Source organism: Lemur catta, chromosome 18, assembly GCF_020740605.2.
Source record: "Lemur catta isolate mLemCat1 chromosome 18, mLemCat1.pri, whole genome shotgun sequence".
NCBI lineage: Eukaryota > Metazoa > Chordata > Mammalia > Primates > Lemuridae > Lemur > Lemur catta.
The window spans coordinates 12,867,814-13,011,992 of NC_059145.1; the positions used below are offsets into that span (position 1 = coordinate 12,867,814).

Here is a 144,179-nt window from a genome sequence, read left to right on the forward strand (position 1 = left end):
AAAACCCTATGAGACAGCTATAATTGGCCTCATTTTTTAGGTGAGAAAACTGAGACACAGAGACATCTACTAATTCACCCAGCCAAGGAGGAACACAGTCAACATTCAAACCTACGATGTTGACTGCAAACTCTGCCTTCTGTCTGCCAAGTCAAATAATGGGAACGGCAGGCAGGGCCGGAGCTAGCAGGAGGCTGCAGGAGGTAAAGCTCCACGCGGCCCCGAAGATTCTAACATCCAGGGTAGACCCTAGTGGCAAAACGCTGCCGCAGGAAAGAGAGGCCCCAAGAGACAGTGCGCACCCTCCCCAGCTTTATCTTCAACTCTGCAGCTTCCCAATTTCATATCAAACTGAAAGCAACTTTGTGGGATGAAAATTAAACCACCCACCCAAACATTGAGGACGCTTCTCTTTCCAAAGCAGAGGCCTACATTTCTCCGGTTTCTTACTTAGCTCTGGCGCTGAAATATCACCACCCAATTATGCAGCTTGTGTCATTTCCCTGAAGCTCGGTTTTACTTTCTGGAAAACAACAATACCAGGACACCGCACAATAGCGAGTCTTAACTGAATAATATATATGAAAGAACTATGATCTTGGGACCCGGTAGAGACACAATGTCATCGTCCTCATCATCACTATTACTCATGTTTCAATTAGCAGCATGCTCCAAGAGTTAGATTCAAGATTCCAAGACCCATGAAATTACATTTGTGCACACTGTGTTTAAAACATGCAGCACTTATTTGTTTTTCTCTGTGCCACTGGGTTGTTCAAACTGTATTTTTTAAAGGCACCATTAGAAAAAGTGAAGCAACAGTGGTCTCTTGTGGAAGTGAACAGTATTTGCAACAGTTCTTATAACCTAAATTGTACAAGATTTTTTTTTAATTTTGTTTTTTCATTGGCAAATAATTGCACATATGTATGGGGTACATAGTGATGTTTTGATACACATACTGTACAGTGATCTGATCAGGGTAATTAGCATATCCATCATCTCAAATATTGATCATTTCTTTGTGTTGGGAACGTTCACTATCCTCCTTCTAGCTACCTGAAACTATATATTATTGTTAACTATAGCCATCACACAGAATATTTTTTATTTTTCTGCCCTAGTGGCAGAAAATAGCCCATTTTCAGAGTGGATGCCTTTTCAAAGTGCATGGCTAAAATCTAAGCCCATTTTTACAAACTTTTCTCAGGGACCATGAAAAATTTTATTCTTCCCGTTGGCCACCAGCCTTCCTACTATGTGTTCCTCAAACCACCCAGGTGAGCCTGAAGCAGGTGTTCAGGAGAGACTCTTCGAGACACAACAAGTCTCTCCAAGTCTCGCTGGCATTGTGTGTGCACATCACTGTGTTTTCATCGAATGCTACTTTCAAAATGGGACCATAATATTCAAAGATATCCCACTCTGACTCCCATTCAAAAATGGGCTGCTAACCTAGTGGCAACCCTTTGTCTAAGCTTGTGTCCCTGTAAGGCAAAGAATAAGGGTAGCTACAGAAACAAACAGAATTTTGTTTCTCACAGTTCTGGAGGCTGGACGTTCAAGATCAGGGTGGCAGCGTGGTCGGGTTCTGGCAAGGGCCTTCTTTTGGGCAGACTGGTAACTTCTGCTTTATCCTCACAGGACAGAAAAGCAGTGAGCTAGCTCTCTGGCCTCTTCTTATAGGGACACTAATCCCCTTAATAAGGCTCCACCCTTATGACCTAGTCAGCTCCTAAAGGCCTCACCGCCTCCTAATACCATCACACTGGGGGTTAAATTTTAACATGTGAAGTTTGAGGAGACACATTCAGTCTATAACACATGCTGAGAAGCATCTAAAATATGTGTATCATATAAAAAAATAAAAATAAAGTGAGCACCTGTGCAACTACCACCCAGGCTGAGAGAAAACATGGCTGGTGCCTTCCTTAAAAGACCCCGTGTACATCTCCACACTCACATCCGTGCCAGCCAGTTTGGGTTGCTTGTGAGCTGTGTATAAATGGACTTACTGGGACTCACTTCTCTTATCTATAATATTCCATTATATGAATTAATGGCTCTCGATGAATATTTTGGTAGTTTTCCAATTTTTTCCTTTGCTTTCACAAGCAACGCTGCCTTATATGTGTCGTCTGGTTTACACACGCAAGGGGTCCTCAAAGATCGGTGAATTTTTTCTGTCAAGGGCCAGACAGTAACTATCTGGGGCTTTATGGGCCATACAGTCTTTCTTGCAACTGTTCAACTCTGCCACTGCATTGCAAAAGCAACCATAGACTAAATGTAAACAAAAGAGCGCAGGACTGTGCTCCAATAAAACTTTATTTAACAAAACAAAATAAAAACAAGTGGCAAGCTAGATTTGGACCACAGTCCACAGTTTGCTGACTCCTGCTAAAGATGACTTGCTTAGAAGTGGAATTGCCAGAACCACGCCACTGCAGCACCCCATGGCATCCTGAGGAGGGCAGTGCGCATACTGTCTGCCGGGTCACAGGGCATGTGACATTAAACTTTGCTAGGTAATGCCAAGCTCGTCCCTGAAACAGTTTTGCCGGTTTGCAGTCCCACCAGCAGTGTAGCAGTGTCTCCATCTCTTGCATCCTTACTAGTACTTAGTATCATTAATTTTTGCCCAACTCATGGGTGTGCAATAGTTTTTTTTTTTAAGTTACACATTCAGTTTATTACCTATGACAATTTATGGCTTTCAAGCAAAGCTGTCAAAAATAAAGTATATAAGTAGAACTATATATAATGGCAAACCAAAAATCAAGCTTTTGTGAGAGGTAATATTTACAAAACTTCTTACACGTTTAGCCTGTTAGTACTCTAAGGTCAAGGTTTTGTCATTATCAGTTGTGCAGACTGGTAAGGTAACCGGGTAGAAAAACAAAAGAGAAAATCAGATTTACCCACATAGAACAAAGGAAGACAAACCTCTTATAGAGAAGTGAGAGTGACATTAAAAAGGAAATAATTAATCATCTTTTGTATATAATGCCAATTTGCAAATTTGATGAGGGCACAGAGTTTTTATCTATTTGAAGTAAATTTATTTTTTTATCTCCACCCAAGTGAATGGCATTTATGATTTTATGGCCAGTTAACAGTGGGACTCAAAGAACTACTTGGCAAACCCAACGGCCAAGTTGCAAGTCTGTCACAATCTTGTGTAATCTTGAGGGAGTCTTAATGTTTTCTCTAGGTTTGTTTCCTTATTTTATAACCTAGTATCCTGATTCCAAACATTATGTGCTATAACTACAGTGCTTAAAAATTACTTACAAAAAACTGACCTCCCTGAAAAACAGGGTGCCTGAAGAGAGAATAGACAGGAAAATCATAATTTGAATAATGATATAACAATTATAGAGAATTTACCATAGGTCAGGCACTGTGAACGTGTACTTGCTCATTTCACCTTCCAAAGGTAGATTCTATTAGTATTCCCATTCCTATTCTAGCGGTAGATTCTATTAGCATTCCCATTTTTAAATAATGAAACTGTAGCTCAATGAATGAGATTAAGTGTCTTGTCCTAGGTAATCAGCAAGTGGCGTCACCCCGGCAATCTGACTCCAGGTGCCAAGCTCTTAATCGTTAGACAAGTCAATCTCCCCAGCTTTGCCACTAACTAGCTATGTGAGCTTGGGCAGGTCATGCTTATCCCCTTGGGCCTCAGTTTCTCCAACTGAAATTGAAAGAAATGTCCTGGAGATTTAAGGTCACTTCTGGGTCCTAAGCGCTAGACCACAAGTTACATGGGGGGAGGGGAGGAGTTGAGGTTTGGGCCCAGGATGCCTTGTCAGGTCCGCTCCTGCCCGGGCCACCAAGGCTTCCTCCCCAGTGCACTTCTCAGTACCGCGTTCCGAGCGAGGCGCTCCGTGGTACAGGGACGCTGCGCATCCAACAGGCACTCAATAAAGGTGCGCCCATCCTGCCCCCGTGCGGCAAGTCCGACCCAAGCACCCCAGGAGTTACCGATCCATTACATCCAGGCGCAGATAATCCGCCCCGGAGTCTAGCATCCGGAGGCACTCGGCCCCTAAATTGGCCCAGTCGCTGTTGAGCATGGACCGGCCAATCTCACAGCCCGACGCCATAGTGCCTGTTCCTACCCCACCAGTCCCCCGGCAAGACGAAGGCGTTGCCCCGATTGGGCGCACAGTTTTTTCGGGTGTGCAATAGTTTTGCTTTGCATATGTAGTTGAGTCTTGAGTTCATGTATTTTTTACAGCTATATTTCCTTTCTGTAAATTGAAGATAAGTCATTTTCCTTTGGGAGCTTGAGGAGCAACCGACTCATGTTTCCATGTGCCCCTTTTCCCCCAAAACCATGCTTACACATCACTGAAGAAATTATTTTGGTAATTTAAATCATGTCTTTTTTTTTTTTTTTTTTTTTTGAAACAGTCTCTCTCTGTTGCCCCGGCTAGAGTGCAGTGTCACAGCAACCTCAAACTCCTGGGCTCAAGTGATCCTCCTGCCTCAGCCTCCCGAGTAGCTGAGACTACAGGAGCATGCCACCTAACCCAGCTAATTTTTCTATTTTGAGTAAAGACAAGGTCTCATTCTTGCTCAGGCTGGTCTCAAACTCCTGAGCTCAAGCAATCCTCCCACCTCAGCCTCCCAGAGTGCTAGGATGACAGGTTAAACTTCTTTTTTTTAATTTTTTTCCAGCTACTTGTATAAAGTTGACTATGCCTTAAATGGGAGATAAATGCAAGCCAAAATGTTTTAAAAAAGGGGGCCACAGGGAGTCCATTGGCCAAATATACAATCCATCTGATAGTTGCTTTAGCACCACGTTGTATCCACCTATCCTTTTTGGATTGTGCGGCATTGGTCTGATGATTAATACAATAATATCAGACAAGGATAAGGACAGGGTAGTAAATTGGTGGGAAAAGGATAGGAAGGGCCATTTTTGGCCTCATATTTAGCAGCCCTGTCTGCTCTATCATTTCCTAGGGATACAGTATCTGTTTCCGTAGTGTGGGCTGGGTAATGAACAATACCAATCTTAGAAGGAGGGTGAATAGCTTGTAATAGGGCAACGATTATAGGCCCATTGGCAATAGGAGTGCCAGCAGAAGTTAAGAAACCATGAGACTTCCAAGTTGTGCCAACTATGGCAGACTCCAAAGGCATATTTGGAGTCTGTGTAAACAGTGGCAGCTTTTCCTTTTGCCCAAGTGCAAGCTCTAGTGAGGGCTATAAGTTCAGCAGCTTGTGCCGACTTTATGGTAGACAGAGAATATGCCTCAAGTGTTGCATGTGGGGACACTATAGCAGGGCCAGTCACTATACCTCCCTTGAAATGTCATTCACAAGAGCCATAACAAAAGAGGAGTAAGTCTGGGTTGTCTAACAATGTCGGAGAGATCCTCCTGTGGCTTTGAAACCATATTGGCAGCTGTAATCATGTGAGATGGAGGGGGTCTCGTCATCAGGGAGAGGTAGGAGGGTAGCTGGATTAAAAGTGTTGCAACGATGTAAATAGTGGAGGAATTGGTCAATAAGGTTTACTCATAGGTGCTGCTGCTCGTGCTGCCGCTGGATCCGATTGGCATGAAAAATATGCTATAGGACAGATCTGAGAGACAAAGACCTGTCCTAATGTAACAGAGGGAATGGCTTAATGAAAACAGCAAAAATGTTTTCTGTCTCTTTAAAACATCCTCCGCTCCTTTTAGAGAACTAAAACCTGCATCCCTGCCTCAGGCCAGTGGTTGGGAGAGGCACAGTAAGTCTTCTGTTATTTGTGCTACAGGAGATAGCCCAGCCCAGACCTGGTAAAGGGAGGTCCTGGGTGGGTTGGGGGGCTCACAGGATTGCCTTCGTTGGAGATGGGATGATCAGAAGCATCACTTAGTTGAACAGCAATTGCCTGAAGCTGAGAAACCACCCTTTAAAAGCTCTGTATTTCTGCTTATTATTAGGACCATGGCATTTCAGACGGGAGTCTCCACCCTCCTCCTTTGCCTGCAAAGTAATAAACTTCTCCTTCCTCCTCCTCAAACCACTTATTCTCATTCTTCTGACACAGCTTCGAGGACAAGTGCCAAGCTTTCAGTAACACTAAAATACCAGCAGCAATCGCATTATTTTCGTGGCAATATAAGTGGAAAGGTTTATCAAAAGTAGCTAAGCCCAGAGCAGGAGATGTGAATAATGCTAATTTTAGGGCTTTAAATGAGTCTAATGCCTGTAAGGGCCAGAGAATAGGCTCCTGAACACTGTCTGGGAGGAGTGAATATAACGATTTTGTGAGAGCAGCAGAATTAGGAATCCATTGGCAGCAGTAACTAGCTGCTCCTAGAAATTTACATAGTTGTTTCTTAGTTTGGGGAAGAAGGATGGACAGGGTTGACTCCAGGCATTCTGGGGTGAGGTTTTGAGTGCCCTGAGATATTTCATGTCCTAAAAAGTAAGTAACAGTTGTCTGTACCCACTGGAGTTTTGGTTATTTTTATTTTTGTTTTTATTTTTGAGACAGAGTCTTACTCTTTTGCCCAGGCTAGAGTGCAATGGCATCAGCCTAGCTCACAGCAATCTCATACTCCTGGGCTCAAGCAATCCTTCTGCCTCAGCCTCCTGAGTACCTGGGACTACAGGCATGCGCCACCATGCCCGGCTAATTTTTTTTTCTATATATTTTTAGTTGTCCAGCTAATTTCTTTCTATTTTTAGTAGAGACGGGGTCTCGCTCTTTCTGAGGCTGGTCTTGAACTCCTGAGCTCAAACGATCCACCTGCCTCGGCTTCCCAGAGTGTTAGGATTACAGGTGTGAGCCACCGCGCCCAGCCCTCACTGGATTTTAGACTTGGAGGCTTTATGGCCTCTCTCACATAAATCTTTAAAAGAATGTGGGAGTGTAAGAGGGCACCCTGCTTAGTCGGTTACAGAGCAAAAGATCGTCCATGTAATGAAAAGAAGTGTATGCCTGGGTAAAGTTTTCAGAGTCTAAATCAGCTTTGAGGATCTGAGAGAATATTGAAGGAGACTCATAGTACCCCTGAGGTATTCAGGTCCATGTTAATTTTCTCCCTCTGAAGGTAAATGCAAAGAGGAATTATGAGTCAGGGTGCAAGGGAACTGAAAAGAAAGCTGTGCAGAGTTCATTACTGTAAGCCAGGCCACAGCAGCAGGAATTGAGGTAATAGGATAGTAGCAGGAATAGGCATGACAGGGTGTTGAGGGATTACAAAGGAGTTTATGGCTCTCAGACCCTGTACAAATTGATAGATTTGATTGCCATCTCAATCAGATTTTCCTTCTTCTTTTACTGGTAGAATTGGGGTATTACAGGGTGAGGTGGTGAAGACAAGTACCCCTGTTATAAAAGGGAGTCTGTTATAGGTTCAGTTCCCTGCTGTGCATCTCCTGAGAGGGGTACTGAACTACTGAAGGGAAGGGTTTGTTTCTTTTCCAGGAAATGCCTGTGGGTTAAGCACTTAGCTGCAGTCTGACCTCATCTGCATATTCTGCCCAGAGGCTATCTTTATTTTTTTCTCAATAGACACTGTCCTTGAGGAAAAGATTGTATCTTTAGAGAAATTTAAACCAGAATGAGTCTCCATTAAGAAGAGTACGAAGTCTGGAGTTTGGTCTGAGAGCAGAAATACAAAAACACCCTTTTCATTACGTTGTATGGTGGCATTAAATTTACATAACAGGTCTCTACCTAAAAGGTTTGCAGCTGAAGTCAGACATTAGGGATGGTGGGTGTTAAGGGGGCCTAGGTATACTGGGGTGATTTGAGAGACAGGTAATGAAATAGGGTGCCCAGAGACTCCAATAGCTTGAAAAGAATAAGAGATGAGAGGTAGAGATAATTCCTCTGATCAAATGGTAGAGGATGTCACACCAGTACCAATTAGAAAATCCAGTTCCCAAGCCTCTAGATTAGGTTTAATGGTGGGATCTGGGCTGAAACTAAGGATCATCTGACCCTATCAACCAGCAGGGTATTGTCCCACAGGAGGAAAAAAATGAACCCATAACAGAGGGAATGGCCTGAAAATAGGATAAAAATGTTTTCTGTCTCTTTAAAATTTCCCTCACTCTTTTTAAGAAATAAAACCTGCATCCCTGCCTCAGGCCAGTGGTTGGAAAGGTCAGGGGCATGTCCTTTGTTCTTTGTTCCACAGGAGATTGTTCAATGGAATTGTTAGCCCAGAGGTCCAGGAGGTCCAGGAGGAGATCATGAGATTGTCTTTGCCAGAGACGGGACGAATCAAAATCTTTGATTACAGTTCAGCAATAGACCGAAGCTGAAAACCCTCCCTTTAAAAGCTCTGTATTTCTGCTTATGAGAAGGACAATGGTACTTTAAGATGGGAGTCTGCCCTTCTCCTCCTCATTTGCAGGCAAATTAATAAATCTGTCTTTCCGTTTCCTCAACTACTTGTCCTTGTTCTTCTGATGCGACCTGAGGGATAGGTGCTGGTAACAAACCTGCTGGGTTTGGGGGAGGGCTTTTTTTGAGTCTTCCTGTCTTTTACGAGGGGGACAAGCATTTTTCCAACGTCTAGGTTTTCTGTAGTATCTGCAGACATCTGGAGGAATATTCTGTGACTGATCAGAAAACCAACAGGATTTTAATCTATTTTCAGAGTACTGCTTTTGCTTCTGCAGTGATTCAACTTGCAAAGCAAGGTCTGTAAATTTCAAATCCTCCTTTTTTGTTCTCCTGCAAGCTATTTTCAGAAAAAAAACTATGCAACTACTTCCATTAGAATGCTTAGAAACTGACCAGAACAGCCAACTATACTGTTTTGAATTTATATATATATATATATAGAGAGAGAGAGAGAGAGAGTAGATTTCCAACTAGGGCAGAAATTAAAAGACTTCTGTGCTCTGGTGCTTCAGTATTTAATACAGTATGCTTCTGAAAAACTTGTATAAATCTCTCAATAAAAGCTTTGGGTGCTCTTCCTCTTTCTGAGTAGATAATTCAACCTTACACTAATTAACTTTAGGAGGGAAAGCTGCAATATTGCCCCTATCAAGCCCTGAATGTCAGCATTTAGCCGAGCTAATTTCTGGTTATCTGTCAGGAGTCCAGGGACAGGATCTGGCCACCTGTTCCCTCTATGGATAGGGTTTTCCCCTGGAGGTGGCCTGGCCTGTCTAATGACTGCAGTATAACCATGGATGGCAAGTACAACCATGGGCAGCCAATCAAGGCCCCTGTGAGTGAGATTATGAATGGCTACTAGCCTCTCCAATTCTTCTCTAAATTTGGTAGGATCTTCTGAAAGTGGGGGGAAAGGGTTTTGTAATTCAGAATATTTGCTGCAGTCAAGGGGACATGAATTCTCTGTGGCAGGGGTCCTGGCTACATTGTCAGGGGGCATTGCCTAGGGGGGTCTGGAGCTGATGGAGTTAGATCACACAGCCCTGGAAAGTAAGAAGCATCACATGGCACAGAAAACCAAGCTTTGCCTTGACTTCGTGTCAGGCCTGTCTCTTGCTTGTCAGCTTTTATGCAATCGAACTGTATGTCTCAGGACTTGAAGTCAGGCCTGAGCGCCTTCTGTGAATCTTGGAGGGACACAGATGTTAAAGTAAGGAGTTGGTTATTTAAAGAGCTTTCTGAAGAAATTGAGGATGAGATAGTTTTAAGGGTTATTAAGGAAGATTGTTATAGCATTAAGGATGGATTTTGAGGATGATTTTGACCACAGATCCAGAGATCCAAAAGATCTTCTGGGAGGTTGGGGACAGGTAGCTGAAGATAAGGGAGTATAAGTTGGAGGGGGCTTTAAGGAGGGGGCAGATTTTAACTTTTGTTCTAGGTCAGATTTCTGTTCTTTAGTTTTTTTAAGAGAGTTTTAAGGCTAGCCACAACACTGATACTGTCTTTCTTTCAATTTTATCTTCCCATAAATACAGATAAGGCAACTGCTTAAGATGACAGCTCTCTAAAATTTTCCTTAGATTAAGAAGTCTTTCTAGTTCAAAGGATCCAACATCAGACCACTGATAATTAGAATTCTCCATGGTATATTTATTACAAATGCAACTCAATCCAATAAGCCTCTTCCTAGAAAGCCCAGGTGGTCATTTTCCTGGTTTAGAGTATGCTGGAGAGGAGGCAGTTCCATGATTCCCAAAAATTCACTCTCAGAAATAGACTTAAGATAGACAACGAGGATAGGACCTTTGAAAACAAAGACTCCCCTAGAGCTTGGCATGTTCAGTACAAAGAGTTTGCCGCTTAGAATCTTTCATGTCTCCAACTCCCCGTCTTTTCCAGATTGGCTGCCTGGTTTGTTCCCACGAAAACATGGCCCCCCCAATGGCAAAAACTGAGGGAAAAACTCCCACTCAGTCACAAAGCAAGCTCGGGGACATATAGCAGGACGAGAGGAGAATCTCATACTTTTTTTTTTTCCAGGGATCTGCCGCAAAGTTTGCCTTTACTAGATGCTGGTATAGTTGTAACCAGCTCCATAAGCAAGAAAATGTTTTCTCAATAATGTTTTTAGTTCCCTCATATTCCAAATGAGTTTTCAGTGTTCACATTGTGGCTGGGGCTGGCAGCTCTAAACTGACCTTGACAGTGAGTTTTGTCTCAGCCCTGGTAGCTTAGCAGCTACAGTCTCAAAATAGGCAGAAAATAGACAGCTCTCGGTAAGATTTCCTGACCAGAACTTTGTAACTTTTTGTTGCACTGAACATTCTCTTTTGAGTTTCTTTCCCAGAAATGGCGATACCTCCTTGCAGCCACAAGGTAACTACAAAGCATCACACTACCTGCTTGTCCAGGAAAGACAAGTGATACTCCACCATAGTTTGTGCCCAAAGAGCCACTGAGCCTGTGCAGAAAACTGAATGATCAGTATTAACCCCTAGTTCATTATAATATTAAAATCCCCACCCTGGGAGAAACTTATCCACCATTGTTTGATCATGGGACGTACGTACTAGCATGATTTCTCACTGCACTTGCATGCCCTGCACTCTACCCTGAACATGTAATGATGCTCACTCCCCTCGTGCATTATTCATTTCGCCCCCAGATAAACTCCCTGACCCTGTTGGTCGGGGAGGCAAATTTAGCACAGTTCATACCTCCTCTTCCCAGAAGATGTGTCTTCCACAAGAAATCTTTCTTCCTTGACAATCCTCATTGTCTCAGTAATTGGCTTTCTGTGCAGCGAGCAACATTGAACCCCTCTTGTGGATTCATTAACAATTTGGGGGCTTGTCCAGGATCTGTTGCTCGTGGCTTGGTGGCCACAGAACAGAGACTCTAAAGCCTCCCTCAGCTGGCTGGCTGAGTTTCTGCCAGAGGTTCGTTTTGGTTTCTCCCACTGACTTTGCTGTCACCAGTCCCAGACGCATCCCTGATTGTCAGGGAAGAATGGACCTTTGACCTTTGGATTTTGGCATTTGCGTCTGGACAGGTGAGTGCTGTTTGAAGGTACCATGTGGCAGAGAAACTTCTCTCTCCATTTGGGGAGATTCTCTGGAATTCCCATTTGGTTTGGGAGCCTCAGCCTTTTGAGAGAGTAGGACCTAAAGCTCTGCTCTCCTTTTGGGGAATTTCTCTGGAGTTCCCATTTGGACTAGAGGCTTCGACCATTTGGGAGTTTCAAGGCAAATCCCATTTGGGTTGGAAGCTTCAACCATTCATTTGGGAGAGCAGAACCTCCTCTGACTGTTTGCATTTGGCACTCCTTAGGCTTATTTGTTGGAACTGCAGTCCATTTGGGATGTGTGTGGGGGGGGGTGTCTATGGGAAACAAGAATTCAATTCCTGAATGTAGCCCTTTGGGTTGTATTCTTCAAAACTAGTCTGAATACAGTTGTGAGCCTATGAAGAAGAAAAAATGGTATATTTGTGTAATACCACCTGGCCCCAGTACTCTCTCACAGTGACAAAGCAAATCTAATTGTAGAATAGTATTATAGCTCAATGAGCCAGAAAGGGGCCATGCTGGCTCTGGCTCAGGCTGTGGCTGAGGTGCTGGCAACAGCTTTGGCTGCATTGGTGGCTTGGGCCACAGCTCCAGTTTCTTTCAGAGATCCCTCTCCTAACTCTCCCGCCCCCGCCGCCCCCCCTTATGACTCTAGACCCCTTTCTTCACCCCTGCTGGGGTCTCCGGCCACCTATTCTTCACTTTCTTCCTTCTCTGAGAATAGTCACGGGAAGTATGGAGACATAGTCTCTCCTTCCTGCACCTGTCAGGGTACACAGTTTGGTCAGCGTCCTCCCTCCTTCCCAGCAGGGCAATTTCCTTTGAGACAGGTCCCTGTAGGAGGAATAAATGAGAACGGACAACTGGCTGGATTAATTGGGCTTATAACCCACTTACCACTTCTGATTTGTATAATCAGAAACAGAACAACTCTGCCTCCAAAGCATATAACTGATCTGTTTTGATCTGTTTTCACCACGCATCACCCCCCACCCCATGGACAAATGTCCAGAGCCTGCTTAACATACTGTTAACCTCCAAGAAGCATCTCATTGTCCCGGGTAAGGTTCGAGAAGAGGCTGACTGAGTGCGTGTGGAAGACCCAAATAACAGGTAAGAGCTGGAGCTAATTTAGCCATCCCAACACATGACCCCAGCTGGGCCCCAAACAATGGAGATGAAGGTAAGGTTCAACATTTTTAAGACTGCATCCTGGCTGGGCTTAGGAAAGGAGCCCCCAAAACTAAAAGCCTGAACAAAGTTCAGGAAATAAGACAGGAAACAGATGAAAATCCATCAGCCTTCCTAGAAAAGGTTTTGGAAGTATATCAGAAATATACTAATATAGTTCCAGAAAGTTCTGATAATTCAAGGTTAATTAACATGACCGTTGTTGGCCAGAGCATGCCTGAGACCCAGCAGAAGTTATAGAAGTTAGAAGGGATCCTCACTTCACCCATAGCTCATGTGGTTGAAGTGGCTCATAGGGTCTTTATAAACCACGAACAGACTAATGAAAAGCAAAAGGGAAAAAAGAAAAGTGTATGAAATGAAACAATGGGCAAAACTTTTGGCAACAGTTCTGCCAGAAAACTCTAGGGGGTCCCCTCAACGGAGACCACTGCCCCACAGAGAGAAAGTTCCCTTCAAAGAGAACCAGTGTGGCTACTATAAGGCTTCGGGCCACTGGAGGAAGGATTGTCCCCAGTTACAACAAAAGAGTGATGGGGAACCTACTGTACAATTATGGGGCTGAATGCAAAAGACATAGAATGACGGGTCCCTAGAGCTCCCCAGAATTCATGGGAATTACAGCCAGTGATTAATATCTCCCACCAGGAGCCCAGGGTAACCATAAAAGTGGGAGAAAAATTGATTGATATAAGTACAACCTACTCAGTTTTAAACCTTAAATTGACTAAGCTTACTAGAGACTCAATGCTGGTGACTGGGGTGTCTGGAGAACCCTCTCAGAAATATTCCCTGCAGCCACTGGATTGCACTATTGGAAATTCTTTCCTCACATACAGTTTTCTGTGCGTGCCTGAGTGCCCTGCTCCGTTGCTGGATAGAGACCTCCTCTCTAAATTGCCGGCTCAAGTGAACTTTCAGAATGAGCAAGTGCATATTGCAGTTCCTCCAGAACATGCCTGTGCCTTGCAAGCAGCTGTGCTGGCCCCCTTGGCTGTCCCTCAAGAGCTGCTCACTCAATCAAATCAACCCTGAGGGGTGGGATACCAGACAAGCTGGAAGGGCACACATGGACCCTGTTCATATCAAGGTAAAACCGGGAATTTCTCCCCAATTCAAGCAGTATCCATTAAAGCTGCAACCTAGAGAGGGACTTCAACCCCTAGTTATGGTCTTTTTAGAATATGGACTTCTCCGGCCTTGTTGCTCTCCCCTATAACACTCCCATTTTGCCACTTCAAAAATCTGGAACTCAGGACTAAAACCAAAATGTCAATGCTGCTGGACTGTCCTCCCCCAGGGATTTAAAAATTCTCCAACCCTCTTTGGAGAAATTTTAGCTAGAGATTTAAGAAAAATAATTTTAAGAAAGGTTAGGAGACAAGAAGAAAGGGGTGGAAAAGTTAAAAAATTTAAAAAAGGAAAGGGAGTAATATTACAGCATGTAGATGACATTTTAATTGTCAGACTGAAGCTGAATCAAGACAACGTGCTGTAACTGTGGAATTTCTTCACTGACAAAGATATAAAGCATCTCAGAAAAAGACCCAAATCTCACTGTCCATTGACAAATACTTGAGATTTGAATTGTCTTAGGGGACTTGAAACCTCCTCCCAGACTGGCAGGAGGCTGTAAACAGGGTAGCACAATCCCCACCACTCATAAGAGAATTCCTGGGAGTGGCAGGATTTTGTCAAATTTGCATTCCTAGCTTTGGCCCAGTAGCCAAACCTCTCTATGAACCCTTAAAAGAAGAGGAAAACGAGCTCCTTACTTGGACAAGAGTGTGTCAAAAGGCTTTTTTGACTATTAAAGAAAAACTGATGACTGCCCCTGCACGGGGCCTCCCGGATTTGCAGAAGCATTTTGATTTGTTCATCCAAGAAAGACAAGGAATTGGGCTGGGGTATTAACCCAAATTTTGGAAGCTCGTAAGCATCCTGTGGCCTATTTCTCTACACAATTAGGTATAGTAGCAAAAGGATGGCCCACTTGTCTGAGAGCAGTTGTTGTGACTTGTGACATTTTACAAGAAACTGAAAAGTTTATCCTTGGACAGCTGGTAACGGTTCATACTGCACATTATGTGTTACCCTTACTAGAACAGAAGGGGGCTATTGGTTGATGGCTGGCAGATTGGGCAAATGTCACACTACTCTGTTAGATAATCCTAATGTAACTTTAAAGGCAGTGTCCACCTTGAATCGGCCATCTTGCTGCCTATGGACTCTCCCTCCCCAGTTCATAATTGCATTCAAATCATTGGCCAAGTATATTCCAGCTACCTGGATTTGACTGATCAGCCCTTTTCAGACCTGCATGAGGAATTCTTCACAGATGGGAGCAGCTTCGTGGAACATGACCAATGCAAAGCTAGGTATGCCGTGGCTGCCAGCTGGCAGGTAATTGAGGCACAAGCCCTTCCCGCTGGGATGTCCACCCAAAAGATGGGATTGATGACATTGACCAGAGCCCTATATCATGGGAAAAATAAGCGTATAAATACATATTTGCAGATTCTAAATATGCATTTATGATGGTCCATAGCTCATGGAGCTATTTGGAAGGAGCAAGGATATCTTATTCTGAAAATGAAGAAATTAAATATTGGCCTCAGATTCAATTTTACTGCCTAAGGAGGTAGCCATCATGCACTGCCGGGGACATGAGAAAACAGACACTCATGTTACAAAAGGAAATACTATGACAGATTTAATGGCAAAAAGGGTGGCCTAACAAATAAATTGTCAAATGATTCTAATTCCCTCTATTCAATGAAATAAACATGATCCCTGATATTCTGAAAAAGATCTAGAAAGAGCTAAAGAATGGGGATTCTCCAAGTATAATGACCAAAATTGGCTCACAAACATGGAAGGGAAGGTCCTCCTCCCTGAAACTCTTGTCAGACCAGAGCTCGAGCAGATTCATCTCGTCCATTTTGGACAAGGTGCCACCTTACGATGGATACAGCCCCATGTGGCTGGGCCCAACTCACAGAGAACTATTCAGTGTCCAAAGCTGCCCTCCCAGAGCCTCACAGCTGCCCTTAAAGGAAGAAGGAACATGATGGAGAGGGAGTTTCCCAGGAGAGGACTGGAGGATAGACTTTACCATGATGCCACGAGTCCCTGGAAATATTCAATATTTGCTGGTCCTTGTTGACACTTTCTCAGGATAGGTTGAAGCTTACCCCGCCAGGACTGAATGGGCATCAGAAGTCACTAAGGCCCTTTGAAAGGAAATTATTCCTACGTCTGGAATTCCATCAACTCTCCAAAGTGATAATGGAGTAGGCTTTGTTGCTGAAATCCCCCAAGAAATATCAAGAATTTTAGATATAGGTTGGAAACCGCATTCATTATGGAGACCCCAGTCTTAGGGAAAAACTGATAGAATCTTAAAAAAGACTCTCTCCAAAATTTGTCAAAAGACCAATTTAACTTCGGACAAAGTGTTATCCCTTGCCTTGTTGAGAATTCGGGTGGTCTCTAAAAGTAAGCTGGCACTTAGCCCCATTGAAATTTTATATGGGAGACCATTCCTAAGAGCTGCCAGCCAGGGCTCACCCAGTGACTGTCTGCCCCCAGAGAGGGAGGCTCACTCATATGTAAAACAGATCGCTAATATGCTAACTACTATTTCTGAGTTAGCTTCCAACAGGCTCCGGTTTCCAATGGATGTGCCCTCTCATTCCGTAAAGCCAGGAGACAAGGTGTTCCTGAAAACCTGGAGAAACCAGCATCCTGAACATCAACCACAGCCACAACTCACTCAGCAGTTAAATTTGCAGGGGTTAAGCCGTAGATTCACCACACTTGAATAAAAGAGGCAGCCCTACCAGAGACGCCCGTCTCCAGGATTCATCACCTTCTGAAACACTAAAGGAACAGTGGGCTTGTGAGCCCTTAAAGGACCTAAAGTTACTCTTCCACAAAAGAGATAAGTAACATGAAATTATACACCCTATGCATCTTATTTGTTCCTTGGGGATTTGTGCTTGCCTGGCGAGACCATTCTTTAGTTAGGATTTCTTGAACTATCGCCTCCTCCGCTAACCTGTCTAGCTGCAGGGTTTGTCATCCTAAACCTCATTCAGTGCAAGACCATTCTGACCCTATAATTGTCCCTATATACAATTTCAATAATGTACCCTCCTGTACATTGAACTTACAGAAGCCTGTCTCTCAGGCCACCTACAGAGTAGGACTAATATCACCATACTCAGAGGGCCCATGTTTCTTTCTTACCCAGCCCCTTATCAGACATTATGTACAAAGTGACAGAAGGGACCCATGCTCTAATAAGTGTACTTTCTACTGGGCAATAGGTCTCTCTAAATTGACCACCAATTGCAAAAACTCGACTATTACAGCTTTTTCCACACTGCCCTCTTTAGATTATCTTATTAAATGTTTCAATCCTCGGACAAGGACCATAAGACCCCTATCTGTACCATAGTATGTCAATGGAAGCTGTATCTTCAAGGTCTTGGGAAACTAGCAGCCTGACACTCCCAGAGGGACAGGATCAACTCCGTTATACAGAATTTGGTTTAAAAATTTAACCCCAGGCCAAGCACGGTGGCTCACGCCTGTAATCCTAGCACTCTGGGAGGCCGAGGCAGATGGATTGTTTGAACTCAGGAGTTCGAGACCAGCCTGAGCAAGAGCAAGACCCCATCTCTACTAAAAAAATAGAAAGAAATTAGCTGGACAACTAAAAATATAGAAAAAATTAGTCGGGCATTGTGGCTCATGCCTGTAGTCCCAGCTACTTGGGAGGCTGAGGCAGGAGGATCGCTTGAGCCCAGGAGTTTGAGGTTGCTGTGAGCTAGGCTGATGCCACAGCACTCTAGCATGGGCAACAGAGTGAGACTCTGTCTCAAAAAAAAACAAAAATTAACCCTAATGTTACCTAAAAATGGTTCTATAAACCTTCAAACAGTAGCAGGTACTGTCTGTGCATCCCTTGGGTATATTTTTGTCTATGGAGGCAGGAAAGGACCTCCTGGGGCTCACGACTGCTTACACAGCTGGTCAGTGGGGGGCTTACTAGGGCTCCTCACAACTCCCTTTCAGTCCATAACAGATCTGAAGTTGCTCATTAGACCAGCTCCCTAACGTTGGTTTTACAAAAAACTAGGGGAATTTCAGACAGAGATTTCATCTGGGGAGGCCCAAAGCAGTACCCCCCGGGGGGAATACCAGATGGAGATGACTACTTCTTTGGGTAAACCCTACTGCCCTGGTGGGGAGTGGCAGCTCACCAACATGTGCTTTGCAACCTATTCATAACCTTGAAATTGATTGCTAATGCAACTGCATTAGCAATAGCTGCTCAACAAAAAACTGTAAACTCTTTAGCTCAAGTGGCTCTTGTTTTTTGTTTTTGTTTTTCAGAATATTATGGGGGTACAAACGTTTTGTTTACACAAATTGCTTTTGTACATTTGAGTGAAAGTTATAAGTGTGCCATCCCCCAGATAGTGTACATCATACCCGTCAGTTACCCATCCCTCCTCCACTCTCCCCACTTATGTGCACATATGGAAATAATGTTCACTGGAAATCAAGTGGTTCTTGATGATCACATTGCTCCTGACTATATTTTAGCAGAACAAGGGGGTGTTTGTGTTATAGATAATTCTTCATGCTGCACTTATATAAATACCTCCACAGAAGGGGAAACACGTGTTGATAAAATTAGACAAGCTTCGTGGTTACAACGGGTTAACAGAGACGATCTAGGAATGGGAGCTTGGTTCTCAAGACCATTCTCTTGGATTCCTCAGGATACTTGCTCTGTGCTTTCAAGGATCTTGAAATTTAGTCTTTCCCTTTTCCTACTGATTTTCTTGACTTACCTCATTACAAATATATTAATTAAATGTGGACTAAAATGTTGTTTCAAAAGAACAAACAGAAACACTCAAGTAATGGTACCAGAGATGTTCAATCCTTCACCTATGACTCGTGAGTACTTTCAGCAACAGGCTCACAACCTTCATTCCTCCTGCCCCAGCTACACCCCACTTCAGCAGGACACCAGAACAATCAACACTCTGACTCCCAAGATTGAGAAATGAATAAAGAAAAGGGGGAAAATTGTAACTGGCTCCATAAGCAAGGAAATGTTTTCTCAATAATGTTTTTAGTTCCCTCAAATTGCAAATGAGTTTTCAGTGTTCACATTGTGGCTGAGGCTGGCAGCTCTAAGTGACCTTAACAGTGAGTTTTATTTCAGCCCTGGTAGCTTAGCAACTACAGTCTCAAAATAGGCAGAAAATAGACAGCCAGCTCTTGGTAAGATTTGATGACCAGAACTTTGTAACTTTCTGTGGCACTGATGCATTCTCTTTTGAGTTTCTACAAAGCATGGCACCACCTGTTTGTCTGGAGAAGGCAAGCAATACTCCCCCACAGATTGTGCCCAAACAGCCACTAAGCCTGTGCACAAGGCTGAAAGAATGACCGATATTAACCCCTAGCTCATTATAATACTAAAATCCCTGCCCTAGAAGGGACTTATCTGCCATTTCTTGACCATGGGACATATGTACGACATGATTTCCCACTGTGCTCATGTGGCCTGCACTCCACCCCACACACGTAATGATGCTCACTCCCCTCCTGCATTATTCATTTTGCCTCCAGAAAAACCCCCACCCTTCCGGTCAGGGAGGCAGATTGGAGGCAGTTCATACCTCATGCTCCCAGCAGACATGTCTTCTGCAATAAATTCTTTCTTCCTTGACAATCGTCGTTGTCTCAGTAATTGGCTTTCTGTGTGGCAAGCAACATTAAACTTCCCTTGTGGGTTCATCAACATAAGCATGAAACCGCCTTTATAAACTGATAAAGGGGTACAAGGCAAGAACTGTGGCAAGGGCCTAGCTAAAAATAATAATAATTAGCCCCCCTCTTCACTTCTCTGTAATTGCCACTCTGGAGCTACATAGTTCATGGTCATAAAGATTCTTAGCTTTCTCCATGGATAACATCACCTTTTTGTAACCTAGGGGTAGTTTCTGAGATATCTTCCAGGTCCCGAATTCCAGGGCAACGGCTGACCCCCCCCCCCCCCATCAGCAGCCCATACCAACGAACTGACTCAACTGGTCTTGTGACCCCTATCCAAGAACCTGGTCAGCAAAGAAGACAATTTCTACAGCCCTGTGGTTCCATCCCAAACACAGCCAATTAGCAGACTCAATTGCCTATGCCAAGCTGTCTAAAATCTCTGTCTCCCAAATTCTCAGGGAGGTGGATTTGAGAAATGGCTCCCATCTCCCTGCTTGGGGCTTTGCGGAATAAACTCTCTCTGCTGCAAACCCTGCTGTCTCAGCGTATCAGCTTCCTCTTGAGCAGTGGGCAAATGAATCTGGTTGGGTGGCAACAATTTGGGGGCTCATCCAGGATCACCCTTGTGGGCACATGCCCGCGGTTCATCAGCCTCTCTCGGGCACAGTGGACTCAGAGATGTGCCCCAGCAGCCGCTCCGTTCTCTTGCACTGAGGGCTGTATCCGGCTCCGTCCCTACGGGTGGGATGCTGTGGACCCACGGTGCTTGGACCTGTTACAGGAGAGAAAGAGTTTCTGGAACTAGCGGACGTTCTGGGGAGCATTCAAAGCACACACAGCAACCTTCCTTCTCTGGGATGTTTGGCTTCTCTGGAGGCACTTTGGCTCCTTCGTGAGTCTTGGGTGACCTTTCCTATATTATACAAAGAGTCTTGTCCTTAGGGAGACTTTTCCCCAGTTGGACGCAGAATAGGGGGCCTGTCAAGAACAATACTCTTGAATTTTTGGGAGGCCTTTTTGCGTTGATATCCACTTTAAAATGAGTACTTTGTTTAAAATCAATGGCCAAAATGGATCCTTTAAAGACTCCTCAATTAAAATATATACCTTATTCTAAACAATTGTATTTATGAAAAGATCAGAACTAAAAGGAGAACATGGAACAATTTCTTGGCTTGCCTTAAAACTTCTCTTGACAAAATTGAAGAGCAAATATCTGATCTAAAATGAAACTAAAAATCCTTTGAACACTACCTCTGTGGGAAGACTAGCAGGAATTAGTTCATTTTGTAGCCTAGTGGTCAAAGCTCTGTGCTTTCATCTCAACAGCCTAGGTTCGAATCTTGGGCACGGAATGAGTGTGTTCTGGTTTGGTATTTGTTTAAGTTTTGCAGTTTGTTGATGCTAGTGAGACTTTCCACCATTTTTATGACTTTTTGGATCCCATAAAAACTGTTTTCTACCTCTCTGGAGACACCTCTTGCTTCCTTGATTAAGCTATAACCTGGGTTAAGGCTTATTGGTTCCACTTAGAAGGGCACTTCAGTTAAAACGTTTGGAAACACAAATGTTAGCTGTTAGTCCTGGCTAGAGTTGGCTCCATTTACTTACGTTCCTCTCTGCTCCTTCCTCTGCCGATCACTGAGTCTTGGCCAAGCAAAGGTGGCCAAGTGTTCAAGGCAAATGCTGAACTGTACTCTCTTTGGATTTTCTCTAACCACGTGTTAGAGTCTCTCTTGGGCGGTGGGCAAATGAACCTGGGTGGGCAGCAACAGTCAGAACCACACAACTGGCTAGACTACAGGGCTGTTCCAACGGGGGGCTTTATAGGGGTTCTAGGCCCATGTTCTACCCTATGGTAACCCTCTATATGGCAGAACAACACAGAAAGACAGTGACAGAAGAAAGCAACAAAAACAACAACAATATTTCTGAGAGGAAAGGGATCAGACAATATGAATATTCATACCATAAAGCACCAAAAAATATACCAGAGTCACTATACCAGGACTAGTCACTTACAAAAACATTGCCTCTCATTAATCTTAAATTTGGAAATGCAAAAGAGACAATGACTTTTACCATCTGCTCAACCAGAGGCCCCAGAGAGCCAGAGGAAAACCGGGAGTCTGACTGGCAACTAAGACATGTTCCCGTGTTGCCCCCTGGCCAGAGCCCAGACTCTCCTCCCGGTGGCTTGCAGAACAGCAGAGCAGCTGGGAAGATCCTGCCAACTGCACCAAACTGTGGGGCTGAGGGGACACTTCTTTGTTCAGGAAGGTTCGCAGAGACATCAACTCACGATAAGGCACATTAATAAGAGAAAGATTTATTTACCGTTGGCACAGGGAGAATCACAGAGTAATTACCTGATATTCCAATAGGGCCCAGAAGTTTATACACCCTCCTTTTAGAGGGGAGGGGAGATGAGGAATATAGATCATTCTGTTGAGTGCCCACAAGTGGCTACTATGGTGGATGAATAGATACTTGGGAGAATGAATGGATGGGGGAAACAGATTGACTTGTAAATGATTCTCTTTGGAAATTAACCTGAGAGACAGGTATTATTAATATATTTAAAATGATTTGGCTGAGCACGGTGGCTCACGCCTATAATCCTAGCACTCTGGGAGGCCGAGGCAGGAGGATTGCTCGAGATCAGGAGTTCGAGACCAGCCTGAGCAAGAGCAAGACCCCGTCTCTAATAAAAATAGAAAGAAATCATCTGGACAGCTAAAAATATATATACAAAAAAATTAGCCGGGCATGGTGGCACATGCCTGTAGTCTCAGCTACTCGGGAGGCTGAGGCAGAAGAATTGCTTGAGCCCAGGAGTCTGAGGTTGCTGTGAGCTAGGCTGATGCCACGGCACTCTAGCCCAGGCAACAGAGCCAGACTCTCTCTCAAAAAAAAAAAAAATGATTTGGGCCATGTCTGGTTGCATTCTTGATCTTCTTTCCTGCAATATATTCAGATAACAGGAAGGGGAAAGGAAATTGATTGTTCTTTTTGATGGGTCTGGTTTTCTATGAAGAAAGAGGGAAATCTCCTTCCATGGCCTGTCGATCGCTAAGAGCCTTTAACTCAAAATACTCTTTATACCAAGGAGTTATATTTTGGGGTGAAATTTCCTGAGCCATCTGTGCTTTTACAAACACTCCAAGTGAATCTGAGGCACCCTAAAGTCGGGGAACCACTGGATTTAAAGGAATCAGTGTCTGGAGCCTTGACGTGCACATGTACTTCTACCTAAGATTGATCAGCTTGAGCCCTGACATGTGATCAAACCACCCTGCCAGTTCTCATTCCCAATCTCCCCTTCCACTGTAACAAAGAGGGTGCACCGCGCACAAACCCAGAGTCCTACTACTCCGGATGCACAATCCTAGCACGGAAGAACCTCTGGGGCACCAAGCGGGCAGTGGGAAGAATTTTCCATGTGACAGCCTTGCCTACGTCCTTCTCCAGCTGTTGGCAAACACTGTATTGCTCCAGCGGGTGAGTCCCTGCAAGGACAGAAGAGGCCAAGCTGCAGAGCCTCCTTCTGTTCAGGGTGCAAACCATGGTAAAGCTTCTCGTGGCATCTCCCCATGCTGGAGTTCAGAAGTGAGTTGGCTGACATGGGACGTGTAGTAACACGTTTATTAGGAAGAAGAAATGAAGTCAGACTCTCCTCAAGAGCAAAGAGGCTATAAATGGAAAACACTCAAACTCTGTAAAATAATTTAAAGAGGTTTATTCTGAACCAAAATGAATGACCATGGCCCAGGGACTCACAAACCCAAGAAACCTTGAGTAAGTGGTCCCGGGGTGGTCAGGTTACAGTCTGGGGAGACAGGAATTGTAGGTAAAATCATAAATCAATACACAGAGGGTATACATTGGTTTGGCCCAAAAAGGTGAGACATTTTGAAAGGAGGACAGGCCTTAAAGTTATAGGTTGATTCAGAGATTTCTTTGATTTGCAATTGGTTAAAGAAATAAAGCTTTTTCTAAAGGCTTGAAATCAGTAGCAAAAAAAAAGTTTTAAGATTAGGAAGTCCAGTAATCATTGAGCAAGCCACAATATACCCACTCAGAGTGATCTGTTAAGCAAACTGATGGCCTGCAGGTGTGACTTAACCTTTGTCTCATATGGCCTTCAGTCCTGTTTGTAATTTAGTATTATATTGCCTCAAAGAGTCTATTTCGCCAGTCTTGTGATCTCTATTTTAACATTAACGCTGGTCAGTTGTGGTGTCTAAACTCCAGAAGGGTGGCCCAGTGTGGTGTCTCGTGTCTATAATCCTAGCACTTTGGGAGGTCAAGGCAGGAGGATCACATGAGCCCAGGAATTTGAGACCAGCCTGGGCAACATTGCAAGACCCCGCAAGTATAGTCTCTACAAAAAACAATTTTTTAATGGTGGCATGCACCAATAGTCCCGGCTACATGTGAAGCTGAGGCAGGAGGACAGCTTGAAGCCCAGGAGTTTGAGGCTGCAGTGAGCCATGATCACACTACTGTACTCTACCCTGACATAGTGAGACCCTGTCTCTAAAAAATAAATAAATAAATAAACAAACAAACAAACTCCAAAGGGAGGAGCTATAAGGAGGTGTGTCTGACCACTCTTTCTGTCATGGCTGGGAACTCAGTTTTAAGTTTTTGTGGGGTCCTCTAGCCAAGATGGGGTCCATTCAGTTGGCAGAGGTGGGGGAGGCAGGTCTTAGAATTTTATTTTTAGTTTACAAGCCTGATAGGGCGGATTAGCTGAAAGACAAGAACAGCCTTAGCCAATTGAGCCACACAGTGGATATATTCTCCAAATTGAATGACCTAAATCAAGAGGTCCAAGGTTTTGACACACATATAGTTAAAGGTGGTGACAAGATAAAGGTACTTTTTAAAAATGTATTAATATTATCAGAGATGTGTTGGAGTTAATGATATTTTTAAATTTCCCAGTACTCTGAGTATTTCAGGTTATACAATATGCCTTTAAATACCAAAATAACAGATACAATGAATAATCATTTGATATGCTTTGGAAGACCTTTCTGGAATACATTCCGAAAATTTCAAAAAGTAAATGACTCCAATAGCCAAATAACATTTTTTTTGCAACTCAGTTTTTTCCAATTCTTTGCTTACAACAAAATTGAAAAAGAGAGCCCAGCAAAGAATTCTTAAAAATAATTTTGATGATAAATTATTGTGTAGTTTTTGGCATATTACTCAGAAGTTCAAAGAATTAAGATATCTATATCCATTGATATCTATATGTAATATCTATAACAGAATTCCTTCTATACCTATTCACTTATGTGAATGAGGTTACATCCCTTAAAATAAAAAATAGGAATATAATTAATGCTGAAACCCATCTCATTCCAACAGTACGTAGTATTGATCCATAAATATACAACTCAATTAAGGGGAGGGGAGCTGTTATTTAATAAGAAGAAATCTTACCAACAAAATTTTACTTGTTAATAATTATCTGCCAGGCGCGGTGGCTCACGCCTGTAATCCTAGCACTCTGGGAGGCCCAGGCAGGTGGATTGTTTGAGCTCAGGAGTTCGAGACCAGCCTGAGCAAGAGCGAGACCTCTGTCTCTACTAAAAATAGAAAGAAATTATCTGGACAACTAAAAATATATATAGAAAAAATTAGCTGGGCATGGTGGCACATGCCTGTAGTCCCAGCTACTTGGGAGGCTGAGGCAGGAGGATCGCTTGAGCCCAGGTGTTTGAGGTTGCGGTGAGCTAGGCTGATGCCATGGCACTCTAGCCTGGGCAACAGAGTGAGACTCTGTCTCAAAAAATATATATATATCAAAATATATATTTTTGCTGTTATATAATAATTGTAAATTAGCTCAATTCTGGAGACTTCTTTTAATATTTAGGGACTTATCACAGAAAAAATTATTAAACCATACAGTTGTCTAACTTTATACATTTTTGTGGCACAGTGTGATCGGGTAGACAAGACTTTAGGGAATTGAAAGATATTAAATCAGTATAAAATTCCGTGGTGGGAAAGGAATGGAAATACCAATTCAAGTATTAAAAGAAACAATCTAAAATTCTCAACTAGTAAAGAAAACTTTGTTGTCATATATTCTTTAACAGATTATGGTGAGTAACAAATCTCAATGGTTTTACGATTTCAATAGATATATTTAAAAGAGTGACTTGAAGTGTTATTTTAATACTTTTGTTTTTCGTTTGTAGAGATGGCGTCTTGCTATGTTGCTGACGCTGGTCTCGAACTCCTGGGCTCAAGCGATCCTCCCACCTGAGCCTTCCAAGTAGCTGGTGTTACAGGTGTGTGCCACCACGCCTGGCTCGAGTGTTAATTCACAATGTCAGTATTTACCGCACCAAAATCAGTTCAGCACGGTCCAGACAGGTTTTCTACCAATGGAAGCTGGTTCTTTGCTCCCTTTTGGTAACTTCTTACTGAGCAGCTGTTAAGCTTTTCAAATATTCAGGCTGTTTTCTTCAAGAATTTGATCAGCCCAGCACTGAGGGGCACCCAGCCCTTCTCCCTCAGAACAGAGCTTCTTCCAAGTACCCAGCGATGAGAGACTCGACCTTGGAAAGGTGGATGAACCAAGCTCTTCAAAGAGGGGCTTTCTGTCGTGCAGAGGCCCAGAAGTAGCCCCCTCCCCACCCCGCACACAGGCACAGAGGATGTTCTGAATTGTGGAGACAGGGGCCTTCACAGTGTGGCTTCTGGGGTCTTCGTTCCCTGAAGCTGCGGAGGCCTCGGTGCCTGGGGCACAGCCCTGTCCCAGTCTCGTCCCTCCAGCCCTGGGGAAGGGGCCACTGGGGTCTCAGGCCAAGGCTTGGGCTATATTCCTCTGGGCATGTGCACCAGCATCCCTTCTCTCCATACGGAGACTAGAACCACACCACTCACACGGCACTGTGAGTGATTCACAATCAGAGCCGGTGAAACTTCAATAGACTTTGAGCCTTAAGGTAATGTGGTTATGGGACCTGAATCTCATACACAGGCAGCTGTAACCTTTATTTCTCTAATTATAGATTAGCTCCTTTGCTCACCTACATTGTTCTATAAAAGGCTGCAAATGACTACAGGGCACCAGAGGGGACCCCTCCCCTCCTCACTGTTGATCTTCATTAGATGACCTTCCCTCCCACCCTTCTCGGAGTGAGACTTCATGGCTGTCCGCTCTCTAAGATGGAATGTTAGTTACAGACATGCTTTTAGCTTTTAAATTGGAAGGAAAACAAGCTGTAAAAAAAAAAAAAAATCTGTAACTAATAAAATTGCTGTAACTATAAAGCAGCCGTGTATAGAAAATGTTTTAACCCTACTGTCTTTGCCTTCTGCCTATCTCGGCAAGACCTTAACTTTTAACTTCCCTGGATCCGTGTTTCCCAGATGGCCATTCCCAGCTTTGGGCTCCATAAACACTATACTTAACCATATTTTCCAAATGTCATTATTACAAGGTTGATGGCACCAAACAGAGAGCTTGAGGCCACTGGCTCCAACGGGTTCAGCTGTGACCAGAAGCAAGGTTTCCCATTCCAGTGTCCTCAGCTGGAAACATGGCATGACAGAACTTACCGGTCAGGATTTGGGTGACGTTTGAATGTGACAGGCTTTTAAGCCACCTGTGTACACACACAGACACTCACACGCACACGCTCACACACCATGGGTCCAGAGTTCCTGCTGTCAACCCGGACACTCTACTGTGGTGTTCGCACAGGACTGCTTGGCTCCCCTGACCCCACAGATGGCCGAGGGCCCGGTACCCACACCATTGAGGCATCCAGAGAGGGAAGGCAGGGACCAAGGCAGTACCTGTGGCTCTTCACCTGCCCCTGGGCGTACTGGGCCTGCTTGGCTTTGTCAAGAGGATCACCAACCCACAGGACTTCACCAACACACCCCCACGCCTCACGGGGCAGAGCTGGGACACCAGCAAGGTGCTCCCAACCTCAGGACTTTCTCCTTCGCCCTGTCACACTTTATGGTCTTTAAACATGTCCATCAGGATGGCCAGTGGCCCAAAGCAAGGACCCCGAGCTGTCACAGGGCAGGAGCAGCTCTCTCCCTCGAGATCCCACCCCGGCCCTGGTGGCAGTGCAGGGAGGCAGGCAGCCCTCTGAACTCCCCACCCACACGCTCCCCTGGGTCGCTGCTCCCATCTTAACTAAGAGTGAGGAGCTTGCATGAGGTAACACAGAAGACTGGTCCTGGAACCCAGATATACTCAGGGCATTGGCAACAAGAGTTGAGAAGGAGTCAGTGCCCGGGAGAAAGGAGGCTTCTGCAGAGGGGAAGGCCAGGGACAGGACAAAGATCACGGAAAGTGGTTCTGACCCGCATGGGAAAGGCATTTAAATGGACTGGTGAGAGGGACAGAAACGGAGTGGAACCCCACGGGAAGGCATTACCCAGGGCTTAGCCATAAAAAAACAAAATAAAATTTTTATTCATCTAGACTTAGTTTTCTTTAAAGACTTATTCTCTTGTTTGTCCTGCATGTAATGTGTATATATGAGTATATAAAGGAGAAACAAGATGACAACTCAAAAAAAACGAAACTTTTAATAAAAATTACTTATAAAAATCCTAATAAATTTCAAAGAGCAAGATATTTCTTATTACATTTATAAAAGAACATTTGGTCCTTTTACAAAAAGCTCCCTTTTAATTTAAATACATTTCTTATTTACAGATTAAACATAAAATATTATCTATCATTGCAAAGCATATTGCACATTACAGAGAGAAGCATTTGTGTATTTCAGTAAGTTTTCCCAGAGTTTCCAACTCTAGATTTTGTAAAAACAGATTTACCTTTCTTGTGCATAATAAATAAAAATGCAGCTTCTGTTTTGCTATTTAAAACTAAAACAAAATAATCTTTAAAAATATTATTCCTCTGCCTCTCAGAAAGAGATGGGGGTGGGGAATGAGGGAGTTCCACAGGTACTTGACACTTGCCAGATTCACACCCAAGTTCAAGTGGGAGCGTAACCCTGAGCCCTGGGAAACCTGGGGCCCCGGCCCAGCCCCCTTCTCACTCTCACAGGGTCCCTGCCCAGCAGGGAAGAGGCACTACAGTAGGAGCTGGATGTCTGGGGATGGAAAAGGAAAGCTTGGGGTTTTCTTCCAACGTCCTTGCTCAGTCACCCTGTGGCTAAGGCAATCACTCAGCCCTACCTTTTAACCAGCACTAAATCTGAACAAAAGACTTCTGTTTTTGTCAAAACGGAAAGACCTCTGGAGCCCTCTGCAAAGAAGGGAATGTCTGATGTTGAGCCTACAAAATCCTAAGTGAGGAACTACAGTGGGCTCATTTAGTAAACTGAGCTAAGAAACGGTTAAGAGGGGTATTTTCCTTGGGTGGAGGAAGAGGGAGCAGGGGAGGCAGACCGAGGCCCTCAGATCACCCAGCTGCGCTTACCAAACTGGTAACCGTAGACTCTCCGCTCACAGTCACCTGCACAGACACCACACTGGTGCATTTTTCTTTAAATACATAGAAAACTGTTTAAGTGTCACGTGCACAGTCCTCAAGGCAGGACAAGCAAAGCCCAGGTCATCATCAGAACCTGGGGATTCAGTTACAAAAAGAAAGCCCTGGCAGAAGAGCTGGAAAAGAACTGGAGGAAAGGTTTGAAAACAGAAGCTGGTTTTTCGCAACTGGAAAGCTCACAAACCCTTCCTTCATCTCCTACTCTTCCAGAACAGATTCTTCAGGCGCATCACCCAAAGCAAAGCCTGTTGCGTCATGACCTGAAACTTTGCTGCGGGAGAATTCAAATGCATCAGGCCTAACTTTCTACAACGGCTCTGCGAACCATCTTCATGACCAAAGCCGACACTAGACTCTGTCTACACGTGTGCGTATGAAGACGGCCCAGGCTCACAGCTGTTGCCAGAGATGAATTCCATTCAGATTCAAGACATTCCTGAGGCAAAGCACACGGCCTTTCTCTGACGTTCCCGTCCCCAGGCTTCCCGTCCCCAGGCCTCCACAACCCGGCATTTTAGAACACAGAATAGAGGGAAGGGCAAAAGCCCTGCAGGATATTTCACAGTTGCTGCCATTCTGATTTTCAGAAAGAAAACAAGTAAGCTGCTTTGAACTCGGCTCAGAGAACCTTCTTTTTATGACTGGCACTGGACAGCATTCTGGCATCTAGCCCCACAAATCACTGACTACACAGCATCAAACCTTTGACTGGGTAGTCCGGAAGCTCAATAACCAGGATTAATACCCAGTAATTCACTCCCCCTCAGTCTCACCAATTGCAATTAACTCCAGTACCCAGAAGTCAAGAAGGATTGAGATGAGACTTAATGCAGAATATGCCTCGCGGCGGCCTGCAGCCCAAGATGCATCTGCAGCGCTCGGGGCACGTGGTGCTGCCAGGCGCAGATACCTGTTCCAAGGGCACAAGGAGGAAGAGACGCCCAAGCTTGCTCAGAGTGACAGGCAAAGGGCCCAGATGAGAAGAGGGACATTGGAGTGCTCACACCACTGCGGCCACAGACACCAGAGAGGGACAGGAGGAGGCTGTCAAAAGAGAAAACAGAGTGAAGAATTCACTTCCTTCCCTGATAGGTCATTCTCCCAAATGAGTCACAAACAGTCCCACCTCTCTTTGTCCAGAAAAGGGGTACAGGGGTGTGTGTTTAACATTTTGACTGGGTCAACAGAAATATTTAAAAAATATATAGCATTCTCAAAGTTTTCTATTTAGTAGATGAGACACTGTTGATAAAGGGAATAAAGCTTCTGAAATGAGAAAAAAGCAAAATAGAAGCATTCAATTGTTTCTACTTTAAAACAATTTGCACAGTAAATGTCTAAAAGATAGAGATGACACATTTATTACTAAAAATCACCTTTTTAAAAATCTCACAGAACTGAATTATATATCTATTTTAAAAACAGTCACTTAAATTTTCAAGAAGGAATAAAATTTCTGCTTTTTGACTAAAAATGCCATGTAATCTTAGATGGTGCTTATTTCCAGCTTTAAAAAGACCAAAATGAAATCATCTGAAGTGTGCAGTGACTGGTGAGAAATGTGCTATGTGAGGGTGGAGGTTTTTTGGAGATTTCCTGCCCTTTCTACTGGATGCATTTCGACCCCCGACGCTGCGTGACAGTCAGACCAGGAGTCAAGTGCAGCTCTGCTCTGTACACGCGGCAGGTGTGCATCAGTGGAGATTCAAAGAGAGATGCTTCTGTTCTAGCTAAGGAAATGATAACAAAAAAGAAAGGCGGCATTTTAGCACAACTTCCTCCTTCTATATGCTTCCTTAAATTAACAGGTTGAAAGGCAAGAACTGGCTAAGAAATTTCCAGGATTTTCCTAACTAACGCCCACCCCCCCATCCTCCTTTCACCGTGTCCCACCATGTGGCAACACCAAACAAGCCTGCTGAAACCACAGCAACAGCTTCGACATCCAGTGGCCCAAACCAAAACCCATATAAGGCACTAATCTAAAGCCTGTATTACATAGAAAAATGGCTCAAGAATGCTAAAAAGTCATCTGATCATTTCTTTCTCCCTGACTTAGCTAATTGGCACTAGACACAAGAAACAAAAACAAAACAAAACGCTAACACAAATAAGGTCAGAATTCAGAATTCTTGGTTTGGAAATACGAGAAAGATGGAAGCTCAGACAATCTTAGGTATTTTTCTCTCCCTAAAAGGCACCTGGTTCTGGAACTATGGGAGTTCATCAGGTAAGTTCATGTTCAAAATAAATGCAAAACGCCATCCAAAAGATCTGCTAACCTCTTATACCATGACGTCACAACTTAAGGGAATAAGACCGGTAAGACCATTATTCTTAAGCAAATAATCTGTAACACTGTGAAGATTATGTGGGGCATAAATGAATAACTGGATGGGTTTTTCTTCCATGATGGGATCCAAAACCATGGCTGGATATCTGGGGGAGAGCCCGATTATCCAATAAGAGAAAGTATGACATTTTCAATGCAATTAAGTAGGGATACCAAGTGAACCTCAGGCCCCTTTGTATGCACACTTCATCCCCAATCCTCTAACAAAGAAGTAGCTAGCTGGGCATGGTGGCGCATGCCTGTTAGTCCCAGCTCCTCAGGAGGCTGAGGCAGAAGGATCACTTGAGCCCCGGAGTTTGAGACCAGCCTGGGGAATACAGTGAGACCCCATCTCAAAAAAATAAAAATAAATAGTAATAATAAAGAATACAAAAGTAGCAATACTGCAGTATAGCATGTGCCTGAAAAATGAAGAATCTTAGATTCTAAAGTATGAAGCTGTGAACATCAATCCAAAGATGCTCCATCTATTGTGCTTAGCAACATCAGCATGTCATAAGAAGCCAATTTCCATATACCTTCTCATTTTAAATTATATCCTTAGGAAAAACAGGGCATTTTATTGAGTGGAAAAAGAACACTGAAGTGTGCAGGAATTAACCAGATGTGGGTGAAGAGTTGGCCAGAAATTCCTACACCATCATGGACAGCCAGACGTCCATCCCCTTCCACTTCAGACTGGATTTTGGTGTGGTCTGGGTTCAGCTGTTTAGGTCTGCTTTAAGATGAGGCCATACAGCATAGAAGAGATCAAATCAAGCCAACCATCTGATCAATCTGTCGCATGTAGATACTCTTTAAGGGCAGGGAGTATCTCCTCTCATCAGGAACACGATTGCACTAGAAAGACAAAAATGAGGAAAATGTGAATTTTGAATTAACACCCCACGTGTTGATCTCTCAGGAAATGTGGCTGGATGACTTGATCTAGGGTGTCTCAACCTGGGCACTACTGAAATTTGGGGGCAGACACCTGTTGCAGAGCTGTCCTGGTGTTGCAGGGCAGTCAGCAGGATGCTGGGCCTCTCCCACTAGGCGACAGTGGCAACTCCTGCCCTTCAGCTGTAACCAAAATCGTCTCCAGGGACTGCCCAAAGTACCTCAGGGAGCAGAATCACAGCCAGCTGAAAACCACCGAGATAATACGCTCAGCCTAGAGGTAAGGAAACGGAGATGCAGGGAGGCTAAGACGAGACAGCAAGAGCTTGGCCAGGACCAGGACCAGGACCAAAAGCTGCATCCCACGGGTCCTTAATCCACCCAGAATTTCAGAAAACATTTTAGCTATTTGAAAATACTACGTTTTTCTGAGTTATGTTCTTTTCATTCACTGTTAAATTCTAAATGTTGAAGATTACTATTTTCTTTTTTTAATTAAAGATCTCTTTTGCCCCTCAAAGGACATGTGGGTCTTGGGAATCAGCCAAGGGTGTCACCCCTGGAAGCAGCTGTCCGCATGCGTCCTTCACACGCCGCTTCTCCAAGGAAACGTTTGCCCGCGCTCTGTGCTTGAACTCTCTACGCCTTGCTCCTCACCCCCGACAAGATCAAGACTGGCAGGGCCTTCCGCTGGTCCCCACCTCCCCCGTCACCCTCACCGCTGTGCTTCCGCAGCTTCTGTTCCTTCTGCCTGCACACCCCTTCCTGGGAAGCTCCTCCTCCTTCACGGACCTGCTAACGAGTGACCTCTCGGTGAGCCCCTCCCGGAGTCCGTCTGGCAGAGTGCTCCCTCTGTGTTCCAGGCACTCCTGACAAAGGCCCAGGGGGGAACCGGGAGCCCCTCTGATGGGCCTCATCCAGTGCCTGCCGGGACCAGACCTGTTAGTGGGTGCGGCAGGCCGGAGGTGTCTCCTTCCAAAAAAAGAAGACCCGGCCTGGGTCCAAATCCTGGCTCCCCCACGCGGCTCCACCATGTGACCTGAACCTCTCCACACCTCCCTTTCTTCGTCTGTAAAATGGGGACATTAAAAGTGCCCAGCCCCCGCAGGGCCACTGTAACAAGGAAATAAGCTGACCTACGTAAGCTTCTGGAACAGTGCTGGTCCCTCACCCTCCTCCCCTCCTTCTCCATTAGGCTCTGTCCACCTAATCAACACCCTGTACCTGACAGGAGTGTAGGGGCCTGTCAGTGTGGCCCAGAGCCTGATGGTGCCGGCCCTCCCCGGGCCACCAAGGGAAGGTGAAGCACAGCCTGTGACGAAAGGGCACCCCAGCCACGGCCAGCAGTCTGTGCGGGGGGAGGTGGCCAAACTCTGGCAGCTGAGGCACCGCAGGACAGCTAGACTGGAGGTTGACTGGGTCCGCATTTCCCTATCCTCACTTCCAAACCATCCTACAGGATTCAAATCAGTACAACTACCCGGGACTTCCACTGCGGACACAAGGACTTCCATTTCCAAGTCTTTCCCACTGCTCGCCAGGATAATCTAGGGGTGCGATTGAAGCTCCACCTTAAATGAAAGCGAGTGCCCGCTGCACATGGGAGGATCTTCATTAAAAGACACAATGACTCTAGTTGCTTTCCTTCCCACTCCGGCTGGAAGGGCTGGAAGGCGGTTTGCCCCTCCAGGCCCCCTGGTGGGTTACATCAGCAGCCCCCTGGCCCTCTGGCTTCTGGTGGGGGCTGCCAAGGACAAGCTCCCGCAGATAAGGACGGGGGCAGGGGCGAGTGCAGACCCCGCTGCCGCCCTTCCGGCAAGGTCACCGGAGCCAGATCCGAGCAGTGGCTCCTGCCACTCCCTCCCCCAGGGTTCCCTCCGTCCAGGTTCCTCTGACCACCCTCTCTGCTGGCCTCTGCAGCCAGGAGTGACAGTGCCAGGAGCGACAGTGCCAGGAGTGACAGTGCTGCCACTGCCTCTGCGGCTTCCCTGCACCCTGACAACTCCTACCAAGTGGTCTCTTTATGGAACTCTTCAAGTCACCCCAGCTGCGTGTGCCATCAATTTGCGGTCAGGAATTCTGAATGACAAAGAAATTAGGGGCATTTTCTCTTCCTCCACACACAAGCCACCCCTGCAACTCACATTGGAGCTAGAGTTGATGACTTTCAACTCGTGAGATTTAGGCCTGTGCACAGACTTTCCCTCTTGGTCCTGCACTCCCTCTTCCGAGAAGAATTCCTTCCAGGGTGACTCTCGAAGATGTCTGTCCACAGACACGATGTGTCCCTCCGTTGTAAACATGTATTTGGTTCCAGATTTGTGCACCGGATTCTCCTCATCAAACAGCTAGAGGGAAAGAAAGAAAGGAAAGAAAGAGAGAAGGAAAGAAAGAAAAGAAAGAAAGGGGAAAGAGAAAGAAGAAAGAAAGAAAAGGGAAAGAGAAAGAACGAAAGAAAAGAAAGAAGGAAGGGGGGAGGCGAGTGGAGAGGTGGGGAGGGGAGGGAAGGGAAGGAAAAAGGAAGGAAAGGAAAGGAAAGGAAAAAGGAAGGAAGAAAAGAAGAGGAAGGGAAGGAAGAAAAATACAATCAGTAACTGTAACAGTTTGGAACTAACTCACAGGAGTGTGTCCCAGCTACTCATGGAGCAGAACTTGCTTGGATCTCACGCTTTTCGCTGACAACCAGATGAAAAGCCATCAATTAGCAACAGCAGTTCCCAGCCTGGGCTGCAAGACAGAATCACCTCGATGCCTGGGCCTGCCCCACCCAGACCTAAAGATTCAGAAACTCCATGGCTAAGAACCAAGCGCAGGGAGTCTATAAAAGCTCACTGGATGATGCCCATAAGCAACCCTGTGAGTTCTCAGGCTGGAATTCTAGAACTACCGCCACCCCCTCCTCTCCCCCCACCCACACACACACCTAGAACCTGTAAATGCTGAAGAGGAAGCACATGTCTTATTTGTCACCCTCTCCCCAGGGCCCAGCACAGAGCCTGACACATGTGCCAACACTGAGTTCATTTCTCGAGTCAGAACATGGGTTGGGCTCAACGTGAACTGAGCTCCGAGGACGTAGTGGCCACGAGGCAGTCCTTTCCCTCAACCATGGACACGGTACGGGATAAAAGAGGGTGTGGCAGGTGCCCCCACAAAGAACCCCTAACCCAGTGTCAGACGAGGCAGGGCAGGACAAGGCAGGAGTAGGGTGAATGCTGAGTGAGTAAATACCTACAAATCCTCAGAGATGGAAGAAACCTTGTTTGCTCACCTGAACTACTTCACAGACAAGGGAAACCGAGACTGTGCAGCTCGTCCGTATTCACACAGTGACAGGAAGAGAATGGGGGAGACCCCAGGTTTTCTCCTCCTGACTCTGCATTCTTTCCCCTCACACACCTATGGGGTCTCCTTCCTTTACTCCAGAACCGGCCCTGTCGCTGTCCTTCTGACACCGGTGGCTGCTGGGCAGAGATACTCGGCAGGCTCAGCTGACCCGAGCCGCCTGCACTGAGTGAGAACCACCACCACCGAGGGGTCTGGCAGCAGGACCCCATGGGCTGCCGGGGGACACACCTCCTCTGTGGCCTTCTGTGAAGTGACTCCAGACACAAAAGAGTCGTCTTAAAGGATTAGACCTGTAGCTCCAACACCCGGCTTGTACAGAATGACTGGAGGTACTTGTCAAAATCATAGATTCGTGAGCCCACTTATTCCAAAGATTCTAACTCAAGGGCCCCGGGTGATTCTACCCACCGGGCCCCAGGCCTGGGAACCACGGAACTGAGTAACACAACTTATCACAGCTGCTATCCCTGAACCTCGGCCCCGCTGCCCAGTCACCACGCTGTTTCCTAACCAGGAAATCCCGGCCCTCTGGGCCTTTGGAAGCCTTTGTACATAGCCATACTGAGAGACGTCTGCCACGGATAAAAAAGCAAGCAGCGGGCAGGACACCAGGCACAAGTGCACAGGCACCTACACACGAGTGGCAGACCCACGAGGTGGAGAGAGCGCTGGACAGAGAGGCCCGTGGGTCACGCCTCGGCTCTGCCACAGTCACCCCAAGACCTCAGGCAAGTCGCCCGACCTTCCCACGTGGGCTGCGGTTCCCATGCGGGGAAGAAGGAACGCTGACTCGGGGATCTCAAAGGCTCCTTCCAGGTCCAGAAGTCCTCCCTCCTCTCCCTCCCCCCAACACCAGTGCACGTCTGAGGCTGTGTGTATGGAAAGAGACGGATCACGAAGGTCATGAGAGGTGAGGAAGAGCTATAAACACCGCACTCTGCCTCAGACAAGCCCTCCCAGACCCGGCACTAACACTGGTCCTCTATCAGCCGCTACCAGCACTTCACACAATTTGTGATCACAGTTCATTTCTTTGTTTACTTGACAAATGACTCCTCCATGAGTTGGAAACCATGAAGGAAGACAGCAATATCCTTTTGTTCTAACAGTGCTTGTATCCCCGGGAATGCAGTGTAGCTGTGCCCAGTAAATATGCCTTAGGTACCAGTGTGCATGAATGCTTGCGCTAAGCAGTGCTAAACATTCCCATGTTACTCTTGCAACGCACTTACCAGATACAAGTATTTACACGTCTCGCTGAGGAAGAAGCTCTCCATGCGGTCCTCTGTGGACTTGTCGATGACATGGTGCAGCGTGGCGTACCCACATCTACAAGACAACACCCGTCAGCCCTGCGTCTCCTCCTCCCCACCTGCTGATTCATTTCAGAGGCAGAAGTATTCTCTTCACAGAATACTCAAGCAAATCCTCTCACACCGTATGAAAAAAACGATGTTTACATTGCAGGGCTCTCCTGAATTATCTATAAAATCGTTTAAAAAGTGCTCTGGCTGCTAAACTATCAGCTTAGCTGCAGTCTGGAGGGCGGGGGATTAGTGGAAGGTGTTGGCCAAAAGCCTAACATGGCACCAAGAAGATGACTGGCAACACATTTAGGACTAATCTGAATTTTTAGTACCAATATTTGTATAACTGACTTGCTATTTGGGTATTCTAAAATAGTATTTTGTAAGAAAATACTTATAATATAGTGGGCAAAAAAAAAGGTCACAAAATTGAAATATGGAGTATGTGTTTTATATATACATATATACACACATCATATATACAAATATACAAAAAAGATTGTAAGTATATATACTTCAATGCTAACTATGGTTATCTCTGCATGTGGAGATTACAGTGAAAATATTCTACCTCTTTATATTTTCTGTACTCCCTAAACAGTTTAGTGTATGTATTGTTTGTATAACTAGGGGAAATAAGTTACTTAAAAGGAACACACATAATCTGCTGGAACCTCACAGAAAACCGGGGGAGGGCAAGAAAGCAATTCCCACCATAATGGAAAGGTTCTACTACACCAAAAGGTAGACAATTTCCCTATGAAATTAGCATTAATGAGCTGTTGTATACATTCAAATGCAAACTAGGATAATATTTCCCCAGAACAATTCAAAGTAAATCAAAGGTGGCCAACAGAAAAAGAAAGGAACTTAGAAAACTGACTTGACTTTTGTGTACTTTTCCAGACTCTGCAGAATATCCATTCCTACATGGAGGTAGAAGGGATTCTTGGTTGCCTAGAGAGAACATGAGAGAACGTGATCCAGCAGGGCGTGGAAGACATGCCATCGACAACCACCACGGTGACTGCGGGGATTCCCCCAGGAGAGGTGTCGCCAGCCAAAGGAAGAAACAGGGCCCGAGTCACTTTATCTTGCAGGGTCACAAAGGTGAAAGGACTAAGGTATCTGCAGGTTCACATCAAAGCATGCCTGTGATTTGTCTACTTTTAGCCAGGGTAAGACAATACGTTCCAGGGTAAAACAATACTCTCCTTTGGTTCTCCTGAGCCCCATCACAGTTAGAAATAAAACAATGCCCACCCTGACAGTACCATATCTGAGAACAAATCCAGTTTCTGTCTAGCCTCAGAACTCTCTAGAAACTCACAATGCAGGCACAGAAAACAGGACTTGTCCCCATTCCAATTATAGCACTGTGAGGAAAGGCTAATGGGAACAGACTTTCAAAACTATCTAAAAGAGGCCTCCACACTTTCCTCTCTAATCACCCTAAGAAATCAGTCCTGGGGTTGCTTACTCTTCTGGCACATGCTCTTATATGATTTTGTTAGGGAAAAAAATTGCCTGAGAAGATAAGCCTTTTGCCCAACAAGCAGTTTAAAAGTTGGGGATCATCTTTAATCCATGCCTACTGCCAACCTGCAGCAGCAAAAGCAAACAATGACGAGGTTAGCCGTCTCTGGATTAAAAGAGCACCTGGTGTGGCTTCAAGGGACAAAGCTGTAAAGTGCAAGATTTCTCTGGATCCTAAGAAAATAGTCAACGTGAGGAAGAAGCTGAAAATAGCAAAGAGGCAGTGACAGAAAGAAAGAGGTATAAACTGACAGGCAACAGGACTAAGCCTAAAAGGAGCCATCAGACAGCAGCAGGCATGCCGTCCTCAGAGTGTGTACAGCCCTGCTCTACACTGGGCCCAGAGAGGCCAAATATGAAGCTCTCATCTTTTCCCTTTTTTGAGAGATTACCTAAAACTCATGAGGTCTCTCTTTAGGCATAAGGATTATTACTAGTTCATAGGATTTTTCCCCTTTCTTCATCTAAAAGCAAACAGCAAAGATTCAGTATAAAAAATTATTGAATAAATCCAAACCACAGTACTAATCCTACTAGCAGAGCATATAAAAATCAGGTCTCACTTGCCAGGGCTTACCCACCGTGGGAGTCTGTTGTAGGCCTACTGAATCACACTGAAGGCCAACTTCTTAGAAAGCTAACAGCTTATGCTGCTCTATTTGGGAATGGATAAGGACTCTCAGTGTGTATATATGTATGGCATACACAGAAGTATAAATATCTGGCTTCAACTATCAGGGAAAAGATATTACGCAGTTAAAGTGACATTTCTTCCAGCACTTCCAAAGTAATTTCACAAAAGACGAACACTGTATGTTGTTTCTTTTCTTCCCTTCTGGTTTTTTAAATAACATTAAACAAAAATAGGCATTCAGATGAATCCAAGATTATTCCCTTTACCACCAAGAAAAAAAATTTTCTTTTTGTCTGAATTATTACACAGACCAGGGTTCCATAGCATATTAGTACAAAATTGTATCCCAAAAAGTTTGTTTTTTTTTTTTTTTTTTTAGACAGAGTTTCACTCTAGTGCCCTGGCTAGAGTACAGTGGTGTCATCATAGCTCATAGCAACCTCAAACTCCTGAGCTCAAGCAATCCTCTTGCCTCAGCCTCCTGAGAAGCTTAGGACTAGCAACCATGCCTGGCTAATTTTTCTACTTTTAGTAGAGATGGGGTCTCATTCTTGCTCAGGCTGGTCTTGAACTCCTGAGCTCAAGCAATCCTCCCAACTCAGCCTCCCAAAGTGCTAGGATTATAGGCCTGAGCCACCATGCCCAGCCCACTAAAAAAGGGTTTTTTAATCGAATAAATTTAGAACACACCCGAACACAAAATCTTCCTCTTGAATATTTAAAGATGTGAGATGTAAGTCCTACGTCAAAAACACAATTCAGCTTTGCAAAATGTGAGGTTAAAAAACATTTGACCGCAGACACTTTCTCTGTCCTGTGAAGCCATGAATGACACTGAGCACTAACAAGACCACAGACAGGTGGTAACTCCAACAGTCATGAAACAACATAATTCTAAATCAATCAGCAAATGTTTATTAAGAACTAATGGCTATGGGTCTTCCTAGTGTTTACATACAAACTACTATTTGGCAAACTCTAATACCTGGTAGAGGAGATAGGTGGACTCCACTAACTCTGGCCTCAGCGGGTAGAAGAGAACATCAGGGGCCTGCAGCTGCCAGTTGTACCTCTCAGGGAGGGCACCATAGCGCTTCCATATGGCATAGTAAAAGGCATGGAGGCAGATGGCATCTTCCACATCTCCTATCAGCACCTAAGAAGAGGACATAGGTCATCAGGCTGAGACACTTTTCCCAGAGTGGCAAGACATGACACAAAGGCCCTGAGCTCTCCTCCACTCCCTTGTTCTTATGTGACCTACAAACATGGTTGAAGACAAAACCAATCCAAAAGTGACAACCCAGACAAACGGATGCCCTCCCTATCTGGCAACCAATGCCAAATTGATGGGAACTGCACATGAACAAACAATTGAGAGATGGGTTATCCAAACGTTACACAGTTACATTTCAAGCATGGCTTTGCACTTACGAAGTATGTCTCTGTCCGATATTCTGGGGACTAATTTCACAAACAGAATGATCAAGACATGTTGTGCTATTAACATCTCAAATCCAAAGGAGCTATAGAATGCTCTGGTATCAAAAAAAGAAAGGGGAAAGGGGAGGTCCTTTCTAACAATGGCTTATTTTTAGCAAATCTGATTGCAAAATACCTGCAGTCCAGGGAAGAAGGCCTGCAGAGAGTCAATCCAGGTGTTCATCAGCTGCCCACTGAACATGTTCACATTGACATAGAGTGGGGGGTCTCCTTCTCCTTCATTGCAGGCTTCCCGCCTACAAACCCAAGCAGCATATTCAAGGGTGAAAAGCAAGCTCACTGACAGACCACTAGCTCTGTTTCTCCAGCAGCCCCTGGTAGTTTCATTTAAATGGAATCGACATTAACTTTTCCTAACTCATTCCTTAAACCTTTGGAGGTAAGAATGTTTCTATCTATATACTAGACTCTAGCAGAAGATCATATTTACCATAGGATAAAAGTTCTTAATTCAACCATTGTAATATATCAAGATTTCACAGTATTTTAGGCCGGGCGCGGTGGCTCACGCCTGTAATCCTAGCACTCTGGGAGGCCGAGGTGGGAGGATTGCTTGAGCTCGGGAGTTTGAGACTAGCCTGAACAAGAGCAAGATCCCATCTCTACTAAAAATAGAAATTAGCTGAACAACTAAAAATATATAGAAAAAATTAGCCAGGCATGGTGGCACATCCCTGTAGTCCCAGCTACTTGGGAGATTGAGGCAGAAGGATTGCTTGAGCCTAGGAGTTTGAGGTTGCTGTGAGCTAGGCTGATGCCAACGCACTCTAGCCTGGGCAACAGAGTGAGACTCTGTCTCAAAAAAAAAAAAAAAAAAAAAAAAGATTTCATAGTATTTTGCAGAAAGCACCTGGACATTCAAGTTTAAGAACCCTGCCATGTGATAGAATTTAATCTACATTGTGGGCCTAAGTTGGATTTGACCTGAGCAGGGAAGCTTGGTTCTTTCAGTACAAAAAGTCTCTTCTCTACTAAGGTCCCATGGCAAAGGTTTGGAGGAATGCATCAGATCAAGGCACTCAGGGATTACTGCTCAATTTAGTTCGGGACTTTGAAAAGCAAAAACAATTCAACTCCAGCCAAAAGGCCTCTTACTTAACCACAGCACTCACACAGGTGGTTCCTACAACAGCTAAAGTAAAAATGGGTATAAGAAAATCCTACCAAGCTGAAGGCTTTGTAACTATAACTTGCATTGGCCACTTAATATATAAATGCATACAAAGGAAGACCTGGGGAAGAGAAAATGACACCAGTAGAAGCCACTGAGGCTTCTTAGGGCTCTCTCTCTCCCGCACAACTGAGAAATGGCAAACAATGTTGTCTCAAACAAACTCAGAGAGGCCGGGCATGGTGGCTCACGCCTGTAATCCTAGCACTCTGGGAGGCCAAGGTGGGAGGATCGCTCAAGGTCAGGAGTTTGAGACCAGCCTGAGCAAGAGCGAGACCCCCATCTCTACTAAAAATAGAAAGAAATGATCTGGAATGCTAAAATTATATATATAGAAAAACATGCCTGTAGTCTCAGCTACTCGGGAGGCTGAGGCAGAAGGATTACTTAAGCCCAGGAGTTGGAGGTTGCTGTGAGCTTGATGCTACAGCACTATAGTCCGGGCAACAGAGCAAGACTCTGTCTCCAAAAAAAAAAAAAAAAAAAAAAAAAAACAAACTCAGAAAGGACAAAAATGGGGCAATTGTCCTTTCTTTCATCAAGTGTAAAGACTAAGCCTAACAATTCTTCGCCAAGTAAAAGAACCACAATAACTCTGTAATTGTCCTGCATTACAGCTCTATCTGCAATTAAAGCCACAGCTAAACACTGGGAATGTGTCAGCCCCTATAGGAGCTGGTCTCCAAGACAGCCCCGGATAACCTCCACCTCCTGGTAGTCACAACCTTGTGTATTCCCCTCCCACGCTGTATGAGGGATTCTGGGTGACCAACGGACTGGCAGAAATGTGGGCACAGCATTCCCAGACAAGGCCATGAAAGCACTGTGGCTTCCATCTTTCTCTCTCTCAGATCACTCACTCTGGGGGAAGCCAGCTGCCACAGCTACCTACAAAGAGGCCCCTGTGGCAAGGAGCTGAGCCTCCAGCCAACAGCAGTGAGGAGCAGAAGCCCGCCAACCCCCACATGAGTAACCCCATTCGGGCTCATCGTGGCTGCTGCCCTGGCAAACAGCTTGACGACAACCTCCCGAGAGATCCTGGGCCTTGGCTTGGCTGCTCCTGGATTCCTGCCCCTCAGAAACCACATGAGATGTTTGCTGTTTTAAGCCACTGGGTTTTGGGGAATTACACTGTGCAGCAAATAGATAGCTTAACACAGTTCCTCACCCCCAGATGACTGACAAACCAGGAGAGGAAGTAAGGTGAGGGAAGAGGTGAACAGACCCTGTGAGTTTATGTTAAAAAAAAAAAAAAAATTGAACCTTTCAGAATGCACTGTATTTGCTTTATAAGGCAATAGAAGAGATGTTAAGGAGACATACCCTCTTCTTAAGTAGTTCTGAATACTCTGATATGCAGCATTAAACATTTCTAGGTCTTCTTTTTCTCCAAAAAGAATGTAAGATTTCAAGAGGTATTCATAGAAGGAGTCCAGCCCAGCACCCAGGCCACTCTGCTTTCCAACCCAATGGCCCGTCTGAATGTTGACAACATTGCCTGTAAGAACAAACAAGGTCCTTCAGGTCCCAGCTATCCTGGAGGGCAGGTAGGGAGGGGGACAGCCCGCCAACACCAACATCACTGCTCCTCAGCACCTTTACCCTTTATCAGCAGCTTGGACAGCCTAGAGATCTTTCTGAATATGTCGTGTGTAACTGCTGACACAAAACAGGGATGAACATTTAAAGCAAAATAAAAATAGGTTTGTCATTTTGCTTGGAATTCCCAGATAGATGATACATGTTAAAACCAAAAAGTGTTCACAGCCTTTAACCCAATACTACAATTCCTGGGAATTTATCCTGAAAACAAGGTAACAACTTGGAAATACTTGAATGACCTGCTAAATGTAAGGCAGAATAAAAATATTTGTTTATATTATAATTGAAAATACAGAAAAGTTGCACATGTCAGGTGGAAAGGACATATGGAAAGCTAAAAAGTTGACAATTTGCAGTGACACTTGTCAACCATTTGGGGACAGATTTACAATTTGAGTGACTTATTTCTACTGCTGTTGTTAAATACAATAAATTTGCATATGAATTTTACAACTTAAACAGTTATATGAAGTAAAAACCCATTTTAAAATAACATCTTGAGTTAGCAAAATACTGATAATCACTGAAGAAGAATGAGTACATAGGGGTTATTATTCATTATGCTTTCTCTTTAGTATCACATGTTTGAGATTTCCTATAATCTTTTAGCTGGGCATGGTGGCTCATACCTCTAACCCCAGCACTTTGAGAGGCCAAGGCAGGAGGATCGCGTGAGCCCAGGAGTTTGAAGCTGCAGTGAGCTATGATAGTGCCACTGCACTCCAGCCTGGGCAACAGTGAGACTGGGTGTAAAAAAAATAATAACAATGATTTTTTAATAATATCTTGACCAAACATTCTCAAGCAAAAAAAAAAAAAAATCCCACACCTAATACAGGTTTAATATAGGCTTTCAATCTACTACCACATGCCTAGATTTTAAAAAAATTTTTTTTTGTAGAAATGGGTTCTTGCTATGTTGCCCAGGCTGGTCTTGAACTCCTAACCTCAAGCCATCCTCCCACCGCAGCCTCCCAAAATGCTGGGATACAGGAGTGATCCAAGACATCCAGCTCACATGCCTAGATTTTTTAAAAGGAGAAAGCTGCTCCACCAGTAACTCTAAATTCCTATATTTAGAACCTTATATTGAAGGAATAAAATCTGTCTCAGAGGCAGTTCTTTTTATAGCATTTCCATTAACAATAATTTTCAAGTGAAATATGCCAAGGGATCCAAATCAGATCCAAATCAGATCCAAGGGAGCCTTAAAACCACAAAAGCTTTACTCTTTTCCATCAAACTTTACAGCTTCACTCTAAGCGAAAGGTCACATAAAGAAATTGGCTATGGGCTGAGCATAGTGGCTCACGCCTGTAATTCTAGCACTCTGGGAGGCCAAGACCAGAGGATCACTTGAGCTCAGGAGTTCAAGACCAGCCTGAGCAAGAGTGAGACCCGTCTCTACAAAAAATAGAAAAATTAGCCAGGTGTGGTACTATGCACCTGTAGTCCCAGCTACTCAGAAGGCTGAGGCAGGAGGACCATTTGAGCCCAGGAGTTTGAAGTTGCTGTGACTTAGGCCGATGCCAGGATACTCTAGCCCAGACGACAGTGAGACTCTGTCTCAACAAGAAAAAAAAAAAAAAAAAGAAAAGAAAGAAATTGGATATGGGCTGGGTGTGGTGGCTCACACCTGTAATCCTAGCACTCTGGGAGGCCAGGGCAGGGGGATCGCTTGAGCTCAGGAGTTCAAGACCAGCCTGATCAAGAGCAAGACCCCATCACTACTAAAAATAGAAAAATCAGCTGGGTGTTGTGGCACACACCTGCAATCCCAGTTACTCGGAAGGCTGAGGCTTGAGCTCAAGAGTATGAGGTTGTAGTGAGCTACAATGATGCCACTGCCACTCTACCCAGGGCAACAGAGAGACTCTGTCTTAAAAAAAAAAAAAAAATGACATGGCAGACATTGAGGGCCATTCTTTCTGAGTTATCAATTTTAAGAAGGGAGTGGAAAAGAGGGAAAGCCCCAGAGAAGATGAAAGGAAAGGGGGCCAGACGGGACGCAGTCCCAACAGCAAGCAAAGGTGCCGCCACACCTAACAATCCTGTATCATTGCTCCGGAGGTTCCAAAGGGCTTTCACTGCTCGTCTGGCCACCCACTCAAACGTGGAATCCCCCAGCAATCGGCTCAGAATCCCAAATTCCACCAGGAGGGAACCAGCTCCCGCCGTGCACGTCTCATTATTGCTGTCAGGAGGAACTCCTGTCTTTAGATTCACCTGGGGACAGGAAGAGACAAAGGCTTCATGGCAAAACTCAAGGCACCCATGGGGCTGAAAGGCCGGGTCACAGACACTGCACTCGGCTAATGAACCCAGCTTATCATGGCGAGAGTCAGCCCGCTGCCTCCCAAGACACATTTGAGATGAACACGAGAATTAAATTTAAAAGACACAAACAAGAAAATAACAACACCAGACCCTGGTCTTATTAATAAAAGCAAATCTTCAGGGAATAATTTTAACACTATTCACTAAACCACCTCTTTCCAGCAGGTTTTCTTCATGGTTACACAAGCTTAAGTGTTATAAACAAATGCAAACTACAGAATCACTTATAAATTTTAAGTGAGCCATTATGAACTCACTCCTGCTTACCAAACATAAACCAACCTCAGACTGGGAGAGAATGAGGCACGGCCAGAAAATAACAACCAGTTTCATCACGCAGGTTCTGTGGTCTGGCAGTTCTCTGCTGGTTACCTAAAAGGCTGACTCAATTCCCAGAGGAGGTCTAGACTCGGCAAATCAGATGCCACAAAGACATAATCTCATTCCAGATCTGGCATCTAAATCAGCATCTAACTTGCTAGTCTGTGCGCACTTTTATTTGGAAGATACATGTGAAGCACTCAAAAGAACACTCACTGGGCTCCTACAATATACATGTGAGGATCTCTGGGGAAATATACCCAAGTCAGAAATGAAGACAAATTCCCCACACTATTTTGTAGCAGAGAATATAAATCACACATAAATTCCTTAAGTGGAAGGGTTAAGTCAAACATGTCACTGTGTGCCCAGCATAAAGTAGGTGCTTAGTAAATGCTAAATGAATTAAAAAACATATATCTCATATTTTGGGCCAAATTCTCCCAAGAATACTGCTTTCCTCTTTTATCTTAGCCCTGTTCCTTCCCCCAAATAAATTAATAAAGAGAAAATTCAGGAAGATGGTGTGATGTCAAACACAAAAGGCCAAACCAGTCTACCTACCCGAGGATAGGGGATCCCTGTCTTGGTGTTTTCAAAAGCAGGGAGAAGCCGCACAGCCAGGTCATGGGCCATGTGCAACAATTCATTATCATAATCCTTAATAGACATGTCACCAAAGGGCTGCTTGGAGTCAGTTATTATTCTGTGGGCAGAAAGGAGGCTTCCCAGGACCCTAATAACAGGAAGAACAAAAAAATAATAAAATCATGTTGCTTGTAAGTGCACACAATCCAATTTAGAAGGATAGAAGCGGCCTCCATTTCCTTGTGGAATCAGAACTGCCTGGAGTCAGAAAGACTTGACTTAATGGCCTCTCGAAGTCCTTTCCAGCTCTAATAAGAAAGGATTGATTCTTAGTTAACCACATTACTGAACAGGAGAAAGGGAGGCTGAGGCTACCAAGAACAACACTATTTAAAATATCTTTGGTAATCTGAATCTTAAGTCATTAAGAAAAGGGGGTATGCTAACTGGCAGTGTGCTAATTGTTCTCGGAATAAATATTCCCTATTAGTGTTATTAAATTACTCTTGATTTATTTCACTTCAGGGGGAAAAACTTAGTCACATAAGAAAAGGAGAAAGGAAAGACAACAAATACTAAGTAACTTTTGTAGTTTTGGCTGCCAAGCAACTGATGCACTTCAACATCTGGTAAAGAGGCAAGGTGAGCAAGAGGAGGAGAAGAAAATGAGAAAATGACCTACTCAGAGGTAGAAGGCTACCAGCTTACACCGACGTCCCCGTAGACCTATGAATGTTCCATTCCAATGATCTAAAGTGGACTGTGACATTTTTCAGAACAAATGTTTTCATAACTTTAAAATAAATATTACATCTATAAACTGGAATGTCATGCAGTAATGCAATTTTCAAAGAATTTAAATTAAACCCAGGAAAATAGTCACAACAAATCAAACTAAAGAAAGCGACCTACAAAACTGGGTATATATGGGAGCATGATCCCAATACATTAAACAGAGAGAACGAGATTAGAAAAGAAAGAAATACACCAAAATGGTAAACAGTGGTCTTCTGTGGTTGGGAGTTGAGATGGGAAACTCTCGTTTCCCTCACAAACATGTAGTTTTCCTAGGACACAGTGAAAGAAAGAAATGAGACCAGAGATAAAGGGAAATCACGGAACTCTGTATTAGCTGGACACTGATCTTACACCCATTAAAACATAAATGTCTTTCTCTTCAGTCCAAAATGCGATTACTTTGAAACATCAGTTATCCCAGTTTTGATAAATATAAAGTCAACATGAAAACTGCAAACTGCCCCCATAAGCCTATATGGACTCTCTACCTGGATTTGGGGGCTATAAGACCCTTATGGGAATTATTCTCCTCACACATGCAAAAAGAAGACTTTAATCCGTTTTATCTATGATTTTACCTTATCGTGGCCTCAAAGACTTGGACGGTGGAATCTTTGTCAAATGAAACTGTGTCGATCACTAACTTGACTGCTTTCTGGAACTCGGATGAATTGCCCATTATCTTTAAAAAGAGGAACACAAGTCATTACAGCAGCTTGAAATGAAACCGAGGCTACATGATCACGGCAGCGAGGCCACCTCACTGCAGTGTCTATATGTGGTTTTGCCACCATGGGGGTAGACGCACAAAAAGTAGGGAAAGCACAGTTTTTCTCAGAACATATTCCAAGACAGATGGCAAGCCCATTTCCTCCAACTCAAGAGTCTTATCTCAAATGGCAAAACTGTGAAAATAATTCTTCATAAAAATCACTGGTACTTCTCACCTTCCCAATGCACCTCCTAAAAACTTCAGTCTAATCTCATTTAACAGGCAAGCATTATAGTTCCTAAACTTCTGGAATGGGTAAAAATAAATCAGCAAGTTGATGAAACAAAAATATGACTTTCCCTCTGCTCCTCAAATAAATCAACAGCTTGGGTGCTTGGCTCCCAGGAGACCAAAACATCAGGAAAACTGAATGAACTTGTTGCTTGTTATCCAGATGTCTAAACACTTTGAGAAATGATGCCAATATCTTTTGGAGCACAGTATAAAACCAGTGACATTTAAAACAAACAAGACATATAAATAATTAGCTCTATGTTCTTTTTAAAAAGTGATTAGAATTACAATTCCTATTTTAAGTGGGTGGATATGATGTTATACCAAGCTACTTTCTCCTATATGAAGTGCAAATTGGGCACAAAATTTTATATATAAACCTGAATTGGGCCAGGCGCAGTAGCTCACGCCCGTAATCCTAGCACTCTGGGAGGCCGAGGCGGGTGGATTGTTTGAGCTCAGGAGTTTGAGACCAGCCTGAGCAAGAGTGAGACCCCGTGTCTACTAAAAATAGAAACAAATTATATGGACAGCTAAAAATATATATAGAAAAAAATTAGCTGGGCATGGTGGCGCATGCCTGTAGTCCCAGCTACTTGGGAGGCTGAGGCAGGAGGATCACTTGAGCCCAGGAGTTTGAAGTTGTTATGAGCTAGGTGGACGCCATGGCACTCTAGTCCAGGCAACAGAGTGAGACGTCTCGAAGAAAAAAAAAAACCTGAATTGAAATGATTTCATTCTTTTTAAAATGTTGTGATTATCCTGAGATCACAATGACATCATAAGGATGCACATGGAAAAAATAATTTTTTAAACCCAAATAATTTCATTGAAGTATGCCTTATTTCCTAATATTTATTGGTCTGCTCTATCTTTTTTCCCCACTCATTGAGATTCTGCTGTAACATACAGAGCAAGTACAGACTTTTTTTCTGGCTTTCAGTTCTTTCTTTTTAAAAGATTATGTAATAATGCTACAAGTTGAATCCAACGGCCAGGAGATTGCTATCTTCAGAATGTTTCTGTAGCACATCTGTTAAAGCCTGTTTAAATGTTAGCAAAAGAAAAGGAAAACCTCAACATAAGTAACACCTGAAGCACTAACACGTTAAAGGCCAGACATTCAACAATGAAAACCACAGAGATGGGTCTGTTTCCTAACAGATGTTCACCAGCAACAATATCTCATGCAGCTGCAGGTGCCGATAAGATCTCAGATCAAGTGGAGGATAGTGAAAGAAGCCAACAACTCTTAATTACATATTGAATTTACCATTGTGGTCAGAGAGCTACAGAGCCCACAGTAACCAGGCTATAAAGTCATTCACTAGTTTGAGAAAAACTGGATTGGACAGAAGAGTTAAATAAGTGGGGGTTTTTTGGTTTTTTTGTGTTTTGTTTCTTGGCTTTTTTTACTGTAGGACTTCCCAGACCCTTTAAAATGGTGATGTGCATTCTGGCTCTCCAATATCGAAACAGACATGAAGAATTTCTCAAGTTCATATGGGAACAGAACTCTTCTTTCAGGAAGTTTACCCTTGAAATCTGTGTTGGGAAATGCTGAATTAGTAGGAATTCACTTTTTGAACAAATATTTGCACTCCTACTATGTACCAGACACCAGTAAGTGTGGAGGGAGAGTACAGTAAATAATAGAGATAAGGTCTCCATATTCAACAAGCGTGGCAGGAGGGTGAAAAGACACAATGGGCAAAAAAAAAACAAGGCATACTGGGAGAAGGGGTGAGCTTTCATAAGCTATGTATGAATCTTAGGACTTTTCCTTTTAAGCAACACTTGTAGGCTGAGTCAGCCTCTGGTATCTTCAACAAGTTAGCTCTAATTAAGGCTGCACGTACTTGTACTTGTCTGGGCACATTTTGATCCATGACGGTGGATGACTGCAAGGGAGCAGGAATAACTTAAGAAGGAGCTCTTGGGAAACTAAATTGCTCCACAACTGAAACCTCTCAGACTGAAATCTAACACCTCCAATTTCTTATTAGGCCAAGGGCCTAGTCCTATTTCTGCTATTTATTTATGAAATGAGGATGCAGAATGATCTCACAAGCTCTTTCCAAGTTCTAGTAATTCTAGCAAGACACTAGACAGTTGTAATACAAACTTAGCTAGCATTACCCAACGCTAACTCCTAACAGACAGCTTTAAACTTTTCTATGGAATGCTAAAAGAAACAATTATTAAATACAGGATTTGGGCTAGACTGCCATAGGAATTTTCTCATGGTAAAGGCTTGATAGACAATGAAGCAGAGCAAAGAGGTTGTAAAATCACCTTTACTAAGGAGATTTAAAACCAATGATATGCTGGAACACAGACCCTTGGAAACTGCATTCTATGGCAGAAGGTCATGGAGCAGATGAAGTGTAGAGACAGCCTTGGTAGTAAGTACCTGTCCCCAGTGCTTCCCTGCCGTCAGTGTGCTGCTGCATATCTGTTCAAAGGTCTCCAGTTCCCCAGAGTCAGTGAGCAAAACCACAGGATGAGGAGGTAAAGTCAGCATCCACGCTGGCAGCTCAAGCATGGAGTGGAGCATCCACAAAACAGGAAGTAGCAAACAGAGGTGTGTTTATAGAAAGCCCCACATACGAGCTTGCACCAGAGTTCAGACGTGCTCCTGAGGAGCCAGTGGCTAGATAATATTCCAGGGTACCAATCAACCCCAAGAGCTCTGTCTTACTCCTGGAATGTTATCTTTAGTAACTGTCGATATTAATGAGAGTCTCTATGGATTCCTTTAGAGAATAAGATAGTGGAAAACTGAGAGAAAACTAAGTTCTCTAAAAACAAACATACATTTCTTCTCCATTTTCTTTAAGAAGAATCACATTTTCCCTCATTTAACCTTCAATGCTTTTCTTGCACTCCCTACTAAGGTCATTAAAATACATAAGAGCTAACAAAGCTATCAATACATTTCGTTTCCTGGAATTCCCATTGCTGGGGTAAATTAGGGGTAATCAACTCCAAAACATCTTATTTAATTAATTAATAAAAAAGAAAGGCTGAACACTTACTGCAAGTGTATCCAACGCATCAACAAGAGTCAATGAATAGTTCCCTAGTACATCATTGATGTTCAGATTTGAACTGAAAAAGAAATAAAATTAAAATTAAACAAAGGTACTTTATTTTAACAGAGGAAAAAAGACAATAAAGCTAAACACCCATCAGAAACTAAAATTGCCAGAACTCTTACTTATTCAGGAACTAATTATGGGGAAGTAAGTATGGCAAAGCTCTTTTTTCCGTAGGTTTTTTTTGGGGGGGGAGGGGACAGAGTCTTACTCTGTCACCATGGGTAGAGTGCAGTGGCATCATCGTAGCTCACTGCAACCTCAAACTCCTGGGCTCAAGCAATCCTCCTGCCCCAGCCTCCTGAGTAGCTGGGACTATAGGCCCATGCCACAACGCCCAGCTAATTTTTCTATTTTTAGTAGAGACAGGGTCTCACTTTTGCTCAGGCTCGTCTCAAACCCCTGACCTCAAGTAATCCTCCCACCTCAGCCTTCAAGAGTGCTAGGATTATAGGCGTGAGCCACCACACCTGGCCGGCAAAGGTCTTTCTATCTCAAAAGCAACAGTTTCTATGGTGTCTATAAGTAGAATCAAGTCATGGAACTGCAGAGACACTTGTACTATAAAAAGTGGAAAGAACATCATGGGAAGTCAGCAGACTGTGAACCAGAGTCATTTGCCCTTTCTGAGTAACAGTCTTATCACCATAAACAATCTCTTTGATCCTGTCCAATTTCAAAAAGCTGATTTTGCAATCATTAGGAAGTAAAGACCTTGTCATATGACCTACCTTTAATACAGAAATGAGACACTACAGCCTATTACACACAAAAAGAAGTAAACACCTTGAGTTACAGTCTCAATATTACTCATCTGTCCTTCGGGTCAGGGAATAAATTAAGTTCCTTCCACTATTTTTTCATTAACATCTCATCCAAAGAATCTCCATTATTTCCATTGATTCTGAGACGATGTCTTTCAACATGAACCAAAGCAGGAATTGAGGTCCTCTCCCTTCTTGACTGGAGCTGCATAAATGTTTCTGCCACACACCTCTCACTCCATCATCAACACCAAGTGTCCGTTCTGAAACAATCTCGAGAAACCAATTTCTGGATGACAAGGGTAACACTCCTCAGGCACTGTGATATTACTTTATAACACTAAAAATGATAACAACAAAAACTCATATATCTGGGAGGGCAGGGATGGAGCAGTAGTACAAGTAATAAAGTACAACTTGAGAAATTCTGGGGACTTCATTTACTCCTTGGTCCCATTCCCATAAACCCAGAAAATAACTGCAGGTGCTTGGGGGGGAATGAAAGTAAGATAAGAAATAAGACAACTGGTTAAAGATTTTATTAGAGACTTAACAGAAAATGCCCCAATTTTATTTCCAGCTACAGATACACTGATATCTGATGTCTTCCCTCATATCCCCAGAGCACTTTATCTGCTCTTTAGACCAAACGCCCTAATGGGTGTCTGTCTCACTTCCCTGGAGGAGAAGCTCCAGGTGAGCAGCACCTCCCCTGTGGCTGATGGCTGGCTGTGCTCTCTGAAAGGCCTCCTCCGTGCCTCAGCTGGAGTGAAATGGGCCTCATAGGGCACAGCATAAACAACTTCAACGTCTGATCTCATCTGCACCTTCAGTTGCCTTGTTTTATGCTACTATTCCACCTAATCTAGGGCAAAAAATATATAGCATAATTTTCGATGCATTTTTAAAAACAAGCTATACAGAGGGGGCTATCTAGGAAGTAGGGCTATCTCATCTCGCACAAGCCAGGAAGTCAACAAGCTGCATGGCTGAAAACTGGATCTGTTTCTTCTATTTGTTGATTCTTTTTAAATAAATTTATATTTAAAAATCCATAGCTCTCAGGGCAAGAGCTGCGGATTCAAATATGCCTCTCAAGGGCACTGCCAGCCAAAAAGCGTATAAGAAATGCCAAAGGTCAGAGGAGGAGCTAAAAGGAGACAGATCCCCATGTTCAATTATGCCAACTCAAGAACATTCTGCTGGGTATAAATATTTAACTATGTTGCTCTGCTGCTCGGAAACAAAGAATGGGCTCCAACAACCCACCTCATCAGAAAATAGTTTCCTCATCATGAAGCATCCAAGCTAGATAGTGATCGAGAGAACCACATGTAACTACCCTCTCCTGAATGACACCCTAATCTGCGGCATGTGTCATTCTCTCCGCCTGCACAGGCCCATTACAAATTTGGAGCATTGTACTCCTTCCCACGTTTGAATGTGCTTTTCCTCCCAATCTAAAACTAAAATGGACCCAGTTTTAAAACACTTCTTGATACAGTGAATGGCCAGTCACTGAAGACTTGCCACAGTAGAAAGAAATAGGAAAAAAAAAAAGAGTATTTGCAGTAACTGTGCAATTCCTCCTTCCACTCTAGTCAGACAAGTCCACTTGAAGATCTAGGGTGTTCATTTTAATTCTTTTCAACTAAATAATTGCTACGCACTCTTTCAAATTGTGCCAAAAGAAAATAAAAGAAAAAGGGGGAGAAGAATGAAGGGAAAAACAGACTTCATAAAATCCTCAAATACAGCATGAAATTATTATGACTCCTTTTTATGTCAGCCCGCTATGCAGGTAAGACTGTGGATCTGTTCTTTGCAGATATTTTTCTCAATGTCCAGGCTGACCTGATACCTTTAAGTGCCTCAAGGCAAGAACTTAATCTTTCAGTATAAGATGAGGATGGAAAGTGCATGTTTCCACGTGACCAGCTGACTGAACCACAATGAAACTCTCCGCCTAATTCACCATGTGTGAATGTTCATGGCATTCACTCCACTGTGAATTTTCAAAGTTCTTACCACCTCAAAGCAGAAAAGATAAAGAAAACCATGGCCTTTGTTAGAAAATTTTTGATGATGTAGGTAACAAAAATCAATTACATGTGTTTTTAAAAAGTTCTCACATATTCCTAACCCGTAACAGCTGCTCAGAAATCTACCTGGTGCTGTGCAGGCACAGAGATAAGGTAAGAAACAGTCCCTGTGTTCAAGGGATTGACAGTCTGGAGAGACAAGATGAAGGGAAATGAAGGTGAACACACAACAGTACTCAATTTTCAAGTAACATTAAAATGTGCAAAAGCAGCTCAAAGAAAAGGAACCAAAAGGAGAAATGAGTAAACCAAAGAGAATCATCTTCAGTTAGATGGCGTCACAGAAAAAAGACGTTAGCCTGACTCTGAAGGAGGGCAGGATTTCAGAAAGAAAGGGGGAGGAAGGAGCCCATCCTACACCAGGAGTGCCTAGGAACGAGTCTCCTTAAAGGCCAACATTTGTTTGGTTCATTAATTTGAGATTTGCTTTTTTGTTTTTAATTGCAACATGGTTGTGGAGAAAGGGAGAATGGTTCACATGCCCAAGGCTGGAACTATAGTTAACTATTCAGAGGATTGCAAAAATATAATATCCAAATTTACCCAATGAAACTTTGAATTTGGATCCCCCAACACAAATTGAGGATGTGAGAGGTACTGACTGAAGAATACTCTGCAGCTGGACAGAAAGATTCACTGTTTTTAAGTGTTCAGGTTTTATTTACTTCACTCTAACTCCCTACCCAATCCCCAGGCAAACAAGACAGGCAAGATAAGCCTGAAATTCATGTGACTACAAAGAAAAGACACACGTGTTTAGCACCCATATTTTGTACATAATATGCTGATGGTGAATTCACTCTACTTTTTAAGAGAATCATCGGAATACATCTGATTTTTTTAATCTAAAAGATTTTTATTACAGGTTATTTATTTTGGGGACATAAATGTGCTCTCCTGTTTGAAAGCCAGAATGACAAAGCTTTGGTTCTAAAGTTTCTTCGAAAATATCAAAGCCTGAAAGGAATTAAATTAAAGGAAAAGGAGTATAAAAAATTAACTTTCCCACCCTTTGTAAGTGGCCACCAAAATCCCAGAGCTCTTTCACCTCCTCAAAGACAACAAAGGCTTACTAACCTCTGGGCACAACTCTTCCCAAATGCCACCCCCACACACTATTTCTAACACCATCTTTCCAACAACGCATCTGTCTCAAAGCAACTTGACCTTAACTTACTCAGACTGCCAATGTATAACCAAACCGAAACACTCAGCAGCAGCCTTCATCCTGAAATAAAGGCTGATGATACCACCGGGACCAGCAGGTTAAATCAACCACCACCTCCCTTTGCTGGAGAGGGGCTCCCAATTCTTCAGAGTTCTTAACATTCATTACAGAAAACATTAAAATGTCATCAACTCACTCTCAAGACCATAATATTCCCAACTGAAAGTGTTATGAAATCTCCCTTTAAACTGTCTTCTTCAGGGCTACCTGGTAAAACGAAATCATCTGTGGGAAGGGAATAAAGGCGCCGTCTCTTTTCTTTAATACTAAGAACATTACTGAGAAAGCACAATTAAGATCCAAAATATGTACACACACGTTGATGGCAACTATGAAAAACGTGTAGGCATATGGGCAGAAGCTGGAAGCAAAGATAAATTAAAAATAACTGTCTGGTGGGATTTTATGCTTTTTTTTCCCCCAAAATTTAATGACGTTTATTCCCCCTCCAGAAAAAATTGAGATGGAAAGAAAATACATTTTCCCCTCTAGTTAAGTGAGACGAACAACTCATTCATTTCCTACAATCTGGAAAGGCCCAATATTTTTTTTCAAAATTTAACATTTTCTCCTCAAAAAAATTTAGACAGAAAACACACTTATATATATAAATGCTGATACAGTTAAGCAAGAAAAACTCATTAATTTCCTACATTTTGTAAAGGCCTGGTCCTCTGAAGGGCCTTAGTGAAACAAGGGTCTGGGAGGTGCCCTTGCCCCACTAAAAATCGTGCTCCCACACTGCAAAATTTAAGACATGAATTTGTGGATAACCAAACCTTTTAAAAAACTTTTCAAGCCCCTTTGGTGTATACAAGCTTCCTTTTTAGAACCTAAGAATTAGACTCTGCCCCAAATGTCCAAAGGCACTCATGTGTGGTGGGTGACAAGACCTTCAGCAACCTAACTCCTCCACTCCCACCTAAAGGGAGGGAAAGAGGAAGGCAGCCACCTATCTGGACTAACAGGGTTGGCGACAATGCACATTCCTTCCCTCCAGGTAAGAGGTCCTGGGCGTCCTGCCCTCCTGGACTTTGGTGTCAACAGCAGTGATCCTTGGAGCTGAGCCTTTGCAAACAAAGCTGGTGGACAGTGAGGACTAGCTGACCTTCCCTGACAGCCTTGCCACTAAGAGTGGGGGAATTTATGGAACAGACACTACAAGTCAATGACGCTGACAGTCAATTCAGTACCCAAGGAATCTCACCCCAGGTATCCGGACCTCAAATCCAGCCAGACAGCTCCCCTCCCTCCCCACTAAACTATTCCTCAGCCTAAGCAGCAGCCCTTGTGAAGCAGAAAGGTTGTAACCCCGCTCTGCCTCAAACTCACTGGATGGCTTTGGAGAAGTCCTTTCTCAGGATCAACTTCTTAATTTTTATATAGAGAAAAGACCTGGGTGTGTCGATGTGAAGAGGGAATAATGAATGACCTGTTCTGAAGTTGCGTTTATATGACAAGCACAGAGACTTCGTTTAGATTTTATGTTCATCTGGAGGAAAGGCTCGAGATGGGAAGTCTAAAGACCCCCAAGCCAGCTCTTGGCACTGCCACTGTCCCTTCAGGTCTCTGGGCCTCAGTTTCCCCATCTGTAAAACATACTGAGCTGGACAGCTGTTCTGCTGAAGTTCAGAGATTCCTGGAGAACCAAGACAGTGGGCAGCCACCGGCCCACCCACGCACCCCCAAGCCCAGGGGGCCATCAAAGGGGGTCGGCCAAGGTACAGCGCTGCCCCCAGGACCCTAACGGCCCTGCCGGCCCTCGGGGCGCCCGGAGGACAGACGGCAGCGCCCCGGCGCGGAGGGCGGAAGGAAGCGCGGGGGGCGGCGCGGGCTACTCACGGGTCCCCGCGGTCGGGCCCCCGGCCGCGGCAGTGGATGGGGTTGAGCTCGTCCTGGGGAAAGGCGTGCGCCATGTAGTTGTCGTAGCCGAAGACGAACATGCCCCGCGCCAGGTCGCGCATCTGGGCGCGCAGCTGCGGCGGGAAGGCCCGGCTGTAGCGCTTCTCGTACTCGTCCCGGCCGCGGCCCCGGCCGCCCAGCACGTAGCCCCAGTGGGCCGGGCCGCACACGCCCGGGCCGGGCCGCCGCGGAGCCCGGCGCTGCCCGGCCGCCACCCCGCTCCCCGGCGACTGCAGCCACGACGGCCCCGACGGCGCCCCCCTGGGCCCGGGCCGGCCCGAGGGCCCCGAGGCGGGCGACGCGGGGCCGTCGGGGCCCCTCAGACGCTGGAAGCCGAAGCTGAGCGGAAAGCGCTGGTAGAAGCCCATGCTGGGCCCCAGCCCGAAGACGAACCACAACACGCCATGGAGGCCGAGCCGGAGGAGCACCAGCCCCAGGACGAGCGCTCGCCATTGCATGGTCGCGCGGGCGCCGCGGGCATTATTTTAAAGCGCTGGGGGCCTCCCCCGCCGGCCGCCGCACCCCGCGCCCGGCCCGGAGCCCGGCTCGCTTCCCCTTTAAGGAACTCCTCCGTGACGCACCAGGAACTGGCCCATTGTCCCCAACCCCCAGGTCCTCGGGCCTGGCCCGCCGGGCCCGGCGTTCGCCCGCCCGGTCGCCCAGGATTGGCCCGGCCTCGCGGGGCGCGGCCGGGGACTCCCTCCCGCGCCACAGGCCGCCGCCCGGGCGTCCGCAGCGCCGTGAGGCCCCGCCCCGCCGCCCGGGCCACGCCCCCTGGGCGGTCCCGAGTCGGGCCGGGCTGGCGTGGCGAGAAGAGGCCGCTCGGGCTCCGCGCGAGGGAACTTCCAGCCAATGGCAGCGCCCGCCGGTCGCAGGACGGAGACGTGGCCCCCGGCGGCTGCCTTAGGTAGACCGGGTCCCCGGGCAGAGCGTGTGCCTGTCAGAGCAGGGACCGGAAAAAGCCGCTCCAGTTTTAGGTTAGGGATGATGACAGTTAAAAGGCATATTAGGAAAAGAGGAAGGAAAGGAACATTTCTGTATATAAAGTTCCTTTTGCATGTCGAGGGCAGGGTTTTTTATAACTTGAGTGTCTATTCATAGTGGGGGTGCCATGCTACCTTTTAGCTCAAGGACTGCACAAAATGGTATTCTGAATTTTGCTATTTTTTATGGGAACACCCCATCTTGTGTTTGTAAAACACATGTCCCCAGATCCCTTCCTAGACCTAGCGAACAACTCCAGCGGAGGGTCTTGAGAATATGTGTGTAACAAGTACTCTCGGGCTACTTAAGACCCTGCAATTTCAGGAAATACTAAGTTATGTTATATTGCCTTTGTCTCAGAAATAGGATCTTTTCTAAAAAGGGGTTTGGGTATGGGACTCAAGAGGCTGCCCAAATTATTTTTACCAGGTCTATTTAAACTTGTCCTCTCCTGCCTCTCCCACTCCCACGTCTCTCCTGTGCACCTGCCAGCAGTGACCTAACTAACCTTTGAGGTATTGGATCGATTCCTGGTTAAATCCACTTTACCCTTCTGTATCTAATTCCTATAATAAAGAAGTTTGGAAATGTCAGCTCTGAAGGGCTATGGCTTTCATGTAGTAAAGAGTCAACAGTTTGGGGTTTTGCTTTTGTTTGTTTGCTGCATTTGGAAATGCCAGTAAGCTTTGTCCTTCCTACGTTTAGATCTGTTACACCAAAGTTCCTGGAAAGCTTGGGAAGCAGGGCCCGACTGTACCTCCAAATCAGAGATTGGGTGGGTGACCGAAGGAATGATTAAGAAGGTACGTTGTCCTATGGCACTCTCATCACATTTTCAGGGTCAGAACTCGTCGCAATATAGAAGAGGAGTAATGAGGACTAAGAAACACTTGATTACAACACAGGGTAGCTGGCACATAGTAAGGTCCTTTTTGTTGACTGAGCCTTGTTCCTCTTCAAAATTGTAAGACATAGGTTGGGCCAAACAGCAAAAAGAATACAAAGAGAGTCTGAGCCAGAGTCTTTTGACTCCACAGATTCTGCTCCCCCTCTGTAAAGGGTACCTAGGGACCCTGCTGGAAATCCAGTCCTCGATCCTGAACTTTCAGATTCTGCCTTCCTGGAACTTGCAAACTGAATGTGAACATTAAGTTGCATGTTGTATATTTCCTTCCTAAGCCGCTTTATTGCAAATTTTAACTTGAACGTGACCTCACCAACTGTAGACCACATTGATGGCAGCTCCTGTTCTCACATTAGAGAAAAGCGCTAATAAATCTCTTTTAATAACCAAAGAACATCCAACTTCTGAAAGATGCTTTTCACAGTAAAACTGACAAGAGCTGCCAGTTGTAAAGGTCTTATGGTTTAAAAACACTTTCACATATGTGCTCATTTAATTTTCACAGAAAACGTAAGGTTTATTCCACAAGCCATAATGGAAGAAATCAGATTGGAGGCTCCAGGCAGAAAAAGAGCTAGCACACTTTAGTCCAGATCAATTTACATACAAATAGCTGGCCCTCAAGCAAGGAAAAAAGACTGGTCCTCCCACTCTACCCAAACCACCCCAAGGGCAACAATTTTGACGTTATTGCCTGTCAAGGCACAGCTTGGAATTAGGAGCCAGGTTCAGAAAGTGTTTCCTTCTCGAATTAAGTTGAACTGAAAGAAAATGGATTTTTATGTGACTAGCCCTTTCGATTAGACTAGGGCTCCCCTCAAGGTAAATACGGCTGATAAGATTGGGACAACAGGCCAGGTTCATGCCTGTAATCTCAGCACTTTGAGAGGCGTAGCGGGGAGGATCATTTGAGGCCAGGATTTCAAAACCAGCCTGGACAATAGCTAGACCCCATCTCTACAAAAAATAGAAAAATTAGCCGGGCGTGATGGGGCACTCCTGTAGTCCTAGACACTCAGGAGGCTGAGGCAGGAGGATGGCTGGAGCCCAGAAGTTTGAGGTTGCAGTGAGCTACGATCATGCCACTGCACTCTACCCAGGGGGACAGAGTAAGGCCCTGCCTCAGAAAAAAAAAAAAAAGAAACTTTGAAGGAAATAAATAGACTTTAAAAAAAAAGTTGGGCCAAAACCCATATCTAATCAGAACCCCAAGCTTAAAAATCAACTCTTTAAGAAACAGTTTGATTTGTGATAGGTTTTTTTCTGTAATCTGACAAGAGCATCAGGGACTGATAAAAGGAAAGGAGGCACTTTCATTGTAAAAATGGCTTTACTCTGAGGAGTGCCAAAGAAATAACTAAGAACCCAGACTCAGGAGTCCAATTGTCAAGTGTTCAAATCATAGCTCTGCCATACGAGTGACCTTGGGAAGTTACTTTTCTGGACTTGTTTCCTCATCCATAAAATGGGGGAGTGATGAGAACATTACTTACCACAGTTGTGAGAATTATTTAACATATATGTGAATATATACACATATATAAAATGTACGTACAACAGTGCTGCGTACATAGTGAGCTCTATTATTAATATTCAACTCTGAACCTTTTAAAACTAAAATCTATTAATAGTAAAAACACCTGGTACATACACTCCTGAGATCTGTTGGATGAATTAAAAAACTAAGTCCCTCCTTATATTAATTCAAACCACTGTCTTGGGAGAAAAACGTGTCTAAGAAAACCGAGTATAAAGTAGGACAAGGGCTAAAACTTACCACATTCCCAGAACAGCTGAAAAAGCCTTTAATCCTCAAGTCTAATTTGAGTTCTATTTATCTTAACATATAGCAGCTTATACACATAATGGTCCTAAATCAGTGATTTGGGGTTGTACCCAAGAAGGTGATCCAAATTCAATTTCCTTACTTTTATAGTTGGAAGGAGGTAACCTGGCCAACATGTTAATTCAATGCCTTTAAAGATATCCTCCATTATATAATAGATAGGCTGACATTTCATTTTTTGGAATTGGTTTTGTGAGTGTGAGCGCCATGAATCAATGCACTAATTTCCTAAGACTGCGAAGTCAGAAAAGGGCTCTACGACTACCTCAAGGATAGTTCCAGAGCTTCCTATTTTAAATACCAGGCTTAAAATAATTTATCAAAAGAAGGGATTTTCCTACTCTAAGAAGTTATACATGATTTGTTATCTAAAGCAATAATGCAAAAAAAAATCAAGTGTGTAATGATGACTTTTGAAACTGATTATTGCACAATCCCTCCTGTTCTTTCTTCCCAACTCGGTCCTGGCAGAATAGCTCCCGCAAAGAAGAGTGGCAAGAAGGGCTGTTGCGCCATTAACAAGGTGGGGACCCAAAACTATACTGTCAACATTCACAAGCACATCCATGGAGTGGGCCTCAAGAAGCATGATCCTTCTCCACTCAAGAAGATTGGGAAATTTGCCATGAAGGAGATGGGGACTCTAGATGTGTGCATGGACATCAGGCTCAACAAAGCTGTCTGGACCAAAGGAATAAGGAACGTCCCATACTGTATCCACATGTGGTTGTCCAGAAAACGTAATGAGGATGAAGACTGACCCAATAAGCTTTATACTTTAGTTACCTACGTACCTGTTACCACTTTCAAAAATCTACAATGTGGATAAGAACTAACTGCTGATCATAGAATACAGCAAAGTTATAAAACCAAAAAAAAAAAAAAACAACCCTCTGGCTATTGCTTCTTTCTGAAGCAATATATACTTGCTATATAAAGGGGGAATAAACTTAGGCAAAAAAGGAGAAGGGAATTACCTATAATTGATTTGGTGAAGATCCAACTCCAGAATAAAGTTAATAATATTTCCTCAGCTCTGTAAGAAGAGCTAAATTTCGGCTGGGCACAGTGGCTCACGCCTGTAATCCTAACACTCTGGGAGGCCAAGGCGGGCAGATTGTTTGAGCTCAGGAGTTCGAGACCAGCCTGAGCAAGAGCGAGACCCCATATCTACTAAAAATAGAAAGAAATTATATGGACAGCTAAAAATATGTACAGAAAAATTAGCCAGGCATGGTGGCGCATGCCCATAGTCCCAGCTACTCTGGAGGCTGAGGCAGGAGGATCCCTTGAGCCCAGGAGTTTGAGGTTGCTGTGAGCTAGGCTGACGCCACGGCTCTCTAGCCCCCCGCAACAGAGTGAGACTCTGTCTCAAAAAAAAAAAAAAAAAAAAAAAGCTAAATTTCACATTTGGTTTAAAATTGATAGTATATAATTATATTCCCATCTATTTGATGGGCAAATATCCAAAAGTTTGTCAACATGCTGTTAACAAGACGCAGGGAGCTGGGTGTGTGCCTGTAGTACCAGCTACTAGGGAGGCACATTGCTTGAGTCCAGGAGTTGGAGACTGCTGCATTCCAGCCTGGGCAACATAGCAAGACCTTGTCTCTTAAAAAATAAAAATAAAAAAGGCACAGGGGACAGAGATTGGTAAAAATAATTCCTAGTGTATGACAAAACTACAACAAATTTAGTTATAGATCTAACTGCTTTTATTCATGATTCATCAATCAGGGACAGCCTCCATGCTACAAAATAGCATGAAAGCTCCCAGTGGGCAACAGCAGAAGAGTGGGTTTTCTAAAGTGGGAACAAGGACACAGAACAACACAAAAATAATTGATTGGTTAACATCAGGTTTCTTCAGGTTACATGTTTTGTAAGGGTTAAAGCAGAGGCGACTTCTTTATTACACTAACTCATATAGACTGGAATCTTGTTTTCAGGAAAAACTGGTCTGTAAAGTTTCAGTTTGACTTTGTGGCATTTAGCACGATTGACTCCATTTTGGTTTGGTGTGTTGGCGCCTAGTGCAGGAGATCAGTCGAAAACAATGGCCCCCATAATTTTTGTTTAGCACTAATGTAAGTACAAATGCATTTACCCTTTGACCCAGACATGCTTCTGGGAATTGCTACACATATACAAAATGATTCACTGCAGTACTATTTATAAAAGCAAAAGGTTGTAAACAAGCCAGATTTCTAACAGGGACCAGTTAAATAAACTGTGGAATACTGGCACAATGAAAACCACACGATGACATGGGAACCATGGTGCTGCGCACGAACAGGAACTCTCTGTGTACTGATACGGAAAGACACGAGAACATAGTAAGTGGGAAAAGCCATGGTCAAATCAGTATGCTGCTGCCTTTTATGTAAGAAAGTGACTTTTTTTTAAAAAAAAAAAAAAGCAGGTTTGGTTTCTGTATTTTGTATAAAATACTAGAAAAATAAAGTGATACATGTAGTCAGACATGGCTGAGATCAAGCCAATGTCTTTATGTATTTTTAATTATTGAATCATGTGACCTACCTAGTAAAAATTAAATCACATGACTTACTTTATTCAAAAAATAAATGGAACTTAGGAAGAAATGGTAGTGAGATTCTCTTCCACCTGCTGTAACTAAACCACTGAAACAAACGTAGCAACTATCCATGGAGAATATTCACCAGGCTACATGCATACTGTGCTTTAGACTTCAGGTTATTGATGCTTCCAGAAAAAGTGGAATTATATAAATTCTTAACCCTTCTTTGAATAAGGAAGGCTAGCGCTTTCATAAATTAGCTAGTGATATGACAAATATAGCAATTTGAACTTTTCCTTACAGAATAAAACAAATGGAAAAAAAAAGTTATCAAATTCATGTTTTGGGTAACAATAGGTAGAAAAGACAGATGCTCTTAACCCATAGAAACAAGAGGGCATGTCATGTGATACAAATTGTACATACCGAGGGCAGGCCAAAGTTGCACATGACGTAAGAACTGGTTGGGGGAGATACTGTAATTAGCAACTGATTAATGGTTTATTTCCCATATTCAAAATGGAACACAAAATTTTGTTGGTCCCCCTGCCCCCGCCCCAACCCTTTACTTTGAATGGAACTATTTTCTAACCACTCCAGGTTCTGAAAGCTCTACATAAATTCTACCAGAACCAAGCTACACAGCAGTTATAAAGTGTTGAACATTAGCTCTAAACCATTTACCTCCAAACTGGTAGTAGGTATGTATTTTTCCACAGTATATACATCAGAGTAGATACTTGTCTGCAGTCTGGGGAAAATGCTTTAAAATGTGTGAATGTCTTTCAAAATACAAGCCTGTATGTTTAACAGCATTTCCTTCAAACAAAATGTTAAGTTACTGTATAATTTTGTAAAATGTCTACAAGCTCCACCCCTTAAGTATGTTAAAATTTAAAGTTATAAAACGTAAATATTGGTCAGGCAGAGGTGGCTCACGCCTGTAATCCTAGCACTCTGGGAGATGGAAGGATCACTTGAGCTCAGGAGTTTGAGACCAGTCTAAGCAAAAGGGAGACCCCAACTCTACCAAAAATAGAAAGAAAAAAAAAAATTAGCTGGGTGTGGTGGTCCTCGCCTGTAGTCCCAGCCACTCAGGAGGCTGAGGCAGGAGGATCCCTTGAGCCCAGGAGTTTGAGGTTGCAGTGAGCTATGATGCCGCTACTATACTCTAGCCCAGGTGACAAAGTTAGACTGTCTCTAAAAAAAAAAAAAAGTAAATATTTCTGTATTTTGGGATTACTTTCTTTCAAGTCACAGGAACATGCAACATTAACACATTCATTAGGACAAGTGGGCATTTATATATTTGATTGTTTCACCACCAATCAAATCTCTAGGCTGCTAGAATCAGCCTGTTAGTGGGAGAAATTATTTTAGAAATCCTCTCCTCCTCATTTTACAGATGGGAAAACTAAGGAGCCATAGGGGGCTCAGCAACTCACCAGTCACACAATCAGTTAACGGCACCTTCTCCCAAATGTCTCTTCACTTCGTGAAACTAAGTTGCATTAGCATTTTAAGCTGACAATTCTTTTCCTACAACCCTTCCTTTCATGACTGCAAGACCTGCAACCCTCAGTGAAATGAGGCTAAGGTATCTTTTCCCCCTCCTGATTCCTGCTGGGAAATCTGCATTACCTAAGTGCCAACTGCCTTGGGATTTTAAAATAGAATTCTCTTACTGAAGAAGAGAGGGCTTGCTGATGAAATGAAATAATGAATGACTACTGCTGTTTAAATTAAGAAACTTCCCATTGCAGTTGATCTAGCATGTCAACGACCTGCTTCAGTTTCCAGAACAACACTCAACAGGCACCAATGACAAGCGTACTCATTTTTATTAAAAGCTGAATTTGAAACAGAAATTTATGTGGAGGATATTTACCAACCAACAGGAAACACCTGCAGTGAGCCGCTCACTTACAGAGCAGCAAATTTAAGGGAAGTCTGTAAGGCTTTGCTGTCTTCCTTTTCAAGTATCTTTAGTATACACATTGTTAAGGATATGGCCTTAAAAGTCTGTAACAAAATGAAAATACGTGACACATCAAACACAGTGGTTTCCCTATGATGGCACACTTTTAAAGCATCTGGCCAATCAGTTGTTACAGTACGGTGCCTGCAGTGTTACATTTAAGCTTCCACTTAGGTTCTCAACCTGCCAGACCCTTTGGATTTCAGTGTAACTCAATCCTATATGGAGAGAATAGACAAGGCAATTAATTCTTCAGCCAAAAGACAATGTACACTAAAGCAGACATGGTCCAATACACTCAATTTACTTGACAGAATAAAAGGGACTAATTTTAGAAGTCTCAATTTTCGAGTGCACAAACTTAGAATGCTAAACGTATGTCCTCAATGTCCCTGTCTCCCCCCCACAAACACACTCCTCCTCTGGTAGAGTGCTAAGAAGGGGACCAAAATGATGGCTTGACTAAATGGCTCCAGTAATTCAGTAAAAAAGTTTAAACGTGATATCCTAGGGACAGAAATACTAAATCATACATCCAATTAGCCAGTAAAAGTTGGCTGTAGAGAACAGTATGGATACAGAGAAAAAGCCAATTGAACTTTCCTAAATAAAAATTTTATTTTCTAAATAAAAATTTATAAAATCATTTCTCCAGTAGCTTTGACTAGATAAATACTGAATTATTTTACAGTACAGCAGATACTATACTAGCAAAATGGGCCAAATGTTTTCACCTAAAAATGTGCCTTTGTGGGAAAACCAGCCTGTTTAGCAGTTAAAATATTTTCATTCTGAACTGAAGTAAGTAGGGATGTCTTGCAATTTCAGTTTATTAGTGAGATCTTGGTTTGATTTTTTAAACTTGACTATAAAATGCTCTACTAGTTCCTGCCACTTAAAGTCCTAACTTGGTGAATCGTGACAGTTTACAAATAGTAGCACCTCCCTCCCCACCCCACCCCCAAAAAAATCACAATATCAATCCTGTGGGTATTTTAAAAGTTTATTTCTATTTTAACTAGCCCACAGACCCAGTTTTTTGAGGGCTGAGCTGATTTCTCTCTAGCACACGGTCTATGGACCTTCCTCACGGTAACTGTCTAAGCCCTTCCAAAGAAGTCTGCACATTCCATCATGATGCACATTTTAAGTTAAAATTGTCAATACAACCCTCAAAATGCAAGTTTATTGAATAAAGCTGAGAAGAGCAGTAAACAGACGAAAAATGCATCCACCTAAATAAAAAATTCACGTATTTACAAAGTTCAGTAACTGTTAAGTTTTCACATGCAGAGGTTAATGCACAGGAAAATGTTGGTAGTAGCGTTTGGATGTCTTGAAATGCTGAAAGCAATGAACAGACACACAAACACATTAAGGTTTAGCTATAGGTCAATTAACAAACCTATGCAGTCCCCACATAGTCACACATTCTAGTTCCAACTTCTTTCAGGCACAAGCAAGTTGCCACATTCTTTGTAATGGTTCACAGCGACCATTAATGATGTTGAACAACAGTAGCAAGTTCAAATATCCCTTCATTTACAGAACCATCCATCCCATCTGGGAAGTATGCAACATGCTTCAAAGAATAAGAAGAGAACTCTAAAAGCCCAGATTCTACTCATAAAAATATGAATGAAGAAAAACAAGTAGTGTCTGTGCAACACAGTGCAGGTTTTGAATATTTTAAGGCCATGGCTGTCTATAAATTAAACTGGTATTCATTAAAAGAACTTACTGTTGACTACACTCTGAGTGCTCCACACATTTGGAAATGCACTGTCTACATAAGTGCTGCTTAACAAAAAACAAAATCACACACAGTGTGAGGCAACACATAAGCAGGTATACCAGAGAATTCTACTACAGTGGTCTATATGAATAATAATTTACAAGTGAACCAGTATTAATATGTCCCTTTATGTATATGGAGATCACTAAACTACAAAACATGTTCACTCTAAGTTTTTAGACATCTCTGTATCATAGAAGCAAAACAACGGCATCAGTTCCTCAGTTCTCTGTGTGATTGATTATTAAACAACCTGTAGACATTGCGCATGATTACATTAGATAAAGCAGGCAGGTCTAGAGTTGTCACAATAATCAAGATGTCTAATGGCACCAGTCAAAAGAGTGCCAAACCTTACATCAACGAGAGAAAAATAAGAACTTTTATTTGTTTATAAGTATCTTTTGTGCTGAAAGTCAACTTTATGACTGGATATAAAAAGTCAAGAGTTAGAGTGTCATGCAGCAGCACTGTTAATGACTGGAGACAGAAAGAACAAACAGGTGTTTGAACAAAGTCTGACATTCTTAACAGGTTTTATTATATCGGCTGGAATGCTCTAAATTCATGAAAGCTTTTGAGAAAATCTTCAATCCCCAACCCCTTAAAAAAGTTATGTTGAACCAGGAGAAAAAAAATAAAAGATAGAAGTAATGATCTGGACAGATACAAAACAGCATGCTTTAGTTCCTCCCATATCCCCAAAAGCTATCTGGTGATAAAGAATTATCAGAAAGCAGAATGTTTTAAAAATTCATCAGGTAGAATCTCACCAGTGTAAAGAACCCACAACATTGATCTGGTGCCTCTGCTCATTCCTTGCAGACCATTTTTGAATTCCTAAGGTGTAATTATACATTTCACATGCATTTGTGAGATAAGATAAACATATTGTTTATATCCCACATGAGTCAGGCTTAAAGGTTTTCTAAATACTGTGTGTGGCACTAGAAACTTCATGCTGTATCAAGTCAGTATCAGTATTAAGCTACTGAACTCTATAATGAAATATTATAGATAGACATTTACTGAAAACCAATATAAAAATCTGGCCCAGAAAGACCAGAACAGAAATATGCAATTTTCTTGATTTAAGATGGTCGAGTGTGTTTTGTTTTTTATTTTTTTAAAAAAGCTCTACACACTGTTTAAGACAAGTATGTATAAGAAGCCTTTTTGTGTGTGCTGACTTTATCATGACAACTCTAGCTGATTCTTTATGAAGGATTAGGGATACACATCTTCAGCAGTGCACATGAGAAATAAACTCTGAAAAAGGCAATTTCTTGGGTTTAGGAAGGACCGTATTCTGGGAAGTACTTCAGAGGAACGGACAATAATTCTAGGATTATAGCCAAGAAGGACTGGAAGACTTCAGGAGATGCTTCAGCTTCTTCTAGATTTTGAATGTTGAATAAGCCACTGAAGTGTGATATCTAAAGATGGGGGAGTGGGGGAGAAGAAAGTAAAGGTGTTCAGATACCACAGTTAAGAAAATAAACATCAGAGACAATATTTAAATGCAGCTAATTCACAAGGCGCATGCTTCGCCTGTCCCCTTCTGCTTTTCTGTACCTATACTACTATACTCTGTTACCTAAACTTAAAGGTGATAATATGAGAACTTATCAGAGACTAAAGGGTCTTTGATTTAAAAATATAAATGCGTAAAGGACAGCTGGTGCCACCTTTTATGCATGGCCTGTAAGATCAGGTACTGCGTGCAAATTGCCAGGAATGCAAAAATATGGGGCAACCCTCCTCTACCCTCAAGGAGTGTTAAAGTATGATAGAGAAGACACAGTAACCATTTGGGTTAGCGGCTGCAGCACAGAATTCCCAGCAAAAGAAACAGCAAAAGAATCAAAAAAGGCATGAAGCTTCTTTCCTGCACTGGGGTGAAGGCCTTTCCCGTGCTCTGTAAAGTACAGCCTCCTCAAATACGGCCTTTTGACTGAATCCAAATTTTACAGAACAAATCTTTTTATTAAAAGGGGTGCAGCTGAGAAAGATGAAGCTTTTCTTCCCTCCTTTGGTGCTTAAAAACAATCTTGAAATCAGAAGGCCACAGGTTCCCCACCCCAGCAGGCTCCCCCTCCAACTGTGACAACCAAAAATGTCTCCTGACATTGCCAAATACTCCCTGGCTAATTTTTTCTATTTTTAGTTGTCTGGCTAATTTCTTTCTACTTTTAGTAGAGATGGGGTCTCACTCTTGCTCAGGCTGGTCTCAACTCCTGAGCTCAAGCAATCCTCCCGCCTTGGCCTCCCAGAATGCTAGGATTACAGGCATGAGGCACCACGCCCGGCCTGCCATTCTTAAATGTTTAGACGTTTAGATTTTATTTTCAAGACAATAGGAAGTTACTAGAGAATTTTAAGCAAATCGTGTTAGTTTATTTTAATATGCTAGCAATGGCAACAGAGGAAACTTGGAGGGTTGCCAATACGGAGACTGACTATCACAACAAGAATAGGAAAAGGTGTGTGGTGGTTCACGCCTGGGAGGCCAAAGCTGGAGGATCGCTTGAGGCTAGGAATTCAAGACCAGCCTGGGCAACATAGCAAGACCCCATATCTAAAAAAAATAAAAACAAAAAAAATTAGCCAGGCATGATGGCACATGCCTATAATCCCAGCTACTCTGGAGGCTGAGGCAGGAGGATCACTTGAGCCTAGGAGTTCGAGGCTGCAGGGAGCTATTATCCTGCCAATGCACTCCAGCCCTGGCAACAGAGCAAGACCCTGTCTCTAATTTTTTTTTTTTTTTAAAGGTAGAATAGAAATAAGACACTGAGATGAAGAAAAAGTCACCCTCCATGACAAAAAGGTCACAGATATGAGCAATATTTAAAAAGATCATCTTACTAGAAGTAATCTGTTTTATGTGTAGCTTGAGGACACATTACTAATGAAATTAAGGCACTTCATGCACCACATTAGGAAACTGGAAGTGTAATATATAACCATGTGCTCTGAAATACTTTTTGGAGCAATTTAGTAAATTCATAAATATGGCACGAAAACATGTTGTAAAAGCTGAAATCAAGAAGGGTATTCTAACTTCATTACCCAGAAAGTCTACTCAGCTGTTAGTTGTATTTCTATTTCTTGCTCCAAATAAATAGGCATTCTGATTTACAAAGTTTTTGTTTTACTCTTGTTAGGGTGGATGAGTTTCCTTGGGCTTCATAACACTTTAAGCGAACCATGAATTCTACAATTAACCAACCTGGTGACTATAGCTATATAGCAAACTATGAAGATCAGAATTCAATAGCAAAAGAAGTTCTCACCAACTCTACTGCATTTCTTACATAAATGAGCTTGAGAGATTTTTTTCAGGAAAAGTATCCAGCTAGTTTATAACAGTCGTAAAATAAAAGAGTTTTTCCTCCCTTCTAAAGCTTTTTTTTTTCTCTTTTGGTAACTACTAGAGAAAATATAGATTTACAAAGTAGCACAACGTACTAAAAATTAGTTAGTATAAAACACTATTATTGACTTTTTATCCTAGGTAAGTCTTTGCTATGGAGGCTGTAGGATGTTTAGCAACATCTCTGATCTCTACCCACTAGATCCTAGCATTACCCTCCTAGTTATGACAACCAAAAAGGTCTTCAGAAATAGCCAAAAGTTAAGTATGATGAGAACCAATACATACTGAATAAAGATAAAAGAAAAAATATCAGAAAAACTTTGTAAATATACCATTTAGGCACTATTTATAACATTTTATTCCAATACACTTTCATTTATTAAATAATCCCTCATCAAATTAACAGACTAAAGTTGAGTCGCACGTACTTATTTTTTAAGGACACCATATTGGATTGTGCAGCATCCCCCTAAGAATTCATGTCTATCCAGAACCTCAGAATGTGACTTTATTTGGAAATAGGATCTCTGCAAAAGTTGTCGGTTAAGGTGAGGTCATACTGGATTGGGGTAGGCCCTACTCTAATGACTTGTGTCTTTATAAAAAGATAATATATTCATACAGAGACACACAGGGAGAGAAAGCCATGTGAGGTGTGAATGTGAGGCAGAGATTAGAGTGCTGCATCTATTAATACAAACCAAGGACTGCCACCTGGCAACTACCACAGGCTGAAAGGCAAAGACAGACTCTCTCCTAGAGCCTTCAGAGAAAGCATGACCCTACTGACACCTTGATTTTGGACTTCTAGCCTCCTGAACTTGAGAGATTAAGTTTCTGCTGTTTCAAACCACCTAGTTTGTGGTACTTTGTTGAGGTAGTTCTAAGACATTAATACAGACATTAAGTATATAAAGGGTATTTTTGGCTTATACTTCCAATAAAGTGCTAACATATTACAGTTATACACTGGTTCAATAAATGAAAAATTGTTAAAGTGCCTGTAGACCAATTTTAGTAAAGTCTTATTTCAAAAATGTCATTTTGTTATAAAGCACAGTTGGATACTAGCTCTACAAAAAATTAATACAATAAATTTTTATCACCTAATGCTTAACCTCATGGCTTTATTGGATTTACTTCTTTAACTAGCATAGAGAAGATTCAGTATGTTATACAGTAAGTCCTCACTTAATATCATTGATAGGTCCTTAGAAACTGAGACTTATGTGAAATGATGTATAACGAAATGAATTTTTTTCCTCAAACATTATAATGAAACAACATTGAACAAAACAATGTTATTCAAGAACTTGCTGTATGTCATTTCACTTAAAGTTGTGTTAAGTGAGGACTTACTGTTATTTGTTGCCAAAAGGTATAATGTCTATCTATTCTTTTGCCTCAGGCAAAAGCAACAGTACCCTATAAAGGAAGTCATTTAATCAGAAATGGGGATAATAAACAGGAAGAAGCATTAGCCACTCCTTCCAATGACACCCATTTCTTTCAAAATTACCAGTCATTTCTTACCTATATTATCCTTTTCTTTGCAAGAAATTGAATAGCAGCAAATTTCTCTGTCCTGAATAGCAGACAGATTCCTATAAGAAGCAGAATTAAGAGAATAAGTTTGTGCTTAGAACAGTTGTCATGTTTATCACTCATTGCTCAATTTTACTTGTTATTACTATACTGAAGAAATTATTATACTACTACTAAAATTTTAGGGATTAACTTCTCTGGTAGGCCATTTTTATGTACCAAAAACATGGCTAACGATCATTACTGAATAATGTAACAAGTGGACAAAATAGTGTAATTTAGAACCAAATTTTAGAAATTGCATTGTTCATTCTTAAGACATACATTTTTTCAATTAGCTGTTTCTCATCCAAGGCATTAGGAAGATCTCTCTTGTTTCCAAGTACTAGCACCTTCAAAAAGAAAAAATATTCATTTCAGATTTTCAGATCAGGGATACTCAACCTATGTATCATCAACAAAATGCAAATATGATCTTAACAACCAAGGGTGGGGTAACCATTTTTATCTGTCAGCCATTAGTCATGTGAACATGTAAATTAGTTTTAAAAATTCAGGATCCATCCTATAGAATAGCACTTATAAATATCCTAAGACAACCGCTGAGTGTAGGCATCAGGATGACTACAGCAGCCATAAACTCTGACAGTTAGGTATGCTTTGAAAAGAAATCAAAGCTGAGATAGCCTGCTCAATTTACCACTCTATATTTCCTACATACAATACCCTTTCTGCTCTATGGAAAGCCGGGTATATGAGTATGTATAGCTTATTGGATAACATCCATACTCTAAGTCAAAATTTACATCTTTGATCCATCCTAGTGTGTGCAAAGTACACACTACATCTTTGTCATACCAATTTTTTTCACTTAATGCCTTCTTCCCGCCCTGACTCCGGGACATTTTAACCAATACCACTCATAGGCCTAGACTCTTATTTCAATTTTGCACAAATGACAAAGGGGCAATGGCAGAGGCACAGACAACCAACGATGCTGGGAGCTCTCAGGGGAATGCTAGTAAGACTACAATATTAAGAGTCAGAGAGCTAAGAGCCGAATCTTAGTACCTTTGGTCAGCTTGTCTTACTTTCCCCGACTCTCACCCCTCTCCACATTTATTTCTGTCACTCCAGATTCTTAATGGCTAAGTTTCTAATCATACAACTTGGTCAGGCCGAGCACGATGGCTCATGCCTGTAATCCTAGCACTCTGGGAGTCCAAGGCGGGAGGATCGCTTGAGCTCAGGAGTTTGAGACCAGCCTGAGCAAGAGTAAGACCCTGTCTCTACTAAAAACAGAAAAATTAGCCAATCGTCATGATGCACACCTCTAGTCCCAGCTATTCAGGAGGCTGAGGCTTAAAAGATCACTTGAGCCCAGGAGTTTGAGGTTACTGTGAGCTAGGCTGATGCCACGGCACTCGACTCAGTACAAGAGTGAGACTCTGTCTCAAAAAAAAAAACTGGCCAGGCGCGGTGGCTCACGCCTGTAATCCTAGCCCTCTGGGAGGCGGAGGCAGGTGGATCACTCGAGGTCAGGAGTTCGAGACCAGCCTGAGCGAGACCCCGTCTCTACTAAAAATAGAAAGAAATTATCTGGACAACTAAAAATATATATAGAAAAAATTAGCCGGGCATGGTGGCGCATGCCTGTAGTCCCAGCTACTCGGGAGGCTGAGGCAGTAGGATCGCTTAAGCCCAGGAGTTTGAGGTTGCTGTGAGCTAGGCTGACACCATGGCACTCACTCTAGCCCGGGCAACAAAGTGAGACTCTGTCTAAAAAAAAAAAAAAAAAAAACCTTAGTCATCTGTGATCAGCTGTCAGTTTTGTCATTGCCTGGCATCCATCTCCAACTGTATGCACCGTCCTCTCAATAAAGTTACTTGCTTCTAAAGCATAAGATAATTTCTTTCCCAGCTTTTCTTTATGGACACACAATTTAGGATCAACTGATACTTTAATGCAGAACCAATGATGCAAGAAAGCAAGAAGAGAGAATCCATGTGACAGCAGAGGAGCATCATCTAGAACACCTCCAGTCAGAGCAACTGTGCCTACTCATGTTCAGAAACTGCATGTGGTCGCCAGACTTACTCTATGGTGTAAGTTCACACGTGATCCTGGCAGCTGCTTAGCTTCCCTTGTTCCAGCCTATTTTCTGAACCTGGTTATGTGCAGCCTTCCCAGACTCAGTGAGCCACCCAATATCCTTTCAATGAATTCCTTTCTCCTTAAATCAGCTTTCTATTGCTGGCAACCAAGAACCCAAACCATCCTCCTCATAATCTCTCTTGATCACTTCAATCCCTTCTTAAACTGTAATCAGAATCATCTATTCAAATCATAATCTGATCATTTAAAACACTTCATTGGCTTCCCACACAGTTCCACCCAGCATGGCCTCCTCTAGCGTCCCACCCGCTGTGTGGCATAGCACACTCTACCCCGCCCTCCCTGCTCTGCTGTGTGCTCCAGAAGACTGAACTTCTCTCAGTGCCCCACTTCCTCCTACTCAAAGGCCTTTGTCTGGAACTCTCTTCCCCTCCAACCATCACATCCCTCAGATCTCAGCTCAAGCATCACTTCCTCAGAGAATCCTTCCTTCTTCCCAAGCTGCACTAAATCTCCCTTCTAGGCTGGGTGTGGTGGCTCACTCCTGTAATCCCAGCACTCTGGGAGGCCGAGGCGGGCGGATCATTTGAGCTCAGGAGTTCAAGAGCATCCTGAGCAAGAGTGAGACCCCGTCTCTACTAAAAACATAGAAACAAATTAGCTAGACAACCAAAAATATATTAAAAAAATTAGTTGGGCATGGTGGTGCATGCCTGTAGTCCCAGCTACTCGGGAGGCTGAGGCAGAAGGATTGCTTGAGCCCAGGAGTTTGAGGTTGCTATGAACTAGGCTGATGCCATGACACTCTAGCCCAGCCAACAGAGTGAGACTCTCTCTCAAAAAAAATTAAAAGAAAAAGAACAAGAAAGAAAATTTAAAAAAAAAAAAAAACCAAAAAACAAAAAAACTCCCTCTAACTTTATCCTCACAGCCTCTTGCCCCTTTCTTCCTAGCATTTATCAGAGCTGCATGACAGCAAGGAGTATGTTTCTACTGATTTCTGTTCACCACCATATCCCCAGGGCTGAGCACTGCTCCTGCTGCATGGTAGTTTAGTAAATCGCTGATTAAGAAATCCATAAACAGCACAAAGCCCAGTATAGGGCAGATACTCGGTAAGCGCAGATACTCAGTAAACATAGGACTTCCTTACTGATTTCAAACATAATTACTATAATTGTACAATTACAAATGTAAACTAACAAGTACTCCGTACTTACTGGAATTCCTTGTAACTGTGGTTTATCTAGAAGATTATGCAGCTCATTTCGGGAGGCTTCTATCTTTTCACGATCTGCGGCATCTATCATGTAACTTAAAAAAAAAATGAAGTGATCTCAACATGACTTCTCCATATGCCTTGATGATGACAACTAGGATTACAGATTTTTTATTTTCTTAAGATTTACATTATTGAAATTGTTAATGAAAATAAACTAAGTCTTGGATAAAGAAAGGTTCAGCACTCATAAATAAACACTTTTAACTAGACTATTCCTAAAGGCTAATACATGATAGTAAAACACTTATATCCCTTAGCTCTTAGCTGCATAAACAAAAAACATAAATAAAGCTCTCATTCTATGATTAATTTTTTTAACTCCATGTTAATGGAATTACACCAAGATATTAGCTAAGAAAGACTTTTATTGCCTGAGATAAAAACTGAGCCTTTGGAAGTACTAAAAACAACTCTCTTCTTTGAAGCCTAAATTGACTTAAAAAAAAAAAAAACTTACACAATAGCATTGACTCCTCTGCAATACCGTTCCCACATGCTTCGAAATCGGGGTTGTCCTCCTATGTCCCAGATCTTTAAATGAAGACAAAATAATTCTTAATAAAGATATTTCAAATAATTCATTGAAAGAAGAACTAGCGGAAGAAGGGATGAAAGATCAGGAAATATATTCATTTCCACAATGGTAGAGCCAGAGTGCTCTTGAAAAACTTGAGCTCAATCTTTTAATCTGAGAATTCTTGCTGCCACTCCTAAACTTGAAGTTTACATTTAATATGTTTACACTAGATCTAAAATTCTGCTTAAGCAAAGATTTGGTTTATGTGCAATACTCTGTCTGTTAACCTATTAGTTAATATTGAAAATATATGTCTTTAAGATAACACTTTTAAAATCTACAGAACTGTGCATCATCCAGATTTAAATGCCAAGACAGAAAACAACAGTTCAGAATCTATTAAATTTTACTTGTCTGATTTGGTATACATTAATATCTAATATTTAAAATTATCCTATAAATAAATAGTCAACATTCCTACTGTGTTTTTCTTGTATAAAACTATTTTACCCGTTTGAAAGCCACTGTCCAGAATAATTTTATTAATTATGCCTATTCGTGCTAGGCACACACTGAGCACTGGGCTACATAAATGTCTCAAGTCATGGTACTGATCTACATGAGGCTTCTAATTTAACTGCAGACACCGATAACACGCATAGACATACAATGACTAAATTATGGGCTTTAGTAGATGAGCTACACAGAAAGAGTTTAGCGAACAGCTTCTGTGAACCACAATAATTGGCCAAAATGGCCATTAGGTTTCAGGCCATAGAATTAAATTTCCATGAAATAGGTAACCAAAAACAAAACAAAACAAAACAAAAATGCTAAATTATTGTCCCTAATAAACAGTATAACAATCTATGATTTAAATCTGTCAAACTCATTCTAAAAATAAAATTGTGTTAAACAACTAGTTAACTTTTTCCTATCTTATACTTTCAATTTTAGGACTTAGTAGTAACGAAAGGAAAAACTAGGTTACAGAATTTGCTGCCACAAATATAATACTAAACTACCAAAATTTTACATAGTAAATTATTACCTTTCAATATAAAGTATTATTCATGAAATAATGTAATACCACATTCCAAATACTCTAAAGATGGAATTTTTATTTCCTAGGAATACCTAAATCCCAAATATTCTCCCAAACCATGTACTAAGTTTTATTATTTTTGTAAAATCCTTTTCAGTGTAAATATACTAAGCTTTTTATGAGCATAACTCCTATACATTTTGATCTATTAGAGAAACAAAAAACAACTGATTTATGCTCTTTAGAAACATGTGTGTTCATTACTCAAGAACTACATATACTCAGGTAAAAACAAAGAAACAGAAAAATTCCTAGCTGTATATATTAACAATTTAAATCAAGTATGGCAAGAAACTGACGTACCTTTATTGTGACGTTACCTTTAGTTACTTTCCTCATGTTGAAGCCCACTGTAGGTATCATATCTTCACTGAATTGACCTGACTGAACAAAGTAAAACATTGCAAGTTAGACTACTTAATATTTATAAAGATATGTAACACTGCATAACCTTCTAGCTTCAACACCATTTGTATCCATTTTAGTGAATAATTTTTAGTGGTGGTAAAAATCTACTTTAAGAAAAATTCTTTATAGCCATAATTCTTAAACAGGTGCATTATTTTGTTCAGAAAAAACATATTCTCCCATTAAAAAAAGATATTTTTGAAACTAAGGTAATATTTTACATTATAAATGCATATGAAAATTCATAAATTCTCCCACCTAAACAAAGAAAATCAGAAGTAAAACTTCGGTTTTCTATTTTCAACATTTAAATTATTTTGACAATAACTTAAAATTCACTGCTGAATAGTTTTTTCAAGTTCATCTTTAAATAAGGCTTATAATAATCCACCCTTTCCTAACTAATTGGAAATAATATGCCAAACACCATATAAACAGCTCTTTCTCCGAGTCCTCAATTCTTTCCATTAGTTTGCTTATTCCTGACTAAACACTAAATTTATTATTACAGCTTACACTAGGTATTATTCTATATAGCAGGTAAAGAATTTGGAATGTTTTCAAATTGTCTTAATTCATCTCTCACATTCCAAATAAATTATAGAAATTAATAATTTTGTTAAAATACTGACTGGAATATTTTTAAATTAGAATTTCTTTTTTAATTTTTATATTCTACCCAACCCCCTCTACTTACACTGGAATTACATTAAATATATTAATTTGAGAAGAACTGCCCTTTATCAACTCAATATTTAACGACTATCACATTTACCCATCCAGGCACATGGTTTATTCACTCAATCATTCCAATCTTTTATATCCTTCAGTAAAATATCATAATTCTGTCTTAAACATTTCTTGCAATATTCTTTGACTGCTGTACATGGTAATGAGTCACAGTTAATACTGACTTTATTTATATTTTAGCCACTCTACCAAATTTCTCAGTTGATTTCTCAGTTGACTTGACTCTTACTTTTTAGGTAAACAGCCCAGGATTAACAAATACCTCAACAAGGGACTAGTTAAACAAACAGGACTATTTTCAAGGCCTTAACACTGGCCAATTGTTTGCTGTGACCTTATGCTAGCCACACACGCATTCCAAAATTTTCTTAAAGTCCTCAGCACAATGAATTCCAGTTTTACCAATTAATTTCCTCTACAGAAATCCAAAAGTTTTACCTCCTTTATTTTTCCCGTTCAGTAGAGTTTTGGTTGATTTTTTTAAAAAATTAACATAATCATAATCACCACTTTTCACTTATATTAGACATTATAATTCTCCGGAATTTCACATATATGATTTATATGTGAAAATACATTCATGATATCAAAACCAGACATATCAAAACTAGTCATGAGAAAAGATATACAAATGGTCAATAAACATGGAAAGATATTCAACAGGCCAGGCGTTGGTGGCTCAGGTCTGTAATCCTAGCACACTTGAGAGGCCAAGGAGGGAGGATCAGTTGAGGTCAGGAGTTTGAGATTCCATCTCTATCAAAAATAGAAAACATTAGCCAGGCGTGGTGGTGCACACCTTTAGTCCCAGTTACTCAGGAAGCTGAGGCAGGAGGAGGCTGCCTCAAGCTGAGGCTGAGACCAGCTTGAGCTAGAGCGAGACCCTATCTCTACTAAAAATAGAAAGAAATTAGCTGGACAACTAAAAATACATAGAAAAAATTAGCCGGGCATGGTGGTGCGTGGCCTGTAGTCCCAGCTACTAGGGAGGCTGAGGCAGAAGGATTGCTTGAGCTCAGGAGTTTGAAGTTGCAGTGAGCTAGGATCATGCCACTACACTCCAGCCTGGGAGACAAAGTGAGATCCTGTCCCTGACAATAAAATAAAATAAAATTATTTATTTATTTGTTTAGGAATGAATGAATGACAGAGTCTCACTCTGTTGCCTGGGCTAGAGTGCCGTGGCGTCAGCCTAGCTCACAGCAACCTCAAACTCCTGAGCTCAAGCAATCCTTCTGCCTCAGCCTCCCTAGTAGCTGGGACTACAGGCCACGCACCACCATGCCTGGCTAATTTTTTCTATGTATTTTTAGTTGTCCAGCTAATTTCTTTCTATTTTTAGTAGAGATAGGGTCTCGCTCTAGCTCAAGCTGGTCTCGAACTCCTGAGCTCAAACAATCCTCCCACCTCGGCCTCCCAGAGTGGTAGGATTACAGGTGTTGAGCCACTGTGTCCAGCCTTAAAATAAATATTTTTAAAAATCATGTTCCAGAGATTGTGTGTGAAAAGTTAGCCAAGTATGTATCGCATTTTAGAAAGCTTCCTGTGCAATTTAGTTTAAAAGTTTGGTAACTCAAAGATTTACTATTTCTAGCTGCTTCATTATGTAAAACACTTTTTCCTAATGATACAAAATAAATGAGGCATTATCTCACACAGACCTCTCCTCAGAGATTAAAGCCTATCACAATAAATATAATTATGATGAAAATCTTTACAAAAAACATAATCAGTCATTATTGAACCATGTGACCTTGGGAATCTATTTTCTGTCCTATAAAATGGTAATGATAATTTTCACTAGCTAGATAAAAATCTGTGTCACATCTTTTTGTTGTTGTTGAGACAGGATCTTGTTCTGTCACCCAGGCTAGAGTGCAGTGGTACAATCATAGCTCACTGCAGCCTCAAACTCCTAGGCTCAAGTGATCTTCCTCCCTCAGCATCCTAAGTAGCTGGGACTATAGGCATGCACCATCACACCCAGCTTATTTTTCTAATTTTTGTAGAGATGGGGTCGCACTATGTTACTCAGGCTGGTCTTGAACTCCTGGCCTCAAGTGATCCTCCTGCCTCAGGCTCCCAAAGTGTGCTGAGATTGCAGGCGTGAGCCACCACACCTGGTGTTGTATCATTTTTAAATGTGCTAAAGTTGGTAACTTAACTATAGTCATGTAAGAGAATATTCCTAATCTTAGAAAATATACAATTACAAATAAAGGGCCAAGGTTCATATGCCTTACCATCAAATGTTTCAGAAAAATAAATGATGTAAGGTGACATAAAGAGAACACAAATAATAAAGCAAATGAGGTAAAATGTTAACAACGGTTTGATCCTAGTGAAGGGCATATGGGTGTTCTTTGCAATGTTTTTAGTCCTGTAACTTTTCTATAAATTTGAAGTGATTTCCAAATAAAATATTTCATAAATAGGAATGATCAAATACCACTTTATTCTTTATTATAATCAAGTATACCTGGAATTAGAAGTCAAATTAGCCAGGCCACAATTACCTATTACCTAATAATAGTAAAACTCACAATTATATTCAATCATAAGGAATTCTGACAATTAGTTCAGGATCAAGTAGGTGAATCATAACTATAGTTGGCCCTTGAATTACGTGAGTTTGAATTGTGTGAATCCACGTGGAATTTCTTCAACCAAACATAGATCAAAAATATGGTACTCAAGGCTGGGCACAGTGGCTAATGCCTGTAATCTAGCACTCTGGGAGGCCGAGGCAGGAGGATCACTCGAGGTCAGGAGTTCGAGACCAGCCTGAGCAAGAACGCGACCCCCCGTCTCTACTAAAAAATAGAAAGAAATTATCTGGACAACTAAAAATATATAGAAAAAAATTAGCCGGGCATGGTGGTGCATGCCTGTAGTCTCAGCTACTCGGGAGGCTGAGGCAGAAGAATTGCTTGAGCCCAGGAGTTTGAGGTTGCTGTGAGCTGGGCTGACGCCATGGCACCCTAGCCAGGGCAAAAGAGCGAGACTCTGCCTCCGAAAAAAATAACTAAAAAAAAATAAAAAGAAAGTATTCAAGGAATGTGAAACCCACCTATACGGGGGGTTGACTTTTCCTACTTGCAGGGCCAACCTCAGGACCTGAATCTGCACAGATAGTTGGTATAGATGAGGGTCCTGGAAGCAATCCCCCCGAATACGCTAAGGGACAACTGTAATTATACTCTGTCCTTTAATATTCCGAAGGACACTAACATACATATGTCTTCTTACAGGAAAAAAAAAAAACATGTTTTATAGTTTTGGTATAAGGAAAAGGCCTCTGGGCTGTAAAATTACCATTATAATTTGTCTTCCTCTTAAAGTTCGCAATCTACTTCAGTGTTTTAATATTTATTTATAAGCTAGAAAATGAATTAAATGTAGTGCATTCTTCCAAGTATAAGCACCTCTTTTAGCTTCTGGGAAAACTAGAGCACTTTAACATATTTTACTCTTCTTTCGGTAATTACCATTGTAAATGCATATATCATATTCAAAAATGGTATTCCCCTTACAGTAACACTCTCTTTTTAAGGGGCCAGAAAATGTTTATAATTATTCACTACAGTTAACATTTCAAGGATCATATAGTTCATTCACTTCCTCCCAATTTCAGAACACTCTGAACGATCGTTCCTTAAATAATTTCCCAAAAGTCAATGATTTACTCTCCGTTTTATGTGCAAATCTGGATTTACTTCCAACTGCAGACATAATTCTTTCCCAAAGGATGTTAACTAAAAAGCCTTATTACCAAAGAATAACATGTCTCAAAATTCCAGTGTGTTTAATTTTGTTTGTTTGTTTGTTTGGGGGAGGAGATTTGCTTCAGTACTTATCATAGTGAATTAAATAGCATGAAAAAATTTCAGACTGGTATTTCAGATTCCTCAGGGATATAATCAATTAAGGCCTCTTTTCTTTGATGGCCCAAATTCTCCACATGGGCCATCATTCCAGATAGACCAAATTAAAAAATTATTTCTCTCAAGCAAATCAAATGAAACTTTCTGCAAAGTCGTAACATTCCAAGAGTATCCTTTATTCTTTCAAAACTGACATTATTTACAACAATATGGACTCAAAAAAATCTTCTAACTCTTCAGAAAACACTAGTCAGACTGATAAAGGCAACCTTAGATCCTTGCCACTAACAGGCCCTCCTGTGCAGACTGTGGTCTGGATGCTAGGATGTTTCATGTGGCCTGAGAATCCAAATCAACTGGCAGCCACTGGTGACTTCAGTAAGTGACGTGCTCTTTCATCTGTGGTATCTGCACAGATGAAGTGGCTGCAGCTCTCTTACTATGTGTTTATGAACTCTGGTCTAAATGTTCTAGAAAAAGATTGCTTCAGGCTGGGCATGGTGGCTCACGCCTATGATCCCTGCACTTTGGGAGGCCCAAAGCATGAGGATTGATTGAAGAAGCCACGAGTTTGAGACCAGCCTGGACAACATAGCTTGACAAAAAATTTAAAAATTAGCTGGGCATGGTGGGGCACACCTGAAGTCCCAGCTACTCAAGAGGCTGATGCAGGAGGATTGCTTGAGCACAGGAGTTTGACGTTGCCGTGTGCTATGATGACAACACTGCACCCTAACCTAGATCACAGCATTAGGACTCTGTCTCAATTAAAAAAAAAAAGTTGCTTCACAGACGATCCAAAGATCAGCAACCAATTCATACAGCTGCCTCTGCATACCTTGATAACATAAAAAGATACTGAACCTGTGCTGTACTGATTTATAAACACCTTTTCCTCTGTGGTCTTATAAACCCATAAAGCTACTTTGTCTCTGCCTTTAAGCATTAACTTATTCACTCATTAATTCAACATCAGAGATAAGGAAAAGAAAAGAAACTAGAAAACAAACATTAAAATATTACACAATAAATATATGCTATGTAAAACAAGAGGAGGTAATACAAGGTGATTGGGTAGGCAGCAAGGCCTCTCCAAATAGTGACATTTAAGCTCCTACAAGATAATGCAAAGGTATTGTCTCCTCTCTCCTTAAAGCTGTTTCTGAGTGCCTCTACTAGCTCAGTTCCTCCCTGTGCCTCAAGTATTTACTGCTCCCTTCCCTCTGCTTTTCTTCTTCCTCAGTCTCAAAAGCCACCACAGATAGGAATTTTTGCTCCCGAAAAGCTGGCCTTTAGTAAATAGTATATTCCTTTCCTCTATGAGACAAACAGATCCACTCAAACCCTTAAGATATAATATTTAACTCTTAACTGCTATACTGTCCTCGCACACCACTCAAGCACTGCCTCTCTGCTGTCAGAGGGGCTCTTGACATATTTCTGTACTGAGGACCACTCCTGAAACCTAAGGGTTCAGGAAGGCAAGTCTCCAAGTTTTAGTATTAATATTGCCAGGGGTTTTTTTGTCTTGTCCTTTTTGGATTTTGATGTTAAGTTTATGGTAACTGGGCAAGCAATCACACTTGCCTTGGGGAACAGGGGCTTGATAGTTTATTTTTTCAAGTTACCTAGTGATAATTTTTATTTATACTGTTAAGATATGCCACACCCCAAACAGTAGCCATTGTGGATTTTTAAGTAGTGCTTAAAGATGTAATACTGGATGGGAACATCAAAACTGAGTGAAGGCTGGGCACAGTGGCTCATGCCTATAATCTTGGCACTCTGGGAGGCCAAGGCAGGAGGATCACTTGAGGTCAGGAGTTCGAGATCAACCTCAGCAAGGGCAAGATCCCATCTCTACTAAAAATAGAAAAAATTAGCCAGGCGTGGTGGCACACCCCTCTAGTCCCAGCTACTCTGGAGGCTGAGGCAGGAGGATCACTTAAGCCCAGGAGTTTGAGGTTGCAGTGAGCTAGCTTGACACTATGGCACTCTAGCTCAAGCAGTAGAGTGAGACTCTGTCTCAAAAAAAAAGAAAAACAAAAAAAAAAACCCAAAGTGAAAAAATTTTTATATTTTCTTCAGCATTGGGCTATGAAATTGAATATAACAGATAAAAATTCTCTAGATAACTTTCTATAAAGCATAATGGTACAGGAATTCTCCAACTACTAATGAAATGCCTGAATGTTGTTCCAATTCTAACTCATTTGAAACAACTAATTAATTCTTACTGCCTGCTAATACTAATGGAGCTACTTTGCATCAACCTCCTTTACAAAAACAACTCGAGGATTAAAATGTTCTCCAAATCACAATTTCAATTAGGAACCTGAAAATTCTCATCCCTGCTAACCTCTATTCCTGAAGAATAGTCATTTTAAAAGGTCTCCAATGACTATTTCCTATATTCACTATACCTTTCATAACAGCACTGTAATACATAAATGGTTTTACTAAATCTATATCCAAAAAGCTGCTGAAGAAAAACTCAACTTGCTTGTCTGTGAATTAGTTTGCCAGTGAGCATCCCTTGTCAATCACCTAGCAACAAATTCCCAGTGCAGCATTTTTACTAAGGTAAATATTCAGAAATTTTATGAGGCATAGCATATAAAAATGGATGCTAAAAGAAATCTTAGTCCTGGAGAGCTCTAGGAAATACAGTATTTGCTAACTTGTGATGTCACTAAAGTGTCCAGATATATTTCCCATGAACATCAAGGGCCCAGCATAATCTTTAACAAACACCTGTATCTTTATATAAAAAGATGACTACTCTTCACATGTAGGCTGCAGGAGGTTCTAAAGCAGGAAGGATGAGTGTCAGGAGAGCCAGTATACAAGTCACATTTTCAGGCCTCGATACTATTCTACCAGTTGGTGTCTAGACATTTCAACTACATTTTAATTTTTACTTTTCTAATATAAACACTTTTTAAAATAAAGAAAGTGACTTCCATTATTTAGAAGTTTTTTTCCCTCCTTCTGGGGAAAACTGGGTATTTAGGGAACTAAAATGAGAAAGAGACTTATTTGTTACTATATGCCCCCCATGTGTACATATACTGCTTGTCCAAAAATAAAAATAAGATTACAAAAAAAAAAAGATTCCTTCCAAATCCCTTTCTAGGCTTCTACTTTTGAACTTAAAAAGGGGCATCCCTAAAGCTATCCAAACAAAAAGTCTTTTTGGTCTTAAGAAAAACAAAAAACTCCTTTATGGAAAGGCTTCAGCTTACACTATAAATTTTTAACCTATGAACAGTAGAATGAATTTCACAGTAATTAAAACAAAATTTAAAAAGCCTAGTCTATTTATCAAGACCTATTAAAGCAAGCCAGAATCAGATGAATGCTAAAAGAAAACTCTGATTGTCATGTATAAAGCACATCCTAAAAAAGTAAAATTGCTGATAAATAACCATTTGAGCCGGGCGCGGTGGCTCACGCTTGTCATCCTAGCACTCTGGGAGACCGAGGCGGGTGGATCGCTCGAGGTCAGGAGTTCGAGACCAGCCTGAGCAAGAGCAAGACCCCGTCTCTACTAAAAATAGAAATAAAAATTATCTGAACAACTAAAAATATATATAGAAAAAATTAGCCGGGCATGGTGGCGCATGCCTATAGTCCCAGCTACTCAGGTGGCTGAGGCAGTAGGATCGTTTAAGCCCAGGAGTTTGAGGTTGCTGTGAGCTAGGCTGACGCCAGGGCACTCACTCTAGCCCGGGCAACAGAGCGAGACTCTGTCTCAAAAAATAAATAAATAAATAACCATTTGAGTATGAAGAGTCCTAGTGGCTGTGGAATCACTATACGAGATACTGTTCATTTTCTCAAACAACAGATGTTAAAATATAATATAATGATATAGAGGCAGTGGTAGTCTGTGGTTCTAACTGGAACTCTGGAGACAGTTACATTAGGTTACAACTCTGACCTTACCCACTTGCCTAGCTGTGTGTTCTTACACATTCCTTAACTTTGTAAAGCCTCACTTTCCCCAAATGTAAAATGGAGATAACCAGTCTCTACCTCAGAGTTGTTTAAATATTAAATGAATTAAAACACATACAGCATTCTGAACATTGGTACAGGGAAAGCATTCAATATTTGCTACCATCATCACTACACAGGGTCCATGAGATATGATGTTACCTGTTCTTTCCACTAAATGTAACTAAAAACCCTGAACAGAACACATACTGCAGAAGATATCTAAGGACTCTGAAAAACAAATGATCCGTAGCAGGCAGATTAGAGAATGGAACTAATAGAACTTGAAGCACAATTAATCTGGTGCTGTTTCCTAGTTTAGTTGTTTGTTTCCAACTAATCTCCCAATTTGGATTCAAAGGCAGCCCAATTTCGAGAAACGTATATACCAGGCATGAGCAGAAAAATCTCCAAATCTCCAGGAGAAGCTTTCTCTTTCTGGTCGAGGAGAGAGAGAATGAGTGTGAGTGAGAGAGAGAGAGAGAGAGAGAGAATATATGTGTGTGTATACGGAAGTGGGTGGGTTATAGTACAGAGTAGGAAAAATTCCACTTTTTCCTTCCTCTCTCTCTCGCCATTGCCCCCACACAAAACCAAGCCTGGAAGCTGTACACACTTATGGCGTCCTGGACAGGCATGTACTTACAGAGAAGACCATCCTTTCTAACCAGAAAACTGTGGTCTAAAAAATACTTGGCGGGGGCAGTGATGGAAGGAATTCATGTTGATTTTTTTGTCCCTCTATTCTTTCTCCTACCACTTGGCCCACTGAAGGAAAGCACAACAAAGCATGAAGATTGAAGTCCCAACCTTTCTAACCAGAGGACCAGGAAAGATGGGGGGAGTGTGAATCAGACATTACTGGGGACACTCAAAAAGGAAGGAACTGGAGAAATGGACCTCATAAAGTTGTGTATGAACTCCAGGGCTCATCCTCAACCTGTGATACATGGATCTGACCCTAAATATCAATAGTATATCAAAAGCACTGACAATCAAGCTATAAAGTAGACCACCACCCACATTCCTGGTTGACATTTCCTAGGTGATATATAGACAAAAATGATCCAAACAGCATTACAAAGGCTTTGAAAAATGAACTCATATTAGAGCCCAAGCCCGCAGAATAAAGTAGTTTGGATCTTGTGGCTTGAACCCTGAGTTGACTGCCTGCTAAAACAAAACAACAAATCAATATTTTCCATAGGACTTAAATAAAACTCAGAGTCTCATAATATTCAAAGTGTCCAAAACAATTCAAGAATGAAGAAGAATAACTGAAGAATCCAAAAAGTATCCAAAAATCTCAACAACTAGCAAGAAAAAAAGACATTCAGTAGTTGCGAACATTAAGATGATCTAGGTATTAAAATTACCAAACACTATCATAACCATGCTCCAAGGAGTAAGGGTGAAAACTCTTGAAATGAATAGAATAGAAAGTTTAACTACCAGGTGTGGTGGCTCACGCCTGTAATCCTAGCACTCTGGGAGGCAAAGGCGGAAGGATCACTTGAGGTCAGGAGTTTGAGACCAGGCTGAGCAAGAGCAAGACCCTGTCTCTACCAAAACCAGAAAAATTAGCCCTGCAAGGTGGTGCACACATGTGTAGTCCCAGCTACTCAGGAGGCTTAGGCAGAAAGATCACTTGAGCCCAGGAGTCTAAGGTTGCTGTGAGCTAGGCTGATGCCATAGCACTTGAGCCAGGGTGACAGAGCAAGACTCTTGTCTCCAACCTAACATAAAGAAAAGAAAAGAAAGTTTAGCAGATAAACTATAAAATAAAACAAATGAAATCTTATAAGTGACAAACATAATGATGAAAATTTTTTTAAAAACTAACAAAAATCCTCAGGGGATGGGCTCAATAGAAGAATGGAGATGAAAGAGGAAGGACTCAACAAACTTGAAGATATATGATGGCAAAATAGGAAGCACCACAAATGTTGTCTCCCCATGTAGACACTTGCACTAGCAAAATCTGATAGAACGACTTTGGAACTCTGGAGTCTACTGAAGGCTTACAACTCCCAGGGAAAGGTTTGGATGGTAACTTGTGGATGAATTCAGTCAATTACTCTTACGTCAGCGGTAGCTACCCATCCTCAACTCCCCACCCCTAAGGCAGGCTTGTGTACATGTGTTCTGATAACAGCTTACATGTGATTACCACTTGTGGGAGCCAGGGTGAGCAATAAGTACCCATCCTCCAATTATCAGGTATCTATGTTCTGACTGCTGATTTCTGCTTCTGATCACAGAGGTGCAGACAGAGAGGCAGGCAGCCACTGCTGGACAACCTCCCCCAACATTGTTGCAAGCCCTTCCTCCTCCAGCTGAAGTACTTTCAGGGAGATTCAAAGGGCCTTTTTCTCCCACTTAATTTTTATCTTTTCCGCCTTTTGGAAGCCAGACATTAAAGACTAAAATATCCAAAAGAACTGCATATATGAGAGAAATTAGAAAGTCACTGCACATGTCCTGGGAAAAGCACAGGCTCAGAAAGGACCTGAGAACACCTTAAATTTACACTGCAGGCTGATACTCAGCATGGCAACAGCCTACAACAATCAAAAAGACAAAAAGCAGGAAACTCTGGAAACAAGGGAAAATCTGATTTCCAGAGTTACCACATTATTAGATTCAAATTTCCAGTTTTCAGCAAAAAAAAAAAAAAAAAATCACAAAGCTTTATAAATGAAACAGGCATGTATGGCCCATACAAAGGAAAAAAATAATCAAAAGAAACTGACCCTGAGAAAGACCAGTAAACAGATATCTTAAAGGTGCTCAAAGAGTTAAAGGAAAATGGGGGGGGGGGATCAAGAATGATGTAAGAACAAAACAGAAATATCAATAAAGAGGTAGAAAACCTAAAAAGAAGCCAAAAAAATTAGAGTTGAAAAGTATAACTACTGAAATGAAAAATTCACTAGAGGAACTCAAAGCCAGATTTGACAAGGCAAAAACAATCAATAAACTTGAAAATAGGACAACTGAAATTATTAAGTCTGAGGAAAAGAAAGAAAAAAAGATAGAAGAAAAGTGAACAGAACCCAGGGACCTGTCAGAATACCATCAAACACACTGTAGATGTCTCAGAAGAAGAAAGAAAATAAGGGGCAGAGAAATAATTTGAAGAAATAATGGCCAAAAACTTCTCCAAGTTTGGTGAAAGACATGAACGAACATAAACATCCAAGAAGCTCATCAAACTTCAAGTAGGATTAACCCAAAGAAATCTACACCAAGACACATTATAATCAAGCTATCAAAAGAAAAAGAGATAATTTGGAAGCAACAAGAGAAGCAACTTTTCAAATACAAGTAATCCTCAGTAAGATTAGCAGCAGATTTACCAGAAACTTTGGAGGCTAGAAGGCAGTGGGCCTTCTGTATACTGAAAATGATAAATGAAAACAAAACAAAACAAAACACCCCGTCAACAACCAGGAATCCTATCTCTGGCAAAACTGTCCTTCAAAGAAGTGAGAGAGAAATCAAGACCATTCCCCGATAAACAAAAACTGAGGGATTTACCGCCAGACCTGCCCTGCAAGAAATGCTAAATGAGGTCCTGCAAGTTGAAATTAAAGGACAATAACTTGGAGTTGTTATGAAAAAATATTAATAAATATCTCAGGAAAGGAAAATACACCGGCAATTATAAAAGCTAGTGTTATTTAACACTGGTTTGTAACTTCACTTTTTGTTTTCTACATAATTTGAGACTAACACATTAAAAAATATTATTGTTCTAAAAGTTACCATTATTGAAACTTTGGTATTTAAGTCCATATTTTATTTTCTACATAATTTAAGAGACTAATGCATAAAAACACAATTAGTTCATGCTTTTGAACAATGTACAAAGATGTAATTTTGTGGCATCAATAACTAAAAGAAGTAGGGACGGGGTAGAAATGAGCAAAATTTTTTATGTTATTGAAATTAAGCTGATATAAATTCAAATTAGTGTTATAACTTTAGGATGTTAAATGTAACCCCCATGGTAACCACAATAAAAATAGTTACAGAATGTATACAAAAGGAGGCCGGGCATGGTGGCTCACATCTGGGAGGATTGCTTGGGCTCAGGAGTTTGAGACCAGCCTGAGCAAGAGTGAGACCCCTCCCTCCAATCTCTACTAAAAATAGAAAAAGAAGCCAAGTATCATGGCGCAAGCCTGTAGTCCCAGCTACACAGGAGGCTGAGGCAGGAAGATCGCTTCAGACCAGGAGTTTGAGGTTGCAGTGAGCTACAATGACACCACTATTCTCTACCTAGAGTGACAGAGTGAGTGTCTTAAAAAAAAAAAATTAACTAAATGAAAAATATATCAAAATCTGTAGGATGCAGGTAAACAGTGCTCAGAGGGAAATTTATAGACTTAAATGCTTCTATTAGAAAAGAAGAAATGCTCCAAATTAAGAATCTAAGCTTCCAATTTAAGAAATTAGAAAAAGTGCAACACAAATCCAAAACAAGTAGAAGGCAACAGTAAAAGCAGGAATACTAAAATCAGAAAAAAACAATAGAACCAAACCAATGAAACCAAAAGCTGGTTCTCTAAAAAGATAATTAAAATGGATAAACTGACAAAGGAAAACGAGACAAAAATTACCAATCCCAATAAGAATGGACATCACTATAGACTCCACAGATATTAAAGGGATAATAAGAAAATACTATAAACATTATGCCCATAAATTCAACAACTTTGATGAAATGGACCTATTCCTTGAAAGCCACAAACTACCCAAACACATGAGAAAGAAGAACTTCAACAGTCCTCTCTCTATTAAAGAAATGGAATTATTAATAGTAACTTATTAATAAAATCTTCTTAAAAAGAAATCCTCAGGCCTAGATGGTTTCCCTGGTGAATTCTACCAAACATTTAAAGAATAAATAACACCAACTCTACATAATCTCTTCTCCAAAAATAGAAGAGGCACAAAGTTTTCCCGACTCATTTCATGAGCCCTACATTACGCTGACACCAAAAACTAGTCCACAATATTCAAAAAGATTAACACACTGTCCTAAAACAAGTACAATGATAAAAGACAGTAAGAAAAAGCAAGAGGGATACATCCTGGCAACTAGAATATTCATGCTTATCTACAGCAAAGTACTATGTTAAACAATGGATTTGCGTGAGTGAGGTCAATAGATCTTGACTAAGAGACATCTATCATTTGCTGAAAAGTCTAGACTGTCAATTTTGTCCAACCAAATATTGATAGGGATTGGGAAGTGCACCAACCTTCCACCAGGATGTTATTGGTGGCAATCCAATAGCCTAGAATTTTCAGAATGTAACAAATCACAGCCCCACACATACAGTCCCTCAGGGCATCTTTTCCTACTGACTGTATCCCTAAGTTCAGTTATAAGCAGTCTGGAAACCTCCTCTGACATTCACCAAATATTAATAAGAGAATTAAAAATGACATTAATGTGCTGGAATTTAGCCAAGGCGGGGTAGTTCCTGATGAACCAACAGGAAAGTATTATTTTTTTAAAACTGCCACACATGGTCCCCAAAGTGAGGAACAAGCTAATCATATCTTGTATAGGAAGAGACTAGCCTGATCACTGCTACCTCTGAAAGAATATATTAATAATTATAAAGACCACTGGGAGCCCTGTAAGCCTTGCATCACATACTTCCCTAATTTCCTTGAGACAGGACACTCTACAGGAATTGAACTGACTCATTCAGAATTCCCAGGTCCAATATCATCCATTAAATACTTCTGCTTCCCGTTTAGCTCCATTTCATTAAGGGAAGTTATATAGGAGTTTTTCTGGGCTATGAAGAAATACAGTTGGTCATAAGCACTCTGTACAATATCCTGAGCTTGCCTCATTCTACTTCCAAGGAAATAAACTTCACTGCTTACTGAAACTGCAGCATCCATTAGTGGCTATTTAGATCTTCAATTAAACAAATGTCAGAGACATTACTGAGCAGTTATTGAGAAACTGTCTCCTAGATTACAATTTAACCCATGACTCCTACTGATACTGAGAATCTTTATTTTAGAATGAAAAATCCTTTAAAATTGACCAAGGATTATAGTGTATAATGCCAAATGACAACATCTGCATGACCCCTTATCAGCTCTGTTTTCTACCTGGAAAATATTAATAAATGAAGCCACTAAAATCCTGCTCCACAGGTACATCATAAGACAAAATCAGCAATCCTCCCTTTCGTATCTGTAGACTAGTTTAGGCATTCTTGACAACAGCAGTAGAGACAAGAAAATGTTTACAAACACTGTTTTGCCTCTCAGACTCTATAGTAAGCAACTCATGGCACCTGTCATTAGGATACATTAAAACCTGGATTTTAGGCAGCAGATTTACGTAGCGGAAGCATGCTGGGCCCATAAAACCTGAGTTTTAACTTACTAGTTTTTTACTGTCTACTTCTAACATTTTTCTCCCTTATGAATTTACAACTTTATCTCCCCCACTAATAGTATCATATGGATTGCTTTGTGTTTTCCCCCACTGTAAAATATTCAGTAACATTGTTTACTTTTTAAAATATTAAATAGTTTATATTTCCCTAAAAAATTTTAAACTACAGTGCATCATATGTTTTAGTCATCTGTTTACATATCAGTAGATACGTGCTGATACCTGCTTCCACCTTTACCAGTTTCTCTGGCAGTACAGTGGCGTGGCTACAGAAAACACCATGGACTGAATACTTTCTCTTTCAATGACTCTTTTACACTTTAACTCTGGGTGTCCCTGAAGAAACACTAAACACTGTAAAGCCACTCCATTAGCCTAGCCAGCATTATCAGCATTGTTTCACAGTGAAACTCAGTGCTTAAATGATGGACAGTCATGAAGTAGAGTCATTGTACACTGCTCAGGTTCCAAATTGCAGGGCCTTCTAGATACTAACATCATTATTCAGTAGCTGCCTAAAATCCCACGTAACTATCATCAGGGAGGAGAGTTTGGCGGGTACAGTAAGAAGGTGGAGTGACAACAATGTTTTCCAGTTACCTATGATTACTGCATCAAGAACACATCATTATTATGAGCTAAGATACATGTCATTGGCTTATATTGGTAATAAAATAATAATAATAGCAGCTTGATATTATTCACTTTACTGGTGTCATTTTACATAAAAGGAAACTTGAAGTCAAGGTCCCACACACAGGTAAATAGTGGCAAAACTGGGATTTGAACCCACGGCTAAACTTAAAAGCCCTAAAGTTACTTCCAACTTAAGTATAATGCCTCAGGCATTTGAGGGTTATCTGTTGACAAATAAACAAGGGTCATTACTTTTACAGAAGCTTGAAGCCAATCTTAGGTTGCCGAACAACCACCAAATACAAACTCAATGGTAAATTGAGAGGAAGATAACTCTGGGACTCTTCTACTCTGAATAGTAAACGAAACAAACAAATAAAAATCAACTTGGAGCAATCACAGTCTCTTCCACCAAGCCAAAACCAGCAACTACAACCAAATTCATCAAGAGAAAAACAAAACAAATGGACCAGTAAATTTTTTTGGCAAGTTGCCCCTAACATCTCGGCATATCTATGCTGGGTTATAGCAAAAGACTATCTGTTATTTTAGTTTGTCTCCCTCAGAATGACAGAAAAACTTTACCAAGAATCAGAAACTGGTCCCTTCTGCCCAGTACACTTCCCCTCTGAAACTCAAGAACCTTTCATCCCCCTCTAAAATTGAATCCCTACTCAGTGCTCACCTGAGGGATGAAGGGGTTCCACTTCATCTACCATTTTTACTGGACCATAGGCTCCTGCCCTAACCCCCAAATATCACATCAACCACATAATTACCAACTTAGGAGCACTCATTCCATGCCAGACACTGTGCTGATTGTCTTACCTTACCATGAGCCCATGAGGCAACTACTCTCATCCCCATATCACTAATGAGGAAACAGAAGCTTTAAGGGGTTCAAAGAACTCTAGCAGATCCAGAATTCAAATTTAGGCCTGTCTGACCCCACATACTTATACACTACCCTATATTGCTTCACTCTATTAAATCAATAATAACAGAGTACCTGCTAAAGTCAGGCCCAGTGCCACATTTAAAGAGCATAAATAACAGTAAGGGAGTTTGCAGTCTGGAAGTAGAGACAGTTGAATAGATAACTGGCACAAATAAATATAATTTTGAATAAGTTCTGTCAAAACAATGCAAGGAGCAATTAACTTTGCCTAGGAGAAGACTAGGGGGCAAAGTTTCACAGATCTGGGACTTGAACAATGAGTAAGACAATGCCATTTAAGGGAAAAGGAGTACCAACAGATCAGAAAAAAAAATGTATTGTAGGCAAAGAAAATGGCTTGGGATCTTGGGCAACTCATTCACCATCATTACCACAGTCTAATACTTATTTCAAAGGCTTACTTCCTCCATCCTTCTGCTCACACTCATCTTGATAATTTTCACTGGCAAATTTAAGCCCCTCTTCCAAAGCCTGCCAAAACAAATACTAAAATTTACAAGTGTTCCCAGGAGGGATAATACAGGGAAGTACTAAACAGCCAGTACAAAAGACTTAAAACATCTGGCAACAAAGAGCAAAGAAAGCTAAAATTGCATATGGAACACCACAAGAGGTCACATTCAATTTCCAAGCTAGCCTCAGTTACAGGACTTGGAAGAGTTATACTTATGAAGTGGCCAAGCAAGATCCTAAACATGGAACCCAGATTCATCATAGCTTACCTATTTTATGGGGTAAAACTTCAGACTCAGAGTTGGAACTGAATTCCAGACCCATCTGACAACTGTGTCACTTAACCTTTCTTTACCTTATATAAGCCAATAATCATCTACTTAAGGAGGCCAAAAGAATTATGCAATGCATCATGTGAAAGCATTGTATAAAACAGTCAAGAGTGCTTCATTAATTAAATAAATGAAAGATTTTTACTGAATGCTCCTTTTGTGTTGGACATAGGAGAAAAGGATGATTATGGTAATGTTAACATGTTTCAAAATGAACTGGCATTCTTAAGCACTATAAATCCACATTAGACTACTCTAACTCCCTAAGTAGATATCAAACAGCCTAACTGGGATATGAGGACTGAGGATCACACTTTGTCTTTTCAACCAGACAGAAAATAATCAGCAATGTAATCTGAGTAGATGAAAAACGATATTCTGAGTAAAACACTATCTACATGTTTACCTAGCACCTAAGAAAAATCCCAACTTAAATCTCAAGAAATCAAACGTCCTTTAAATTTAAAGTACACGAATTATATATAGAGAATTTTTCTCTTCAGCAGGAAGACACTATACAAACCTAAGCCAGGCACTTTCCAGGGATAGAAATATTCCTCTTCAAATTAGACAGCAAAGGCTTCCAAGCCTGCGAATGAATCTGAGCCACTTTGAGTATGTAGCCTTTATCCCAGCTACTGAAGGGCCTATGAATAGGACCTCTTCTGAGCAGCCTGCATTCTAGTCACAGAAAAATGTACAGAAGTACCACAAATAAATCAAAATAGCTCAACTATAATTCTGAGGAGTAGAGACCATTCTGCTTTAGTCCTTGCCTACAAAACATTGGCAAAACAAGTAATTGGCGGGGTAGAATAGATAGTTGACACCAATCACTAGAAAAGACTCCTTTAAACCAGGATTGGATTTTCAATTACCTTCTATGTCTCTTATACTCCTGAGAACAAAGTTATGCACTGGATGAAATTTTAATTCTCAGTTTTAGTTCCAGTGTGCTTAAATACAGCAATAAAGTTATGCACTGGATGAAATTTTATTCTCAGTTTTAGTTCCAGTGTGCTTAAATACAGCAATAATTGCCTGTCATTACCTTTGTATCATTTATTATGTAACATTAATATATTTTATGCTTAACTCCTCCTTTTCTCTTCTGAACCCATTTTCCCTTATCCGCCCCATAGCTGCTGTTTGTTAATGGTACAACCATAATCCCCACCATTCACTCAAATCCTTAAGAGGGTCTCTGCAAATTCCCCTTTGTCCTGTACATTTGACTTAAGGGCTAAATTGTATTCATTCCACTTCCATAATAATCCAGACCTTTCCTTTCCTTTCCTCCCCAACTATCTCCTCATTGTCTCTCTCTTTAGTTTTTATTTATTAGATTATTAAGCATGAAATGTCTGATTTCCTTAAGTGCTAAGTTTGACAGTTGATATCTCTGACACTTCCCTTTGACATTTCTTGTTTTATTTTTATTGTGAAGGTACATCCTCATTCTTCAAACGCACAGGTTGGCTTGTGATTATCTTTCAAATTATTTTTTAGAGCAATTTTTGTGAAACTATGGATAAGTCAAAAATGTGTGTTGTTTTCGAATATGACTTCTGTTGTGGAACCAGTGCAGCGCAGACAGCTCAAATTATCAGTGGAGTGTCTGGAAAGGATGTGGCTAATGAACACACAGTACAATGATGGTTTGAGAAGTTCCACTCTGGTGATTTTAATCCTGAAAATGAGCCACGTGGGCAACCTCAGACCAAGGTAGATAAAGATGACCCGAAATTTGTACTGGAAGTGAATCCACCTCAACCTATGCAAGAACTAGCAGCAAGGTGTGACGTTATTATTCAAACAATATTGGACCGCTGGAAACAAATTGGCAAGGTAAAGAAGCTGGACAGATGGGTACCACACGAATTAAACAAGCATCAGAAGAGAAATAGTCTCAAAGGTTGCCTTTCTTTGCTACCACAACATAAAGGTGAACCACTTCTACACCATATTGTTACATGTGATTAAAAATGGATTCTTTTTGACAATCACAAGCATTTGGCACAATGGTTGGATAAAGATGAAGTGCCAAAACACAGTCCAAAACCAAATATTCATCAAAAAACACTAACGGTGTCTATCTGGTGGTCCAGCACTAGTATTATCCACTACAGCTTCATGAAACCCTATTAATCGATAACAGCAAATGTCTATTGCAACCAACTGGACAAAATTATGAGGATAGTTGCAATTAAGCAGCTGAGATTGGTCAACAGAGACAGGCCAATCCTCTTGCAAGACAATGCTCAACCACATGTCGCACAAACAAAACTGCTCAAAGTATAGCAGCTAGACTTGGGAACTCTCTGTCATCCACCATATTCACCAGCCCTTGCACCAACTGACTACCACTTCTTTCAGGCTTTGGAACACTTCTTACAAGGAAAAATATTCAATTCTCAACAAGCTGTGGAAAAAGTCTTTCATGATTTCATCGCCACTCACTCTCCAGGCTTTTTTGCTGCTGGTATAAGCAAGCTACCATTAAGATGGCAAAACTGTGTCAATAGTTTAGGTGCATACTTTGATTTAATTGTACTGCTTCTTGTTTGAGATACAATAAACTAAACTTTTGATTCAAAATCGAACATTTCATATTTGATCACCTAATATGACATGATCTTCTTGAGGGCAGTGATTTCTGTCTCTTTTGTTCACTGATGTAATCCATGTGCCTGGAACATATTAGGCACTCAAATATTGAATGGACAAATGTTACTATTTGAAGTATAAAACTGAGCAAAAACGTAACACCTTTATGAACCCATATTCATATTTCAGTATGCAAAGTGTAGCATAACGTTAAGAATGAGGGTTGTAGAGTTACAGATTTGGATTTGAATATTGACTTGGCCAAATATCACTTGTGTAATTGTCTCTGTGCTTTATTTTTCCCTCCTCTGTAAAATGGAGATAATCATGAAGCTACTTCAGAGAGTAGCTGTGAGGGGTTTTTTGGGGGGGGAGGGGGGGTTGCTTTGTTTTTTGTTCTGGGGGGTTTTTTGAGACAAGAGTCACAATCCTCCTGCCTCAGCCTCCCGAGTAGCTGGGACTACAGGTGTGTACCACCATGCCCAGCTAATTTTTTCTATTTTTAGCAGAGATGGGGTCTTGCTCTTGCTCAGGCTGGTCTCAAACTCCTGACCTCAAGTGATCCTCCCACCTCAGCCTCCTAGAGTGCTAGAATTACAGGCGTGTGCCACCTCGCCCCGCCTGTAGTGTTCAAAGTGTATTATAAAAAACTCCTAACAACTCTGTGAGGTAGATACTACTTTATTCCCATTTTATAAATAATGAAACAGACATTAAGAGATTAAATAATTGATCCAAGATAATATAAGTAGAAGAGCCAGGACTTGAACCTAACTAGTCTAGCTCTCCCCTGTTAAATTCTATGATGCCTGAACTAATATAGTTACTTAATTTAAAAATATTTCAAATAAGCTTAACCATATCACATTCATATGCCAACAAATTTAGGCTCAAAATATAATAGTAATACTACTTGAGTAAATACTAATCATTACCAAGTAAATTAGTACAAAAGACATTTTTAGTATTATTTTGTCAATAATCATCCAAGTTTTTTTTCAACAAATGATTACCTTTCTAACCCCAGTGAGGAGAAAAGGCCTCAATTTCTAAGCAGCAATGTCACTACTTAGATACCCGATACCTTAAATTATTAGAAAGGATTACATATTTTAGAAAATGTAGTATTCTTAGAGATGATTTATAAATGAATCCTAAAGTTTTGTAATTTTTTAACTTAAAAAGTTCCTTTCTAGGATATCAAATAAGAATGTCATTCTAGTGTATAAAACTTGGCAAGCTATTAAATTAGATTCAAATACACGATCCAATATCTAATTTAAGAAACAATGTAATCTTTTAAAAAACTACAATAGAATGTAAGGCTTGTGATTCTGACTTTGAAGAAAGAAATTAGCTCAAATTATTCCATTAGAGATTTCAATTTTGGCTTTGTCACATCTTAGAAAAACAAAATGCCTTAAATTATCAATTCATTTTGAACATTTAGGAAACAGGTTAACACTTTTTTCCTTACTTTTTTCCAAATATGAGCTTAAAAGACATGAATCAACTTTTATAGGGCAGGCATGCTGGCTCATACCTATAATCCTAGCACTCTGGGAGACGGAGGCAGGAGGATCGCTTGAGGTCAGGAGTTTGAGACCAGCCTGTGCAAGAGCAAGACCCCGTCTCTACTAAAAATAGAAAAATTTAGCCAGGCTTGCTGGCCCTTGCCTGTAGTCCCAGCTACTCAGGAGGCTGAGGCAAGAGGATGGCTTGAGCCCAGGAGTTTGAGGTTGCTGTGAGCTAGGCTGACGCCATGGCACTCTAGCCCAGGCGACAGAGTAAGACTCTCTCTATGTTAAAGAAAAAAAAAAAAACTTTTATAATTATAACTGATACTCAAATTATGAATTTAAAAAGTTTGCATGCTATAGCCTCAAAAAGTGGTCTATTTGGTAAGCTTTCTTGGACTCCAGTTTAGAAAAAATGATTTCTAAGCAAAAAAGTGAGCAGTATTCCACTATAAGACTGAGGTTAGGTAAGGACTACATGGAAACACATCAGAATTATGGAAAATGCAATCTGCAAATAAGTTCAAAACAAATTAGTGCCACAATAGCTAAAGGGGATGACCTGCATTTATATTTACATGGCTTGCCTGCAAAGTTTAACAAAAAAAGAAAATGGAAAAAAGAATTATGTTCTCCATAGTATCAGTCTTGGTAGTTGCTAAAACATAAATAGGAACTTCTTTAAATGTATTAAACACAGAAACAGAGCAATATCTAAAAGGACAGTTTAAAAATACTGCCGGTTTACTTTACCTCATCAACAAAACTAAACATTCATGCTTTGCCCTAAAAATGCCGAAGGACAAAGAGTTTAACTGAAGTCCAACTTTATATATGTTCAGAAGACCTTCTCAGTGGGAGTGCACACTTTCTGGAAAGCAATTTGGCCACTGGACATAAAATATGTTCATATCCTTTGACCCAGTAATGCCAACTCTGGAACTCATCCTCGGGAAATGCAGATCAAATTAATGTACAACAGCAAAACCCTGGAAACCACTCAAATGTCCAATGAGAACATTTGAACCAAATATAATATATCCACAAGATATACCACAATGGAATAAACTACAAAGACATTAAAAATGATTTTAGAAAAATGCATACACCATAGTAATTACAAGGGAAAAAACCTAAAACAGGAAGTATTATAAATAGTATCATTTCCAAACTTTTTAAAGGGCACTTGGGGCTCACACCTGTAATCTTATCATTTTGGGAGGCCGAGGTGGGAGGATCACTTGAGGCCAAGAGTTTGAGACCAGCATAAATAATATAGTAAGATACTGTCTCTACAAAAAACAGAAAAATTAGGTGTGCGTGGTGGCACACACCTGTAGTCCCAGCTAACTGGGAGGTTGAGGCAGGTGGATGGCTTGAGCCTAGAAGTTTGTGGTTGCAGTGAAGTATGATGACGTCACTGCATGCTAGCCTGGGCAACAGAGTGAGACCCTGTCTCCCCCCAAAAAGGGCATTTTGATATACACATTTTAAAAAGGTACCTCTCTATATAGGTCCACAGGGGGAAAAAAAAGGAAATACTTTAAATGTTGACAATAGTTAAACTTGGATGGTAGAAATACAAGGTTTCTTCTACTTTATACTATTCTCTTCTTTTCAAATTTCCACTAATGAGCCTGTATTGTTTTAATCAGAAAAAAATCTAAAAATAACATTTAAGTAACTTTTTTATAGGTTCAATGCATTTTGTATCCATGTTCAGTGATCATTCACTTACTATATTTTTAAGAATCTTAAGTCCATTATGTTGTGAAATATCCTCTAAGAAAGTCATTTAAAATGCATTATTGCACTCTTAACAGCTTCTTAATGAGAACATTTGGCTTTCAAGATTCTTGGTCTGCATGGAAAAAAAGTAATGGGAGAGGGGATAGAGACTAAAGAACTTTGAAGAAATGCTCCTTGGCATGATTCCTCATGTTCCACAACTCTGAATCTATATTTGAAGACCACCTCACTGGACAGCTAGCTTCTCTAGTAAAGTTTTAGATGTGTAAAACATCTAGAGTTGAACTACAGTCTATTTTCTTTAAAAACTGTTTTTGTTATTCTTACCCCTAAGTATTAAATGATAAGCAATAAGATCAAACATAAAATTATTTCTGCTTTTTAAAGATATTAAAGATAGTTCAGCAACTCAAAAATGTCTGTTAGCTTGTTATTTAAACATCCAAATGTAACATTCCGCTACTCGTACTTTCCATAGATTATCAGTCACTCCCCTAATTCCCCTATATGTGAATGGTGTACATAAATATATATAAAATAGTCCTCAAATGTTAGTCAACTTCATCTGGATCTAAAGAGGTGGGAAAAGTAGAAAGTATAATGGCCCTGGATTCTAATTCTCTTTCTGCTATTAACCAGTTTTGCTGCCTTAGAAATTTCACTTAACCTCTATGTATCTCCTAGCCACATCTATAAAGTGAAGGTAAAATTAGACTACTTAAGGTTTCTACAAACTTTTTTTTTTTTTTTTTGCCCAGGCTGCCGTGCAATGGTGCAATCGCAGCTCAATGAAGCTTCAAACCCCTGGGCTCAAGGGATCCTGCTGCCTCAGCCTCCGAGTAGCTAGGACTACAGGCACATGCTACCACATCCAGCTAACTTTTAAAAAAAAATTTTGTAGAGAAGGGGACCTTTGTTGCCCAGGCTGGTCTCAAACTCCTGGCCTCAAGCAATCCTCCCACCTCGGCCTCCTAAAGGGCTAGGATTACAGCTATGAGCCACTGTACCCAGGCTCCACACTCTTAAAAAAAAGTGATTATAGGTTCATAATTACACAGTCTTCCCAAATATCTTCTCCTAATTCTCAGCAGTAATAAACTTTTTCTTGGATTAACCTTTCAGGAATCAACAATTTGCAAAAGTAGATACAAATTTTTATAGTATTTCCATTTTAAAAATACATGTCTATAAAACTTATCCTATATTATTTTGACAAATCCTATTAAATATTTCTTAGTAACTATACTATAATCTAACAATGAGCCTAAGTTAAAAATAAAGACTACTCAACATACATTACACATACAGGACACATGACTTATTATGCAATAACTGCAAGAATAGTTGGCAATGGGCAATATTTCATTCCCTAACACTGATCAGAAAATTAAAGACTAAAGGTGTTTCTTTTCATAATGTCCAAAAAAACCCCACTACATATATCAAGTGTTTACTACATAAAATATTAGGTTAAATGAGGTATCATTTCAGTTTTAAAACCCTAAGAATAAGCATTTTAAGTCTGAACATCTCCATAACTAAGCTTCCTTGGATCAAACCCTATATAAGTAATTCAGCTTCACAAACCTTTTAAGTTGATTAAGTTAAATGACATATATTAAATCTTAAATCTTTCTTAACACTTAAAGCAGATACAGTGATATTTTAACTTGATGTTAACAAAAAGTTGATTTTTACAAAAAAGAAAATTGGCTTCACTGAAAACTTTTCATACCTGGGAAGTTACTTGTTGAATCTGTTAAATGGCCAACTTTCTAAGGTGACACATAGTGCTCAACACATCTGCATTTCTGATTCTATAAATCAGAACATTTTATACACAATACAAAGAATAGTGCAGTTGGTTTTCTGAAAGATAAGGCTAACTTTACTATTCTGAACACACTGTTTCTATTTAGAAATCTGTAAAAATCATCTTTAATCACAAACCTTTTCCTCTCCTTCATTACACTCTGTAAGAAGCAGATTGGGTTATGGTCTGAGGTTTAAAAACAAAAAAGTATGAAATTTACCGAGATCTTTTCAGTATCTTAAAGCCCACAGCCAATTACAGTCTAGATTCTTCTTTTTTTATTAATATTACTTTTAAGAAATGATAATAGTATACATTTACAGGGTACAATGTGATGTTGTGATATATGTATACAATGTGTGATGATTAGATCAAGCTAAGTAACATACAGATCATCTCACTTATTTTTTGTGGTGACTAATTTTTTTTTTTTTCTTCCCTAAGTGCTCTGGCTAGAACTTCTAATACTACGTTGAATAGGAGTGGTGAAAGTGCCTTGGGACTTGTGCCTGATATTACCAGACTAGCTTTCAGTTTTTCATCATTGAGTGTGAATATTAGCTATGGGTTTATCATCTATTACCTTTAATATGTTAAGGTAATTTCCTTACATTTCTAGTTTGTTGAGAGTTGTTTTTTTTATAACTTTAATTTTCATTTCAGCATATTGTGGGGGTACAAAAGTTTAGGTTACATATATTGCCCTTGCCCCCCTCCAGTCAGAACTTCAGGTGTGTCCATCCCCTAGAAGGTGCGCATCACCCTCATTATGTATGTATACACCCATCCCCTCTCCCCCCTCACATCTGCCCTTCACCCGACTAATGTTATTCCTAAATGTGCTCTTGGGTGATGATCAGTGAAACCAATTTGATGGCGAGTACATGTGGTGCTTATTTTTCCATTCTTGGGATACTACACTTAGTAGAATGGGTTCCAGCTCTATCCAGGAAAATACAAGAGGTGCTGTATCACCATTGTTTCATATAGCTGAGTAGTACTCCATGGTATACATATACCACATTTATTAATCCACTCATGTATTGATGGGCACTTGGGTTGTTTCCACATCTTTGCTATCGTGAATTGTGCTGCTATAAACATTCGGGTAAAGAGGTGACTAATGTTTTTTAACACAACCTACCAACACCATTATAATTCAAAAAGAATAGTCTAATGTTAAGATAATAGTGCAGCCACTGATTCACTTTAAGTTCTACAGCTCTGCAGAAGTTTTGCTGTTGTAGTAATCTAATGCAAAAAAGGGCGGAGGGAGACAGCACATGATGTGATTACTTTCCACAATTCATAAATGCACTACTGCAGCCCCCTTTTGGATACACACAGAGATTCAAAGGAGGAAATGATTCCAGCTGAGTCCCACCTCAATATTTTTCAAAACATTGTTTCTGCATTAAATGGGTACACCCATTACAAATAATAACAGTTAACATTACCCACTGCCTTCTATGGGCAGGCACGGTGCTAGTCTCCTAACATCTTTCCTTTCATTTAATCCTTAGAGTAACTCTTTAAGAAACATATTATTATCTCCATTAAATAGATGAGAAAGCAAGGACTCAAAGAGGATACAAGGGTGCTAAGTGGCAGAGCCAGATTTCAAATCCAAGGTGCAATCCAACTTGACTTCAAAGTCCATGCTCATTCTACTAGGCTACATTTGTCTAAGGAAAACACAAGCATGAAAATCATCAAGAAGTTTCTCAAAGATTTGCTCAACTTTTTTAGATTTCCCATGCGTAACTACTTCTCTGCAACAAATACAAACGATTGTATTAATACACTTATCTACACCATAAATTAATTCAATCTTGTCAAAGAGATAGCATTTACAAGATGACTCCAAAGCTCATCTCAAGAGAATATCAGAAAGTTTAGTTAACTGAGCTCAACTTCACTCAGGCTAAGGCATCATCGTTTTCAAATCACACAAAAGTTCTAATATGGATATGTAGCCCAAAGTTTGTTTTTCCTTATTAATTTTAGTGGTATTACATACTCATTCCACTCGCCTATTCCTGTGAAAAGATAGTCATTCCAAGCCAAAACAATCATAATATTACAAAAGGAGCCAAACAACAAGTAGGTAAATTTTCCTTATATGCAACATTCTTCTAAGGAACCTTGGATTTCTGCTAATCGTGTCCCCAAGTCTTACTCACTCCTGGTGCTCTATTATTGCAAGGACTAAGAGTCACAAGTTACCCATTTTCTCCAAGGGAGCCCTGTTTGAGTCACTCCTGCAACCAAACCAGTCCGTCAGCTAGTCTTCTGTTAAAGGAGGATTCCAACAATCATCTAAAAGGTGGACGAACTGCTATCATCTCTCTGTAGAACACTTCTAAAGGTCCCTGGCAGGCACAAGCCCCTATCAGCTATGACTGAGTCACAGCAACTCTTGGGCTCTAAATAAAGATTTCGGAGAAATCTTTCACTATTTCTTCCCCTACCAACCAAAAAAGCACAACTGAATAATCATCCTTCTACTCAATCAGTGCTGAATAAACACCACATTGTTTATAAGTCATCAGAGCCAAATTTCCATCCCAGATACCCTTTCCCTGAGCCTGACAAACTATGTTCCTGCCCGGCCCCTTCCCTACTCTTCAAGTGAGAAACACCATCTAAAGAGCAACCCCTCTCGCAGGATAGTTAACTTTACACTGACTGCAGGTCTCTCTACCTACACGCTTGAGACGATGAGCTCTGGTAAAGCAGGAACTCTTTACTCCCTGGCTTAATACCATCGTCTGCTACGGAGTAGCTGGAACTCAGCACTCAGCTACATCTCCGCCCCTCGGGGGACGGGCGAAAACGAGTAATTGAATTAAATGGCACAAACTGCCCACAGAATTCAGGAAAGCGCCCACACTGGTCTGCCGCTGTCACAGTGGGGCTCTTCCTCCCCAGTGGCAACTTGAGAGAGGCTCTTGATTCTTACGCTTTCTCGCAGGGCTGACGGCTTCGCCAAACCCCACCCTTCGGGAAAGTGACAAACTGCACTTAACCCTTCGGCTGCCCCCTCTCAACGGACCCACGGGAAACCCCGCTCCCCAAACCCTTGAAACACAAGATAGGCTCAATTTAACCCTTTCCAGGCCCTCGCCGCACTGAGGACCCAGCCCTTCGAAGGTGGCTAAATAGAATTAACCCTTCCGCCGCCATTCTCAGTGCTACAACCTCCGCCGCCAACACGCGGGAAATTCCAAATCCTGGCCCTTGGGGAGGTGACAGACCCAGATCGGCGGCCTCCCCCTTCCTCATCAGTCCCCTCGCGCCGAGGGGAGCAGCAACTCAGGCCTCCGGGGAGGCGCCGGGCCGGACTCGCCGGCTACGAAGCCCCAGGCGGGCGAGCGGCGGGGGCTCACCGCGATGACATTGACGAAGGTGGTCTTGCCCGAGTACTGCAGCCCCACGAGCGTCAGCTCCATCTCCTCCTTCCAGAACAGCGAACGGAACCAGTCCAGCAAGCGGGAGATAAGCGCCAGCATGATGGCGGCCGGGAGGGGGGACCAGCGCGAGGGCGGGCGAGCGGCGGCGTCGACGACTTCCACACAAGCGGGCCTCGGCCCTGACCCCCCAACGGCTCCTCCGGGCCCGGGCACAACACGGGCTGACACGGGCAGGCGGCAGCGGCCGGAGCCAGGAAGCCGAGCGGGTCATATGACTCGCCCTACCCCCACGCCCGTCCCCGCGCCGCCGCCGGCGCCCACGGCAAGAGCGGCGTGGCCCGCCTGACCAGGCGCGCCCGCCGCCTGCAGCGCCACCTGGTGGGGCCGACCCGCAGCACAGCGTGTCCGCGGGCTGCTTTGGGGCTTCCTTTCTGTCACTCCTCCTTTCACTGTGGCTGCAGTCGTCGTTCATTGATTCATCCAATCGTTAACTCGTTCATTCATGCTTTCTTTCTTTTTTCTATTAATATAATTGTTCATTTGCAATCTGCTTTGTGCAGGAAGACTTCAACACTGGGGCATTTCGCATGGAATAAAAGTTCCTGCCCTACATTTTTGGAAATAGCAAAAGATGGGAAGCAGTAGGTAGTTATCAGTAGGGAACTGATTAAATAAACTATGTCCCCAAAGGCGAATACTATGCAGCTGTAAAAAAAAAAAGAACGAAAGAAAGAAAGAAAGAAAGAAAGAAAGAAGTTCTCTCTGAACTGATATAGAATGATATCAAGAAATATCTTCAAGAAACAAAAAAACAAGATTCAGACTGTGTATTTAATGATACATAGTGTAAAATGGGAAAATAAGAATATGTATGTACACATATGCATATATATGGAATTTGCATAAATACTGGGAGGCTCAGTGCAGTGGCTCATGCCTGTAATCCTAGCACCCTGGGAGGCCAAGGCAGGAGGATTGCTTCAGCTCAGGAGTTCAAGACCAGCCTGAGCAAAAGCAAGATCCCGTCTCTACTGAAAATAGAAAATATTAGCCGGGCGTGGTGGCACAGGCCTGTAGTCCCAGCTACTCAGGAGGAGGAAGCAGGAGGATCGCTTGAGAACAGGAGTTTGAGGTTGCTGTGAATTAGGCTGATGCAACTCTACTCAGGGCAAGGGACTGACACTCTGTCTCAAAAAAAAAAAAAAAAAAAGAAAGAAAAGAAAAAAGAAAAAGAAAAGAAGGAAATACTGGGAGACTAATAAAAATGGTTTCCTATGTGGGAGGGGAACCTGGCCAGCCAGGGGCAGGAATGGAAATGAGATTTCTATGGATACCTCCTTATATCACTTTGACTTTTCAACCTTGCAAATGCGTTGCCTGTTCAAAATGTAATTCAATTCAAAAGTGAATAAAAATATCTGCAAGGCTTTTGAATTTAAAATAATTGCTTCCTTCATGAAGCTTACATTCCAATGTATGAGATATATACTATAATAAACAAATAAATATGAGATATAATGACATGTAGTACTGAGCATTATAAAGAAAACCAAACGAGAAGAAACAGGAGTGGACTCCGTTCTGGTTAGGGTCAGGTGATCCTGGGTGGGAAGACTTAGAGGAAGTGAAAAAAGAGAGCCAGGCAGACGTCTGATGGAAGCACATTCCAGAGAGAAGGAACAGCAAAGACCCTAGAGGGAGAATGAGCATGGAATGTTCTGGGCATAGAAAGACAGTCTGTGTGGCTGGCACAGATTAGTACGGCAGGAAGTGGGAAGAAATGTGTATGGAGAAAGAGGCAGGGACCAGACTGAAGGATAGCATGGTGGTTCTACTTTGGATTTTATTCTCAGTGTGATGGGAAGCTGGGAGGGTGATCCAACTATACACTTTTACGAATTGTGTCCTCCCCCCCCCCAAAAAAAAAGATATATTGAAGTCCTAACTCCCAGTACTTCCGAATGTGACCTTGTTTGAAAATAGAGTCATTACAGATAAATGGAATAAAATGGTAGAATAAGGTGGATCCTTGATCTACTATGACTGGTGTCCTTGTAAAAACAGGAGAAAAGATGCACACAGGAGAAAATGCCATGCTATGACCAAGACAGAGATTGAAACATTGCAGCTGCCATCAGGGAACACCAAGGATTGCCAGCAGCCGGAAGAAGTGAGGAAGGAGTCTCCCCTGGAGCTTCAGAGAAGGCACGGCCCTGTAACACTTTGATTTCAGACTTCTAGTCTCTAGAATTGTAAAACAATATGTTGCTGCAGTTTTAGGGCCCCCCGCCCCCGTTACTGGCACTTCATTACGGCAGCCTTAGCACACTAATACAAAGCGCAAGCGCAGAAGCAATAGGACATGTTTGGAGGCCATTGCTTTAGTTTCACAGAGCCATGATGGTGACTGGGACTTCATCTCTTGGGCACTCAGGGGTTGGCCTTTGCACAGCCTCCATGCTAGCAGAATAAGCTAATTTCAAAATGAGGAATTGAGCATTCCTCAATCTTTACAATTGTAGTTTCTTCCACCCCTAAAATCAGTACATAATGGAAAAGTCATTCCTCAACACCTGGTTCTAGTTTCCCATTAAAAAAACATAGACTGGGCGCGGTGGCTCATGCCTGTAATCCTAGCACTCTCGGAGGCTGAGGTGGGAGGATCACTCAAGGTCAGGAGTTTGAGACCAGCCTGAGCAAGAGCAAGACGCCGTCTCTACTAAAAATAGAAAGAAATTAGCTGAACAACTAAAAATATATAGAAAAAATTAGCCAGGCATGGTGGCACATGCCCATAGTCCCAGCTACTTGGGAGGCTAAGGCAGAAGGATTGCTTGAGCCCAGGAGTTTGAGGTTGCTGTGAGCTAGGCTGATGCCACGGCACTCACTCTAGCCCGGGCAGCAGAGTGAGACGCTGTCTCAAAAAAAAAAAAAAAGTAAGTTATTTTTATTCTAAAAGCACAATATGGTGGTTATTAAAAAAAAAATCAAACAAGTTAGGCATGGTGGCACAGGCCTGTGATCCCTGTAGTCCCAGCTACCCAAGAGGCTGGGGAAAAGAGGATCTCTTAAGCCCAGGAGTTCAAGATCAGCCTGGACAGCATAGCAAGACTCCATCTCTAAAAATAAATGAATAAATTTAAAAATCAAACAATACAGATATGCGATAAGAAAAAGATAATCTGCCTCTTTGAGTCCTTAATCCTGAATCTCTGAAGTAATTTTAACATATATTCTTTTTTTTTTTTTTTTTTTTTTTTTGAGACAAGAGTCTCACTTTGTAGCCCGGGCTAGAGTGGTGCCATGGCGTCAGCCTAGCTCAGAGTCACCTCAAACCCCTGGGCTGAAGCAATCCTCTTGCCTCAGCCTCCCAAGTAGCTGGGACTACAGGTGCATGCCACCACGCCTGGCTCATAATTTCTATTTTTAGTAGAGACAGGGGTCTCGCTCTTGCTGAGGCTGGTCTCGAACTCCTGACCTCAAGCGATCCTCCCGCCTCAGCCTTCCAGAGAGCTAGGATTACAGGTGTGAGCCACCACGCCCAGCCTACTCTTTTTGATCAGATAAACAAACATACATTTATGAGGTGGAGAATTTCTCTATTTTTTCTATTTTTTTTAATCCACAAAACTCTGCTTGAAATCTTTTTTAATTTTTTTTAAATTTTTATTTTTTGAGAGACAAGAGTCTGGCTATGTTGCTCAAATTGGGCTCAAACTCCTTTACTCAAGGGATCCTCCCACTTCCAACCTCCTGAGTAGCTGGGACTACAGGCACACACCATCACACCTCGCAAGAGTTTCTTGTATTTGCAAAAATGAGAATATGTTGTAAGCATTACTCTATAGCTTCCTTTGTTCATTTAATGTACAGTTAAATGCATTTTATTAAAAATCAAAACTCATCATTTCCTAGATATTTTGCTGTAGTTTACTATTATCTATGTTCTTGAGGCTATTTACATGTGTTGTGTATGTATGATGGCAATACCATATAATGTGCTACTGAACATCTCTTCCCAACTGTGTTCAGTGATGCCACGTTGGTAGCTTGAAATTGGTTATAGGGGGTATATTTACACTACTGGTATTTACAGAAATTGATGAACACTACAAATCAGGATTTCTTGCCTCCTGTGGAGCTGCTTGTTAGATACTTACAAGCACACAATTTATAATACCTAATACAGTGTTAGAATGAGGAGCAAATAAAATTATATTAAGTAATAAGAAGCAGTACTACAGAGTTACTGAGAATAGTCTATTTAGTTAGAATGACTGATTCTGATACCAGCTTTTCTCCTTATCAGCCGTGTGAACTGTGCAATTTGCTTAACCTCTATGTGCCTCCATTTGCTAAAAAGAGAGATAACATCGTTATCTGTCTCATGGGACTATTGTGAGGAATAAATGAATGAGTTCACGTAAAGCTCTTATAACATAGCCTGGCACAACATTAACTATCACTAAATGATAGTAATTATTTCTGGGACATAGTGACTCGGGACATTTGACTAACAATTCAGGGGTTCAGTTTCCCATCTGTAAAATAGGGGTAAGGATGCCACCCTTAGTTGATGTTTTCACTAACTCACTTCAGTGACCTCACTTCAGTAGTGTACAGAGTCCTGTGGATGCACCATTCCCTTTAAACTTTGTCTAGAATTAAATTATAAGAATGGGAGTTCAGGATCACGTGCTCAGACCCATGGACCCATTCACAAGTCATGTATAAAAGTCAGGAATCCCCGGCGCCCTGGGAATGTGGATGGTGAAGGACTAGGGCAAGAGATAAGACTGACTCACGCATTAGCTATGTGGCTGTTGCATAAGACAGGTAAAATTCTATGACAGCAGAGCCGGGAGAAACGCTAAAGACCATTCTAGCTTTACCTACCAGAACACTGAGGCACAGGGAGGGACATGTTACAATTAGGGGCGTGATTTTAAATTGTAATCTCCTTAAAGACGGGATCCATTACTACTTAAATCAGAAAAGTCATTTTGACTAAATAAGTCCATCAGCATGGGGACCCTGAAATCTCATCTGTCAGGCATTTGTTTTATTAGCTTCCCATTTGTCTAATGGGATAATAGTTTTGGCCAAAGAATAAAACAGGTGTGACACATTGCATAGGTTCCCACTGGCCTGATTATCAGTCTAGCAGCACTTTAAAGTGACAGAGTGTGAGGCTTACTCACAGGACATTTGTGCATTTGGCCCAGTCAGCCAAAGAGCCAGAGGTTTTCACTAGCCATGGGTGTCCCCGCAGCTCGAGATAGCCCCCCAGGATCTGTAAGGGGCAGAGTGTCAGCTCCATCTTTTAAAAGGAGAGTGTAAGCCTTCAGGAAGAGGGAAGCAAGAACCAGTTAGGAAGCTCTTCTCTTTAGAAGGAACATTCCACATTATTTTAAAACTGGGGGCCGGGCATGGTGGCTCACGCCTGTAATCCTAGCACTCGGGGAGGCCGAGGCGGGAGGATCGCTTGAGCTCAGGAGTTCGAGACCAGCCTGAGCAAGAGCGAGACCCCCGTCTCTACTAAAAATAGAAAGATATTATATGGACAGCTAAAAATATATAGAAAAAATTAGCCGGGCATAGTGGCACATGCCTGTAGTCCCAGCTACTCGGGAGGCTGAGGCAGGAGGATCGCTTGAGCCCAGGAGTCTGAGGTTGCTGTGAGCTAGGCTGATGCCACGGCACTGTAGCCCAGGCAACAGAGTGAGACTCTGTCTCAAAACAAACAAACAAACAAACAAAACAAAACTGGGCTAGTCAATGCCATTTTAAGGAAAAACAAGCACAGAATTCCAAAGGTGGAAAACAGACAAAGCAATGTGGGGTGGTACAAACAGCACTAACTTGAATAAAAAAGTTCTTATCTTACCTTGGCTTTGAAAACTAAATAGCTGTGTGATTTGGGGCAAGACTCTTCCTCTCTCTGGTCTTCATTTTCTTTACCTATGAAATTAAAGTTTTGGATAAGATAAAATGTAAGAACATCTTATCTCTAAAATCTCATGATTTCATAGCAACCTGGCAGAAATGTTCAGGAAGGGACTCCTGCATGTTAAAGGTGGTAATTCTCGCTTTCTTTTTTTCAGTAGCCTTTATTTTTTAATTTATTTTAAAGAGACCAGGTCTCCCTCTATCACGCAGGCTGGAGTGCAGTGCCAAGATCACAGCTTACTGCAACCATGAACCCCTGGGCTCGAGCAATCCTCCTGCCTCTGCCTCTGAAGTAGCTAGGTCTATAGGCACACACCACCAAGGCTGGCTAATTTTTAATTTTTTGTAGAGACAGGGTCTCAGTATGTTGCCCAGGCTGGTCTTGAACTCTTGAGTAGCCTTTATTTTTTAGAGCAGTTTTAGGTTTACAGAAAATTGAGCAGATAGCACAGAGAGTTCCCATATGCTTTCTCCCCTCTCACACCTTCTTCAATTACATTCTGTGGGTTTGGACAAATGCATAGCATTGTGTATCCACCATGGCAGTATCATACCATACAGAATAGTTTCACCTAAAAACTCCCTGTGCTCTACTACTCATCTCTGAGATAACTTTCTTTCAACTTTGATAATCTATGATTTTGAATATTTATAAGAAACAAAGTAACATCAACCAGCACAAAACACTAAGACAAGGGTCATCAATATAACTAAGAAACACACACATGACCACTTGGCAGAGGAGAAAGGCTTTTGCTATTTTTTTGTTGGAACACCCTGACTGAGCCAGGCCTGAAGCTGTTCAGAATTTTTCATTTATCTATCTCTCTCTCTTCTTAATCCAGTTGCATCTGGGTTTCTGTCAAGTGCTTTGGTAAGAATCCCACTAAAATAGATTTAAGAAATCCAAACAAAAACAAAGTCCATCTTGGAAAGAGACAAAGTTAGGAAAGTAGCAGAAAATGCAACAATAGAAAAAGAAAAGAACATAGAGGTACAGGATAGAAACTTTTTTTTTCAAAGGAGCCTCTGCATCATCAAGGTCATGGGTACGTCCTGGCGGATCTGATTACTAGTCAGTGTTTAGTTTTGATGGGAAGTTAGGCAGGTGTGGGTTTGCATCTCAGTCCTCCCACTTCTGACCTTTAATATATTGCTTTACCTCCCTTAGCCTAAAATGGGAATAATACTATCTACCTCTCAGGGTTATCATGAGGGTCAAATGCAACCATATAACAAAATCTCTTAGCACAGAGCTCTGCTCATAATGAGGGCCCATTAAATGGTGCTGTTCTTACTTCTTCCATCTAACATTCCAAGCTTAATGTGGAAATTACTTTTGTGTTTGTATGGCAGGCATGCTACCCAGAAAATGACCTACATAATCCCCTCCTTCTAAGAGTTTACAGTCTCTGGCCACAGTCCCTGGGAATCCCCCCTGGACCCTCTCACCTGCAGTTGAGGAGCACTCAGCGTGCATCCTGTGGTTGAAACGTCAAGGTCAGGTTTTCCTGAACCTCGGCACTATTGGCATTTGGGGCCGCGTGATCCTGTGTTGTGGGGGGCCGTCCAGTGCACTGCAGGATGTTGAGCAGCACCCCTGGCTTTCATCCACTAGGTGCCAGTAGCACCCTGAGCCTTAGATGTGACAACCAGAAATGTTTGTAGACATTGCCAGAAATTTTCTGGGGGAACAAAATTGGCCCCAGTTGACAACCTCTGGATAAGACAATAGTTTTTGGGGTTTGTTTGTTTCTTTTCCTATTTTCCACTGTCCTGTCCTAATTTAAACCTGCTTAGGGCAATGGTGCACCAAAGAGGTGGGGAGCAGTGGGAGTGCCCTCCCTCTCCGCCTCTGCCCCTGGCCAGGAGGAGTGTTTTATCACTGAGGCTGTTCACTATTGCCAGCACAGTGGTAATAGAAAGCAGGCTGTTGTGGTGTATTGTTGCGTTTCACTTCTCTACAGACAATACATCCATTTATCGCTGCACCAGCGCCACCCCTCCCCACTTAGTATGCCATTGCTCTCTGTGCTGGTTCTTCCCCTAGCACCCCCTCGTCACATTTTATTTTTGCTCTTTCAGCCATTTATTTCTTTATAATTTGTGGTCAATGCCAATCAATTCCATAACATGAGAAGTTACTATGAATCAAACCATAAATACACAAGCACAATATACAATCCAAAATAGATGTATAGCATCCTGGAAGTTGTCAGAATGAAAACGGAGTCACCAATGTTAAGAAAATCCTGACAAACAGAGCCAGGGAAGACCGTGAAGAGAGGCTTCTCCTGCTTGTGTGCCTGATAAGAAAAGACTCTACAAAAACCGCAACTTTGCATTAAAGGCCATCATAACCTTACCCAAAAAATACTTCTGCAAGGACATCTGCCCGGGAACTGTCTGGCCAACCTCGGACTGGTGTCACCCTTGTTATTGATCTTTGTAGCCAAGGATAATTATTTCAAAACAATTATGAAATCGTTCTCATTTTTTCCATTTAAAAACCTTTGTCTTCCTTTACCTCCTTGAATATGCACATAGTTTACTGTGGCACAGTGTTCCCCCTGCAATGCTCTATTCCCAGATAAATATCTTTTTCCTTTGGAGAGTCTCTCTCTGTTATTTAGATTGACAGTATGAAGCAAAAGGGAGTGTTCATTCATACACACAGTAGATTCAGATCTGTTCAATCTGGTTGTTCCTGCATAGATTTCTAGAGATGGAAAAAAATGACGTTGGTTTTCAAGACTACTGTGGTCATATGAGTTGCTGGAACACCCAAGCTTCGGCATGTGACCATGAAAACAAAAGACTGCAGTGGGTTGTTTTTGGTGTTTTTTTTTTTTTTTTTTAGAGACTGAGTCTCGCTCTATTGCCCAGGCTGGAGTGCAGTGGCATGATCATAGCTCACTGCAACCTCGAATGCCTGGGCTCAAGGGATCCTCCTGCCTCAGCCTCCAAGTAGCTGAGACTACAAGTACACGTCACCATGCCCGGCTAATTTTTCTATTATTTGTAGAGAAGGGGTCTCTCGCTACGTAGCCCAGGCTAGTCTGAAACTTCTGGCCTCAACCAATCCTCACGCCTCAGCCTCCCAAAGTCCTGGGACTACAGGAGTGAGCCACCATACCTGGATAGCGAGTGTCTATTTTTAAAAAGGTTTCTGTGTATCAGGGTAGTTGTAACAGATTTACTGCAGAATTAAGCCCACTTTTAGACTTAGAACCTGGTTTTATCTAAAAATATTGACTGATAACAAAAAGTATTACAAATGTGGCTATTCTGATCCATAATTGTATGGATTTTTAAAAGTATTTACAGGGACGAGGTGGCCAAGTGGTTAAGGCGATGGACTGCTAAAGTATTTACAGAAAGAGTATGAAAGTTTTTGTGAATTTAATGCAATTTAGTTTCTAGTTTTCACTTCCCAAATACTTGATTTACAGTTTTGGCTCCTTCACATTTTTGCCTTTTTAATTTCAGATTGGTAATTTTATCTTCAAAACAGATCTTTACAACTTTTAAAACTGTAAAAAGTATTCAATATATGCAGAAATAAAAAGCAGCATTTTGAAATTAGTTGAGGTTAATGCAGTTCTACTCTTTGGAATCAGTTTACCTAAATGAATCTGGCACTCTTGTTGAACAGAGATAGGTGATGAGAAATGCCTACCATTGGACTCTACAACGATAAGCATGACGCTTGGACTTGGGTGTAGATTCCAATCCATCATTGCCCTGGCACCTGTTAGTTACTGCATAAAAGGTCAAATGCGGCCGGGCACAGTGGCTCACACCTGTAATCCTAGCAGTCTGGGAGGCCAAGGCGGGAGGATAGCTTGAGGTCAGGAGTTTGAGACCAGCCTAAGAAGAGCGGAACCCCCTCTCTACTAAAAATAGAAAGAAATTATCTTTTTTTTTTTTTTTTTGCTGCCAAAATTATCTAGACAACTAAAAATATATAAAAAAATTAGCCAGGCATGGTGGCACGTGCCTGTAGTCCCAGCTACTTGGGAGGCTGAGGCAGGAGGATCACTTGACCCCAGGAGTTTGAGGTTGCTGTGAGCTAGCCTGATGCCACTGCACTCTAGCCCTGGCAACAGAGCAAGACTCCGTCTCAAAAAAAGAAAAAGAAAAAAGTCAAATGAGGAAAATGTATTGTTTCCAAGAGAACAGTGATAGCTTCACAATGTAAAACTCCATCTGGGTATATTGGCATTAAATTAGTGCTGCTGAAACAATACATTGAGGATTTACAGTAATACCTGGAAGTTCCTTCTAATGTACATATAAAGAGAATCATGGAAGCTTTCTATATTTATTACCTGTTTTATGGCCTTATTATTAATAGATTTAATGAGCCAAGTGAAAACTGAATCTTCACTTCACATCCGCCTCTAGATAAGATAAAATTGATTCTTATTTTTAAGGGAGAGTTTTGAGTGTCCATATTTCTTAAGCCATAGTCAATGAAATCATGGCTTAACTAATTTTGGATGTTGCCTCTCTTCATCTTGTACATGAAACTCCAGCAGATTTAGTATTGGCATTCATCATCTAGTCAACCCTTCACGTGTTCTTCAAACCAATCAAATTTGGGATTCTTAACAGTTGTAAACTAAAATAAAATCTTAAGCCCCCCAGCAAACTTAATGGACCCCCCTCTTGGCCAAGAGGACCGCAAAAATACCCTAAAGCTGAGTTGCTGGCCATGAGAAGGGAGGTCAGACACACCTCATCATGCCCCCTCCCTCCTTGGAGATATCCTTTGCAACTCATTAACAGGCCTAAGGCTATGCAAGATGAAGCTTAAACCACACCTGCAGTCCTTAATTTACTTAACAGATCACTTGAGTCTGAGGATATGTCTGGTGACTTATTTCTGATCAACAGACTTCCTTATCTTAGCCTAAAACATTCCAAGCCTTTCAATCAAGCTTCCTTTCTTTAACCAACTACAAACCAAAGAATCGTTAAACCCACCTATAACCTGCAATGCCCCGCTTCAAGATGTCTCACCTTTTCAGGCCAAACCAATGTATCCCTTCCATGTATTGATTTATGACTTTCTGTGTAACTCCTGTCTCCCTGAAATGTATAAAACCAAACTGTAACCCAACCATGGCAAGACCACTTGCTCAAGGCTTCTTAGGCGGGGCTCTCTGGGTCACGGTCACACATACTCGGCTCAGAATAAACCTCTTTAAATTATTTTACAGAGTTTGGGTTCTCTTCCATTGACACAGTGTCAATAAAAGAAGGTGGGGACTTAGTAGATTTGATGAAGACTTGTTTTTTTTTCCTTGCCAGTGTGGATTTTTAGATGCCATTTGGACTGGGTTTAGAAGATGGGGAAGTATAGACGTTTCCTGGCCTGAGTCTCTGAACAGTAGAGACATAGAAAAGAGGGCTAGACCACAAAGAGACTGGCTGTTGGCTGCAGCACATTGCCAACTACCTTGGTGGTGGCATTATCTGGATTTGGGGCAGCCGGGGTATTCTGGGAAGAGTTACTTAAAAGTGCTATGACAACTGTGTGCTTTGGGCCCTTTTGTTATGACAGAGGGGTCTGATCATTGTTCTGTGGCGAATGTATCTTGCTCTTGCTTTGTAAACCTATCTTGTCCTTCCTCAATAAACTTTATTTCATGCTTGCAAAACAAAAAAAGTGTGTGATTTGAATAAATCTGCATGGGCAGGAGCAGTGCCAGAAGCAGCAGCTCCAACCTGCTCCTGGCCACCATCACTCTCCCAAAGTCCCCTCCATCTGTGCGCAGCATGTCTTGCTGGATGCTGGGTGAATGAACTGCTGGCTCCAGGCACGTGCAGGCAAAGACCCCTGGTCACTCTTAGGTAACAAGTCATCCTGTTGTCACTTCAAATCGCTGCACATACTTTAGGTTCAGTAACAAATATGTCTAGTCTTAAGGAATTGAAAAAACATAAAATTTGTTTCAGGTAAAAATTTCCCTTGGTCCCCAGTTTGAACCAGCTACAGATTGGACATTTGGGAAGGGATAAAGGACAAGACTGGCTGCTTCTGTTTCCTGCTGTATTGGTTTGCTAGGGCCGCTGTAACAAACTACCACAATCTGGGTGGCTTAAACAACCACAACTGATTGTCTCATAGAGGCCAGAAGTCCAAGATAAAGGTGGCAGCAGGGGTGGGTTCTTCTGAGGTCTATGAAGAAGGGTCTGGCCATGCCCTAGCTTCTCGTGTTTACTGGCGATCTTTGGCATCAAATGGCTTGTACATGCATCACCCCATCTCTGCCTTCATCTTCACATGACATCCTCCCTGTGGGTGTCTGTCCAAATTTCCCCTTTTCATAAGGACATCATATTAGGTTAGGGCCCACCCTAATGACTTCATTTTAATTTGCTTAGACTCTGTAATGACCTTGTAAAGACCTTATTTCAAATAAGGTTACATTCTGAAATACTAAAGATTAGGGCTTCAACATATCATTTTGGGGGGATACAGTTCAACTCATTACACCTGCCTAACCAGTTTCTCCTATTCTTCCCTCAGGAGGATGAATATGTAATTGATCATCCAAAATGGGACCCTTTTGAGAGTGAAAGGGGGTGCTATTAATAAGTATGCCAGGACTGCAGGTGTCAATCAGAACTGCCCTGGGCAACCTGGGGCATATGGCCACCCTGCCTATGAAGCATCAGATCTAGTGGAGGCAGGGAGTGGGGTATGTCGGGAACAAGGGAGTAGTTAAGGGGGCCAGGAAAGTGTTGCATTGCCATGATAGGTGCTGGCATTTTCCAAGCTTGGTAGATGTTTCCGGCTGGCTCTTTCTTTCATGCAGCACTGGGAATATCTCACCTGCAATTCTAGCTCTTTCTTTCATGCGGCACTGGGAATATCTCACCTGCAATTCTCTGGATTCAGGCAAATGCCTCTCTGTTTCAGCAGGTGGCTTAAGAATTTCTTCCTTTAGAACCTGGAGTATCCAGAATTTACCCGTTTTTTTTCTGCTGGTGTTTCTTCACCGCACCAAGAAGCCTCCATGGACAAGATCTAAACCCCATCCCAGTTCTCTCTGGCAGATGATCCACATCTGGTCCCCTGGGAACATTTGCTCCAACAAACCATGGGGACAAGGCTGACCCCAATGTGGCAACGCTTCTTTGCTCCTCATTCAGAACAGCTAGCCAGCCCCCGTACCTCACGTTCTAGATCATTCAGGCAGGAGTCCACTGTGTCCCCACCCTCACTAAGTGGTCCCTTTAAAGCCCCTTTCCACAGGTTTAAGATGACAGGTAGGACCACCCCCTCTTCTCGCTGGGGGATGAGGGTGAGGGGAGGACTCAATGCAACAACAAATACCAGCTTTTCCTTGAATTTCCCTCTGTCGGCCCCTTTCCCACCCTCAGTGGGAGTGAAGGGTTCAGCAACTCAAAGCCAGCCCTTTTCAAGCCCTGCGTGACATGGAGCTCAAGCATCATGTTGGCATGTGACATCGACTTAGCGCTTCAGCCAAAAGCAGAACAAAATGGTTTCAGTTTAACCCTCTGTTACTGTGTTGTTATTAACTAGAATGAGGCCCTCTGAAGGTAGGGACTGTCTTGTTCAAGTTGGCATCCCCAGCGTCTGGGGTCTGACCCCTGCTAGGGGGTCTGTAAATGCCTCCCAGTGAATGAGGCAATGGTCGCTTCCAGTCCTGTCCTGTGACAAGGTTTCAGTTTGATTGCATTAACCTTTGGTAATGGAATGGAGAGACAGGCCTAGGAAAGAGAGATGCAAGCGAGCTTGCGCTCAGCTTCTGAAAGGACGACTCCTCCCGGCCTGTCTGGTGCAGGCAGCGAGTCCCCAACAGACGCCCAGCCCGCCTCCCCCTGCCTCCCCCCTGCCTCTGGCTCCAGCTGGCGGCTGCGGGCCGCGCTGCGGGGGCTTTTCCTGGCAGGAAGAGGCAGCGCAGCGGGGTTGTCTGGGGATGCTCGGGAGCTTTTCATCTGCCGCCAAGTCAAGTTCAAAGCCGGGCTGGAAGCTTTTCATTCAGGATAGACACGTCCCCAACACCCTCGGCGTTGACAAGGCCCAGGCGGGCGGTCTGCTGTGCCGATGCGCTGGGGGAAGACTGACTGGGGCTTCCAAAGCCAGCGCTGTTAACGTCGGGTTCTGCACGCTGCTCTGGGGCCAAAAATATGCCATGGAACAGAAGCCCTGGAATAGACCTTTCAGATTGTTTAAAAAAAAAAAAAAAAAAAGAGTTCATTATTATTTTCATGGTTGCCTGTGAGAGAAGATAAAGGCATTTGAGGGAATAAATTTTGGTATGAGAGGTATTTTTTTATAACATACCTTATATAACATATATAATAGAAGCAGTTGTTAGAGCCAGATTCCCTCGGCCCCGGGAACAGAATGACAGAGTCACTGAGGCTGTAAAAGGCAAAGGAGTTTATTGACTAGTTCGAACTAGGGTCCAAGCCCCGAGCATCAACGCAGTGGTCTCTTTCTATGGGCAGGGACCCCGCGCAGCGGGAGTACAGGTCTTTTATTTTTTTATTTTTTTTTTTTTTTAGCTCTTTATCGCAACCAAGCGTTAAGCAAGCAAGCCTTGTATACAAAAGCGGACTTTGGCTGTTAGCTATAAGTTAGGCAAACAGGCCTTGTATACAAAAGCGGACTTTGGCTATTAGCTATAAATTAAGCAAGCAAGCCTTGTATACAAAAGCGGACTTTGGCTATTAGCTATAAATTAAGCAAGCAAGCCTTGTATACAAAAGCGGACTTTGGCTATTAGCTATAAATTAAGCAAGCAAGCCTTGTATACAAAAGTGGACTTTGGCTATTAGCTATAAATTAAGCAAGCAGGCCTTGTATACAAAAGCGGACTTTGGCTATTAGCTATAAATTAAGCAAGCCATCACAGAATTAACTAAAATGTTGTTTCAGTCCTGTTCTACACAGTGTCTGATTGATATAAATACTTGGAACAGCCCAGATGTGCATAAAGTAGAAAATGCAAGTCATCATCCCTCTCCCTTAACCCCAACTTCACTCCCTAGAGGTAGTCACTGTTGACAGTTTAATGAGTTTTCCTTAGTAAAATAACGGTAGTAATAGGAAACAATAGATCAAATGCTCATTTCTGTGTCAGGCACTGCGCTAAATGCTTTAGGTAGACCATTTCATTTAATCCTCCGATCCTTTCTATGTGATAGATATTTGTAATACTCTTGCTTTATAGGTGTGAAACTTAAGGCTTAGAGAAGGTTGGTAAGTTGCCTAAGGTGACACAGCTTTTCATTCGTTTCATACATTTACAAATATATATTGTGTGAATACACCTGTATGTGTTTACATATACTTTATAGTTATTCATTTGATTTTTAGAGATAGAGTCTCGCTATGTTGCCCAGGCTGGAGTGCAGTGGCTATTCACAGGCGTGATCATGGTACGCTACAGCCTCAAACTCCTGGCCTCAAGCGATTCTCCCACCTCTGCCTCTTCAGCCACTGCTGGAACTACAGCTGTGAACCACCACGCCCAGCTTTATACATACTTTCTATTAATGAGATTTTCTAAAATGAAACTAAGTATAATGTGCTGTTGTGAAACTTGCCTTTTTGCAATGAACATTATGTAGGCACCTTTATATTGGCATTTATGACTGTGCCTCATTCCATTGAGCAAGGCAATCTCTATAAACTTCAGTTTCCATGAGGCTTCCTTGTTATTAGCATGAAAGTTTATATATATAAAGTACATGGCTGGCACATAGTAGGTGCTCAAGAAATTACAATGATAAATATCACAATTAGCTTTTACTAATTAATGTGCAGGTGAAGCACCATTGAAGGAGGCGCTTTTTTGTTTTAATTTAATGTGGTTGCCCCAAACGCAAATAAAACCTACTGCATTTAAACTTCTTGCCAGCTCTCTCTGGGTGTTTTGTTTTTAGAGTTTGGCTGTTGTGGGCTCCAAGGGAAAAGAGACAAAATAGACAGCTGGGAATGGATGTTTAAGAAACTGTCTAATGAGGCTCAGAGAAGCAAATAGAAAATGCAACACAAGCAAAATCCCGAGAAGAAATCAGTTCAAGTGCGAAGGGCTTTGCCTCATTCATTAATCCCTCAAGATCATTCCCTAGGTCTGAAGGAGGCTGCTCAGAGCCCCTCACCTAGTGAGTCTTCAATGAGAAGCTCTCACAGAGCTCAATTGCCAACCTGTAATAATATGGATATGCTAATTTTTGTAAAGTCTGTAGGGTACTGCTACTTAATAAATTTTTAAATTGCAGTTTACTCCAGTAGCAGAGGTTGCAAATTGGAGCTACTAATTTTTAAGTTCCAACCAAGGTTCCCATTTTTGCAAGCGGTAGGGATTCTGGATGCTTCCAAGGAGAAAATAGATTTGATATCTCCAGCTAATTTATTCTTCCTTCTGCTGAACTTAAACAAACTTGGAATCCTTTGAAATTGCAGTTTTATTAGACAAACATTTATTGAGCACCTACTATGTGCTAGGTACTGTCCTAGGCACTTGGGATATCAGTGGACGAAGAGGAAAAAACAAACAAACAAAACAAAACAAAAACAAAAACAACCTCCCCAAAAGGCTTAGGTTTTCTATTCTAGCTGTGTGAACTTTTAATGCTTTAGGAAAAACCACAGTTCCTGATGATCTGTTTTCAGCAATACAATAATTACTTTCTGTGGCACAGAAAGTAATTTAATAAAAATAATAATTCCTTATGCTTATTTAACCAGTATGAATTGCCTCATGATCCTTGAGTTAGTAGTGATTTTACGTCTTTACTTTGAAATTGAATTAGAACCAGCTCACATATTAGGGTCAGAAGGGAGTCTGGTATCCGTCTCTTGGGGCACTGTCCCTACCTGGGTATGTTAGTAATCCTGGGAATCCAGGAAGGAGGTCTGCTAGGCTTCCAACAGAAAGGGTCTTGGTCTCTCAGTCCAGGGCATACCAGGGCTCTAACGTTCCAAATGACTACTTGATGTCATTGCCAGAAATGAGTCACCCATCACAGGTGTGATCCAAAATATTTACTCATCCAATCAGAAGGGCACCAACCAATCAGAGGACAAGCCAGCCATAGTGCTGGTGCAGGGGCCTGGAATCCCTACCATGCCTGGCATTAACCTTTCATCACTGGGTCATGGGATATTGCCAGGGTGGGGAGGTAAGGGGGGCCAGGTGAGTAGTCAGGGCAGAGGGGACACCTGTGGGGAGAAGGAATTGAGCAATGGCTATTGATTAACTGTTACAACAGTATTTCGATATGTTGGCTACCTGTCCAGCCACGCCTTTGTATCCAGGTAAATACTAGCCCTGCCCACAGTGCCTGTCACGTGGGGCTGCTGACAGGGACTGGGTGCTTGCCTGGCCAGTTCCCTACACTAGACAGTGGCCCTCTGAAGAAAGGTGGATCATGTCTGTTCCTTTCCCTTGGTGCCAACCTTGACCCAAGGAGCCCTTCACCACATCTTTGCAGACACCCTCCCCTGAGGCCAATTCCTCCTCAAAGAGCCCCTGTGTGGGCTCAACACGAATCTGCCGCCTGGAGGAAATGACTGCACTTGCCTCCCTTCCCTTCCCAGGGGAACTTCCCAGCGTGCCCTTTAAGCTCTTGGATAGTAAAGACTGATCCCACCCTGCTTTCTAGGCAATGGCATAGACTCCACCTCTTCTAAGAAGCGCTGTTCTAAAGCCCTGCACACACAGGGTGTGCATATGGCCTGCACACACAACACACCCTTTGAAGAAAGTTACTGTATTAAGGCAGTCCTCAAACCTCAGTGTGTATACAGGTCACCTGAGGAAACTGTTAGAATGAAGATTCCCAGAGATCCATCCCTACAGATTCTATTAAATAGTTAGGTATACAGTGGGACACAGATAATTGTATTTTAAACAAGCTATTCCTGCAACTGGTGGATCTGATGCAGAGGGTCAGAGGGAAATAAACACCAGTCGATCATTAGCAAAGATTTCAGCTCCATTTATATATATATATATATGCATATGTATATACATATATATATATACACACTTTTTTTTTTTTGAGACAGAGTCTTGCTCTGATGCCCATGGTGACAGCCTAGCTCACAACAACCTCAGACTCCTGGGCTCAAGCGATCCTCCTGCCTCAGCCTCCTGAGTAGCTGGGACTACAGGTACACACCACCACGCCCAGCTAATTTTTTCTATTTTTAGTGGAGACGAGGTCTCGCTCTTGCTCAGGCTGGTCTCGAACTCCTGACCTCTAGCGATCCTCCCACTCGGCCTCCCAGAGTGCTAGGATTACAGGTGTGAGCCACTGTGCCCAGCCTCAGCTCCATTTATAAATCACTGTGTTTTGCAAAGTGATGACAGAGGTGTTACCCTCTCTGAAGCCCTAATGCTGAACAGAGAAGTCAGTTATATACTATAACTTTGGTTGTTATAACTTACTCTGTTTTATTTAAGTCATCCACAGCAAACATGTCTAGAGATTCATTTAAAGATTAGAGGTACCTCAAGGTTACAGGGAATTAGAGGCAGCAAGATACATTTCCCCAGCCATGCAGTCTCTCTGCTTCCTAGTGATTCTTTGATGATGTCCATGGAGACCTGAGACTCAGGAGATAGCATGAGTGAAGTGACTCATCTCTATGTTTGTTCACTTAGGATATATATTTCCTACAAAAGAGGTTATGATTGTCAGGTCAGGTCCCCACCCTGCAATATGGAGTGCCTCTGCTGAACAGTTTCATACAGAGCCTGAAAGGGTGGCATTACTCAAGTTCAGACATAGTTTTGAAACCGTCTCAGATCAAATGGAATATGATGGGAGACTTGAGTTGATTTTTGCAGTTATAGAATAACTCTTGCAAGAAAGACCCTCATGGGAATGCTTTCCTCAGACGTGGCAAAGGGCAAGGCAGGCTCCTGACTTCTCCACGTGGTCCTCTATTGACTGGGCCACAAGAGAAGGGTTTTCATACCCAAACCTTGCTTTCCATCATGTTGAATATTCACTTCTTCCCTCAACTCTCAACCCAGAACTTCAAACTTCACTGGGTATGATTAATCAAAAAATAATTCTCTTCATTAAACTATTTATTTCATTTTTTCTACTCAGACTTTTGATTCCATTTTGAAAACATATATGTATGTGTGCATATTAATTTTACAAGACTTCTGGTCAACTAAGCATAAGATTTGGCCTCTCAAGTCCTATTGAGAAGACAAAAGATATTTTTTATACCATGGAAACCATAACTGTGAAGGAGAAAAAAATAAGGGAGGCAGGAGCAGAGCAAAAAATTGGGGGAAATTCTAAAAGATAGAGGAGAAATGGAATGTGATGAATGGAGGAAACAGTGAAGGGAAACCATTCAAGTGAAAAGCAATCCTTCCCAAGGGGGAGAAGAGAACTTAAGAGGGGAGTTCACAGATAAGGGCAGCTTGGAGGCCATCCCAGTGATACCCTGGGCTTCTTACTTGGTGGCTCAGGACTCCAAAGGGACATGTCCCAAGAGAGGTCCAGGCAGAAACCGTATTCCCTTAATAACTTAGCTTCAGATGTCATAAAGCATCCCTTTCCCTGTAGACAGACCCTCCCAAATTCAAGAGGGAAGGCAGACCCCCACCTCTTAACGGAACAGTGTCAGCATCAAATTATAAGAAGAACACGTGGGATGGAATGTATTCATGTAGCTGTCTTTGGAAAATACAAACTTCCACAAATTGCATTTAGACCAGCTAGACCAGATAACTAAGGAAAACCAAAAACACCAAAGGACCAAGATGAACAAACACCAACACCTGATTCAAGAAGGCAAAAAAAAAAAGAAAAAGAAAAATCAGGGAATACAGACTTAAATTTTTGCTTTGTTTGTTTTGTTTTGTTTTTGAGACAGTGTCTTGCTCTGTTTCCTGGACCAGAGTGCCGTGACGTCAGCCTAGCTCACTGCAACCTCAAACTCCTGGGCTCAAGTGATCCTCCTGCCTCAGCCTCCCAAGTAGCTGGGACTACTGGCACACGCCACCAAGCCCGGCTAATTTCTTTTGTACTTTTTGTAGGGACAAGGTCTCCCTCTTGCTCAGGCTGGTCTTGCTCGTGCCTGAGCTCAAGTGATCCTCCTGCCTCAGCCTTCCAGAGTGCTAGGATTATAGGTGTGAGCCACCACATCAACCTTAAATTTTGAATAAGAACTAAAAAGTGGCCAGGAGTGGTGGCTCAGGCCTGTAATCCTAGCACTCTGGGAGGCCGAGGCAGGTGGATCGTTTGAGCTCAGGAGTTCGAGACCAGCCTGAGCAAGAGCGACACCCCGTCTCTACTAAACAAATAGAAAGAAATTATACAGACAACTAAAAATATATATAGAAAAAATTAGCCGGGCATGGTGGCGCATGCCTATAATCCCAGCTACCTGGGAGGCTGAGGCAGGAGGATTGCTTGAGCCCAGAGTTTGAGGTTGCTGTAAGCTAGGCTTACACCACGGCACTCTAGCCCGGGGAACAGAGTGAGACTCTGTCTCAAAAAAAATAAATAAATAAAAATAAAAATAAGAACTAAAAAGTATCATCAAAGTGATTTGAGAATAGTTTACATCCATAAAATAATATAGGCTGCTATGAAAAAAGAATAGTTGGAAGAAATCTGACCAGAGTAACCAAAATTAAATATTGAATGGACTGATGGAGTTGAGGACTGAGGCAGCAACCTAGAACATAATCTTTTTTTTTCTTTTTCTCTCTTTTTTAGATGAGTCAAGTGCAGCAGTGAGAAGGGGGGGAAGAGTAGAATAAGGCGTTCAATCTGTAACTGACTATGAACGATCAAGTGAGATAACTCACTACCTTGGACCAGCCTAGAAGATAATCTTGAACAAATCTCCTATGATACAGAGCAAAGGCAAAGAGGTGAAAAATATATTTTAAAAAAAGTTAAAGGACATGGAAGATAAGTCCAGGAGCTCCTAACTTCTGTGTGATGAGACCATCAGAAACAGGGAGCAGATTCATAACCATTGCTTGGTTCAGGAAGAAAAAAACAATAATTAAAAAAGAAGCAGATAGCAGAGACAAGGGAGAGGAGGAAATAATCCCCCAAGAAGGAGAAAATGTCCTCAACACAAAGAAAGTTGTGAACCTTTAGAAATCTGAAACGCCCCCTGAGGGCTAAATAAGATGAATAAAAAGAGTCTGATGAGTAGAAACATACTGTTCAACTTTCAGAACTGTAAGGATAAAAGAAAAAGAAAAAAATTATTTAAGAAATATCCATAGTCTTTGCTCCCAGAAAGATAAAACAGGTTACCTGCAAAACAAAGACCCACACTGGTACCAGACTGTTCTTCAGCAAACATGGATTCTAGAAGTCCATGATGTAATGTTTTCTAATTGTGAATGAAAATTTTTTGTTCTTAGATTTCCATATACAACCAACACGAAGGCAGGGAACAGGATGATATAGTCATACATGCTAGGATGCACATACCTCCAATTTAAAATTAAAATTCTAAAATAAATACTCAACTACAATGAGATACTGCTATTCACACACCAGAATGGCTAAAATTAAAAAGACTAAAACTATTGGGCAGAACAACTGAAACTCTCAGGGAGTGTAAAATAGTGTAAGCACTATGGAAAAATTGTGTGGCAACTTTTTATAAAGTTCAACAGGTACTTACTCTATAATCTAGCAAATGACACTCCTAGGTGTATACACAGGAGGAATGAAAGCACAAAAAGACCTGTACACATATGCTCATAGCAGCTTTATTCATCACAGCTAAAATCTAGGGACAATCCAAATGCCCACCAACAGGAGAATGGAAAAACAAATTTTGGTTTATTCATAAAATCAAATGCATCTGTATAAAAGAATGAACTGCTGATACCCACAATAATATAGTTAAATCTCAAAAACATCATGTTGGGCAAAAGGAGCCAGACCCAAGTGTACATAGGTTGGATTCATTTAAAGGAAGTTCTAGAACAAGCCAAACTAAACTATGGTGAGAGAAGTCAGAATAGTGGTTCCCTAGAGGAAAGGGGGGTAAATTAACTAGCAAGACACATGAGAGAACTTTCTGGAGTAATAGAAATGTCCTATATCTTGTTCTTGGTTGTGTATACATAGGTAAAAAGTCATCCAGCTGTACACTTAAGATTTGTGCATATCCCTGGATGTAAATTATACCTCCACAAAATATTGCTAAAAGGAAAAAGAACAGATTAGAAGATAAAATTCACCTATTTTAACAATTGGGTGTGAAGAGGGAAAAGAGACGAGAAAGCTGAGTTTGACTCTCAAGGATAATTATCAGGAATCTTTGGTGCTATCAATTAAGTCAGAGAATAAAGGGCCATGAGCAAGAGTCTCAGAGTTTAAGATCTCAGCCCCATAGCATGGGATGGCATGGTGGGGGTTGCTGTAGGTCATTCCTTCCCTCCAGTGGATTATCAAAGTTGTGGATGGTTTGTTTTAATATGTGTAAGTCCACAAGGTGGATTTCAGATGATCCTTGTGATGAGGGCATTCTCACACACATCCATGCCAATGTTCAATCTCCAATGGGAAATCAAAGTCTGAACTACACAGTCAATACCGTGACCTGCTGGAGAGATTACAGGACTCACGTGCATATAGAACACCTTCATGGTTAGTGTGTAATAAAATAAACCAAAATACGGAACAACAAAATAATTGAAAGGGAGACATTCAAGCAAAATGAAGAAGAAATTTATAAAAAGAAAATGGTGAAAGATAAAGAAGCAGTGGTGGTTAAACATGACCTAGAAGAAAAGAAATCTAAAAACTGGCAAAGGAAGACTCCCTTGACATCCTCCTAAAAGGCTGAAGTTTAAGGGCACAAGGTTACCTTTCCTTTGCTATGGAGGTAATCCAACAAGCCAATTGGTTTTGTGGTAAATAGTAATTACGTAATTGTAATATTATAATTATTGGTTTTATTAAGTTTAAAATTTTAAACTCAATCTTTAGGTGAATAAGAAAAGAATTATAGCTATAAATCTTGCCAGTGTAAAAATCAAAACAGAAACATCGAAATAGAAATATGGGTGTGCTAATTTTTACTTCTTTCAAAAGATAACTGAATTTCAAAAATAAACATAGGCTTGACTATATTATTTTATTAATAGGTTATAAAGATCACCATTATAATAATTACAAATCATATTGAATGGGGAAGGGGCACATAGGTGATAAAGAAACTGAGTTGAATTCTCTGTCATTCATGGCGTGGAGACAACAGATACCACCTAGAGTTGATGAAACAAGACATGAGCATATATATACATATATATATTTTTTTTTTTTTGAGACAGCGTCTCACTCTGTTGCCCCGGCTAGAGTGCCATGGCATCAGCCTAGCTCACAGCAACCTCAAACTCCTGGGCTCAAGCGATCCTTCTGCCTCAGCCTCCCGAGTAACTGGGACTACAGGCATGCGCCACCATGCCCGGCTAATTTCTTTCTATATATATTTTTAGCTGTCCAGATCATTTCTTTCTATTTTTAGTAGAGACAGGGTCTCGCTCTTGCTCAGGCTGGTCTCGAACTCCTGACCTTGAGCGATCCTCCCGCCTCGGCCTCCCAGAGTGCTAGGATTACAGGCGTGAGCCACTGTGCCCAGCCCATTTTTCTGTCTTCTGTATCTTTTTTTTTTATTTCAAAATATTATGGGAGTACAAATGTTTTTTGGTTACATGTATCAATTTTGTTATGCTTGAATCAGGGTTACAAGTGTGCCCATCACCCAGATAGTGTTCATTGCACCCATTAGGTAGGTTTTTGCCCATCCCCTTCTGCCCTTCCCCCCTGCTTGATTTCCACTGAGTTTTACTTCCCTCTGTGCACATGTGTGCTCATCAGTTCCAATTTGACAACAAGTACATGTGGTGTTTGTTTTTCTGTTCTTTAGATATTAATATTTCACTAGGATAATGGTCTCCAATTCCATCCAAATTGTTGCAAAAGGCTTTAATTCATCCTTCATGGCAGAGTAGTATTACATAGTACACATACAGCACATTTTGTTAATCCACTCATGAATAGATGGGCACTTGGGTTGATTCCACATATTTGCAATTGTGAATTGTGCTGCAATAAACATGCTAGTGCAGGTGTCTTTTTGATAAAATGACCTCTGTTCCTTTGGGTAAATACTCAATGGCGGGATTGCTGGATCAAATGGTAGGTCAACTTCGAGTTCTTTAAGGAATCTCCATACTGTTTTCCATAGAGGTTGTACTAATTTTCAGTCCCACCAATAGTGTATAAGTGTTTCTTTCTCTCTGCATCCATGCCAGCATTTATTGTTTTTGGACTTTTTAATAAAAGCCATTCTAACTGGTGTAAGGTGATATCTCATTGTGGTTTTAATTTGCATTTCCCTGATAATTAGTAACTTTGAGCATTTTTTCAAAGGTTTATTGGCCAATTGTCTATCTTCTTTCAAAAAGCTTCTATTTATGTCTTTTGCCCATTTTTTTAACGGGGTTCTTTGTTTTTTCCTTGCTTATTTGCTTGAGTTCTTTGTAAATTCTGGTTGTTACCCCTTTATTAGATGTATAGCTTGTGAATATTTTCTCCCATTTTACATATTGTCTATTTGCTCTGTTGATTATTTCCTTAGCTGTGCAGAAGCTTTTTAATTTAATCAAGTCCCATCTATAATCATTTTGAACTGAGAAGGAATCAGCAAATGCTACTTATCGGCTGCAACATGTAAAAAAAAAAAAGTTCTAGAGACTAAAGAGAAAATATCACTGTTTGAAAATGTTAATAGGGTCTAGATTTTCCAGAGGTTTTAAATTTTAAAAAAATGTCCATCACTTAGAATGACTTATATTATTCATACGGATTTCAGGCCATTGAAATGGAATTTTTATTTTTTAATTACACTTAGCTTAACTCCAAGACAGACTTGGGGCTGCTTTTAAAAAATGCATACAATTCCACTAGATTTTCTTTCTTAAGAATGTAGTGAAGTAAGGAAAATAAGAATCCAATAATAAGATAAAGCAAATAAAGTGTTAGTACACTGAAATGCATGCTCTCCAGTCTTGCACAATTATTAAAGGTAGACAGCAAACTAAATGCTAAACTTTCAAGTGGACAAAGCAAAATGAAAAACAAAATTATTTTCAGGAGTGATTTTGCTCATTGAATATAAGATTAAAATATATTTTGACTAATTATATACTAGGGTACCAGTGCTCAGGAGAAAGTCCGGCTGATGTAGTGAATATAGCTCCAAAAACTTCTCTAAAGAAAATATAACTGTGAATTACTTTCAGCTGTTTCTTATGTTTCCTTCACTGCAAGCCATGAGCATCATGCCAGAGCATAATTTAATAAAAGGGCTCCTTCAGGGACCAAAATAGTCCAAGAAAATTGCCCTCTCATGGTCTGGCTCGATGCCCATGCTTACAAGAGATAGATTGTTTTTCCATTTGTAAATATTTTTGAATAGCAGCTATTATTTCATATACATTATAAATGTTTAGATTCTGTTCTGCCAATACCCCATCATCCATACTAATAAAGTAATGCAAGGCCATAAATCATTCCAAATCCTGACTGGGTTTTTTTTGTTTTGTTTTGTTTTGGTTTTGGTTTTGGTCTTTACAAACAAGTACAGGAAAATCTAAATGTTTTTGGCTTTGGATTGCACTGCTTGGATTTTTTTCAACAGCAGCAATTTACATCTTCTATTATATTTTTCTTGGTAGTCCGAGCCCTCAATCCTCACAGTGTGAACTCATTCCATGGGTATAGAAGAATTTCCACTTGGTTATGGCAATAAGTCATTATAACTGCTATTTATGCTTACTAAAAAGAAAGAAAAAAAAGGGGCTGGGTGTGGTGGCTCACACCTGTAATCCTAGCACTCTGGGAGGCCAAGGCAGGAGGATCGCTTGAGCTCAAGAGTCTGAGACCAGCCTGAGCAAGAGTGACACTCCGTCTCTACTAAAAAATAGAAAAAATTAGCTAGCATGGTGGTGCACACCTATAGTCCCAGCTACTCGGAAGGCTGAGGCAGAAGGATTTCTTGAGCCCAGGAGTTGAGGTTTCAGTGAGCTATGAGTTTGCAGTGAGCCACTGCTTTCCAGAAAAAAAAAAAAAAAAAAGATAGAAAACGAAAAAGAAAAAAAGGAAAAAATGGGGAAATAAATAAATACAGCCTTCCCTTTGTTTAATATCCAAATGGTTGTCTGGCACATGTGGTATGGGAGGCACTGTGAGAGAGTATTACAATACTTACGAGGTGAAAACACACCCTTTTGTCATTGTTCATCTGCTGTGTTGCACACCTCTTGTGTACCTCTTCAAAATGTTCTTTCCCACTAAGGTGTAGGGAGTCAGCTCTAGCCACTGCCGTAGGACCAGTATCATGCCAGCACTAACATGGCTCACATTGAATATCTCTCTCTTCCTGCTCTGGGACTTGTGAATCCCCTTTGAATAATCAAGAAGAGGGGGTATTTATGCCCATGAAGCCATTCTTCACCAATGGGGGACAGGAGCTGATAGATAAATGCTTCTTTTTTTGTCCCCCAGGAACATAACTCTGAAATGAACTTCATAAGGCCACCCAAAAGGTCCCAGGCAGATGGAGCACTAATCTCCCTGAACTGGGGTTATGGAGGAGCAACTTGGTAACAGATTCTTGTACTGATTTTCCCTCGTTAGATTCACTCCCCCGGCCTGCATTACTGCTCCCTGTGACCACATTCCCAAATGAACTATCTGCAAGGAGGATTTTGTACGTGGCTGTACTTAGGGGGGAACTCAGCTAAGATATCTGCTTTAGTCACATTTTACTGTGTTCCCACTTATGTGGGTTTATAGATTTTATCCTTCAATTTTAACAAAACTAACTTTCATATAATCAATAATGAGCCTAAAAAGATTTCTGTAGCAAAGCTGCTGACTGAAGCTAAAACAAGAATGCAACCACAAGATGACAATAAGAAAATATTATAGCAAAGCTGATTCTTCTCTTACTCTCAGGATAAATTCCTCACCAGTCACAGAGAAGAAGAAATAATTTTTGTAAACTTTTTTTTTTTTTGAGACAGAATCTCCCTCTGTTGCCGGGACTAGACTGCCATGGCGTCCGCCTAGCTCACAGCAACCTCAAACTCCTGGGCTCAAGCAATCCTCCTGCCTCAGCCTCCTGAGTAGCTGGGACTACAGCTATGTGGCACCACACCTGGCTAACATTTTCTATTTTTAGTAAGGACAGGGTCTCACTCTTGCTCATATTGGTCTTGAACTCCTGAGTTCAAGCAACCCTCCTGCCTCGGCCTCCCAGAGTGCTAAGATTATAGGAGTGAGCCACCACACCAGGCCTTTTTGTAGCCTTAATACAAAATTAAATAAATTTAAAATATTTTTATCTTTATTTTGTTCTTTTAAAATTCTATTTTAGGAATATATTTAATGTACATTTAATATGAGTGGAGTAGTCCAATATAATTTCTACCTAAATGAACATACATATGTACGTATATTGGAAGTATGTGCTCAAAACTTTTTACCAGTAGGGTGAGAGATCGAAAAAGTTTGGAGACATTGTTCTAAATAAATTCAAATCAATATCTTTCCACTTTCCTTACCAGCTTTGGTTGGGTATGGTAGGAGGTTAGCAGAGCTGAGCTGTCTATAAAAGTTTCCTCCAATAACCCATGCTGATAAACAGAGTAGATCATTCATAGACAGATCATTTCTCTTATTTTGCATAACTTGGAAAAGATTTTTTTTAATTCAGAGTTAATAAAGTAAACTTAAACTCAAATACATGCAATATTCCTCTATCCTAATTCTTAAAAAAAAAAAAAGAAAGAAAGATGTCCCGTCCCAGGAATTTCTTGATGAGTTTTATTCAGAATAAATACTATATTCCAAATGAAGATTGTTGGCATCAAATGTTTATTTTAAGACATGGTGGCCAGGCGCAATGGCTCACGCCTGTAATCCTAGCACTCTGAGAGGCCAAGGTGGGTGGATCGCTGGAGATCAGGAGTTCAAGACCAGCCTGAGCAAGAGCAAGACCCCGTCTCTACTAAAAATAGAAAGAAATTATATGGACAACTAAAAATATATATAGAAAAAATTAGCCGGGCATGGTGGTGCATGCCTGTAGTCCCAGCTACCTGGGAGGCTGAGGCAGGAGGATCGCTTGAGCCCAGGAGTTTGAGGTTGCTGTGAGCTAGGCTGACGCCACGGCACTCTAGCCCAGGCAACAGAGTAAGACACTATCTTAAAAAAAAAAAAAAAAAGTTTTAAAAGATAAATTAGGCTAGGCACAGTGGCTACTCTTATAATCCTAGCACTTTGGGAGGCCAAGGTTGGAGGATTGCTTGAGGTCAGGAGTTCGAGACCAGCCTGAGCAAGAATGAGACCCCATCTCTACAAAAAAAATTAAAAGAATTAGCCAGGCATGGTGGCACATTCCTGTAGTCCCAGCTACTTGGGAGGCTGAGGCAGGAGGATTGCTTGAGCCCAGGAGTTTGAAGTTGCATTGAACTATGATGACACCGCTGCACTCTAGCCCTGGGTGGCAGAGCAAGACCTCGTCTCCAAAAAAAAGAAAAGAAACAATAAAAGATAAATTAGAAATGCTCCTGTCCTCATGAATATTAAACATAATCTAGTTGAAAAAGTAAAGCATGGTAAAATGAACTACAATAGACGGCAAAATAAGTGTAAATTGATGGATTTAGGGAACAGCACGGCTAAGGAGGTCTTGGACTGGAAACCAGCTCTTCATTCGCCAGCTGCATGAACCTGGGCCATCGCTTCATTTCTGTGAGCCTCATTCCCCTGTTCTGTAAAATGTGAGTCACATACTTGCCTGCCAGGATCGTAGTGAGGATTAGATGAAACCCCTTATGTAAAGCACTCGGCATGGTGCCTGGCACACAGTGGAGTTGAGCACGTGTCAGCTTATATCACAGCTACTCCTAAAAACTCTGGAGCCCACAAGCCTCAATGGAACCTTTCTTTATTTTTTTTTCACAGTTCAGCTTAATCTCTGATTGAGCCCTTGTTCTGCTGCGTGGCAGAAAATAAAATCTTAGTTCTAGGTTTTCTCAGTCACTTCAGGTTTAAGCTCAGTCACTTCACTGTTTTTGCTCCCCAGGTCAGGAGGTGGTTTAGGTTGTGTCATGGCACTGAGGAAGTGACTGGTCCATGCTGATGTCCAACCTGATCAACTCATTCCATGAATCCTGTCCTGAAAGGGTCTGGGCTATGTCACCCCTTCACGTTGGCACTCAACAAGAGCAATGAGTCACCCCAGGCTCTAGCCTCTTTTGGATGAGTTACCACCACGTTGAAAGATGTAGGCATGTTTCAGCTTGGCAGGAGCTAAATGCTCTCATAATTTAAACTAGACAATCGACGTTGTAAAGTAATCTCAGGGAAATGCTAGGTCCTGCCAAGCATCTGTCCTAGGACTCACCCGTGTGGGACACCTCACTGTTCTAAGTCCCAAACTACTGCTTTACTGCCTATCTTCTGCCACTAATCTCATGCTGTTTGCCTCCAAAACCAGCTACCAAGAGAGTTATGTATAAATACTTTTAAAAATTAAAAGTTGAGTTAGCATATCACCAAAGGACTTCATTTTTCACAAAACAGAATCAAAAGAACAAATAGATGAATGGTGCAAGGTGGATGCAGAGGGCAAGGAGAAGGGACAATAATGACAATAGCAACAAAAGTTATATTTATTGTATGCTAGGCACTGCTGTACTAAGGAGTTTTGATATATTGGCTCTTTAGCTCTTTCTCTCTCTCTCTCTCTCTCTCTCTCTCTCTCCCTCTCTCTCTCTCTCTCTCTTTAAGAGAGTGGGTCTTGCTCTGTCACCCAGACTGGACTTCAGTGGTGGGATCACAGCTCACTGTAACCTCCAACTTCTAGGCTCAAGGGATCCTCCTGCCTCAGCCTCTCAAGTAGCTGGGACTATAGGTGCGCATCACCACCCCTGGGTAATTTTTCCATTTTGTGTAGAGATGAGATCTCGCTATGTTGCTCAGGCTGGCTTAAACTCCTGGCATCAAGTGATCCTCCTGCCTCAGCTTCTCAAAGCACTGGAATTACGGGCACGAGCCACCGCTCTCAACCACATTAGTTCATTTAATCCTCACACTGAGCAAATGAAGAAGGACAATAATCATCTCCACTTTATGGATGAAAATACACAGAGTTTTACCTGAGCATGAAACATACTGCTCCCGTTTAAGCCAGTTTTGTTTTGGGTCTCTGTGTTGCACCGCCCAATCTAATACTATCTGAGACATAATGATCATCTTGTTTTTCCTAGCTAGACACGTCTTCTCCTTTATCGTCATCACTCTTATGATGCCATTGATGTCAGTGCGCATCCAACAGGTGTACATCAGTCATGGAAAGAGCACACTCAGCTAAAATTTTTTTTAACTAACAGACTTCATCTTTCAGAGCATTTTTGGGTGCACGGCAAAATTGCATGGAAAGTCCAGAGAGTTCCTATATGTCCCCTGCCCCCATACACGCACAGCCTCCCCCACCATCAACATCCCACACCAGAACAGTACATTTGTGGTAGTTGATGAGCCAGCGGTGACACAACACGATCATTTCAAATCCAGAGTTTATTTTAGGGGCCACTCTTGTGTTATAAATTCCATGGCTTGTGACAAATGTACAATGCCATGTATCCACCGTTGAAATATCACACAGAACAGTCTTGTCGCCCTGAAAATCCCCTGTGCTCCTCCTACTCAACCCTCCCTCCTCCAAGCCCCTGGCAACCGTAGATCTTTTTGCTGTCCCCATAGTTTTGCCTTTCCCAGAGTGTCATGTAGTTGGTATCATCAGCTGGGATTTAATGAGTGCCTTTGTACAGAGGCTTGGGCAGGGTTAAAAAAAGTGGGAGGGGATGCCAAGGCACCCAGGGGCAGCAACCGGAAATGCCACCACCTCCCCCTTTAGGCCATCAGGCCTGAAGATGTAACCAGAGCCTGGCTGACAGCTCCCAGGACAGGGGCTGTCCCAAGGAGGGTGAAGCCACAGAGGGATGCAGCCACTGCCCAAACCAGGCCAAGTCATGGCAGAAGCAAGAGGAATAAATATCCAGAGCTTTCTCTTTCCACCCTTCGGCCTCCTGCTGGGGCCTCCTATTGGCCAACCAGAAACCAGAGATCAGCCTCTCAGGGAGCAGGGCAGGGTCTAGAAAGGTGAGGAAGGAGCTGGGGTGGGCGGCAGCATTCCTGGTTGACATCAGTTGACTCACATACAATTTGGTCACCACTAAAAATTTGATGCGGTTTATGAGTGCAACTGGTTGGCAAAGGAGGAAGCACATTCCTATAAAAAATGTGGCCCTCATTTTCAATCACTTTCTACTATGAAGACACTTTATAATAAATGTGCTTTTCTTTGTTTTTTTTTTGTTTTTTTTTTTTTCAGACAGAGTCTCACTCTGTTGCCCAGGCTAGAGTGCTGTGGCGTCAGCCTAGCTCACGGCAACCTCAAACTCCTGGGATCAAGTGATCCTCCTGCCTCAGTCTCCTGAGTAGCTGGGACTACAGGCATGTGCCACCATGCCCAGCTAATTGTTTCTACATATATTTTAGTTGTCCATAAAATTTCTTTCTATTTTAGTAGAGATGGGGTCTCGCTCTTGCTCAGACTGGTCTCAAACTCGTGAGCTCAAACAATCCACCCACCTCGTCCTCCCAGAGTGCTAAGATTACAGGCGTGAGCTACCACACCCAGCCTTTCTATGTTTTTTACTTTATTAATTTCTGCATTATATTGTTGGCCTTGTATTTTCTTTGTGATTATCTGGCTATTCTTTTTCTAATTTCTTGTGATAGATGGTTAGGTTACCAATTTTCACTTCCTTTTATCCAATATATGATTCCAAGGCAAAAATTGTCCTCTAAGCATGGCTTTAACTGCATTCTATAAATTTTGATATGTGGTATTTTCATTATCATTCAGTTCAAAATATTTTCTAATTTTCATTGTAATTTTTTACTTGTCCATGGGGTTATTCAGGAGTCTATTTTTAAGTAGGTGTATATTTTCTAATTATCTTTCTGTTATAGATTTTTAGTTCAGTTGCATTCTCTGTGTAATTTCAGTTCTTTGAAATATGTTGAGACTCTCTTTACCACCTAGTATGTGCTAATTTTTGTAAAATTTCCATGTGTACATGAAAAGAATGTGGATTATATAGTTTTTGGTTGGAGTTGCACATATTTGTCAATTAAGACGATTTTATTAATTGTATTGTTCAAATTTTCTATATGCTCACTAATTTGCTATGGGAGCCAGGCTGCTTCTGCTATTAGCAGCTGAGAGAGCTCTGTTACAATCCCCCACTATGATTGAGGTTTTCTTTATTTCTCCTTTTAGTTCTGTTAACTTTCTTCTTTACATATTATGAAATTGATGTATCAGGTACATCAACTTTAGAATTGTGATATCTTCCAGATGAATTAAACCTTTTACCATTTTGAAATGTCTTCTTTAGTTTTAATATTACTTACTGCTTAAACTCTTCTTTCCCTGATGTTCCTACAGGTACGCCAGCTTTCTTTTGCTTAGTGCTTGCATGGTGCATGTTTTTCCAACCCGTTTTCAACTTACCTATATCCTTATGTTTGTTTGTTTATTTATTTATTTTTTAGGCAAGCATGAAAATGAGGTTTATTGAGGAGAGAAAGATAGGATTATAGGGCAAGAGCAAGATACAGGTTTACAGAGCATGATACATACACCACAGATGACGACCGGACCCGTTGTCACAGCACAAGTAGAGCGAAAGGAAGGGTGCAAAAAGCATAAATGTGGTTTTGTAAGTGAACAATGTTTGCATGGAAAACACAGCCAGTTGGCTAGTTACTCTACTGTTAATCAAGAGGTAAGTGTGTCTCTGCATGAAGTTATACTGCAAGCCTTTGTAACTTTTCTGCTGGTTCTTATATTTAGAAGAACCAAATGAAATTAGCAAGAAGCAGGGAATAAGGAACTGACTATACAACAACAGCTTTTTTTTTTTTTTTTTTTGGACAGACCAAAAGTGACATCTAGGTTGAAGGGATGGGGAAATTTTCTGTCACAGGATGTGTCTGTCATATGATGGGATCATAGGCTCTTAGAGACGAAAAAGATCTTAAAAAAATAAAAAAAAGCATGCTCATGTTTCTCAAGCCCTTTTAGTTGTGATACGCCTTGCTCACATGCTTACGTGGAAACTCTTTATGTAAAAGAGTTTTAATAATAGTTCACATTAATTAAATACATGACTATGTGCCTGGTATTATGTTTTGCATATTATTAATACCTGGATCATCTCATTTCATCCTGACCACAATCTTACAAAGGAGCTTTTCTTATTTCTTCCATTTTACAGAGGAGAATGCTGAGGGTTGGAGAGATGCCCAAGGTCACATTGTCAACGATTGTGGGAGGCGGGATTCAAACTCAGCCTTCCTGACCCCTAGCCTGTGTCTCCACTTTTAGATAAAAGCTGAGGCTGGCACAGTGCCTCACACCTATAATCCTAGCACTCTGGGAGGCCAAGGTGGGAGGACTGCTTGAGGCCAGGAGTTCGAGACCAGCCTGAGCAAGAGCGAGACCCTGTCTCTACTAAAATAATAGAAAGAAATTAGCTGAACAACTGAAAATATAGAAAAAATTAGCCGGGTATGGTGGCGCATGCCGTAGTCCCAGCTACTTGGGAGGCTGAGGCAGTAGGATCACTTGAGCCCAGGAGTTTGAGGTTGCAGTGAGCTATGATCACACCACTACACTCTAGCCCAGGCAACAGAGTGAGACTTTATCTCAAAGAAAAAAGAAAAGAAGCCAAATTGCTTCAGTTAAAGCAGAGGGTAGACCCCCAGAACCCTGGTCACTCTCTCCCTAACTATGGCCTTATTCTTGGCCATCTGGGGCACAGTTTAAAAAATGCATCCAGGCCAACACTTTACTTGATAACTTAATTGATTAAACTGATTATTATTAATTCAATAAATAGAAAAACAATCCCGTGTCCCCAAACACTATCCATCTCTTATTTTTCCTCTACTCCTCGATGTAATTACGTACAGTCTTCCATAGCTGTCATCAAGACACGTGTAATTTCATCTTTGGCTCTTTTTAACTTCAATATATTTTCTGTAAACATTTTCATATATAAACCCAGACATTAAACTTACCAATTTTAACAGCTGTTTATTATTTTTACAGAGTACTTGATAACAGAACTTCCTAACCTGTTTTCCATGAAAGCCTAGCTCAAGGTGATATAAATAGGTGTCTGCAATAAACGAGGGTTTTATAAATTTTTTTTATACTTTTTTACAGAGTCTTGCTCTGTTGCCCTGGCTAGAGTGCCGTGGCCTCATCATAGCTCACAGCAACCTCAAACTCCTGGGCTCATGCCATCCTCCTGCCTCAGCGTAATTTTTTTTTTTTAATAGTGCATACTAGTTGTAAAAAAAAAAAAAGGATGCTTTTTATATTGAGTTGGTAGATAAGTTATTCAGTTTTGGTCTATGAGGGACATCAACCCTTTCCTCAAATGCACTGAAAATAGTTTATCTGTTTGTGATTTGCCTTGCGAACCTCGGTATAGGTGATTTTTGCTGTCCAAAGACTTGTTGTTTATAATTTATCAACATTTTCTTTTTATGTCTTTTAGATCTTGCAATTCTCTGTCTCTGTTTTGGTTTCTCCTGCTTTCCTGCCTTCCTGCCTTTGGTTTTATAAATTTTCATATTTATGTTTATATTATGCATAAAATATATTTCTTTATAAGTTTAGGAAACAACACACATACTTTCCTCACAGATTCTCCTCCTCAACCCCCTTGCATGCACGTTAGAAAATATTCAGAGACACTGAGAAGTCACACAAGAGAGCAACCGGCATGAACAAGCTTAGTCAGCCAATTGGACGATACAGCCCTTTTTGAAGAAACCCCTATGGAACAGATTTGCTGCTCCATAGACTCCAGCTGATCGAATGCCGCCCTAACCGGGGTCCCTAGATCCTTTCTCGATGTATGTAGTGCCCTTACTTTACAGATGAGGAAGCTGACACTCAAGTCACCCAGCCAGCTGGCAGCACTTGTTAGGACCATACTCAGGTTTCCTGATAACTTTTGCAGAAACCCATCTGATGAAAGTGTCTGGGCACGTACAGGTTGACATATGTTCTGATATGTCATGACTGATGAAGAGCAAGTGAGCACAACACCCGGTTCATCATGGACAGCTCTGGTCACGTGGTAACTTGGTGGCCCAGGGCGATGCGTTCCGCTTTCACTGAGGTCAAGTAGAAAACCCAAAATAGCTTCTCAAAAGGAGAATATGCAATTATCTGCAGAGGATGACACAACTTTGCTCCCAAATCCTGAGGTTCTACGCTGCCTCATCTATGGGGGGCCCAGTAGTGGCTCCAAACAGCAGCTCTTGGCTGCAGGTACCTCAAGCGCCATCCTGTCTTTTAGGTCACATGGCCCAAGGATCAAAGCAGCTGATCCTGCTGCACAGTCTTCTCACGTTCTGGAACCCACAAAAAACTGACAGCTTTTTGGGTGGCACAGTCAGGGGGTTACGAATGAAGGTCTAAGCTCAGGGAAGGACCATAACCAATGTGGAACCGAGAATGGAAGGAAACAACTGTAAATATCAGCCATGACCATGTGACCAGTTGCAGAAACCAGGTCTGTAATAGTTATAAGCATCTCTTCCTTATTTTGACATGAATATATTTGCTTTGTATGCACATCAGTTTTTTTCTCTTCCCCTCTCCTGTCGCTCTACCATCTAACATAAGATGTGTTAATAGTAGTTAACCTTATATTTCAGCAGTTAAGGTATAGGATACCAAAGGGGCCGTGTAACTCAACTAGAAAAGGAATAAACATCACCCAAAAATGGATAAAGAGGTTTGGGGTCATTTGCTGGGGAGAGGATTAGCATGTTTTCAGATGCATGAGAGATGACTGCGTTATTTTTTGACCCTTAGTGTTTCTCACTGTTAAGTCATCAGCTAACAAAGAACTAATGAGTATGAGACGGAAAAGAGACACAAAGGAATCTGATCCAGCCAGTACTCATCTGAATTCAGAAATAATACTGTATTTGTCCATGTGACATAATTTAGTATCCTTGAAAAGCAAGAGTACCAACAAAGGTTCAAGGAAATTGATGCTTTTGTACTGGAGGATGAATAACCAAATGCCACTTGGGGGACCTCTTGTTTTCTTAGACTTCTTAGAACTTACAAGCAGCAGAGACTTTTTGTTGATACTAAGAGATGGGTTGGGGGGCGGGGTCTGTGCACAAATGGTTTTCGGTGCCAGGTGACTCATTTTTAAATGACTTCCACATACAGCAGATGGTGATAACGCCAGCACTTAACGCGAGGCTGAGTAAATCAGGACGGCATGTTTCCACACTTCTCAGATGCTTATTTCTAAACATTAGTAAAAACTACTTCTTTGAGCACCTCTCTCTCCACTGAGTGATGGAGTCTAAGCAAGATGCCTACCCCTGGAGCCCACCTTGCCCTCCGGTTGGAGTGCTGTCATGAACCGCACTAACTGGGACATGCAAAAAAGACACAGGCACTCACACTTTTCAGGTGCTAAAAACATCAGGCCACAGAATATACCTGCCACAGATATTTTCTGTCTTCATCATCTCTCGCAAGAATATGGCTATATTGAAAGGAACTTCAGTCTTCAACAGATTCCTATGTATTCAGACACATCAAATTATGAAAACTTGGAACTTATGGGATAGAAGAAATTTAAGGTCATTGAGGCTGGAGAAAAGATAACTAACTTTTCACCAAACATTTTACACTCCCTCTTCCACAGTAGAGTTGATGCTCAGAAGTGGCTGTCCTGGAAGTGTAACTGAACAGAACGGCGTTCATTTGACCATGTGCAACAGAAAGCCAAACACCAAAGCACTGGGTTTTCGCAGCAAGTAAGGTTTACTGTCAGGTGGCTGAAACAAGGAGACAGGATTGGACTCAAATCTGTCTCCCCCAGCTGGGGGTTGGAACAGATTTTATAGTCAGAGGGTAATGAAGTGTGATCTGATTGGATCTTGCAATGAGGCATTGCCAGGAAACACACTCCGATTGGATCCTGCCATGGGTTGACACCAAGGTTCAACCTGATTGGCTCCTGGATCCTGCCATGCAGTGTCCGCTTCCACTTCTTAATTCAGTCCCTGCACCTCAGTCCAAGCACTTAGATTTTGCCCCTGATTGGATGCTTGGTTCATCTGGGCATGCTTAGGATACATGACCTCCAACCTGCAGTCCATGGCAACTGAAAAACAACTCACAACTTTATTACATAAAAGTTGCACCAGATTGGTGTGATGTGGTAACAGGAGTGGATACATCTCGCAGACCCCTTGTATCTGTGTAAGGCCATCCAGTGTTGGCCAGTGGAATGTGAGCAGAAGGAGTGGGTGCCATTTGTGGGCCAAGACAGTTAAAAGAGTATACCATTTCTTCTCTCCCCTCTCTCCTGGATGCAAAGGTCTCCAAGGCCCTCAGGGATGGCAGAGCCAGGGATGAGACAAGCTGGGTCCCTGAATCACCACATGGAGGAAAGCCATCAGGAACATCTTCCTCAGATTGCTACATGAGTAATACATTTTTACTGTGTTAAGCCACTGAAATTGGGAGTTTAATTATTATATTAGCTAACATTTCCCTAATTAATACAGAGGATAATTCTCACATCCCTGTCTCCATCTTATGTTTGAATTCTTTTTATAACCCTTCATAGGGAGATTAGTAGCAAGGACCAGA

At 41.7% G+C, this 144,179-nt stretch overlaps 2 protein-coding genes and 1 pseudogene across 3 annotated transcripts; 1 reads left to right on the forward strand and 2 right to left on the reverse strand.

The window, feature by feature from the left end:
- Nucleotides 1-31,846: 31,846 nt before the first annotated feature.
- EDEM1 (ER degradation enhancing alpha-mannosidase like protein 1) lies at nt 31,847-58,115 on the reverse strand. Of its 2 annotated transcripts, XM_045530772.1 has the most exons (12): nt 57,371-58,115; nt 51,375-51,447; nt 47,909-48,012; nt 46,509-46,680; nt 45,329-45,512; nt 43,008-43,182; nt 40,629-40,749; nt 39,996-40,166; nt 37,724-37,797; nt 36,766-36,862; nt 34,330-34,533; nt 31,847-32,146 (listed from the first exon to the last, which is right to left on the reverse strand). In XM_045530772.1, the coding sequence occupies exons 1-12, from the start codon at nt 57,886-57,888 to the stop codon at nt 32,057-32,059; spliced, it is 1,983 nt and encodes a 660-aa protein (XP_045386728.1). In that variant the 5' UTR covers nt 57,889-58,115; the 3' UTR covers nt 31,847-32,056. The 2 variants fall into 2 exon arrangements, with proteins under 2 accessions (XP_045386728.1, XP_045386729.1); XM_045530773.1 differs by lacking the exons at nt 31,847-32,146; nt 37,724-37,797 and having other exon boundaries at nt 34,443-34,533.
- A 3,455-nt stretch (nt 58,116-61,570) lies between these two features.
- Nucleotides 61,571-62,029, forward strand: LOC123623381 (annotated as a pseudogene).
- A 4,641-nt stretch (nt 62,030-66,670) lies between these two features.
- Nucleotides 66,671-106,663, reverse strand: ARL8B (ADP ribosylation factor like GTPase 8B). The gene is given in 8 exon segments (XM_045530774.1): nt 66,671-68,912; nt 72,389-72,459; nt 72,725-72,792; nt 75,737-75,830; nt 76,256-76,329; nt 77,724-77,804; nt 106,352-106,513; nt 106,515-106,663. Coding segments are annotated over 8 exon segments (732 nt in total). The 5' UTR covers nt 106,647-106,663; the 3' UTR covers nt 66,671-68,862.
- Nucleotides 106,664-144,179: the final 37,516 nt, after the last annotated feature.

Bases quoted from the DNA above. Each gene is read 5' to 3' on its own strand.
- EDEM1 (XM_045530772.1), bottom strand. From the start codon at position 57,888: ATGCAATGGCGAGCGCTCGTCCTGGGGCTGGTGCTCCTCCGGCTCGGC. The intron at 40,167-40,628 runs GTATTTTGCAAT...TCCTCTTCTTAG, and splicing joins CCTTCTTCCCTGGACTGCAG to GTGCTGATAGGAGATGTGGA. The intron at 37,798-39,995 runs GTATTAGAGTTT...TGTTCTCTCTAG, and splicing joins CCACCTATCTCCTCTACCAG to GCAACCAAGAATCCCTTCTA.